Here is a 144,179-nt window from a genome sequence, read left to right as displayed (position 1 = left end):
TGCTGCATGGATGTTAACAGGAACTGGAGCCAGCTGTATTGATTGTGTGAACTGCAGGTAGGATTGATTTTAGCATTTAAATATGGCACTGAACAAGAAAGCAGAAAACCACAACTTCTGTCTAATTTAGGAATACAGCTGTTCCTTCCAAATCTCTGCAGGGTCTGTGGCACTCACTCACGTACTGTGAATTTACACCACCCTTTGTACAACTGCTATTCAAGAATGAAGTGCCCAAAACTGAGCACTGTTCTGTTCCGTGAGGGACGCTCTGGATATTCACATTAAGACCTAAAAAAATCAATATCAGAAGTGCTGTAAAAGTCTTGTGGAAGTCCAGAAAGTGGTCAAGCTGACCCCAATAGAGCAGTTCATGTGGAAGAACCAGATCCCCAAAACAGCAGATGGCTTTAGGTCAAGATTGAGATGCAGATTTCCTTGCTGAGGCCCACATGTGCATATGGATGTGAAAGTGAGAAAGGAGTATCAGGATTCCTTCTCCCTGAGAGCATCAGTTTCAAACAGTTTATTTTCCCATCTTGCAGGCTGTTTGGTGTGAGAATTTTTGGTAGCCTGTAAGGGTTGTAGGTGGGGAGTAGGTTGTGTGAAAGTCCCCTCATAACTTTAAAATTAGTTGGATCATATCAACAACTCCAAACTAAAAAAACCCCAACCAACTATCTTATATAAAATTCTGAGTGCCTGTCGCTTTCCCATCTACGTCCCTATCTCTTGCACTCCCTATGCTATTACAGAAGGAAAGTAAATTAGATAAAAGCTAAATACGAGCCAGCTCTCTGACTCAGCCATTGAACCACATGTTCTAAGGGTTCAGGGGAAGAATTCTCAGTTGTACCATGAAAAGAGAGGATTTATTAGTTTCTATGGGTTTCCAAAAATGAGACAGTTTGATCTGGAACTGATCTGAAACTCATGCAAGGGCCTCAGCAAAGCTACAGAAACAATTAGAAAAACAATTTAGAAAACTTGCTTTCCTAAAACTGCAGACTTAAAGAAAATAATTTTACATGCCTTTCATCAGAAATATTATTAGCTAGTAAAACTTTCAGAGCACCAGTAATTATGAGTACTGCTTGGTGAATCCGGCCATCTGGTTACAGGATAAATATGCCATTACAGAAATAAGATCTCTGTGGTCAAGAAAACCCTAAAACAAACCTAGCTAAACAAAGGTTCATTGAATATTTCCTAATGATTCCTCTTTTTCTTCGTTTAGCTTAATTTTTCACTGTTTCTCAGAGGTCTCATGAACAAAGAATTTCATTATAAAATTACCCAGGATCATGTCAAAATATCAGTTAAAGCCCAAATGAAGACCAAACTAAGTAAATATTATAGTCAGCCTCATAAGCACTGAGTGGCTGCCTGCCTGGGTGGTGAAATCCCATAGACATAGTAAATCTCTTGTTTATCTTAGAGAAATGAAAATATAGGAGGAATAGAAGACCCTTTGGAATTACATGCTATAAAAAAACAGAAAAATTCTTTGGAATACACATTTTTATTGGTTGCTGTGTTTGCACACACTAGAGGCCAGAAGAGGACAAATGCCATAACAATACAAATGTAGTCTGGTCTCTTGTTTTTCATACAATACTACAAGGGCAACATATTACTCACTCTTCTTGGAAAAAGCCCTTTTGCCTCTAAAGGTGTACTCTGAAAGGGAGAAGTTCTTCTTCCCTAGTTTTACTTCAAGTACATGGCATATAATTACTGAATGACATCTACAGAATGGAAGCGTTTTCTTCTGGGGGTATTTCTCCCCTTGTGCTGTGACATCAAGATTTACAATTCTCTCAAAGGTGGTAACTTCAGCATCTTGCATAATTGGTGGGAAGGAGCAGGGTAAATAATTTTTTCAGCATCTTCCCCAGAATGGTCATATTTAAGGAGCCATTATACCCCAACTGAAAGAAGACAATTTCCCTCTCTTCTCAGCAGAACAGAGCCTGATAATGGAAAACTATAAATCTCCCTACTTAACTCCTTCAACACTCTAAGGAGTAATTTAATTGTGAAATAGTAGTGTTTGGGGGCGGTTGTGTTCAAGAGAGATTTTGAAGGAATAATAAAAGAGATTATCTTAAAAGAAATTTGTGAATCAGTGAATTCACAAGGGGTGAAAAATAATTGTCTGGCAGTACAAATTGAAATTATCATAATAGATTAATATAAAGTGGGAGTTGACCTCTTCATACCAAATAGGAGACAATAGAAAAGGTCAGAGTTAGCAAAGAGTTTGGAAATAAAAAGAAGCAATCACCAGTGCAGTAAAACACAAAGAAAAGCAAGTGAAGTCTTCAAAGTGTAAAAAACCCGCCTTGGGTCTGAAGGGGTAAAAATGTATTTCTGAAGCCCAGGCAAAAAAAGCGTGTGTCCCTCACATTCTGTTGATTTACCCATTTTTACAACAGCATGGCTGCTGGCTCCCAGAGGCAATGCCAGCCTGGGCTCCAGAGGGGCTGACAGGCATACAAAGGTCACCAAAGCAGCGAGCATTGTAACCTGGTCAGCAGAACTGCAAATACACGGCTGTGTGTGGTAGATCACATTGTTAGGACAGGTGAACTCACAATTATTCCTGCACACGGACACCCACGTTTCCCAGTCACATACTGGATCACCCTAATTAGCCACTCTGTGTTCTCCTAATAGAGTATCTGATATAAAGCTCTTTACATTGCACTGTGTTCTTAACCAGTAACTACCAATAAGTACCATAATTAGCAGTTATCATGCCTGCTCCTCTGGGCTGGTCTTCCTCTGCTGGTCTCCAACAGTCTTTACCAGACCTTGCACATAGTTTAGCTCTCTGTGAACTCTGGGCTGTTTCCTTAAAGTCTTTGTCACTCTGAACCCTATGGAATATAGGAAACAAAATTCTTAGGGATCTTTTAGAGTGGGCATACTCAGACTAAGTAACTCTAGCAATATCCAGCATACTAAGCATCTTCATTTATCAATATATCACTTAGAGGCTTCCTATTTAGCCTTAACTGAAGAGCATCTCATCATGACACCTTTGGTCTAAAGGCTTAATTAATCTTAAAACCACAAACTAGGAAGTTGTTCAACACTCAGATAGAAAATAAAATAGGCACGATTTGCTATTTGTGATCAGCTTAGTGTGTGTCATTAAGTTAATTTAAGGTACCACATATGGTACTTTGTATGGTTTCAACTTTGTAATTATTATTTTAATTATTCCTAATATTTCTCTATATTTGGAAATGCAACTGACTGAAGTATTCTCTTTCTAGCAATCAGACATGAGGAAGAGAATAAAAGTGACACAGCTTCAAAGGAGATGTTGATTTTTCAAGCATGAAATGCAATTTAGAAAGATTAGTCAAGAAGAAATGTTGCATCTGTCACATGCAACTAGCACTATAACTTGTCAGGATTTATGAAGAAAACAACTTTATTTGATATGTCTGAATTTGGAGCCATGCTGCTGTTGGCTTTCCTCTGAAGGACATCGGATGGGAAAATCAGGGGGAGGAGAGTATTCACCACATCCTACCAGCCTTTTGCTAGAGAAGCTCTGTGAAAATCCCTTTGCCCTTCATTTCTGGCATGAACCTTAGGAGACAGCAAGAAACAGCAGAGCCATTGGGACCCCAGGAGCACTCAGTGTTATTAGTGCTCTCTTGTGCTGGCATGTAGCTGTACCCAGAAGAGCAATGTTGTCACTGCCTGCTCTACAGCGACTGTATAAACTTCATTTGCTGTTTAATGTATAACAGTGTGTTCACTGTGTAAGCCTGTTCAAACAATATAAAGACAGTACAAAAAGCAGTAAAGGTCAGATGAATGTGAGGGGGTCCTTCTGAAAGTGCCATGGATACCATTAGATTTTAGTAGCTAAGGACATTAAACTCACATTAGCTATCTGTGTCATAGATTAACTCAATTAATTAATTCATGCCCAGCTGATGAAGCTCATTAGGGCAATGACTGTCTACTACAAAGAAGCTCTTCTTTAGCCAGATAAAAAGGCAGATGACATCTTCACTACCATGGAGATGATTTTTAAATTAAACTTTTAAAGAAAGCAATAGGGCAAACATGGATCACTGAGCACAAATTGGAAAAATATGTAGGATTTTGGGGAAGGTCTAATTCCCATAATTAGTAGATAACTTGGGCATCTACTTCTTTGGTACCTAGATGGCTTCCACAGACTTCAGCTGGTCAGAACAGAGGCATTCATGTAGCACAGAACTGATCCAGGAAGTCTCACAGCAAAAAAACCTGAAGAGAGAATCAGGAAACTCAAAAGCAAACCTGCAGCTCCCAATGAACAGACATCCTACTTCTGCTGGTTTTGGGTCAGAGTTCAGGGGTCTGAGGGGCATTGAAAGAATTTGTGCCGAGTGGAAAATTATGATCAGGGCCTTTTCTGTGAAGGTGAACGAGAGGTGAGGAGGGAAAGGAGGGGCGGAGGAAAGATGGAAATGTTTAAGGGATAAAGATGCTTTGCACCCGTGAGACCATTTAACTTTTCCCGGGAAGACTATTGGACACTGCAGGGGCAGCTCAGGTAAGGGAGAAGAGAGTTTCTTCCCATGGGACACCTTCCTAAGATTTCTGCTGCAGCTAAAGTCTCCTGCCATAGTGCAGCTTTCACCCAGTGACTATCTGCCTAAAGTCACACACACAGATGCACACACTGCTCTTCTTAATACTTCCTCGCTGGGTTCAGACCCACCACCTAAATCAGTCTAGGTTCTGACCACATCTCCCAGGTCCCTTCTTATGTCTAGCTCAGAAGGATCCATCCTAAAGCCCCATCCTCTTCAAAATGAAAAAGAAAAGTTGCTTAGCAATAACTGCATTTTTCTGGAAGAATGATGCATATAAATATCCACTTTCCACTCTCAATTTCTTTCATCATGTATCACCTGAACTTCAGATCACAAGCTGAGAAGAATTGAGAACGTATGGCATTCCTGGCTGTAAATAAACACATGATACATACAGGACACTGCCAAGACAAAAGTCTTGACAGATTCTATGATTGTTTCATGGGGACACTACTGGTAGCTGCTTCCTTTACTGTTGCTATCTAATCACCTGTAGGTAGCTTCCCTTTTTATGCAACTCCACGTTACCCTTCTACTGCAGGAATAATTATCTGCATTTGGACTCAAAGTCCTCCACAATCACCTTTGCCTAAAGAAGCTCCTATTCCCAACACCTGTACAGCAGTGTCCTGACTGGTCAAAACATGGAATATCTGGATAGCTGATATGCAAATATTAAAGAACAGAGAGAAAATAGGAAAGAACAGAGGGAGCCCTCATTGGCGTCACAACATGCCAGAACAAACACATGGAAATTCCTGATGGAGCTCAAGGTGAAAAGGTTGACCTTGTGGTATCCTCAATACTTGTAAATAATACTAGGATGTTGCAGTTTTCAATTATTCCTCATATGTTGTGCTTCTGGTAGGGAATAGAGTCCAGGTGAGCAAAGAGCACCTACAGGAGAAGTAGGGGTTTGTAGCCGACAGGTTAGAAGGTTGCCAGGTAAGAAGACTCAAGGGGTCCAACATGCTTTTACTACAAGGGCAAGGCAGCACTGCATGAAATTACAGTTCCACTGGTCCTTCTCTTTCTCTTTGCTCACAACTCACCCACTGCAGGAGCACTACCAGCTGGTCATTACCAGGGATGAGATGGGAACAGTAAAAAAGAGTTATGTTTCATGTCTAAGGGCAACAGAGGATATAAATTATTTGCTTTTAGACACCTACAGATTCCATATTGAAGTCCATCATCTTACAGTCTATCTCTGTTTTTTTGTTGGTTTTCTTCCATCTCAGTTTTCCTGGAAATTTCCCTTCTTGATCCTAACCAGAAATACAGCCTTCTTCCTGCACTGTTTTTTCCAAATGTGAATTTAATTTATTGAGCAAACAACTGCACATTTCACATTACTAGAACATGTGCCTCTGCTTGTATTGCCTGAGTCCAAAAGACATGGGGCCTCCTCTGACTGACTGAGGTGATTGATTTCCATCTCGTAGCCAGGACCAGCTGCTCTCTCACAGCCATCAGTAATGTTCTCCTTAAAGATAATAGATATTATCTTCACACCTGAAGATAATAGAAAAAAAACCCAAAATGCTAACAGGTTTTTTAAGAAAACTATTAAAAATATTTCATAGCAATTGAATACTACAATATTCCATCCATCAATTGTGCCGACTATTCCTTGCACTTTCATGGCATTCAAGAGTTTTAGTCACCAGAAGCAGGACTCAGCTCTGCTGAAGTGAGTGTGAGGGGGATGGGAGCCTTTCCCCTTGGAGGCAGGTTAGTGCCTGTACACAGTCCTCCACACCCTTCCCTAATTCCCACTGGTCTCATCCCCAGATCTGCTCTGAGTGAATGAAACACCATGCCAGAGCAGTTCTAACAAGTAGTTTCAGATTTGCCCTTTGGATGAAAAACATTGTCAGAAAACCACTTTTCATTTTCTGAGTAAATGAGCTGAAAGTTTCTCCAAGAGATCAGCAGGTTTTTTCTGACCCCAGCTGAAAAGCAGCAAATTACTGAGCTGAGGAAGGTATTGTAAGAGTCAGACAACATTTTAAAGAAACTTCTAAAATACTGTTCCAGTTCAGAAACTATCAAAATTAAATCCTTTAGTTTTCCATCTAAAAAGTATCTGGGAAGAAACTATTCAGCAAATTCAGCAAAAGCTTCAGAAGTTGTTCTGGGCAACCTGACACAACATGTCTGGAAGAAGATGAGTTTTGACAGGAGTATTTCACCCTGTCAGAGCCTCTTCCCTCTTCACCATGAAGCTGACCTTCCCCTAACTAGAAATTCTCTCAGCTTTTGTGAAAAAAGAAACACAGGCAATATCTACATTATTTGCTGTTCCTCAGGAATGATTATCTGTCCCTGATCTGGTTAATGTTTATGACAGAGTCTGGGTTTGTAACATTGTTCAACAGCTGAAAGAATATGAAGAACAGGACAGACTCTGTGCATTGGAGGTAATTGACTAGAGCAGGAATAAATATCACCAAAAAAATAGCCGTATTTAGAAACAGCTACTGAGTATCAGATCTTGCACAAACCGCAACCTTCAGAGCCCCAAAACCCTGGCTTTTCCTTTTAGCATGCCATCTCCAGTCACCTCCATGGCCACCATCTCCCAAAAGCTGGGTGAGTTTCTGAGGAGTAATAAAGAAGGTAGAAAGTAAAAATAAAGCCATACAAGCCTTATTAGAAGCAAAACAGACTAACAATGAAACTTGTCATGAAAATGCATTTTTACTGTGTAAGAGATATTTCAAGCCACTTTTCTTTACCAAAAGATTTAAGGTAACTCCTGTCTGCTAATATCAGTGTGCTGTTTGGCCAGATTGTGTTGGATGTATCTGTGTATGCCCAGGTTACTTGTGGTGATGGTCAAGACTAGCTGGATCTGTTTGCTACACGTCCATGATCACCATCATGTAAATAGTTGCAAAGTATACTCAATGTCAGCTAAAAACAGCTAAATCAATGCTGAATTTGCACAACAGTCTGTTTAAGTATTAGGAAATACAGAAATTCATGTGGCACTCACAAATACATCTCAAGACCCTCAGGGCAAACTTCCCTATATTTTCTGTCAGGAAAGGCACCTTATTGAAAAAAATGCTGGATAATGCTTCTTTCAAGTGTATGAATATCTGTGTTGGAATTAAGACTGAGGCCTCAGAGTTTTACCTCTGGAGAAATGTAATGTCAAGTCAGTGTCAGTGGAGCAGGATTTCACCAGTCCCATATTTCACCAAAAAGCACAGCACAGCCACCTTCATCCTGGCATTTCCTAACTGCAGGAGTTTGCAGTTAATGTCCCACTGAGACGCTTGGCATGTGACAGCCCTTCCAAGAGTTCCAGGTTTTATCACCCCATTTCTGAGGTGTCTAAGTGCATAATAATCACTACATATCGTGGATGAGACCAAAAAATGAGATCCTGGGGCAAGAGAAAACAGTGCAAATGCTGGAGCAATAAGCCTAACACACAGGAGATGGTAGACTTACAGGGTTTAAAATCAAGCTAAATAATAAGCTAGTTTTCAGTCTGCTGGGTACTTGTGTATCTCCTGTTTCTGTAAATCTTCAATTTCCTAGCCATTTCAGAGAAATCTAAAGGTATCTCATCAGAGGTGATGTACTTTTTAAGGAGAGATTTGAAAGCAGAAAGCATTTCCATAGGACATGTACAGGAGTTGGTAACTCCTGAGCAGCTTCCAGAGTTTAAATCTCTAATGGACCATATCTCACAGCTCAGGGCGAGAGGTGTGCAGACATTTTAAACCTGCAGAAACCTAGGACCTTCCTTTGGTGAAAGAAGCAACCAAAGTAAAGATCTAACACAGAGTATGTTCAGACCACATAGTTTTAGAGCATAGAAGCAACAGATTCCCTGAATCTTTCTCTTTCTTATGGTTCTTCATATGGAGCAACTGCAAAGAGACACAGAGAGGAAGGATATTTGTCCACATAAAAGGTAAAGAGCTGTCAACATTTGTTCTCAGATGCACTCACTTATATTGTGTATTCATGGCTCAAGAAAGCAGAACATAAATCTACTCAATAATAAATGTATATGTGCAAGAGAAATGAGTGTGTACTTGAACATTTTCCAAACTGTGTTCTCCTGTGCTAAAGGATTTTATCACTAATTGCCACTGCAATCACTATCTCCCCACTGCAATCACACAACTTCATCTTGGGAGATGCTTTATCTTGTCCTGAGAGAAGACAGCAAACAGTCAAACCTGTTGAGACACTTGCAGCCATGCATTTTGTACACATGCTTCTTGCACACTTCAAAAGTAAACGGAATTAAATCACAACTTCTTGAACCCCCCACTAAGGACACATCTGAAAACTTACCATCTTAACAGACATATGTGAAAGAAAATGGCCATATCAAGTATTTCTTTCATAGCAACTTTTAAAATAGCTCATTCAAGTTCACCTGTTCCAAGGTTCACCAGTTTCCATCTCTCCACCACGTAGGCCATCAGAAAGTGTATCATTAGCAGGCCTGAATTACAGGCATGTCTGGAGAAATCAAGGCAGTTACATGGATTCCTGCTGAGATTCAGTCAGTACTGGGAAGTGTCAAGGTCTCTGAGAAGAGCACAGTCCTGTGCAGTGCTGAGCACAGTCTGAGCAGAGGCAGGGGTGTGAGCCACCTGCCATGGCTGTGGCATGCTGGGGGCACAGCAGATGGCCCACCAGATTTGTTTGTTCCCAGTGTGCATTGTGTGTGCTGTGCTCTGGCAGAGCCTGTGTCTGGGCAGCCAGGAGGGAGCTTGCCTGCTTCCTTTGTGCTGGCTCTGCTGGGGCATGCCTGAGGACCAGGAAGATGACACCTTCCCAGGAGCTGAGTGCTTCAGGGAAAAGCCTCTGGACCCATGTGGTGAGAAGCAAGGGGAGTTTCCCTACCGGGTTAAATGCAAACCTGCAGCGCAAGTGGAGACAGGGACTCCTGAGAGCATGGCTTCACAGGCATTTTTTGTTAGAAAAGTAGAATAATTTATGTTGGAAGACACCTCCAAATTTGGAAGGTCATCCAATCCCACCACCTGCTCACAGCAGCACCAGCCTGGAATCTAGCTCAGGTTGCTCAGGGCCATGTCCAGCCAGGTTTTGGATGTCTTCAAGGACAGCAATTTCACAGCCTCACACAGAGATGTGGCCTTGTATTTCACCTCCCTATGAACACTGCTTTCCATAGATCTCATTGGCGTTTCCCTTGCTGCAGCTTGTATCCCATGCCTTGCTCACTACCACTGAGCACCACCTCTGGCTCCATCTGCTCTCTAACATAGCCCATTATGTGGGAGAGGACAGCAAGTGCAGTCTCTCCCTTGGCCTTCTCTTCTCCAGACTGAAAAAAAACTGTTCCCCCCGCCCCTCCCCACTTGTCCTGGGCTCCAGACCCCAGAGACCATCAGCCATCCCGGGGAGATGACACAGATGCAGGGGGATGATACATCTCTGGAAGCAGCATTCTGTACTTTGGTCAGGTTAAAGTGACTGCGCAGCCATAGCCTAAGAAAAGGAAGCAGACTCCAAGCCAGATTTTGGAAGTGATAGAACATAACTCTCCTCAGGACCCAGAAGGGCTTGGCTGCATTGCAGAAAGAAACTGATGCTAAGACTGGCAATAAGGAAAGGGACACACTGCAGGGGCTCAGGGGACACCACTGCTTGTGCAATCCCTCACTGCGGCTAGAATTCGTGTCTGAGCAAGACATTCCCCCCTGGGGTGAGCCCAGACCTACCATGTGGGGCTAGTGGGGGCAAGACCAATGCACAGCATTAAAGCAAAGAAGGAACTTGAAGGTGAAGGCCTGCTGTATTCTGACTTGGAAGTACTGGAGAAGGCACTTGGCACAACTGTACTTGGTCTGTTTTGGCACTTGTTCCAGCAGGTCACTACTGAACTGTTCCATGCAATCATGAGTTCTTTTCCTCTTGAAACACAGAGCTCCACAAATTAAATATAGCCCGGCAGGGGAGAGTGGGATGCAGCTTTCACCAGCTCCACACTGACATTTACTCTCAGTGCTATCATAGGAGGGACTCTGAACTTACTGTACTCCAGAGGGCATCATCAGAACAGCAACAACCCAGTGTGTTTTAAAATAGCTTTTAGGGAAATTAGTTAAATATTTTAAAAAGATGAAAATGTTTCTCTACTAGAGAAGCAAGCATACAGTGCTTCTAATTTAAATAATTAATTCTTTTCAGACTACAGCCAGCCTGATTTCAAGGGAATTCATACTGGTTGACTCTTGTTAATATCGCCAATTTACCAAAAAAATGAAACAGTATTATTAATGTCTTCCAATAATAATAGTAATAGTAATAGTAATAATAATAATAATAATAATAATAATAATAATAATAATAATAACAACTTTAAAAACTACACAGTAACGTGGGGTTCAGAGTAATAAGACACTTAATGTTGCAGACCAAGAGGACCAAATGGAAGAAGGATTGCTGTTTTTCAGAATAGCAGAGCAGTGCCTACATAAGCTTACTGCCCACATAAAAAGAGAGCTACAAGTTCCTGTGCAACATATTCTGACATCAAATATTGAAACAGTCTCAGCAAATTTCAGGATGGCTTACATGATTGGATGAAACTGTTATATAGATGAGGAAAAAGAAAACAGGTATCACATTGGAAATAACATTGGAGATTGTTGTAGATTAGATTTTATTTACGTCACTTTCCCTCTTGCACTCCCGTACAAATGTCAGCAGGTGAATGGCATTTCCAATTGCAAGAATAAATTGCTTTTAAATAAAGTCATATTAAGTTGATTGGGTTTTCCTTCCCTTTTTTTGATAACTTTACTCATAGCTGAACTTTTGTGCTCTTATTTTTCTCTCAGTGCATGTGTTACTTATTCATCTTCAGTCCAATTATGTTTTAGATAACATCTGCAACCTCAGAGGGTATTTTCATTTGTTGGTTTACAGAAAAACAGGCTGCATGTGCCCAGCTGCTTTTTTCAACCTGTAAACAATTCAAACACATTTGCTAGGAGTCTGGATCAAAACTACTGAAACACTCTGCTTACCTTTGCACAGGTAAAAGGCACCCACAGAGGAGAAAGAGGTAGAAGCCAGGAAGGAAAGGATTTGCAAAAGCTCCAACAGCCCTAAATGCATAGAGCCTTCCATGCTGTACCTACTGGTAGTTTCACATGTGCAGGCATACAGGCTGGAAAAGAGAGGAGAAGAAATGCTTCCATTTATTGCTAACCCCTGAAGAATGGCCCAGAGGAAAATCTTTCCAAAACATCTATTCTGTTATTGTAAAGTTTTTCTTTCTGCAAGATTCCTTCTTTAACATGAAGAACACTACAAAAAAGGCATTTTCTTTACACAAAGGACATTGAGGTGCTGCAGCATGTCGAGAGAAGGGAAATGGAGCTGGTAGAGTCTGGAGCACAAGTTTTATGAGGACCAGCTGGAGGAGCTGGAGCTGTTTATGCTGGGGAAAAGGAGGCTCAGGGAAGACTTGATCACCCTCTACCTGAAAGGAAGTTGTATCAAGGTGGGTGTTGGTCTCTTCTCCCAAGTAACTAGTGATAGAAAAACAAGGCAACGGCCTCAAGTTGTGCCAGGAGATGTTCAGATTGGATATTACGAGAAATTGCTTCACCAAAAGGATTATGAGCACTGAAACAGGCTGTCCAGGGAAGTGGTGGCATTACCGTCTTTGGGTATTTAACAGACGTGTAGATCTGGCCCTTAACAACAAGGTTTAGTGATGGAGTTCTCAGTGCTGGGTTCATTGGTTGGACTTGGTATCTTGGATATATTTACCAGCCTAAATGATTCTATGATGTATAGCACCTTTTCTCCTTGAATCCCCTACCTCCCAAGGGGATGCTCCTCCTGGATGGAAGGTGTTCACTGGGGCACTGGCCTGTGAGCTTTTCCAAACCCTCAGCCATACCCACATTAGCATAGTCCCTGTGGCTGTCCTTCCGTGGGTGCTACAGGAGCACACCCTTACATGGGGTCATGTAAAACACAGGTGGCCTGACCACACCGGTGCAGCTCTGTGTGAAAACAGGCTCTGGTGTCCTCGCCTGCCCTCCCCTGTCTGCCTTTTGGCAGTACCTTTACTTTGTGACAGCCCACACTGAGAGTACAAGGCAACAGTTTGTCCTTCAATCCATTGCTGCACGAGGCACAGGGTGACACCAATCTGGCTGAGGTGTGCTGGGTGCCATGGGGTCCTGGATGCACATCTCTGTGATCATCCTGCCATCCCTACAGCAATCCCCAGCCACTACAAACATCAGTACTGCAGCTTTAATTTTAAAAGGGACGTCCCCAGAAATTGGCCCTTATTAATGGCAATGCAGGTAATTAAGAAATAGTGTATCATTTAAAACAAATATGCCAAATAAAAACTAATAAAAGTCTGGGATAGAGGAAGCAAAATACCTAGTTGAAAAATACTAAATTGAGATCTGGCTGCAGCATGCACCCACAGCTGCCTTTTCCTTAGGCTCATGTCTGGTATTATGTATATGTCTCATTTTACTCACTTCAGTTACTGCTACTGAATGAACTCATGCAGTTTACAGAACTTAATGATGCATGTGAAGTATTTCCCAGAGTGAGTAGCTAGATTCCCAACAGGCGGATGTGTAGAAATGCAGGGGACTCTTAGGACTGTTCTAAGAAAAGGCAGGGTCTGGCCATGCACATACAGCAAAAATCAGGTGCCTGCATAAAAAAATTGTCTTCCCTGTTTACTCTGCACCGTTCCTAAAGTAATAATGCTTGTCTGTCCTGGTTAATGTTTTCTAGAGGACATTTTGCTTTCATAATGCTATTCAACTGTATAAATAAGAGAGGGAGCTGCAGGGTAGTCCTGGTGAAGACAGCAGGATCCTTGGAAGCTGCTGTAAGTAGTGATTTACTTGCTTCCTACAGAGACTTTAAAAGTGTCTCCTCTTGTTGAAGACAATCAGTTTTAAATATTTTCTAGGGTTGTATCTTATACTGTAATCTGTCATGTATAATGAGGTTTTTATTGTGTCATCTGGATATAAAGGACATAGGCATCACAATTGAGGCAATGAGTTGCCTACACATTGTCAGGTCACTGGAAGAAGAAGTCAGAATCTAAAAGCAGAGTAGGATGTCTTGACAGAAAGCAAGATGGTCTCTGGAGCCGAGAAATCCTAAAAGGGTGACTTTCCCTGATGTACCTCCTGCAAGAAATAGGCCCTGATTCATTAAAAGCCTGATGATAGGTGCTTAGAACATTTTTTTTTAATGTATTGGTGCTTCTTTTTAAATAACTCCGGTGATTTTTATACTGAAGGTCTACAAGAAATACCATTGCTTAGGGAATGGTGTATCTAATGTCTGCTTCCCTTTTAGATGAGACACCGTCGAGGTAATCATCAGATTACAGTCCCATTGAGAGGGAAGTGGAGAAATTGGTGATTTTCACATGTTCAGAATAACACAGTGAGGTCAACATTTTTAATGAGCCAGAAACCAGACTGTGGTCAGGTGTACACTAGAAGGTAGAAACTGAAAACCTGGTCTGTTCTTGCAGAGAGAAGAAAATCCCCTCCACCTTAAACACTGTACTCATTCTTTTTGTCTGCTTTTTTATTCTCTTGGCCTCAGTGATGCTTCATCCCTGAGTGTGTGCAGTAACTCAGGTTCAACAGCAAATACTCATGGTGGCCTGGTAGAAGAGTGAGAGCTCATGTTCACCTGTTTCCAGGTAAAAGGAGGCTTAGAGTTAGCTGATGCCACTTTCTGGGTGAGTTCTCCAATGCTGGCTCACAGAAGATAGAAAAAACACAAAACAGCTCTGTAAACAGTCACATACATTTCCAAAGTGTAATGTAAACAAGGCTTCCACATTTCTGCTGCAAAAGAATGAAATATTCAGTGGCTGGATTCTCTGAACTGTCCAATGCCCTTGACTTGTGTTTGCAATCTCCTCAGGGGCTCAGGCATAGAGGTATCAAAACTCTGAATGACAAGAGATCTAGACAAAGTATCAAAACTCTGAATGTCAATCTAGATCTTGATCTAGATGATCAGTCTGGATTTAGCCCTGAACCTGTTCAGGTGCACATGATTTAATATGCAGAGCTTTCTGGCCAGCCGGGAAGTGAGTTTGTGGTGCTCCTTTGAACAGATGGTCCTGGACAGTAGGCTTCTGAGGTCAAGTTCTCACACACAGATATGGCTAGTCAAGTCTTTCTTTTGTGATTTTTTTGTGTGCTTGGGTGATTCTTTTTACAAGTCTCTGAGTAGCTGATATTTAGTTCAGCAGACACCACTGGTGGTTGCGGTGCTGTAACTTGACATGCCCAGTGCCCCCACCGTGCTGCTTTGGGGAAACAAATTTCTCAGATTTTCTTCTTCAGAAACAATCAGGAGGGAAGTAGCACCATCTGGTGAGCAAACAGCTTTTCTATTTATACCTTCATATGTTTTTGACTAGTGCAATTTTTCATGTTGTCTGAAATGAGATTATCAGTGAGGACCCCTTATGGGAAAAGTATGCGATGAATATTCATCTCCTGGAATATTACATGGGACTCTAAAGGCAAAAAGTTGCCTCCAGAATCTCTTGAAACGGAGACAGAAATAAGCCCTAAAATGGACAAAATAGCTATATCCACAAAGAAGCAAGTTCTGTCAGACAGAAAACTCCGTCCAGCCCACTCCCAGTTTTTCTGGTGGAATTATTCTAAGGTCACTTCAGCTGATCTCAGTGTTCTCCATTTTCTTTCTGAGTTGCATGGTAGGGAATATTGTGTGCTAGGGAAGAGGTAATATATTCAGCAAATATTATCACCAAGTCTACTACAGATAAATTTCTGAACTGAAAACACTGTCTTCCAAGTGCTGGCATGCTCTTGTATCAGTCTGGTTTGATTGAAAGCTCTTCTTTAAAGCAACCTATCCTTGAACACCACAAATAAACTGTCATTGTGTAACACACAAAGAAAAGAGGCAGAGGTTAACGTGTTTCTTCCAAGCTATTCAAGTCTGACTACATTTGGAACTAGAACTGAAGTGCTTTTCACTTCTACTGCCATGTTGATGAATAAACTGTGTTTTTTTCTGGAAATTACAGAAGTAAAGGCCTTAAAGAACTCTCTGCAAACTTAACTCCTTCAGTCTGGCAATTTCCTAAAGGCTTGACAACACAGGTTCTCAGCCCTTTTTGCTTTTTAATAAATCATTAGCAACTATGCTCCATGAGAAAATTCATCAACCTTTAAGACAGCATCAGAATCTGCATCTTCTGTTTCCTGCTGAAAGGGTGTCCATTGTCAATCTGTCAGTGGTTAATCACCTGCTAACCCAGAAGCCACAATAACATAAAATGAAATAGTAAGTATCAAATATGAAATAACAATTCCCAATCATATTCTGAAGGTTCAGAGGGTGCAAATCTTGTTATAAAAGTACCTTTAGGTTTTAAAACAAGGACTAATCAAGAAGGCCACTTTTATCTTGAAGGCTTTAACAACAAAAAAGAACTCTAAAAATCACAGCTGCTAAGTCTTTTATAATCTTATGCCTTTAAAACTAACCATTATCAAGATTTTTGTGAGGCCTGACTCATGAGTCTTGACTGTTTGTGATTGGCCAGTACTGAGTAACAGATGGATGATTCAGATTCAGACTGTATTTAATTATCTGTGAATTCAGAGCTGTAATAAAATGAAATTAATTCCATGAAAGTACATAAATTAACCACAAAATGTGAACATGTTGTAACTACATAAAGAAAAAAAATCAGGATAGGGAAAATTGCCTTCAGAAAACTGTAACTAATATTTTACAGAACACTTACAGCAAAACCATTCTATATCCTTTCACCATAATTTTGAGGTCAAGTCAGTTAAAATCCCTTTCTGCTTTGAATTCCAAATAAATAGAATTGGCAGTTTTACACAGAAAAGCCTATCAGGTGCTATATTTTGTAAAAAAATATTAAATGTGATGAGATAGAGAACAGGTGGCAATTTATGTTTAAAATGAAATGTTTCTCATTTTTGGTATTCATCTTATTCTTAATAAATTATGACTGCAGCTGAGTAAATAGTTCATAGTAAATAATTTATCCACAGGCAGCTTCTGAATCAGCCTGCTGGATATGTGGAAATAGATTAGGCTTAGCTCTGATGCTTTTGTTTGGGAGTTCATTTCTTTTCAAAGTCTGACTAATATCTTGGCTCACTGATAGCAGCTTTAAAAACTCAGAACAAGTTACAAGTATCTAGATACATAGAGAATTATTTCAATGTCAAACTCAGAAGAGACCAAACTATAATTTAAAACTACTGTGTACAGTAATTAAAAATGTAGCTACCAAGAATCCAACCCTTATTTTTCTTACGCTTCTCAGTAAGGCTGTTATAGCAAATAGGCCTGTTTTTAAAAATTATTTATAAAAATAATGTAAATGTTTGAACATTTAATTATAGCTTGAAAGTATTTTGTTGTTCTCATATGTCTAACTGTAAGTGGATATTCTACATAGCACTTTCTGATGAGTCTCTCAAGTTCAGTCATGCCAGAGATAAAAGGTGCTATTGGTGTAATATGTCTCTCTGTGCAAAATTTTAGCAAATATGGCTCATTATCTCCTCAAACCCTGTGCAACTCTTGCACCATTTCTTTGCCCTAGATTCCTCCTCAGAAATTAGGCCTATTGAGACACTCATATCCCAGTTTCCAAAGTCTCTTTTTAATAGCTTATACAGTGCAGAGTGTCAGCTCTGCAATGGAATGGGGCTACCACAGCCAAGTGTAACACAGTGATAAACGCTTTGCCCTTTGACCAGTGGAGCGGCTGATAGAAATAAGGCCTTGCTCTTTGTTAATGACATTGACTGTTTCTGCTGTGTTGAAAAAGAAACCCACTCCAATGGTCTTGTTGAAGAGACAGCACAGTGTTTCAGGCTCTTATCTAAAACGTTAAATTATTTCTATTAAAAATAACCCAAACACCTATTCCTTAGAGAGGTAGGTGTTTCTATCTGGTTTGCTACTGAAGAACAGCCCCCATTATTTGTCCTTTTTCTAAAATAGGACACCTAATCGATATGACCAAAAGTTTATTTAAAGATCTTCTGCCTGCCTGTTTGTTCAAATTCTGTTTCTATGTAGCTACTGATCTCTGCTCACTTGCATGAATTTCCTCTTTCTCCCCTAACTCACAAAACATCCAGACTTCTCCTCTGATGAACTTTTAAGAAATTATTCAGACCATTAGTGTCAAAAGCAGAGTGGTACCACAGCCTTCCAGCAATTAGCCAAGAGGTGTTTTCTGATGGGATATGCTCCATTCACCAGCCTGCTGAGGGTGCTGCATTCAACTAATCCATGCTGAATTTTGTCTTTGCAGGTATTTAGGGTGGGGGTGGCAGAAAGTTGCCGGAGACTTGCCAGGAGGCCTGGGAAAATAAAAATAAAATTCTGGCAAGAACTGGAGAACATGGAATCTGAGGACAAATGAAAGAGATAAGACTTTTTAATTTGGTGGTAATGACAGAATAACTCTTTCTACATAACTAATTTACTTACCTCAGTAATATCATCTCCTTTTGTTTCCTATAGGATTTTACTACAAGAACATGAAGACCACACTCTACATAATTTTGCTACTGGTTGGGCTTCACACTGTTGCCCACAGTCAGCTCCCACCCAGCGACCACGATGGACACAACCCAAATGACCCTAAACATCACGTACATCACGAAGGCGAAGCGATTGCTTGCCTCAAACTTGTGCCAAACAATGCTGACTTTGCATTCCAGTTTTTTAGGGAGGTTGCACAGGAGGCACCCAATAAGAACATTTTCTTCTCTCCTGTGAGCATCTCCACTGCCTTTGCGATGCTGGCCCTTGGGGCTAAATCAGCCACACAGTCTCAGATCCTGGAAGGACTCACCTTCAACACTACAGAGATTAAGGTGAAAGAGATCCATGAAGCCTTCCACAACCTAATCCACATGCTGAACCATCCTGAGGGTGGAGTCCAGCTCAACATGGGGAATGCCATGTTTGTAACAGAGAAGATGAAACCCCTACAAAAGTTTTTAGATGATGCTAAAGCTCTGTATCAGCTGGAGGCTTTTACAACTGACTTTAACAAACCCACAGAAGCTGAAAAGCAGATCAATGATTATATAGAGAGGAAAACACATGGGAAAATCACTGATTTGGTAAAGGACATGGACCCACAAACTGTAATGCTTCTGGCTAGCTTTGTTTTCTTTAAAGGTATGTCTCCTCTAGGGTTCACATTCTTACTATTCATTCTTATCAACAAATCTAATGTTGCCTATCTCAACTGAAAACTGGTCTGGGGAAAATTTCAAATGCTCTTTCCTGAGCCAGAAGGTCCCATAATGGAATAGTGGAGGTGCTGGGGAGGTGTCAGGACCCACTCTTGGCATAGGGAGGCAACTGGAGGCCACGCAGTCTTGTTTCCCTTTGTGACAGCTCCAGGAGCTCTGTTCCAAGCCACAGCCTTCCATGCAGCCTGAGCTGGTGTTCCTGGGTTTAACCATAACTCCAGTTGTCCCATATTCTTCTAATTTTCAGTGAAGGCACTGAGATTTATATATGACCTAATGCCTCTTTTTAAATTATGCATGAGTCAATAGCCTAATTTACTACATACTCTTTTTTTTTTCCCCTATCAGAGTCCTTTATACATGCACACTAACATTTATATATGGAAGAAGCTTGTAATGAATAAGGGAGAACACTTTAAGGGACAAAGCAGAAATACTGTGCATTTCTGATGTGGGTCAGATGTGCCTTTAAGCCTGACCTCACCTCAGATACAAGATCCTACATTATTATATCTACAAATTGAGGCTTATTATTAACGTCAATAGAAATTAATTGCATGCCATATATGAGTACAATGATGATGTTTACAGAAAGGCCACTTAGATCTCCTGAACAGAAAAGCAGTGGTGGGTACAAAATAATCACCTAATTATTTCATTACTGGCATCTGAAACATAAATTGAAAGTGGAATACAATGCACTCTTTTGAACAGGTAAAAGATCCTTGCATTACTGGGTACACATTCTAAAGTGTTACGTTTGAAAATTCTGTATTTAACACGTGGAGAAACAGGTGAACGTTATTACTAGCTATAAAAAATTTAGTCTATGATCGGATAGAACATGGGATATTCAGTTAAATTCTCTTTCTCTGTATCAGGCAGCTGGGAAAAGCCTTTTAAACCAGAGCAGACTGAAGAAAGGGAGTTCTTTGTGGATGCTGAAACAACTGTGAAAGTCCCTATGATGAACCAGATGGGCAGATTTGACTTCTATTTTGATGAGGACCTGTCATGCACTGTGGTACGGCTGCATTATAACGGGAGTGCTACTGCATTTCTGGTTCTGCCAGCAAAAGGGAAAATGAAACAGTTAGAGCAAACTCTGGACAAAGAAATCATCCAGAAATGGTCAGACCATCTCTTACAGAGGTAATCTTCTGCAGTGGCACCTGATTTATAGTGTTTTTTCTTTTTGGGGAATGCAAACACTATGAACAAGGCAATTCTGGGAACTGAACGGGTTATTTTTGGCTTGTGTGCTCTAGTTGGAAAAATGTTGCAGCTGGTTGGTATTTAACTATTCTTTTGTTGATGGCTGAGTGACTTGCTGCTCTCCCAGCCAGAGCAGAAACCATCCTATTCCTCTGTAAGGAAGAGCAAACCGAGACTGGTGTTCCTAAAATACTCCATGGACTTAGAGAAATGGTTGCAATTTTAAGCCAAATCTTCTATAATGAGATTTCAGCTAGTGTTTATTTTTCTCTTATGTCACTGGTACACTCTGACTCAGGCATAACTCTGAACGTTAAATAAAGCATAACTTACTGTTTGTAGTAGTGCTTACAGACATGGGATGTCCTACACAATTATGTTGCAGCATTCAGTTGTTGCTAGAACAGGCAGGTGATTAATTGCGGATGTCCTGATTTTCTGGCATTTTGTTTTGAAACTATAAATATCTAATGAGTTTCTGTTAGCTTCAACCATTGACACCAACATCAGCTAATGCATTTTACAACCTTGTTTGTCTGGGAGAGAAGAGATCTTAGCAACAGTAGATGAGTAATACCAAGTTACTACATGCTTAACTTACCAAGCTCTGCCCTAATTCACAACTAATAAGTGCAGTTCACACCCATATATCTCAATGCATCATTACAGAAATACCAGCACAGATAGTAAAAACATAATGGGTAGCAAACTGAATATGAGCTAATAATGTGGTACTTCAAATATCAAAATAAAAATGTATTATTCTCAGCTACAATATCAGGAAAACTCTTATCTAAATGAATTTGTGGTGCAAGGTCATTGAGGATCAATATAGGGGTATGTTATTCATGGGAGAAACTGGGAGAACCAAATGGCAATTTCTGTTCTACTGTTTTGTTGTTGCCAGTGCTGATACTCTTGGTCCCATCCTCTTCTAGAGACTGGGCAGTATGCACAGCTACAGCACTGCAGTTTGGGTCCCATCTGTTTTGCTGTTCAGTATTCAGCCCAAGCTGTCACTGGGCAAGGCAGCAAAAGACTTGAGCCACCTAAAGGGTAATCACTGCTGTGGGTGACTTGGATGCTCTGAGGAACCCTGGACAGGCCATGAAAAGAAATCCAACAGAAACCACATCAAGCAGGAGCTGCCTACAGACAGCTCACAGTCAAAGGTAAAATTGATAATGGCCAGCCCAGAGGAGGAAGACAATTAGAGGACATGGAATCCAAATGTGCAGGCAGCAGGGAACAGACCTTTCCTGGGGCCATGCCAAATGCCCCAGTTATGCCAAAAACACTTCTTTGATTTGAAATGCTGGGATCTGCTACATTTCTCCTCAAGCAGACTTTGTCAGGACCTCTTATCAGCTCTCCACGTTCTCGAGAAACATAGGTAATCCTTCGTCTCTGCCTATAAAGAGGGGCTCTTGTTACTGTTCTACTTAGCAGAGTGCTCTCAGATTACCTGAAACAAAACACCAGGTAGATATCATTATGACTGCTATTATTATGATCAAGAATGATAGTTCTTGTATCACCATGAGATCAGCATTAGCAACTGAATTCGTGCTCATCGTACATTCAGGGTCCAAACCCCTGGGATTTGACACTCATGGGAATTAAATAAATTTCTCACCATCATTTATATTGTTGAAAAAAATCCTTCTCACCACCCTCTATGCTTCTCTTCTACCCAACAGCTTTATGAAGCTCTACTTCCCCAGATTTTCTATTTCTGGGAGCTATGAAATAAGTGACACCCTTAGGAAGATGGGAATTGTGGATGTGTTCACCAACCAGGCAGATCTCTCTGGCATCACTGGCACCCCAGATCTGCAGGTTTCCAAAGTAAGTCTGTGGCTGTTGTCTCTTTCCTTTCTTTCACAAACATGCAGGAAAATCCATCAGTGGTAGCATCCAGAAACATCAGATATATACAGCTCCCAACTTCCCAATTTGCCTGCAGCTGTGTCACCCAGGCCCTGCAAGCTTACAAAAGGAGATTGGCCCCTGGTGACACTGGAGATCAGATTAGATTGCTGCATCTCTGGTTTTTTTCCAAGACTGGCATTGGCCAAGATTTTTTCAGCAGTATCTGAAACATGAGAGAAGCATCAATTCCTGACTCCTCAAGGAAAACCACTAATGCTCCCAGGCACAGCACAACACGTCCTTCTCACCCTGGAGACTCAGTTCTGGAGGTGCAGACAATTACAGGTAGAGGCTCCATCCTTCATCCAATATTTTGGACTTTTTTTAGGAGATTTCCATAGCTCCATCCTAACCCTCACTTAAGCAGCCATGACTACAACAGTACAGCTCTTGTGCCTCTACTCACTTCTCAGTGGATCCCTCAAAGCAGGGCTGCTTTAAAAGGACTCTGATTCATTTTTCAAGAGGCTGTTGTCTCCCCAGAGTGACTGTTTTCTTTTTTCCTAGGTTGTCCACAAGGCTTCTCTGGATGTTGATGAGAAAGGTACTGAAGCAGCAGCAGTAACTACTATTGAAATCATGCCAGTGTCTTTACCTCCAATCATTGAATTCAGCCACCCCTTCCTCATGCTGATTTTTGATAGAGATACAAACAGTACACTCTTCATAGGAAAAATAGTTAACCCGACTATCACTAGCTGAAGTGACATATGAATTTTGTTTGCTACTACTAATTAAAGCTGTGAAAACTCATGACACGATTTATTTCCATATGTACCAACACATATATGGTTCTTTGTTAGCAAAAGTTTTTATTTTGTTTCATCATCAAAAACTATTGGTATTCACCATGGCACTTGCTGAAGAGGTGGAAAGAAATTATTTTAAATTCAGCTAGAAAAGAACGTCTTTTTTAGCTGACTGAAAGACAAGGAAAGATCTAAGCTTTGCCAGCATTTGCAAAGAAATGCTTATATTACAATGGAAGACTTCTGCTTAATACAAGGTAGTCAGCAGGTAAAATTATGAACATTCTTGCAAAGCAAGCAGAAGTGGTTGTAACTTACCATAAGTAAATCTGATATGGGAGCAGTTGGACCAACATTGCAGGGTCACAGAAACCTGAAGCTTCTAATGGAGACAGCTCTGGGAATGTGAAAAGCCGCCTTCAACAGCTTTCTATACCAGAAACCCTTTATCATTCTTAGTATCAAAGTAGCAGCAAATCTACCTGAGTTTCTTGCAGCTTAAAAGAACAGGAGGATCAACTCTGCCTTGAATCTGAAGATTTTCACCACGTGTTACAAATTTGACAGATTTAGATGGATTTACTGATTTCTCACACGTGTATCCATCAGTGGTGAGAAGGAGGATGTAGGTGAATGGAAAGGTGAGGTGTTTGGATGGCAATTACACAAGCATACTGTCAGCTGAGATTTGTAGAAAACCTGTAAGAAGACTCTGGAAAATCAGAGATTTTTCAAATGCTTTTGTCCCTTTACAGCCAAAAATTTAAGTAAGGAGCACGCAATAAACAAATCATCTGACCCAGGTAGGGGTGACAGGCACCTAGGAAGAACATAGAGCAGCTTGAAGGCTGGCTGGGAACCACCTTCAATGGACTTGCCTTGGCAATTTCTATCAGAAGGAGTACCACTGGCCTTGATATCCCTAAAGGTGTGGGGTTTGGGAAGAGATGAAATGGTGTCATGTCATTAGCAATGATGCTGGGAGCAGTCAAATGGCTTGGGAAGCAAACACAACCTCAGCAAAGTCTTGGTGCCTTCTGCAAAATTAGGAGCAAATGTGATTTTATTAGTGTGGTGCAAAGCATTGTCTCCCCTACTGCAGTCTAAAGGAAAGCCACCTTTCTGTTCTGTGTTCCTAGTAAAAGCCCTCTGTTAACATGATGCTTGATGGCATTTTTTGACTAAATACAAAGTATAGATGAATATATCAACCATTCATAGCACCAAAGGCAGGACTCATAGTGACAGAAGTGCATGTACTTTTCCGGCACATTCCTGCATACTCCTCCATCTGTTTGGGTGGCTTTGCTGTCCAACGCCCACACAGGAGTAATTAACAAGGCCCCCTACCTGACTGCAGGCTTTTCATCTCCCATAAATACAGGTGCAAGGTGCAACCTCAGTGGGGTCAGTCTCAGCTGTCATCACTCCTGCCGTTTACTGCTGTTAAGTAATGGCCATCCAGCAAAGCAACAGTAAAACTTCTGGGGGGTAGAGAGCTCAAAGAGGTGAGATCTTTAGTAGTGTATTGAATACCCTAGAGCTGCAGTTGAAAAATTGAAAGAATTGATTTTGGTAGGGTGATACTTAGTTTACATCAATAGTGGAAGAAACAGAGGCCAGAGATAAATTAAATATTGCTTGCTCCATTGCAAACAGCTTTGCAGTGGATGAAGACATAAACACAGAAATACAGCATAGTAGGAGGAAAGTCGTCCCCACGTGGTTCTGGGAGAGATCTGAAGACGAAGAAAATTTCCCACATAAGAGAAATCAGCATTTGCGGTGTGTTAATCCTTATTTTTGGAAGGAGATTCCTTCCTTTCCTACCATTAGTGCCTTGGTGCCCTCACACATATGCCCCCTTCCCAAGCAGGATGCCGGAGTTCTGTTTTCCTCACAAATTCCAAGAAGAGCCCACAGGGCAGCAGAAGGCACAGGAGCAGCTATACTGCGGCAAAGAGCTAGCACTTCACAGTTCGTGCTTCTCCTCTCACTGCATCTCTTATCCGATCTCTCCGTGTTTGTAAAACGTGTCGGGGAGGTTACAGGGACAGTCAGTAGTGCCAGCCATGGGAGGACAAAGCGGTGGCGAGGAGGGGTGTCTGCCGTTCCCACAGGGGATTTCCTGTCAGTCAGCATCGGCGTCCAGGCGCCGTTTGCTAGACTTGCTTCATCAGGCAATAGCTCCTGCTGTATTGACATCATACTGTGATTTTCCACTGCAGGATTTGCCAGAGACAGTGTTAAGAAGAGGCAGGCACCACACTTAGCACAAAAGAGCAGCAGACAGCTTGCTCCCTGCCTACATCCATGCTGCGCTGCGCTGTTTGCTACGTGGCCCGTTCTCATCTCTCTCCCCCATCCACCAAGTCCTACTCTCTTAATCCTGCGCTCGTCGCTGCAAGCAACAAAACAGGTTTTCCTGATTATATTCATTCTTCTCATTTCCTCTCCGGACCAGCTCTTTTTCACAGCCTCCCACTCTCCCTCCTGCAGACTAACATTTTGTCCCTCCCACTGGCCGCCACCGTTTGTTCACGCAGGAGGGGAATGCTGCCGGCTCAGCTGTGGCGCCTGCTCCGCCAGCAGGTCCTCGTCCCTCCCTCCCTGCCAGAAAATGGAGGGCAGGAATAAACAGGGGTCCCTGCCTTCCACAAAACATCTCGAGAGCACTTACAGCACAGTGAGGAAGGCCGGGCAGAAAGGCGGGACTTCAGGTCACTAGGCTATTGCCATTTGCTGTGATGGGCAATGTGGGAATATAAATGAGCCAGAGACACATCTCAGGGACAATTAATGACCAGGTTCGTTAGCCATTGAAACAGCTGGCACAGCTATCGAGTGTAAGGATGGAACTCACAGCTGGGCTTGTAGTGATCCCAGGTTTGGGTGACCTGCTTGTCTCTTGGCCAGGTGCCAGTCCTGTTCCACTGAGTGCACCACGGTAACGCCGCTGGCAACAGCCTCCAAATGCTCCGTGTCTCTCATCCCAAGACTGCAACAGCCTCCGGGGCTCACACACTGATTGTTGAAGCAGGCATTTAGGGTTTTGTTCTTTTCTCACCATCACTAAGGCTGTACCTGGAGGAAGGGAACCAAAAGTCCCCTCACTTCCCACCCCACACCCTTCAGCCTCCCTACAAAGAGGAGTCAAGGGGAAAACTCCCTCATTACTCTTCAGCATGTGTGATCTGATAGCTCTTGGTCAGCAGGAGGAAAGACACAGGTCAGTATAAGCTCTAACTTCACAGATACAGCATTGTTGTCACTGCTTGTAATGCAGTGGCCTGCTTTTTGTTAAACTAAGAGCACCTTGGTTCTCTGCACTTGCCAGGCTTTGCTTGGACCTGCCCGGGCCTGCCTGGGGTTTTTTTTTTTAGCTGCTTTGTTTGTAACAGTAACTATCCAGCAATTGGGTGCTATTACCTTGTTTAATTTTTCCCTTAGTTTTTTATGATTGTGTAACCAGGAGATGTTAAGGACAAGGAGTTCTGCGTAGAATGAAGACAGACACAGGCCCTAGAATGAAAAATGAAAGCATATAGACATGGTGGGATGATAGCAGGGGACTGGAGAGCACAGAGGATGATACTGGACACCTCAGAGTTAAAATCATCTCGCCAGTGTTCAGTCACTGGACATCAAAGCTTTACAGACCTGGGAGCTGGGTGAAAACAGTTTGGGGCGTAACTAGTTACTACAAGAACAGAGATTGAGTACATAGTGTATGTGAAACACAGCACAGATCCTGTGTCCAGGTGTACTGTGGACCTGTGAAACACTGAAGAAAATCAAGGGGAAGAAACAGGTGAGCAAATGTGTAACAGTGAACCCAAGCAGGCCCCAGAGCACAAAGGTTACATCTGCCCCATGTACTCCTTCTGGCAAGGATGTAGCCATCCCTTTCCTTTAGGCTAATGGTAGATGAAGAACTGAGGTTTTGGAAAGAAAACATCCCCACCAACACACCCCTTTGTAGTCAGTCGGTGAGCTCTGCCAAGTGCTTCAAACCTTGTGGATCAGTGTTGGACAAAAGGCAAAAGTTGGTGCAGCAGGGGGAAGAGGAATCAGAGGCAAGGAGCCAGCCCTGGATGGCAGTCCCTATTCCCCCCCCCCCCCCAAAGACCCTCCCCTGGCCTGTCCTCCCACCAAGCCTGGGCCACAGGACATTCAGCTCTTCCCCACAACTGGGCACCAAGACCATGAGGAAGGCTGGCAAAGGGCCACACCACAGAGGGGCAAGGGGACACCCCCAGGCAGAAGGCTGGGATCTGCAGCCCAGGAACTTTCTGGGTGACTACTCTGGGGCTAACAGGCACACAGCTCTGCTGAGGAGATCTGTCCCACAGACAGAATTTCACACTGCTTTCTTTATTAGTCCAGAAATCAAAGAAAGCAGTACAACAGGCATCAGTAGGACTCCTTTTCCTGTGCCTTCTTATCTTATCTTATCTGTTATACTGATACTCTGTTATTCAGTCACTAGATGTTTAGCAACTTGATCAAAAGCACCTTTTTTCTTTCTTGCTTGCTTTTTGGTTTTTTTTCCTCTAGATAGCTACAAGAAATAAGATGTCATCATTATTTATTCTGTCTTATCTTCAGGAGCTGAGCCAGTCAGCTACAGATTAGTGGAAGGCATCAGCATGCCTCTACTCATTGTCAAAGGACAGCAGCTCACTGAGAAGAGATGAAACCACAGGTAAAAATTCTAGCAAGTTGCTTTCTTCATGGTTACATGGAAAAACTATTATAATACAAATCTTCCCAGCTGTAAATGACTGTCAGCTGTCAGTCCTGTGACAGTAACTCAGAAGCTGCTGTAGCAAAACCCCTGTGTGCTCATTCACATGTGTCAGAGATCCCAGCCTCTGACCAGAACTGATGCTGAAATATCCAGCGTTGGTGTTGGGGCACTGAAAACAGCCAGCATTTTTTAGGACACCTTGTTGCAGCCCACATGCAATGTAAATGTGGTTGTGCAGGCTATTGGTTGCAGGAGACAAGCATGAGAATCTGGTTTTGTTTGTCATCACTCCCTAGGCTATCTGGGTATAATTTGAAGCACTTATATTACAGCTTGATCTAGTTCTATCCATTATTTTATATCCCTGGGTTAGCTATGTTAGTTTACACAGAGAAGCTATTTGCCTTGTAAATGATGCACCTGAGAGATTATCAGACTACCTGCTGTGTTGAAATAGCTGGCTTCAAAGCACGGGAAATAACTGTTTAATCAATTTAACATGTTTGGCCACAGATAAAAGTCTAGCATTACTTAATAATTGTATAACATCTAAAACTTTAACAAAAGCTTGGGGAATTTATATTTTATTTTGGGGGGATATAATTTTCAATATTCTCAAAATATATCCTGAGTCCCTTATACAGTCATGGGGGAAAGACACACTACTGGAGTAGCTCTGCAGTGGAAATGAGCTCAGCTTGTCATGCTGGCCAGTGAGGGTGATGCCATCCCATAGAGCCCAGCAGCATCAGCCAAGAAAACCTGCCTGACCCAGCAGCCTTCCCAAACAGGCAGATTTTTTGTGTATGTTTCTTTGTCAAGTTTGCATCCTTTGGTCACAGAAGAAAAACTTCCTAAAGATTCCAGACTTTAGTAAAATATAAATGCAAAATTCAAGGGTGTGTTTAAGCTGGTGGCTGCAGAAAAGTTCAGCCTCTTTGGTTAGCGCAGGAATTAATCTCACTCTGCTTCTGCCCATGGCCACCAGAATTGGCAGTGCTGGAGCTCACCCTGGCCACGTGTGAGGCCACTTGGGCAGAGAAAATGAGTGTATTCCTACAGAGGGGCTGATAATTAACAGGAGTTCAGGTAAGAGGAGGGTTGTAGCTCTCAGCCTCACTGCCAGGCAGAGAGCCACTGACCATGGTACAGAACCCCAGCGTCATCCATTGGGTGTCCCTGAGTGTTTGTCCTTCCTTGGGTAGCACAGACAGGGGAAGGAGGGGAAAGAAAAGATATCCATGAAGTTGGAAGTCTGAAATCCAGAGTGTGTTTTTGCTACCGTATTTGTAGGCATGATCTCCCCTGCAGAAAAAACACCAATTTCCAAATGTCCCTTTTAACGAGGCACAAGGAAACCCCACAATTTTTAGGATATGACAGCTGAGATCACCTTATCACTGCAGAATCAAGAATAGATACACCTGAAGACAGCCAGTGCATCTTGTTCCAGCTTAGCCCTGCCTACCATGTATATCAAATTGTAACCAATGCAGGTTACGTTTACCAACACAGGGCATATCTCCACAACTCCCGAAGTGCACCAAGAAGAGATGAGTCTCACGCCTCATGCAGTTGGGGAAGTGAACAAAGTCACACACCAAGATAGCACAAAATCTCGACATTTTTGCGATTACTGAGACACTGTGATGACAGCACTTTATAGTGGAAATTTCTCCCCAGCTCAAATGCATTACTCTTGAGATGACAAAAGCAACAGCGGGGTTTAGGACTCTGCTCCCTCCTGGCTGTTTCCCCACACCACAGAGCAGTGCTGGAGCTGCTTGACATGCCGGCAAGACTCCCTAGGGAAGCTGTGCTCCAACAAAGCATGCTGTCTTCTCAAATTCTTTCCCAAGATCTGCTCTCAGGGTGACTGCAATTTGCCATCATTCTTAAGCATCATTCCTGTCCATTCCTGGCTAACGGACAAAGAGACACAGCCCAGCTCCTCCTGGCTCTGCATCTGTTTGCTAAAGTCCTGGCACTCAGGCTCAGTGTCCTATTTCTTTCCTACCCCCAGATGCACCCACACACAGACACACATTGATCATTACTGTATGGTTTGGGGACATCAAAGTGTTAACTACTGTTAGTACAATTTAATCAAATTACTCTAAATGAGATGGTGGCTAAGGCACTCTCAGTGCACAGAGGAGATTCTATGAGAAAATGCTTTGCTAGCTTATACCTTTGTTTTTTGCTCTCTCAGGGCAAATTTAAGATAACACTCATGTTTGCTTTGCAGTGAGCATGCTGACTTTGCATTGTTCTTCTACCCCGACTCCCTATTGCTTGATTTTAAACTAGGAGATAAAACTCTGGGCAAAGACTCCATTGCACAGCTCATTTTTCTTTTCAGCAGAACTGAAAAAAAGATGAGGCATTTGCATTTCATGTACACTTAGGACAAAATTTCTAGCCTGGCTTCAACTTTTGCTTTTGCAACCTCATCTGTTAGAGCTTGTTTGCTTGCAGGCTTTCAGTATCATGCTGTGGACTGGCCCCAGCAGTTGAATCTATCACATCTACTTGAAGTAGACACTGTTACCAACATAAACTGCAGCATGTGCACAATTAATTACTGAAGCGGTCCTCTAATGAGCAAGGGCAGTTAAACCCACAGCCTGCTCAGTGAAGTAATGGAGTTATGTCATTATACCACTGTGTCATACAGAGACTTTATGCCACTTCCCCTGAGCAACGTGAGCTGTACTGCAACAGGCACAGCTGTATTGGTGTAATTGCTCCTACAGGGAGTCTCCCACTGGCTCAGCTCTCAGTGAGAACTCAAAACACCACTGCAGGTCTGGGCATGCCAAGAGTAAGAGCTGCTGTGTAAGTCAGCTTAGTATGGGAGTCACACAGCCACAGAGGGACAACAGACCTAATCCTGTGGTGCTAGCTAACAATGGAAGCTGCGAGTTTTGCAAGGCTTCACATGCTGAATTTTGGTTAAAAGGCAGAAAGAATTAAATCAATTTCCCAAAATTATATTCAGTGATGTCTGAATCATTCTGTCTTCCATTACATTAGATGCATATAAAACCAACATTCTGCTATGATCTAACGGATTGGTTTAAAATAATATAGTTCTAAATTGAAAGAAACTTCTGACATAAGAAATCTTCTCTTATTTGTCATCTGTTGAAGAGTTTAAGAGTTTAAGCTCACCCAAGAAGCCACTCATGCTAGAACAAAAGTTCACACAAGCGTTTAGGATAGCAGCAGTTTCCCATCACAGTTCTACTGCATTATTTCCTCAGATAAACAGCCCTATGTCTGCTAAAATTTACTGATATAACAATAGAACATCCACACAGAAAGAAAGCACTGGTAGTTTTCCTCCTGTTAATATTGGAACTGTCTGTATCTTATGTATTTCTTTTTCATATGAAGCAGGTCAGTTCTCTATTTTTGATGTTCTGTTTCATGCTCCGGGTCTGCTGCAGCTTATCATGTTACGCATTACCTGGGAGGAGCAATTTGATCTGGTACACAGTAGCAAGAGGCTGGGCATCTGAGCACATTGTCCCACGCCATCCGTGTTACTCCTACACAAGTCTAAGAAGGAGTTGAGACAGGATGTCTGCAGCAGGTTAAAAGCAAAGATGTTTGCCAGACCAACCTATATGGAGTACAGGCAGGGTGGATTATCATTGGGTCTGACCTCCCACAAGCATCAAAGTAGGTGCAATGACAATATTCTTCCTTTTGAAAGGGAGTATCTTTGTGCCCAAGCTCAGATCTTCCAATGCCTACTATGGCTACATTGTGCCCAAGGTGTAAGATAACTGCAGTCAAGTGGAAGATACAGGTTTGGGTGGCAAGTGTATGAACCATGATGTTAAAAATCTGTTCTCTTACAGTCTCTTGATCGAGTTCTTTGCTATTACTGCACTGTGTGTTCACAAGAGCACTTGTTTGCTTTTTGGTCAGAGAGAGCAAAGTCTTGTTAAATATAGCCACTTGCTCAATAAAATGTAGCTGAAATATCATATTCACCCTACGCTTATCTTCTACTGAACAGAAATGTTGGCTGACAAGAAGTCTGACCACAGGACTGGCTGTCCTTTGGAAGGACAGTGACTGGAACTTGAAGACACTACTGCTCACTGAAGAAGAATGGGTGGTGCAGTGTAATTTAAACCTCCTGTCAATGCAAATGCTTCCATGCTCATTACAATGCCAAAAAGAAAAATGAATACCTCCACCAAAAGCAAATTATATGATGCATAAATCTTGCATTCATTCTATAATCACATGCTGACCAAGGTTACTATCATTTACTATAGAGCAACTTTAGTGGGATCCAAAAATTGTTTCATTATATAGGGAGCAAAATAGGTGCTTTCAATCAAAAATGCCTGAGAGGAAACAAGTAAAGATGCTAGATGAGGCCTTCTGGGAGGTAAGAAGGATGTCTTGGATGTGTTCAGTCACTTATTCTGATCTGGCCACAACCCCAGTAAGTGTCTGAAGACTGCTCCCACACTAGAGATAGCACTCTCTTTAAAGGAATGTATAATACAGTGTATTATAGGCTTTTAAATGCTTCAGTTTGGCACCAAATCCTGAGTGTAGGAGGCTAGGAATCCTTCCAAGAAAAGGCATAGAGAACAGTGCTGATATTGTAGTTATGACTGTAGCACAGAAAAGCAAGAGTAACCTACAGTTGAATCACCACCGGGGTCCTGACAGTGAAGGTGCTTTGAGGTGACCCATGGTCTACATCCTGTGGGAACACAACTTTCTACTCCAAGGGACACAGAGATTTCACTGAGAGAGACTGCATTGTCCATGCCAACCACGTGGGAACGTGCTGTTACTAGCTAAGAAACAGACTTCAAATGGCCGGTTATGTTTCATGGATTGATGGAATCTTGGGCCATGTTTTGAGTGCCTACAAGGTTACTTTATCTGAGCTCTGTTCAATAAAGTCTTAGCTTTCTGCAACCTGGATTGTCATCCATTTCTTCTCCTTCCAGCTGTCCTATCACCCTATAGGAATGAATACTTACATAAAAACTGTTAACCGTTAATATATCTCACTATTCTTTTTTTATCCTGAAAGTGAATATTAAGATTTTATTTACCTCTGACACATTGATGGGATTAATTTACCGGCATAAAAATAAGTATCTGAAAGCAAACATATTTGCACTTTTTTAGAACATACAAAGAGTTATCTGGCCTGCAGATTCAGTGAAACCTGGTTTCCATAACTTCTCTAGTGTGGATTATCTGATGTCTGGCAAAGATGAGCTCACCACTTCCTCCCACAGTACAGGCTATAAAACTGTCTGCCCTGGATCAGGTCATCAGCTTCATGAATTTGGTATGTTTCAGACCTTTATCATTTTGTCATGGTGGATGCAAGAAAGGAATACTTTCAAAATATATTAAATGCAATTGAGAGAAGGTGAGAGAGAGAATAAGATAAAGAAAATATAACATAAATTTCAAAAAATCAAGCTGAAAATTCACTTGCTCAAAGTTCAGAGTTAGATGGCATTTTAACCAGAAAATATCAGGAACTGAGAAGAGCAGTTCTGTAGTGGCCTAAAAGAAACCTCTCAAAAGAGCTTTAAACTTAGCACCTGGTTTTCATCTGGACAGAAAGTGGTTCACGCATTTGCTCCATTTGCCAAAATTTTTTCCAATACAAATTATATTCTCACTAGCAGTGTATGTGCATCCTTAAGAAGTTCCATTTCAAAGATGAGTAAGGTTGCTAGGTGACATTAGAGCCTAAATGAAGGAAGTGAAAAATTAACACCTCACATCTGGCATTGCCCACGTATTAAATGCAGTATTCTTATGGAACATAAAGAAAGCCATAATTGAGTACCTAAAACCATAACTGAGTATATAACTTATAGACAGAGGTTGCTGTCCACTTAATTATTTCACTGTCTAAATAGTTTTCCGTATAAGAAAGAAACAATGGACCTGGACATACTGTCTTCAAAACGTAGATACATAACTCACAACACAGATGCTGTCTTTAAAAACCTCAGGAAGGGCCTGGTCACAGACCAGCATGTGGAAATGAGTAGAACCAGTGAGGCACAGACGTCTTATGGAAGAACAGGTAGTTTGAAGTGCTGGAGCAGCTTAAACAAAGACACCAAACCCTGTATGAAAACCAATTCCTGCTTAAATACTCCATGAGAGCATAGCCAGGTCGATACAAACTTTCTTGAGGAAGAAATGTTGCTTTTGAATATCCAATCCATGCATCCTCCAACAGGCAGAGCAGCTCAGTGCCAGGCCTGCAGCAAGTTACTGCATTGATATCTGTTTAAATGGAAAAACCCCCAAGAAACACAAGTACCCAACCCCACAATGCAGAGCTCTTTGCCAGTCACTCTGGACAATGCAGGTAGCACTAACTTGCACTCATTTGGTACTTTGTAACCCTCAGCACATTTCACAAGTGCCAGAGGGCACCTTTTGCATGTCTACAGAGGCCAAAGTGCAGAGACTTCTTCATTACACCAGGTAATTGCTTCAGGCCAGACAGTCAAACACCGAAGATCCCGGGAACCTAGACTGATTATCACTGCAGTAAGGAGATGCATGTGTGGTGCATGTAAATACGGAATTTGGATCAGAAATAATGGGCAAATAGATCATGTTTCAAGTTCAGGTCATCAGAAGTTACTGATTGTAAAATTTTCAGCCATTCTGAAGGTGCAACAAAAAGGTTTTTTCCCCTAAGACATACCAATCTCTTACATACTTTGTAATTCCCGCCTTTCAAGTTGAAATTTTCCCAGGAATTTAAAATAGAAATGCACTTGCCTTTCATATCTACTGGAGAAACTTTGAGATGCCCTTCTCTGGAGAACAGAAATATCTACCAATGCCACTTTTTAAAGTTTGTCTCCTGCCTGCTGAAGTCCTGTCTCATGACACGGATTTAGTAAGGCACAGAGAAGGGCAGCTGTCCAAACACACAAAATTATCCTTCTTCCCATCTGAGAACTAAAAGTTGTGATGACACCTGCTGGCTCCATGGGGACTCGGCAAGCACCAGCCAGCCCCTTCTAGAGCTCTTCAATATTTGTAGGTAAAAATGGAGGATAAATAAATAAGTGTGAATTAACGTTTTTCATTTCTTCAAGTCATAAAATCACAGGAAACGAGGCTAAGAACTTTAAAGGATGATTTACTCCATCTCCTGGATAAAAACCAGGGTCTGTGCTACTTGCCTCATACATGATGCAATTTTGATGATTGTTTTACCTCTTACTGAAAACTGATAGTACTTCTCTGGACACATTGTTACAGTGTTTCATCATTTTTGCATTTCCTATAAAAGATTCCACAGTAAGATGTGTTATTAACAGACAATTCTACTTTCATGTGTGTGTTCAAGGACACTTAGCACTTGACTGCGAAGTTGAAATCACAGTGGAGATACTTCAGCCCTACTGATGAGCTACTACAGCTTTACAGCTTTGTCCTCCTCATACAGTAGTACACCCATCCCACTGCAGGTGACATGCAGGAATAGTTACCTTCCAAAGAGGCTTTCACTGCAGGAATCCTGTCACATGAACAGTGGCACAGTTGTACAGAAGGGGTCAAGCTTATAAACAGTGTAGTTCTGGAGCCACAGCTGCATCCTGATGATTTCAATTATGCTGTGTGTTCTTGGAGTGGGAGAAGCAGCAGTCACCTTGATGAATCAGCTCGTTGACAAACTAAGCATGTTCAGCAGACTGTATGAAGAGCTGTTTTATGACTGTTGGACCATGTTAGTTTATGTGTTATGAGTAATTTCACAGTGAGGCTTCAGAAGAACTACAGACCCCTTGCAAATCATTCCCTGCATTATTCCTGGCATTTTGTTTAGTCTAAGAAATGTGGAAGAGGTTAGATCACATTTTGCCTAAATATTTTCCTGGTCTGACACTTTTTACTTTGTTGGTCTCCAGTATGGTCAGTATTTCTGACTGATTTCACCTAGATCCTTCAAGACAGTTGTAAATACCCTGTGTCTGCCCTTGAGAAACCAAGTGAGTAGCCACTAGCTGGGGACAGAAATTTGCAGGGCCTTGAGTGAAATGTATTTGTTTAAGCAAGGCAAGAAACTCAGTTCCAAAAAATCTCTCACTGGGAAGCTGGTACAGATACAATTAATTAGACCACCTGTCTTCTTCCTGAAACCTGCTCTCAGTAATGCAATCATGCCTACCTTATCTCATAGCCCACTTTGAATCTCAGCTGTGGTCAACTTACAAACTGCTAAAATGGGTCATGGCATGTGGATCAGAGGCATTACTTAGACAAGCACTATTGCTGCTCCAAGGAGATCATAACTGGGAGGAATCATAGCCAGCACAGGGAACCTAAGCCCCCAAACCCGGAATATTAGGATGACTGGTTTCTTCATGGTCACAGAAGGTTTCCTAAAACTGACTGAGGAAATTAGGTAAGAGGAAAAGCAGCCACTGGATGAGAGGTGTTGCCAGCCCCAAAAGAACTGCAAAAGGAAGAATTCTTACAACAGAAACTCTCTATTTGGAACAAGCAATCTGGCTCTGCAGTACCTACCTCCAGGTACTCAAGAGTCACAGCGCTTTTTCAAACAGATTGGTGAGAACCTGGACTACATCATCACTGCCAAGTTTTTCAGAGTTGCATATGCACCCAAAAACAGTTGTCTATTAGAGAACAGACAGTCTTTAGCTCAACTGCTGCCCAGCCTCAGCACAGGCACAAGCTCCCAGCAGAGATACGACTGGGCAGCAATGCACTTGTATTGGTCGTACTTGTTCTGGTTTCAGAGGTGGTTTTGTCCTAAATGTGGAAAAGTGCAATTCTGCCAGAGGCACACACTGGCAATCCTCTCCCAGTAAATCATTCTGTGATCATGTATAGTTTGACAGAGTGTTACCCATATGTTGTGTGGAGTTTAACTGCTCAGAAAGCTCTGTTGAATCCAAAGGGCAACTGACAATATAAATAGGAGTTGGTGGGAGGAATATGTTACTCCCAATAGTGTATGGTGGATACACTCAGCAAGGTGTTACCTGGCATAAAAAACTAGCAAGGGCTTTGTGAGTAACTAGAGAGGAATACAATTCTCTGTACATGGCCAATATATCTCATAACAGCCTCCTTTTTCCTCTGGGTAAAACAGGATTGATATGGGCTTTGTAGTCCAGCAAAGATCTGTCCTAGAGATTCAAAAACTTTAAGATTTCTTCAAACCCCTCTTTTCAGTACCTTCTACAAACAATCTTAATCTTTTGAATATTAAGGAACAATATTGAGTGTCTTATCTCAGCTTCCAGCAGTTACCACATGTGTCAGTGTCCTGGTGCGAGGAGGAAGAGGCTTGTTTGCTACTGTCATTGCAAATAATTGCTGATTTTGCTGAGCACAAAAGCTGGGCTCTGTGCCCATCAGGTTTTCCTTGTATTTTCTTTTGGGCCACAACCACAGTACCAGAGTTTCCAGAAGACACACAGATTCAAAGACAAACCACAGTAATGCAGCTTTGTTCAACCATATCAGATGCAAATTTCTTCCATGCGATGAGAAGACATTTGAATTTCAAATCCAACTGAATTAACCACAAATACATTTAGACTAGGAAGTTGGGGGGGGGGGGGGGGAGAAGTACAGTCACAAGGACAGAGAACAGAAGTTCTGAAGTCACTGGGGCATCCACAGTGGAGCTTTTCATGTTTGGGGACTAGACTGCCTGATGTTAGAGCAGGGCCTTCAGTTCATAACCCCATCTTATTTTCCCATATTCTTTAATACAATGCCTACCCTGGGGGCCTGTTATGATTGAGATTGCTTCTAAAAGCAAGAATATTTTTAATTAATTTACACCAACAAGAATTTAAGGAGCTAGAACCTGTGACCCCTCTGTTGAACTTCTTAAGAGCTTAAAACCCACAACTGCCCTCCAGTATGGTGTCCTTGAAACAAGGGTACAAATCTCGTTAGACAATGGAGGGGCTACATTCAGTTCTTAAGCCCTTCCAAATCAAATCTTGCATTTTGTAAGCAAACACTCTTATAGAAGCAATGCTCATCAGCAACATTTTAAAATTGAGTCCTGGATGCCCTAGTTATTTTGGGGCTTTCTAAAATGTCCAACACATCCACTTAGACTGCATATGATACTTATTTTTTTCAGTTCAGTGGAGAATTAGAGACTAGTACCCTTATCTCACATTTTAAAGCGAAATTCTTTTTCTTTTACAATCCAAATCAAAATTAAGTGCTCTACTTCATTTGGGAGTGTTTTTTAAAATAATTTAGGAGCATGAGGAGAAGATAGGGAATTCCATGTTTATGTTTCATCTGGAATTAGGCTAACGATCAAAATAGTGAAGAGTTTAGACCATCCCATGCTACAGGAATTGTTGAATGATCTATCTGTCTTAAAGAATGTGCCTTGCCCAACTAATAAGGCTCAAGACCCAAAGTCAACCTTCAAATCTGTTCAAGCAAGACCAACTGAAAATTCAAAAAATGTATTAATGCCTCCTACAGCTCTGTGTAACTTTTGCAGGAATATCAGCTTGGCCCACTTTGTATTTTGTGGGAGAAACATCCCTCAGTGGTTATCAGGCAGTTGATGTTGGCAGACTGATACGTCACCAAATACCTGGCATGCTCTTCAAAGAGGGAGTGGAGCCCTGGCCTCTCCTCTCAAAGCATGGCCAAATTGCAGGGCAAGGGAGCTGGTGACACCCCTACAAATGTTCTGTACCTTCTCACTCCCTCCCTCCCTTGTGGCTTGGTGAATATTGACAGATTCTTTTATGTAAGAGGATAATTAAGCAGGTTTGGACATATCTTCCACCACTGAGTAGCCCAGAGCCTGCCCGAAAAATAATTCTCATGGGCTATTGGATGCGGGGGGGCCACATCCCAATAGGGGGCTGAAGGGCTAAATGCAGAGAATTTGTTTTCTTGTTTCTCGTGAAAGACAGAACATATTTACTGGAATATAACCCTCCCTTATTATGCCATTTATAGGAAACACAAATTCAGTGTTTATAAAGCAGTTAATTTATAACAGACAAAACCAGATTATCAGTCTTTGGAAGTGCAAATATTTGTTCAAAAACTTCTAAATGGGACAGACATCTTCATCTCACTTTTAAACATAACTGATTGAGAAAAGTAACAGAAGAGCTACCTAATAGGTAAGATAAGATTTATATGAAGCATTTAAAGGAAAGATTATCATATTTTATATATATATATAATGCAATTTTATATAGTTATCAATGATTCTCTAGACATGATGTTTTAAATGGTTGTAGACCTTAATCAACTTCTAATCGATTTTTCTCTTGCTCTAATGCCTTCAGAAGAAAAAGGCATTTGCACAAGAAGCTTCTTTCTTTGATATTGATATTACTAAAAGTAAATATTTCTTAAAATGGAAATAATGTTCACTTTGCTCTAACACACATTTACTAATGAACTGTCTGCTCTACAGATAAAGGGAGTTGCCTAAAATTAGCAATAAGCTTCACTCAGGTCTAAAAGTACAAGTCTATAATGTACATAAATTCTACTTTATTGTTCCCAGAACTGTTTTTCCTAGTTCTAGAGGACATGCTCTATTTCTAACTAATAAAGATGAATGATACAGCTGCTATAATGTTAACTTTAAATGTTTGCAACCTCAGATTTGCAGTGATTATTTAGTGGAACTGCAAGGTTCATATTCCCCTGTTCATTACAGCCAAATCAGCAGCAGTTGTCTATGTGTTTGCCTGAGGATTCAGGAATCTTTTTTTGAGTGTTGAAGAGCTTGGGATAAACCTGTAAATAAGAGCTTCTGCATTTGTCCTGCCCTTTCCATCCAAAACCTATTTGTGTTGGGAAGGCAGAGCCCTCTGGAAGGCAGCTCAGCACTTTGCCCAGTCAGTCCGTTCACGTCTCCTAGGGAAGCTGGTGACCTCTTGAGCCAAGTACTGTCCCAGACCTCTCAGAGAGAGACAGATGCAACAGTGACGTCTGCCAAATGCAACACTGCCAGATGTTGTGCAGGAATTGCACCCTGCCTAGAAAAGATGAGGAAGAGCTTACACTCTGCAATGCCTGGTGAGCAGTTAGGCCTGACGCTCTTCTAGAGGGAGGGACTGCTGCTGCAGAAAATCCTTTCCCTGTGTTTGAACATGATCAAAAGCAAAATTTTACAATCGCTGCCTCTTGGCTAGAGCTGACTCTGCAGTGTCCAAGGATGCTTCTTCAAAGGGATGATTCCCAGAGGAAAGAACCTTCTTCTCTGCCAGGTCAGGTGCAGCATTGCAGCAGGAAAAGAACCTCTGTGCTTGTGTTACTTCCCACAGAAGTGGGTCACTACAGAGGCAAAATGCTCAGCAGTTACTGCAATAGCTCTGAACTGCACTGCTTCAGCCTGCCAGTGGACAGGGAGTATCCCAGCACTCCAGAAGTCACATGCACCACTTGACAAGCAAGGCAGGAGCTGAAGTCAAGTAATCCCCTTCCCTACTCCAGTGCTGAAAATCCAGACACTGGGAATCTCATTAAAAATAAAGAAAGGGTTAATGGGAAAGAAAAATAAAGAAAAAAACATTCACAACATATTTGGTGCATATTTTGCTCTGTTCTCTGTCTGCCATGCACTCAAGAGCAGGCATAACATTCATCGAATTCACTGCCTCCCGATTAAGTCATGACAGCCCATCTGTGTTGCAGCAAGTACAGAACGTGACCTATTATTTCAAAAGAAAATAACGCAGCACCTGACTGCCAAAAGCACCTCGTGACTTGGCACCCAAATGCCTCAGTACTCACATCAACATACCTTTTCAGGACTAACTCCCACAGCCTGAATCAGCCAACTGTGAAATTCAGCTGAACTCTGAATAAATTGGATACAACCAGCTTTCCCATATGCCAAATCACAAATTATACAATGACCGTTAATTTGCTGTTACAGATCCTTAACTAAAAAGGAGTAGTTAACAATCGTCATGTGATTCTAGACTGTTGAATCTCTTACTACTTTAATGATGGGCCATATAATCCATCTTTTAATCTCATTTATCCCTTTGTCCACTGCTATACAAAAGGAATCTGTGGAGGTTTGGTGGTCTTGAACATCCTGTTTAATTTACTAATGGGAAAATACATCTCCAAAGATTGTGGCCATTCAAAATTTTTCTGTAAGGTGCAATTCAACACTGCTGTATGGGAGAGAATTCATAAATTGCTTTAATGGAAAGATGGATGATAATCATATTTGCACTTTATGCTTGCAAAGTGCATTTCATTTGCAAATTTACACAATTTTTGATGCTAAGATTTGTCTGAGGTGTCCAGTAAGATCTTCCTAGTCTTCTCTGAACATTTTGTTGGCCAGGTTTAGAGCATATACCCTGAAGATGCAGAAAGAAAATATGACCTTTTGCATTGTGAATGGAAGAACAAACTAAAAAGTCATTTTGTTGCCTTTCTTTTTTTCTAGAGGAAAAAAACCTCTAAAGAGCTCATTATTGGATGTCAACATGAAAACAGGAATCTCCATACTTCTCTTAATTGAAATATGTTTTGAATTCACCAAGGCTGATATCAAACCTAAATCTCCAAAGGAGGAAAAAGAGAGTAATTTCTTCAAAAGAAGCAACATCAGTATTTCCAAAGAGTGGTATCATCACAAAAATATCTCTAAGCCTTTTGAAGACCAAGGTCTTGAAGATTTCACTCTTCACAACTTCACTGAAAAGACTGCAAATTTTGGATTTAACCTCTACAGAAAAATTGCAATGACACATGATAATAATGTAATCATCTCTCCCCTTTCTGTGTCAGCTCTCATGAGTGTCTATATGATGGCAGCCGAAGGAGAAACATATAGACAAATTGTAAAAGGTCTAAACCTCCATGCTGTGAAGGACAGAGTGGATCACCAACATTTACCAGCTTTGTTTAAACAACTGAAAGGTAACATCACAATGAATGAAGAATTTCTCCTCGTGCAAGGTATTTTTTCTTTTATTCAAAAGGACTTCAGACTCAAGGAGTCCTTCCTGAATTTATCTAAGCAGTACTTTGATATGGAATTCCTGAAAGTGGACTTTGAAAACTTAACACAGGCAAAACTTTTTATCAATCAAAACATTAACAAAACAACCAAAGGAAAAGTCCCAGGGCTTTTTGAAGAGCTGGACCGCCATAATAAACTGGTGCTTGTGGACTATATTGTCTTTAAAGGTAATTGTTGTTTTTATTTTGCAGAATAATTATTTATTAGAAGAATCAAGACTCTGACTTAAGCTACATTAGGGGGAGTTTAAATTAATTTAGATGTCCTGTTTTCTCTATGAATCTATCTAAGTTTACTTTTTTCTATTAAGTTTATTTCATAGAAAATTATTTTTCATGATAGGGAACCACAATTCTTCTATGCTGTCTTCCATACAATAGAGTCTCAAAGAGAACAAAAAGCCCTGTATCAAACTATATCAGTCCATCTCCAAATTATACCCATATATGACAGGACAGAATGTTTTATTTTCATTCACCCATTAAAATGAAAGAGTCTTAATCACAACAGTCTTAAATGCTGGATACTGGGCATAAAATCATGGACTGATTTAACATAGTACACAAAATCATTGAAACAAAAATTATTTTGTCTATTTCCATCAAGAATCATCTGCCCCAAAGGAACTCAAGTACCCCATTATATTATCTTACAGGGGGAGGGAAAAAAATACCAGTGATGGGCAGAAACCATTCCATGGAGAGGTCAGTGAATCCCCATCCACAATATTGGATAATTAAATTAAATACAGGATACTGAACAGTTGGTAAAGAATTTCAGAGAAGGTTACATGTTAGGAAAGGCCATATGCTCACTAGGCATTTATAAAACAAAGAGAACATAAATTCTGAACTTGAGTGGTAACTGACCAACCTTAGAAAAATATTTCCCTTTTTTCTGTGCAAATGAAGCAGTTTATTTTGTGGATTACTTTGGTTTTTTGCTGTAAAAAAAAATTATATACAAGAAACATTAAATATACTGAAATTGTCATCCACTTATCCCAGACATAATTGACAGCCACTTCAACTAGATACAGAAAATATCCTATATTTTTTAAAACTTTTTAGAACATTTTTCTGAACAAATCTAAACACACATAATTATTTAATTTCTTTCTTTCCTCAGGCAAGTGGGTCTATCCATTTAATTCCAAATTCACAGAAATGGAGACTTTCCACATAAACAAATACAGAAGTGTACAGGTACCCATGATGTTCAAGTCAGATAAAATTAATTCAACTTTTGATGAGAATTTAAGATGCACTGTGATAAAGATTCCTTACAAAGGGAATGCCCACATGCTGATTGTTATTCCAGAAAAAGAGGGAGACTACATTTCAATTGAAGACCATTTGACTACAGAGCTTGTGGAATCCTGGCTTGGAAACATGAAAACCAGGTATTGCTTTGATAACCATGGGGCCCTAACGTCTTTGATGTCTACTGCAGCAAAGCAACAAAGCACAGCAAAGTTTAGCTGGTCTTCCTAAGCCTTTTCCCATGGTAGCATCTCTGTGGCAAGAGGTATCTAGAGAGTCTTGACAGAGTTTGAAAGTTTTGACTCCAAGGGGACAAAACTTAAGCTCTTCTCAGTAAAAAATGTCTCTGTGAGGGCATGAGTCTTTCTATATTCCTCCTTAGGTTGTCTCTCTCCTTAAATTTAGTACTGCCGAGCAAAATCCACAATAATTCTAGACATTTATTAAACATTTCTTACCAGGGGAAACCCAGAGGAATTGATAAATTTGAATATAAAAATGTAAACCCAAATGATTCCTGTGAAATGTAGTTCCAGAAATGACAATTCTGTTCACCAGTCAATAAATTAGTGTTTCACCCTTGTATCAGGACACTGTAACTGCTGGTGGAAGTATTTATTCAGAGGAGGAAATTATTTCTAGCATCACTGGCAGTCAACAGGTTAGAAATTATTTTCTGCCAACCTAAATTCCAGCAGACACTCTTCAGTTTTTGTCCCTTCTTTTTCTGTGTAAAGCTTAATTCCCGAGTAGTGTGCGTTTCAGCAGTCAAGTGACCTAATGTTTGCATTGAATTTTTTTTTTTTAACAGAAAAGTGGATATTTCATTTCCAAAGTTTAAACTAGAGCAAAAATACAAAATGAAGAAACTGCTTCAAGGTCTTGGGATTAAAAAGCTCTTCACACATTCAGCAGATCTTAGTCATCTGACAGATCACGAATATGTAGCAGTTTCACAGGTAAGCCTACTAAATTTGCTGTTTGGATTATAATAGTATATAAATGGCCAAGCCAAGACCGTCATACAAATTTATAGGGACACTAATAGCAAAGTATTAATGCTATCATCTGCCAGGTATATGCAATCTACACATCTTAATCAGGACAGATCCCACTTCAAGTCAGAGGTGTGTAGAGGTAAGGGGCAGTGACATCTCATAGGGGCTCAACACCTCCCAAAGCTAACCCATCACAGGAGAAAAGTTCTGCCACAAGAAGAATATGGCTGGCAGGGAATGAGCACAATTTCACAGAAACTGTGAACAAGAAAGACATTGTAAATGACAGTCAAATGGCAAAAGCCAGGGCAAGGAAGCAAATTCAAGGAAAGAACTCCTCATACACAGTTCAGAGACAGGTATACTCAAAAAAAAAAAAAAAAGAACCTTAGAAAGTTTAAATAATAAAATCTCAAAAAGGTAACAGTGAGGAAGAAAATTCAAAGCACTCCTGCTTTTCCTTCTGCATAACATGGAAGAGAAAAAATAGAATCTCACAGCAAAGGATTGGCACAATATAGTTGGACTCCAACCCATGCAGATGTTCCACTTTGTATGCTGAAACTTTTAAAGAACATTTAAACAGGTAAAGGGAAGGGCAGTGAACGGGCAAGAAGACAGGAACACAGCCCCATGGAAAAAGAAGAGCAGGAAGAGATATTTTTTACCACTGTTTAAGGGAAAGCATAGATGTATTTCAGGAGACTGATAAAAAACAGAGGCAGAATGAGAAGCAAAAGAGAATGGAAGACAGAGGACTTGTCAATCACATCAATATCAAGAAGGAGTAGGCCTATGTGACCAGAGATGTCTTATGAAAAAGAAACAGCTAGTCTATAAAAAAGACAATTTGCTGATAATAGGAAATTAAAAGGCATGGTCAAAGAAAGGAGATGAAAGACACAATACACAGAGATACTTGTGCCTACAAGAATGGAGTGTGTGGGAACAAGATAAAAACCAATTAATTCTAAATAAAAATTCATACATTTCAGTAAAAGTAAAAAAAATTCTGAAACAAGACGAATTTATAAACAAGATCCAAATAAAATTAATCTGGCACAGGATTTAAAAGCATAGCTTTATAAACTTATGTAAAGAAATTGTAGCATGCCTGTGGCTGTGGAGGGTTGTATGGTGCTGACAGTCCAGGACAGGAACTCCAGGAGAGGCTTCCCGGAATCACAGAATGGTTAAGGTTGGAAGAGACCTCTGGAGGTCACCTGGTCCAACTGCTCTGCTCAAGAAGGGTCACTTAGAGCAAGTTGCTGAGGTCCATGTCCAGACAGTTTTTGAATATCTCCAAAGAGGAAGAATCCACAGTATCTCTGGGCAACATGTGCCAGTGCTCAGTCACCCTCACATGAAAAAGCCTTCCCTGATCTTCAGAGGGAACCTTCTGTGTTTCAGTTGGTGCCCGCTCCTCTAGTCCTGTCACTGGGCACTACTGATGAGCCTGGCTCCACCTTCTTTGCACCCTACCTTTGGATATTTGTACTCTGTGGGAAAGAATCCTTCTGGTGCTGCTCTTACAAGTCTCCCTACACCAAATCCTTGTAGAAGCCTTTGTGATTAGCCAGTTAACAGGGTGGTATAATTAACACTTCAATACAAGTTTAAAAAACTCTCATGCTTGACGTACAGGTTTTCAAAATTGCAATCGCTTAACAAAACCTTTCTAAGAAGATATAACATCCAAAGAATAAATATTTAATGGATAAAATTGCAGTGATTTTCAGTTTGGTATGAACTATTTCACTGTTGGGAAATATAATGGCAATCTGCAGCATTTTTCTCCCTTCCTCTTGATCATGTAACTTTCATGCTGATTCTCAGCAGTTAACTCTATTGTGTAATAAAAAAATCACACTTCAACAGGAGCTGCTAACTGATATTAGAAGCAATATGTGCATCAGCTACAAAGTGTCAGAGGAGCATCCTGTCCCTGTGAATTGTGAAGAGAAGTATATTTTTTAAGGATATGTAGCAGAAAGCTCAACACTGGTGAAGTCCTTCAACTGTTTTCACATAAGTATTTCCTAGAATTAGGAGTTTAGGAGCTGGAAATCTACTAGATGACCAGGCAGTTCACCAACACAGCAGAAGCATTCAGAGGTATAAGCAGGCTGAAAGTACAAAATGGAAAAGATGAAAAAATGAAAAATATTCTGTCAGACTGCAATTTCAGTGGGAAAGGAAAATCTTCAAACCGGTGTAGGACTGTATTTCATTGCTCTATATATTTAGTCTGTGCTACCAAATGTACAAATTTGAAATATATAGGAGAAAAAGCAAAGATTAGTGCATTTCCCTAAGCTCTCCCAAAATCAGCTGTGAATGACATATCCAGCCAGTCAGTGTTTGTGACTGGTGAAAACATACTTCCTACAACTGAGAAGCTCCTTTGCACAGTTAGGTGTCAAAGAGGAGCACTCTACCCAAATGCAATGCTTGCTTTGTGCAAAACCCCCAATCTCTAAGTGAGGTCTGTGCTCAGAAATGTGGAAAAGTGCAATGACTCCTGAACTAGCATCCACACTGTGAGCACTGTGGGCATCGTGGCTGTGCTGACTCCTCTGCTGCTGAAGCAGACAGCACAAGGATCTACCAGCCTATCACAGGTAGATTGCACTGAACTGCTCATTTTAATCCTTAACAGAAGCCTACTTCAACTGAATGCCTTCACCTGGAAAAATAGTCTTCGTGTTAGTATGTTCTTCTGTCACACATTTATTTCTACCTTGCACTTCAGGTTGTCCAAAAGGCAGTTATTGAAGTGGATGAAGAAGGAACTGAAGCTGCAGCAGCAAGTGGGTCAGAAATAACTGCATTCACAGTGCCTCCTGTCATCAAAGTGGACCGACCATTCCTTTTCATGATTTTTGAAGAAACTTTTAAAACATTATTGTTCATCGGCAGGGTGGTTGATCCAACAGAAATGTGAATAGAGGTAATAGTTTCTACTCTTTGGTATGTAAGAGGCTTTATTTTGGTTAATTTATTTTACAATAAAAAAGACATGGAAATATGAAATGTGAAAACATGTTTTGTGTCTCCAGCTAGCACTAGGTCATCCTAGCAATATTTTATTAATGCCACCTAACAAGCTAACTTCATTAAGGCTCAAAGCAACAAAAACGTGACTTATATAATCTACCTTTGGTAACAGAAAACCCAACAACCACAGAAGTGAAATTTCAAAAATTAATATTTTAGTGATAAATCTGAATAAAAAGCACCAGACATTCACATGCCAAAATATCCAGGAAGCTCATTCCCACACACTGCAGACTGCTCAATGTTATCTTCTCTTGCAGTGACTGAAGAACTCAGTGACCTCAATGTTAGCAGAATTTTGCTGGTTATAAAAACACAAGCAGTATCAAGCCCTAAAAGAGAATTTATGATCTTTGTCTAGAGATCTTTATTTTATTATTGTAGAAAATAAGTCTATCATGAAGTCTACATTGTCAGTGTGACCTCTTTCAAAACATTTATGCAGACTATCAAATCACCTCATTTTCTCAGAGTACATGATGTGCCTTAAAAACATTCTTTGAATTAAAAACAAAATAGTTCTGAAAAATAACTTAGGTATTCTGATTTTGGAAAATCTGGGCTGTACTATTTCATAGCACAAATCTTGCTCTCTCCTAAATCCAGAATTTCTACCTGTAATATCATCTAGATACCAGGGTGAACTATGTAACCGGACCCTAAAACTGAACTAAGGCAGACTTCGGTAGGAAAAATCATACCTCCATTAAAGTGGAATAAATTTACTTACAGAGTTGATCCTAAAATCCAAAAGGCGTTGCCAAGACGTTTCAGAAAAATACTTCCATGACCTAAACACAATTTCCTTTATTCAAGTAGAGCAGTGCTTCTGACAGAATGACCAGATCTTAACATTTAATAGATTTTAATTAGCAGAGTCCTGTGTATAAAGTACGAAACAATGCAAAAAGCTGCTTCCAGGTTTATGCACTTACAGATCTCAGTGTTATTCTGCTTGCTCATACAGTCTTCACAAAATAATTGCCCAAAAAGGAGCAGAAGACTTTTCAAAATCATTTGGCAAAGAACTTCACAGGTCTCTATCAGTAAACATCCATACATACCTCTGCTGGAGGAGATACATAAATACATTATAGGATAAAGCTGGTAAAACTCCAAAAATCACCTCATTTACCATTTGGTGTCTGCCCACAGCAGCCCAGACACTGATGTAAACCTTTCACAAAAGGACTTAGGAGGCAGGCTCTGCTATCTGACAAGACTATGAGGGTGCATCTAACCTAACTCTGGACTGCATTACAAATGTACTCAGAAAGAGAATCCCTCCTTCCTGCCACTGGTCTATATGAAAACCGACAAATTCCACTGCACAGCTGACCTTCAGCTGTTATTCCATTGGTGCTGTTTAACAGAACTAACCCTGAAGTAAGTTGTCCCTAAAAAGACTGGTTGGATGGAGGTCTGCAGTTCAAAGGACTGATGAAAACACGCACAAAACACCAGCGGTATTGCACAAAGAAAATGTCCAGTCCAAAATATGTCTAAACAGAGCATTTAAAGATTACATTGAAGGAATTTTGGGTTATTGAGTAGAGGAACAAAGGACAGACTGTTTACAGAACTCATTATATGCTTATTAAGGGGATAACGGGCTTCAAATTTTTGAACTGACTGGTTGTTCTGCATTGCTCTAGTAAAGGCATCAAAAGGGCAAACATGGTTTTGAGTCCTGTTGTACAGCTGGCTACTGATGATCTGAGTTTGGTCCCTAAGAACAAACTGAGCAGTCTCCTGTGGCCCACAGGTGAGCAGCTGTAGCTGGCACTTGAGTCAGCTGTGCCTGGGGAACTGGGAGTATCTGTTTACATTAATGAACAAAAGCAGAACCCAGGAGGAGCCTGGTTCATCTGTACACCTATATCAATACTGAATGTTAAACATCATAAAACTTGAAGAATTTTTTAAAGAAATTTGTGATTTACAAGATCCTATGCCAGGCTGCAGAACCGACTAAAAAATTAAGTATTTCCAGAGAACCCAAACAATGCCTGTGATTTAAGACAGAGAATACAGCTAAATCCAACTGTGATGTAGGAAGTTTAAGAATTCAGACAGTGCTTAATCTAAAGAAACTCTTTGTACTTCACACAGACAGCATACATCCAGCATTATTACTATGTTAAATAAATACCCTCCATAGGTAAGTGTTTTTATTTATTTTAATTATAAAAGATGCCCTGAGAATTTTTTTTTCAAGAACATGCATGTACAGCATTGTCCTAGGTTTTATTTTGAGTAAATCATCATTCATGTTTTTACATTATAAAAAGTAACCACACATACATATGCATACACAGATCAGATTATCTTTATCATACACCAGTAAATTTTAAAAACCATATATTTCTGATATCAATATATTTATGCTGCCTCCATTTTGAAAGAGAAGCTGACAATAGCTTCATAATCTCTCTCTCAAGTATTGGCATAAATAGAACTTTTCAAAATATGATTGCATGTTTTTCCACGTAAATTTTGATAGCATTAATACAAACAAATGCAGATGACATCACTGAACCATGACAGCTTGCAATAGCAGCTGACTAAAAACCAGATTCATTATTATGAATTATTAAAGTGAAAATACAATTTGAAATACTAAAATTAAAACAATTATTTATACAACAAAACTTATGAAATAAAACTTTTTTTTTACATCATGTGGAGACATTTGCTTTTAGATAGCTTTGAAACTTACACAGAATTTTTATGAACTTAGTACTTGTAAAAACATTAATTCCAAATTCACAGCACAATGCTTCAAAAGTCTATGGTTTTTTATAGACTGATCAACGGTTCTGGACTTTGGTCTTAAACTAGGTTTTCAGATTCTTTAAAATGTGGGATTACTTTTTCATATTCGTAACAATTCCTTCTATTTCTTGCTTAAAATATGGGAGCTAAGAGTTGCTAACATTGTAAATAAGCCAATTAAATAATGGGTATGTGCATTCTAAATCCAAGACTTCAAACTACAAAGGCATAACTGAAGAAAACAAAATCTTCTCCTTAGCTGCAGCAGTTAAGAGCACATAGCTGAAGTTATATTTCATACCATTTCACTACGATGTTAGAATTCTGAAACCATTACAGTGTTTATCAGAACATATTTTACAGCTTGGAATTTTATTTAGAAGATTTATTTTAAATTTTTAACATTGCAGGATGCATTTTATTCAGTGCACGCATTAGAGAGTCCCATCTGCTGCTCCCACCTTGTCCCATCAGAACGTTGCTTCCTCCAGTCTCTGGTTCCCTCATTTTTCTGTCAGATGATCTAGGAATTTGATTTTCTGTTTTTTCTTTCATGCAAAAGAAGAAACACACATAACATGTTGTTACTATATTATTAAATTACATAACATATTAAACTGCCATTGTGCACAACATTTTTAACGTAACTCTTAGCTGCTGTACTTTAAAAATTACACACTGTTCTATTGCACCCACTGAAAAAGCCAAATTGACATATTCTGAGGGGATTCTTCTCAAAAAAGGGTGAAGTTCTCCTTTAAGTTGTCTACAGAAGGTCTTGTAGAGATCTGTCTGAGTGAGCTGGTTAAGGTGGTGCAAGCAGTCTAGTCACAGCTACAAAAAGTGCCAAAACTCTGGCACATTACACTGTGATTTCTAGGTGTTCTGTTAACCAAAGGTCATTTGGGCAATTTCTGGATTTTTCATACCTTAATTTTTTAATCTTTAGATGTATTGTTTTTCAGTTTCAAAGAGTTGTAGTTGTGTCGATTAACAACTATTTGTATCAGTTAGAAATATTTCATAGAATGAGGCGTAACTTTTAGAACTCTTGGAAATACTAATTTGCATCAATGTTTTACAGTATCATTTACAAATAACATAACATATTGTTCTGTTTAACTGCATACATTATATGATAATATATCCGTATGAGGATACCTACTAGCCTTATCATAGAAATGGGATGCAAAACACATGCCAGTCCCACTGGAACTCGGAACTTCCAGCATCTTAAATGTCATGATGAAAACATGACTGAAAGCTGTAAGTAACCAACTCTAAGTGTAGCAGATCAGTGGCAGAACTATTTCATACTGTGCTTCACTTTCTAAGCAATTATATGACTGAATGAAAGACATTATTTTAAGATACTTATCTGAAACATTTAACAGGTACATCATCGTCACGAACCAAACTGGATGTCCTATAGGTCAGTTGTGAACATCTTATAAAATACTGGTATTTATTTAGATTTATTATTGCATAAAAATTAACTTTCTGATTTGTTATTAGAAAATTCTAATTTATTATTGAAAGTTAATTTTTATGCAACAATAAATCCACTCGCTCTTTTTACAAGATGGAAAACCTTTCCTTGAAGAAAGTTTTGATTCAAATTGAAATAAAATCAGCCAATATTTGTATGTCTATAGGCAAGATGCAAAATACTTAAACACTATCTATGAAGTGAATTTATTCATTGATGAATCTAAAAAGATTCTAAATAGTTTTAAACAATTGCATGTTGAATATTTGCAGTCATATTACAGCAATATAAACTCAAGCAAAACATCTTATTCTCATAAAGCTTTATCTCATAAAGCTGAAAACATTCAAAAAATATAATAAAGCTACATAGCATAATGATACAAGATTGGACTGCTTGACAGAACACAGTGTTCATGATTTATGTCAATGTCTGCACTAGGATGATTCATGATCTAACTGGCAACTCTTCAACAGGAAGTCAGAAAAACTTATGTGCTCTGCATATTAAGTAAGATCTCTTGTGGGACAAAATACTCAACCAGCGCTCCTTCTGATTCTTTCATACTCCATGAGGTACTGAAAGCATCTCTTTTGTGATTCCCCCATGAAGTTACAGGGGCTGCTTTAGCATAATTCTGGCATTTTCTATGGCCTAAATATTACTTAAGACCTAGCAACTGACACCTACACTAAAACAATACTTCCCTGACACCTGCTTGTGAGCACTGGATCACAATTTATTATTTTCTTTTCTTGCACCTACGTTACTTTCAAAAAGAGATAAAACGTTAATTGGCACACCCTTATGAATTAGTTCAAACTTAATGCTTGAATGCATGAGTGTGGTAAGAAAAGACTTCCACATATTTACTTAGAGAAAGAAACATATTAGAAGTTATCTTATTCAAGCTGCAGAGCCAACAAACTAAAAGTTACGTCTTGCCAGAACTGAGATGGTCAGTGCAAATTTTAACCAGCACATACATAAATCTGCATGATGATACAGTCTAAAAAAATACCCAATTATTATCTTCTCACCTTAGCGAGTTTTCTGCCTCAGTCACTCCACCAAAGGTGATGCTCATTGATGAGCATCTATTCAATTGTACTTTGCACTGTACAATTGTCAAATTCTTCTCTCAGAGTGATTTCTGTCAGTTGCTTATTTATATGGATATCAATTTTTTCTGTCATTCAACTTAGAAAATAATGCTTCCTTGAAACTGATATTTTTGTTGTTTCGTTGTTTGTTTTTTTAAAATTTAAGTGTGCATATATTTAGCACCAGGCCTGACTTCCCAAGTAGAAGAAAGATAAAAAGTACAGCTAAACATATATGTGATTGAATGCATTTACCACCAAACATTCCTGTATCTGTATCTCTTAATATCTCATTATAGAGCTGCTTCATTTTCTTATAAGTATTGGGTCAGTTTACAAAAGAGAAGTTGAATCTACAGCACAGCAGACGTTAGACCACCTTGAGAGATGTCTTTTCCCATAAGAACACAGAACACTAAAACTCTTACTCTGAACTAAATGTAGGACATACTAACTTCCTCTTCTTTCCCCAAAAATGTTTCTTCTTCCCCTGGTATATTCTCTTTAGCTCCTGACCCAATGCAGTTCAGGGACTTTCTGAACCAGACAAAGCACCCAGACCATTGTGTTTGATCAGATACCTACTTTCAAATACTCTGTTCTTAAGGTATTCGTTTGGGAATGGTACATAGAGACTTGAAGCTGTGTTTCTTACATTCCACTCTCCTGCCTGAAGACAAAAGTGCAAACTGCTCTGTGTGAGCCTTTTCCCGTCCCTCTGTATTTAAACAAAAGATATCCATTTTATTTTAAATGAAAGACAGAAAAACCCTTGAAATTTGGAAACATTTTATGTGATATAAAATATATGTCTATCTAACCTTTGCCCCACACTGCTTTGTGAATATTAATTCAATAATTTTCCCCAAATCCTTGTGGGACAGCAAGTAATTGGAATTTCTACAGATTGCTAAAAATATTTACAACATTTGAACTAATTTTCTGGTTTTAAAGCAAGGAAAAGAGGCATACAGTGATTAGGGTGAAAGAAAATAAGGTTTTGAGCACACCTAATTTTTGAAACTATGTAGCACTCCATGACATTTTATGTTCTCAAGATAAATGCCCCATTTACTTTACAGATAGCTGAAAATGTCAGCATGTCTACTAATCTAACTGCTGACTTTGAAATGGTGCACTTTGAAATAAATGACCCCCTAATGATCACCTATAAAAAGTCTGAAGAACTGTGGGTAGTACCAAGAGAAGCCATTAGACTTCCCTGGGAAAGAGGGACAGAGGGCAAAGTGATTTGGCACCTTAAAGTACTATTCCTGTGAAACCACTAACTCAAACAATCAGACCATCTGCATTCACAGTGTACCTTCCAACCTTCTCTACAAAATAAAAGAAGTTTTAAAAACTATGCAAGCTTGAGTTCATTCTAGAAAACAATTTATATTGTGTAGTGAAGATCGTAGAATTCCAGCAGAAAAAAAATCAGGTACACAAGGAACTATATGAATACTGTCCTGAGAAATTCCTTTTTTCTTCAGCTTTTGAGTGCTTTATTTTACAATTCAGTAATTTTATTAACTTAAAATCCTGAGTAAAGGTAGGGAGATGTTTTGGTTTGCTTTTTAAAGGAAACTGAAAATACAGAAGTGGAAAAATATGTTCATACAGACATTTAACAGACCATCACTACTGTTATCTCTTTATAGCTGGCAAACTGGTATGTTTTCTCTTTCCTATCTTACCTTCCAGTTGCAGTTTCTGTGACACTGAAGTCTACCTCCCCACACTCCCTTTCCTGCTGTGGCTGGCCCCTTCCCTTTTTCCATTCTGCCTTGGCTAAGAATGCAAATCACTGCTAGCAAAGAAAAGTCTCAGTTTGAGCCCACAAAATTACAGCTAGTCCAATGACAGTAATTTAGTTATAGTGTAAAAGGAATCTGCAGGGGATTTGCTGCTAGAGTCTAGAGAGATTTGGGTGAGTATATGCCACAGTGATTTTCTATGATTTGCAATTTTAGCACAGGAGCAAAAAATACATCTTTAATTTTGCTCTTGCAAAATGCTGAACAGCATAGGCTGATGTTTAAAGGAAAGCAGCCTGAGGGAGATGCCTGGCAATGAATTTTTGGGTTTTTTAAATGGCTACAGTAAGGCAAAGAAAGCAGCATTACTAACAAGTACCAGTACCAGTTCATCATAAGTCTCAAGATTCATCACAGAATTGTTATATAATGATACATAAACATATATAAGTCCACAAAAAGAGGGAAAATGAAAAACTAAGTAGTCTAAAAATACTTCTACTTCTCCAACTACAGGCAGCTAAATCACTGTGACTGTAGTTATTACATATCAAAGGTACTAATCTTCACTTTGTCCCATTCCACCCTCTCAATTATGTACCAGCTGAATATGCAAATATATGCAGGAGAAACAATGTGAAAGACTAATTAGAAGGTAATGCCATCTTAGAAACACTCATAATTGCATACATCACATTTCTACCCTGCTATTTTAGTATTTCAAGATCTGTGTGAAGTATAATAAATACAAGCCTAATTTTACATGGGTCTTTTGAGTTCCCTTTGAAAATGTTACTCCTAGGCTCAGTTTAACATCTTGTCAACAGCTTACATGCTCATCTTTCGGGACTGACTCTCCTTATTTCCATTGTTCTTTTGGTCAGCTGAGTTGAATAAGTTGCGAGAACAACTAGAAGGGAAGGCAGCATTCCCACTATTCCCAGCAGAATGAGTCCGGAATGAATCATCTGAAAAACAGAGGTGCAGCTCAGACAAAGAATTTTGGTTGAAAAGAGCACACAGAAAGTAAAACAGAATGAGCTGTTTTTCCTGTGGCAGTAGTGGCACATTTCCTGTGGCACTAATCCAAAATTTTAATGGAATGGTTTCTACTTAACATTTCTTCAAGTACTTTTATGAAAAAGTCTTATTCAATAACTGGAATACACATTTTCAAAGAAAATATTAATACATTTAATGTATATGAAGAGTATGATTTCTTGGGCCCATCTTTAGCTGCTTAAAATTTAGCTATTTATTGTAATTTAATTGCCTAGTGCTTATTGGTGAATGGGAAGACAGGTTTCTCTAGGAAGCCATTCATCTCAATCTTATCTTTAATCATCCAAACTCTTTAAAATTTAATGGACAGAACTGCAAACAGTAGTTTCTCTCTCTTAATTCAGTAGAAGTTTTACATAATATTCATTCCCCTCAAAACCAAACCTTTTAATGATACCTGGAATTTCAACCAGGACATGACAAACTATTTTATTTTTACTATTTTTAAACATAAATTAAAACAAATGTGTAGAAAAAAAAAAGAATTTGAAAAACACACTTACTAGACTAGAACTTAAATCTCCAAATGTATTGGATATCTATTATTCTGCTTTCTTTAGGAGAATGACAGAGTGTTGCCTGTCTAATCAGGCCCTTATCTTCAACACCCACATGAAAAAACTGAAGTAAAATACATTACAATAACCTACTTACCACTAAAGGATAACATATAACTCTTTCCCATTCCTGGTACTGAAGATGTATATCCTGTAGCAGAACTTTTACTTAAAAAAAAAACAAACAAAACAAAACCAAGTTGGTTATTTCCAAAAGTGTTCCTCTCAATTGTATCACCCTGCTGCTTAATAGTATTGGAGGTTATTTCTGAGTTTATATGAAAAAATAAATGAGAAAGTTATGCTGAAATATCTTTAAGGAATGTACAAAATTAGATTTACCAATTCATACTGAAAATTATTTTAATATATGATAAAAGGTGACATATTAACTAAAAAGGAATTCATAACTTTTCTAGGCTTCAGCATGCCTTAGATGGTATTTCTTCCCTCAATTAAACAGAAAACTGAAAATATAAGTCACAATTCAGTGAGCACATCACTACTTTCAGAGGTCCATGAGCATTAATTTCATAAGAGCTGTCTATTAGCAAACATTTGCCTATGAGGTAAGCAATGAAGATTATAAAGATACTTAGGACACTTGTCTATGTTGCTGTATTTTGGATGTAGTACTTGAGTACTGAAAGATTGGCTTCGAACCAGCTTGGATTTTTTTTCTTCTTTGCCTAAAATTATAAAGAACATTTTTAATATGAATATTGCATTTCCTCAGTAATCAAGAACACTTTTATTTTTCTGTCAACCTATGGTAAATGAAGGAAGGAGATGATTTAAAATACTTCAATTAAAAAAAAATAAACTTTAGGTCATTATTTATATACTACAGAGGAAAACAAAACTAAAAACCATAGAAAATACATTCAGTTCTAGGAGAAGAATCTTTTCCTCTGTGCAGTAGGTGAAACTTGGGTCCACAGATGTCAACAGCAGTTTTGCTGGGATTTAACCTGATGATGTGAGATCAAAGTGTTCCAGGTGAGTTTTTGAACTGTTCTTACCTGCTGATGTACCAGAAGAGCTTCCAGAAATAGAGAGATTGATGCTTTTCGCTAACACTGATGATGTTTTACTGTCTCTGCCTACAAAAAACAAAACAAAAACAAAAACAAACATCCAGTATAATCCCTTCCCTCTTAAAACTTAAATTTATATAAAAGAGAGGACATAACATATCACAGTCCCAGAGCAAAAAGTAATAATAGCTAATCCAGTGCTACTAAGACTTCAGAAATACCACAGAAAAGTACTTACACTATATCCCAAAGTGAAAAATAACAGAGAACTAAAACTGTAATGTATTTTAATAATAAAGCCAAAATAAAACATATATATTATTATATATTATATATAATATGAGGCAATTTTTCAGAAAGTACTTCAGAAATATACAAAAATGACTTTTGTTTCCAATTTCTAAATCTCTATTTATTGTATAAAGTGTTTCTTTCCTGCTCCTTTCTCTACTAACTTTGTAAAAGAGTAAAGCATGCATAAACATGTACACAAATAAACAAACTTACGCTTCTTTTCAAACATTTTATCATTAATATTTGTAGATCTTCCTTCATTTTTCTGCTTCTCTTTTTCTAACTGTTCCTAAAAGAATAAATAATTTTTTTAGATATTATTCAGGTAAAAGTAAATGAACTGTGTTTCCAAATAACAGTTCATTTCTACTCTCTCCTGCTAATGGTACATCTCCTGATGAATATCCAGAGAACCAATTAAGTAGTACAGAAAGAAATCAGGGTACAAGGTATTTTTAAATATCTCATTTAAAAACCACAATCTGAAGAAAGCTCAGAGTTGAAATTCACATCTACAACTTATAATTAAAATTGTGCCTGGCCTTTGGTTTTTCTTATATTCTGAAAAAATACAGACATTGGCAGCTGGCAATGTAAAAGTTTTCTGTAACACAGACACTCTGAAAATAGAACAAGCAACACCTTTATTTCATACAATTCAATGGAAATGTTTTTCTTAATTTTTAAGGCATGTCACATATATTTAAACCGTATAAAGATCAAAAATTAACATCTTCAGTTGATAAATCTTTATGAAAAAATCAACTATGTAAAACTGTTCAGGTTCATGGAATTTATTTTCACTTCTGCAATACTACCCAGCCTGAAAGTATATTCCATTTGGTGAATAAATATCACTCATAAAAAACTATACAATATTAGCTTATTTTCTATACTATTTTCATAATAAAAATTGTTATGTGAACCATAATGGCTCTAATCTATTTTTTTCATGTAGTTCTAATTACTACCCAATCAAGAAAAGAAAGAGGTAACTATTTCAGGTCACGGTTGCTGGAAAATAGTTTCTACAGTCAGCTACTAAAATTAAGGAAACTTATTAACATATTCAATATTAAAATCTTTTAGCATTCAGATACATTTAAGTGGGTTGAATGGCTCTTCATCTGTTTGGGACTGCAACACGTCACAATTCACTGTGCCCATCTCAGGTTCCCCAAAACATGCCTCTCACAGGCAATGCTTAATGAGGCCTTTGTGATACAGAAAGGTTGCACATATCAGTGGCCTGTATCATAAAAATTCAGATGCTTTTCTATAGTATAGCTGTAGAAACAGGGTAAAATTTGATGTCATCATACAATACACAGTAACAGAGAGCACACTGGAGGGTACTTACAGTAGAAAAGCATTAACTGTATCTACCTGAAGACTGCTAGAGCTAGGTTCAAGATTTTGAGTGTGTGTATGCAGGTCCTGAGAACAAAGCTGAAATGGGAACTGTAGACAATGGGAAGTGGCAGGAAGTCTGTGGGTCAGGTATATTTGTTCATACTGACCTGCAACAATACCTAGTGACATCAAAGTGGACCACAAATCTAGGAAACAATGATATTTTTGGGACACTCTTGAATCTCTTCTGGTTCACTACAAAGAAGTTCATTTACTACAAGTCAGAGGAACCATGTTAACAGTTTTAGGATCTTCTGAACCCTATCAGCTGCTCAGTTTCTCCCACCTCAGGCTGGAGGGGAGGCAGCAGACAGGAGGACTGCAGTGGTCTTTTCTGGGCTTTGTGGAGATTGTGGTGAAGATATAAACTGTGTGCTGAAGTGCCTAGTGCACCTTTTGCTTTTCTCTTTTTCCTGGATAATAGGAAAACCTGTAACTCAGAGCATTCTTTGGCTTCATTGGAACAAAAGTTATGAGGTTAATTTCTTTGCCTAAGGAAGCTGTGTGTGAATTCTGAGGTTTCATTGATCAGTTTATAATGTTATACATGGTATTTCTCAAGAAACTCAAGTTTGCCTTTCTAATTGATACAGCAAAATTAAGGTAGTAAAGAAAAAAAGTTACATGTTACTTTGAAGGATTTAACCCTATTATGAAGTGTAAAATGAAGCCACACACAGATTATGAACCTGTCTCTCCAAAATATTCATTTCCCCTAACTTAAAATTATTGCCTCATTAATATGTAGCTACAAACTATTTAAAAATAATGACAGTGTACTGATAAAATATACCATTTCCAAAAGGAGATGTTCTTGTCTCTCTTTTTCTTGATCCAATAAATCATTTTCATAAAATCTTTTCCAAAACTTCAAAATAAAATCAATAAAAGTAAAAAATCACTAAATGAAAATGGAAACTAAGAGTAGTTGATAAGTATTAAAGTTAGTAAGTACTTACAGCATCTACAGAGATCTCCATTCTGTCCAGTTCTAACACTGTCTACAAAAAAGATTAAACCATTATTTATTATTACTCAATGGCATGCCACACTTTGAGGTAGAAATTGTCTTTTCTTCCTAAATATTTGAAGCCTATGCTTTTATTTTTGTGGTACAAACACAGTTTAGAAGTGTCAAAGGGTATTCTCAGAGTCCTGCTGAGACTCACAATGAACAGATTCAAAGAATATCTATATGGAAATCAAAATACACTCAAGGAAGCACCATAGCAAGAATAACTATAGCACAGCCTTAGGAACCAGGACTGAAAAAAGTAACTCATGAATTCGTGTGTAACTCAGAAGGTTCCACATAGGTGTTCACCCAGTCTCTCTCCTGCAGACTGGCCCTGTAAGGAAGCCACCTATTTAAGCTATTTCACTTCATGGTTTCTAAATTTGAGACTAAGCATGGGCATTCCTTAAAGATGTAATTTTTTGAATATTCACATTAAAAACATATTTGTAACATTTTAAAATCCTGCAAATGCTTTGTCTGTATACTGTAAAATATCTGGACTAACAAGATATCTCTGTCTCACAGACCTGATGAGTTTTACTAGAATCAACATTCAATCTTTCTCTAGTCATTTGCTATTTTTTCAAAAACGATCATTGAGCCAAAATCCTGAATTTGAATCACTACAAAATAACTGCAATATAAGTAACCAAGGAAACATCAACACTCCTAAATTTCATGGAATGTACTCTACTACATCATCTTTTAACTGAACAAAATTACATAATAGACAATAGAATTTTTAATCTCCTGTTCTTACATTAAGAAAATCAACAAAAAGCATAAATTTACTCCTCTTAACTTTCAGTGATAAACCCACGATTAAATGCTGCTTAAAAAGAAAAATACTTACTCTTTTCACAATGGTCAGGACATCTTTGTCTTTCTCTTGACACAGAAGTTTCCTTATACATAATTCCAACTGCTGAAGTAGATGTTTATCAGTGGGAATCTTCAGAGTAGATTTGACTTTTGGCAACAAACAGCATAGCTTCATTCTACAAAAAAAAACCCCAAACAAACAACCATAATATTCACTTTTTTGATGCATATGTTAAATATATATTACAAATTCTCAATGTATTGTATGCTAGCATTTGACACAAAATAATTAAGTTAGGTGTCTTATTTTTCAGAAGTGATTGCTGCTTATGTATCCAGATATACTGTTTTCAAAAAGTGTCTACAGATCATGAATAAAGTCCATAAACATATTTGGTTTTTCTGAGGTTTTCTGGGGGTGTTTGTTTGTTTGTTATTGGTGGTTTTTGTTTGTTTTTGTTTTTTTGGGTTTTTTTTGGTTTTTTTTAATCTAGAAAATGAAGGAGATCTCCAGATTTTCCAAGTGATTTGCAAACTTGACTTTATGAGTACCTAAATATCCTGGAAATCTGGTCCATTGGTACAAAGGAGCCCAAGTCTCACCAGAAATCATGTTACTGCAAATCCATACAACTGCAAGGATGAAAATGTATCAGACAGACTAAAAAGAAGAAAAGAAAGCCCTTCTTTCCCCTTCCTTCTCTTCCTCTTTATGTCTGGAGGCTGCCCCTGCTTGTGCGGTTCAGCAAGGTCAAGTGATAGGTCCTGCACTGGGGTCACAATGGCCCCACACAGTGCAAAAGGCTAGGGGCAGAGTGGCTGGAAAGCTGCCTGGTGGAAAAGGACCTGGGGGTGCTGATGACAGCAGCTGAACATGAGCTAGCAGTGCCCAGATGGCCAAGAAGGCAAATGGCATCCTGGCCTGTGTCAGCAATAGTGCAGCCAGCAGGACCAGGGCAGGGATTGTGCCCCTGTACTCAGCACTGGTGAGGTCACAACTCCAAATCCTGTGTTCAGTTCTGGGCTCCTCATGACAAGAAAGACATTGAGGGGCTGGAACACGTCCAGAGAAGGGCAATGGAGCTGGGGAAGGGCCTGGAGTACAAGTCTGATGAGGAATGACTGAAGGAGCTGGGAGCGTGTAGCCTGGAGGAAAGGAGACTAGGGGGAGACCTTATCGCTCTCTACAACCACCTGGAAAGATGGATTGTTGGGTTGGTCTCTTCCCCCAAATAACAAGCAATAGGACAAGAGGAAATGGTCTGAAGTTTCTCCAGCGGGACTTAGATTCTCTTAGATTACTCTCCTTCTTCTTCTTCTTCTTTTCTTTAACAAAATGTTTGTGAAGCACTGAAACAAGCTGCCCAGGGCAGTGGTGGAGTCACTACCACTGGAGGTATTTAACAGATGTGTAAATGTGGTGCTCAGGGACATTGTTTAATGGTTGACTTAGCAGTCTTAGGCTGATGGTTGGATTTGATGATCTTAAATGTCTTTTCAAACCTAAACAATTTTGTGGTTCATTCTCTTGATTCTGAGATATTGTTTTTAAACTGTTTATACAAAAAATGTGTTCACTGCTTTTTATTTCATTAACACTAAAATACTTTGCAGATTAAATTAAAAATGTTTCATGGAACTGAGGAAATAAAAATTCCATCATGTGATCAGACATGTAATAGCATGTAATAGTGACTAGTTTTAATCTATAGAAATAGATTAAAAGAAACACCAAGAACAATAAATGGTGATATTCTCTCAGAGACAACTGGGTTTGGACCAGAGACAATCCTTTCCCAGACATGGTTACTCTGATTATAAACATTCAAAACAAATTTCTCATATGAATTCATCTTACCATTTTTATACCTTCAAAATATTTTAATCACAAATTAGTTACAATTTCCCATATACCAAGAGTTACACCACACTGTAGAAATTCAGAATAGTATCTCCCTGTCTGTTTTAAAACCATCATCTAACATCATCTAGCCTGTAAACTTCACTCTACTGGAGACAGTGCATTTCTTTTGTACAAAAGCAATACAGAAAAGAATTAAGACAAAATGAATTTTAGTGTCAGTTAAGGGATTGCAAGTTAGTTCAAGTTTCCATTAAATTGTAATATTGTATCAATACAGCTTTTAATTAAAAAAATTGTTAAGAGGAATAAGCTATTTCAGATTATATCCAAATTTGGCTTATTGTTTTAATATAATCCTCTTAATTTAATGACATGATACATGAATGTTAGTCATCATACAAAATGATTTAATTTTTAGAATCCTGCTGAGTTGAAATGTGGTAGTTATACTAAACACAGTGTCGATTTAAACAGTTTCACTGAGTAATAAACAGTATGTGGCAAAGCTTACTGAGTGCACACATGTATGTGGAAATAAGGCTTACATAAATCTCTATGCAGCATTAATATTAGATGTTCAGATATGTTAATGATGACAACATGAATGACACAGAAACAAGATTAAAAGCATAAAATCACACAAAATATGTGACAAAAAAAAGATCTGCTTTCTTAGCAGTAATAACTGCTTGGTTCCTATGTGTTTAGAAAATGAAGAAAAAACAGTTACTACAAAAATAATGGGAAAAACACTGTATAAAAATTATTAACAGATCAAATTCTCTAATATTATTGTATTGTTTTTCAATTTTCCTTAATAATGAAGTAGATACCCTTTTCCATAATGCAAAACCTGTTTGAAGTTGTTTAGTTCAGACCACTGAAAGAATTGCTTGAGTGTTTTACTTTCCATATAATGACAATGAAATGGATGGGAATTAATGGAGATTGAAGTTGTGTTCTCTCTCTACACCCATGATACATGATATTACTTTCTTCCCATCTGTTGCTGGCTCTCCTCTGCCTTATTGTTCCTTTCACTCCCAAACCCTGGTGCTTTTGATCAGTCTCTCAAACACTCAGAACTGCCTTGCTTCTGGCATTTTCTAGCACCATTCCCATACCTCTCTGCATCTTTAATACTGGTCATTCTGAAGGTTCTTTATGTTTTTACTCACATCCCATTATTTAAGCAAAACACGAAACTTCTTACAGTATTTCTTAATATATTATTTAAAGCTTTTTTTCCAGTACATTGCTACATATTCTTCATACCTGACATTTGCCACTGGGTCATGTGTAAGTTCAAGCACAGGTAAAAAGAAGTATTTACAGAAAAATGATTTTGAAAACAGTTCTATAATGAATTCACAAGTATCTAAAAACCGAAGTCTGTTCCAGTAACTTTTTCCTTGGCCCAGTTCTGAAAAATAAAGATTTGCAGATATTATCTGTCAAGTTTTCAATGTCAGATAGAAAACATTTCACAGGTTGACCTTTGACTTAAAGATGATAATCACAGGAATCAAAAGATAACTTCTCAGCCTATCTCAATTCTTTCTTCATACTAAAAAAATAATTCTGTCAGTGGGCACTTGAAAAAGCAAGAGAGCAAGTGAACTAGCTATTGTGTTAAACACAGTCCTGTATGCCTCTCCAACCGTGTCACAGGAGTATCAAAATTACTGTGTAAACATTAAGGAATGTTAATGGGAACTGTTAAAACGTCTGAGGTATCTTTAAAACACATAGCATACACCAAAATATCAACTTTAGGTGAGTGATTAATAAATTAATTTCTGAGATTTATTCAGCACTGCTTTCGTTGAATCCTCCAGAGAACTTTACTTCTACAGAGGAACTCTGCTTTTTATATTGCTGCAACCACAGCTTAATAATTTTGCCTAAAAGAAGTAGGGTTGGAGGGGTCTTGGCATATTATCAGTTTCTGCTTTGCCTCTTTCCCAATCCCTTTATATAAGCTCCAGATACATTACTCACACATGCACAGTACATTTTGCTGGTGATAATATGAGCAACTGAATGTCTTCCAAGCGTAGTCCCTCCAATGATGGAAGGAAATTACACTGAATAAATGTAACTGTAAGAAGATCTTCAGTCAAAATTAACTGTAATTTCTCAGTAATTGAGGAAAGACCGTCTTACGTTCGATGAGTTTCTGAATAACTTCATGTCTCTGTTCTTGCTTGCGATTGTAGCGCAAATAAACGCAGAGAGTCCGAGCAGCTGCCTTTTGGACTGGCAGGACATTCTTGAAATAAATAAAGGGAACACAATTAAACATATCTGGAAAGGTATGACTAAAAACATATATAAAATTAGGAAAAAAATAGCTTAAAAAGTAACCTAACTTTATAAATTTTGAAGTAAATGTCATAATGTAAGGGAGAATTAGGAAGTTTAGCCAATTCATGAGACACCTGCTTCTTTATTCCTTCTGCTCAACTTGTTGATTCAACTACTTAATAAGCACCTTAAAATATTTCATGTTTGCAAGGCACCTTTTGTATTGCAGGTGTTAAAAATAAAACTTACAGCATCTTCTTACAACAGTTTTATTCTTCAGTTAACTCGGTAAAATTTCAGACTAGTAGCTCTACATGACAATTTATTTTAGAAATGCAGAGTTCTTTCATAAAGAACAAACACAATGTAATGTATGGAATCAGGAAAAGAAGACATATTTCAGAGGAAGAAGTTTTGATTGAACTAGCAACAAACTGATGATGAGCACAAGGAAAGGAAGAAGTCTTGGTCAGAAGGAAAACTGTTAATCCAAATTTTGCTCCACAAATAGGGGCAAGTTTTCAGCTAAAATTCTCATGGAAAAATGCCACAGATTGATATAACATATGAAAAGGGTAGTATTTTAAGATTAATATAACACAAGAAGTACTATACATAGCAAATATCCAGTGGTTTAACTTGCATTAACAAATAAAAACAAATGAGAAAACAACAGGTGGGCTCACATTTGTCAAAATGATTGTCAACATCCTGTGAAGAAAACGGTAATAGATCTGATCACTTGATATGATATGAGGGAGGCATGCATATTTTTGTAGTAACTTCTCATGTGTTCTCCATTTTAAAGAAGCCGCTGCTCTCTGTTCTGCTGTTGTTAATGCAGGAATCAAGTCAGGAATTGAGAGTAACTAGAAACAGAAAGATAAACAATAATTTCATGTTTTCAAGCTGTGTGTCTTGTCACTATGCTTAAAAAGCAAATCACAATAATCTAAGAAGGGAAGACTAATCCAAAAGCTATTTCAGTACCTAACTAAATACACTTTCATCTCCAATCCCTTCCCCTGACAAAGGAAAATTAAACACTGTTCTCTTTGTAACACCCATTTACAGATATTAAGACCATTACTCCACCTCTCCTCAGCATTCTCTTTCTCGAACTAAATGAATAACATTTTCTTTTATCCTCTTAATCTTTGCAGTTATTGTTCTCAATCCCCTAATTAGTTTTAGTAGGAATTAATTTTAGTAGGAATCATACACCTTTTCTCAGTAAAAGGTGAAGTATTTATAGTAGCCAAGCTAAATTCCCTTTGGCATTAAGAAAAATGCAACAGACTACCACACCTGACATTGCAGTTGCTATGTTATATATGTTTACAGCTGTAAACATCTGACAAATTCAAATGTTTCAAGTACACTGTCAAATTCTGTCTGTACAAGAAAATAAATTTCTTCAGTTCTTAAACTGTAGCAATATCTCAATTTATCCATACATTTAGGAAGTATGCTCAAAAACATACTTCCATCTTAGAGGTGAGGAGTCATGGAATAAACCATCATCCAGAGCCACATACAATTAAATTAGAAAAGGTGGGAGCTGAGTACAGATCTCTTAATTCAGTGTCTTTACTTCAGGAAATATATCTCCTTCTGTAGCAAAAGCCTGAAAATGGCACCCATGAGCAATTGATACATCATTATGAAAAAAGATTTAAAATAGGTATTAGCTATCATTCCCTTAACATGAAACCAAGTTCTGTTTTCAATTAACTGCAGTTAATTAAAAAAAGAAAATGTGTAAACTGTTAATTTTCATATTAACTCTAATCTTTCCAAACTTTTATAATGCTAAAGTTTTTAAAGTCAACAATCAAAAAACAAACCAAACAGAAACTTCATATATATCCAAAGCAGAAACAAATCATGAAAGCCTTTTCCTACCAAATTTATCTGAAATGTCTTACTGCCTTCATTTAGAAAAAAAATTTTTAAAACCCCATGAGAATACCCACCTTGCTTTCTGAACCATTGTTTTCTCCTCCATTAGTCATTAGTTCAAGGATTTCAGGAAGGTGACCTACTAGGGCATCTAACACCTATTTAAAAAAAGGCTGCATGAAAAGATCTGTAAATGAACTCAACTCCATTTTTAACTCACACCAACATATCCATTCTGACACCTTGCAAATTACTGCTCTCTCATGTTGAAAAAAAAATGGAGATTAGTTGCATTGATGACTGGTATTTTAATGCAATAAGTAATATAAGCATTACAGGTCTCAGTTTTTATGTGATCAGACAAGTCTTCTAACTGGAGTAGTCTAACTTACTACCAGAGTAACCGATATCAGAGGAAATGGTGATTTTTTTCACCAATATAAATGTGTCTCTTTTTTCCATCCAAAAAGGTCTCACTATGTTAACTGTAATATAACTGTTTCATGTTCTATGCAAGTTACCTTGAACCAAAACTCTTTCTGTAAATATTGATCTTCGAACTACATACAACTTATCTCCTCTTCAATTGGACAATATAAATAAAGCAAAGGCCTTGAATCCTATCAACTATTATTTCAATATAGTACCAAACCCAGAGCTTTTTAGAGTTTGTAAGGACATAAATAATAGAGCAATTACAACTATTTATAATTAATATTTTTTAAAGCTAATAAATTTAGTGTGGGTTCACTAAATTCCAACACCTTCCTATTTTCCTCCTTTTGATTCACAGAAGGCTGGCATCTTTTTGCAGAGCCTGTGCAATAGGAGTAAAAGTTGTTAATCATTTCAAATTGTTACTCTACTGTGTCAGCGAAGAGTTATTAAACATGAAGATAATCTGCCTCTAAGTAACAAGCAAAAAAAGTTCTGATAAAAGTGCATTACCTCCAGTGACTCATCCTGTAATAGCGTAACCAGTTCTTTATGTATTGTGTACACATCAGAATTTAAAAGCTTAGCAACCTAAAAAATGACAGTAAGATAACAAGGTGAAACATTCCTTAGTTCTATGGCACAACACCACTTACTTTACAGCAAGCATGAAGAGACACAGAAAAAGTGTTTAATATCAGCTTCCTAAAGCTGTGTACTTTCCCATTGATCACACTAAAAATATGCTTATATCAAGAACATGGGACAAGAAATAGCTCTATTATCTAACTGTGAAACATGCTTTTAGAATTAACTCTATTTCACATTTCCCAAAAATGTTTTCGGCTGCGCTGCAAGGCTAGAAATTTCCTTGTGAAATATTCAAATGTTGTAAATTAGGAGAGTTAAAGTCAGCCAGCTGTATAATTTACAGACAATAAAATCCAAAATTTTCTTAGCCTGTGCTGGATTTTAAGTTTCCCCAACCTTCCACCTGAATTTTTCACTCCTTACTTCTTTTGGTTTTTGACTGTGATTTATGTGATTCATAAGTCTCATGTAAATTTTTAAAAAGCACTAGCAGTCCATCTACATGCTATTAAAAAGTTTTAATAGCAAGCATAACACAAACTTGAGGAATGAGATTTTGTCACAAGAAATATTTAGATGATGTTTTTAATTTTTTTTTTTTAAGCCAAGTGAAAATAAGAGCTTCCTTCCAATCAAGATGAAGCTTTAAGGAAATGGCTACAAGGACTTTTATTTTTTGGAAAGTAATCCAGCTAGCAGGGAATGCCATAAATTACTCATTTTTGTCTGTCACATGGTTGCCTAGTTAAGCTGTTTAAAATTAAATCAGTGAGAACTAAATGTACATTTAGACCAAGGTATAATTTTACAGGTTTTTATAAATGAGCTACAATACTTTCCTTATATTCAGGCAGTACCTTAACAGTGTTATACAGCTAAAACAAAATACTATGTAGAATTAGATACTAATTTTACAATTTCATTAATTATGTTGGACTATCATTCATTAAAAGAAGGCATCATTAGGTAATGAGAATTGGAAATCCATACATGTTTCTTACAAGGTGGAAATGAAGCCATTTTTGCCTCTACTATTCATTTAAATGTTTTTTAGCAAATTGCTTAATTTACCAATTTACCCAGCAAAAAAATGGGATCAAAGCTAAGCTCTAAGACTGAAACACAAACAAGGATTCTCAGAGAGAGAATATGAAAACACTGAAGATTTCCCTGTATTGGTTACTATATTCAGGGGAGTGTATTTTAATTTCTGAAATTCACTCCATATAGTTAATATTATCTATGCATTTGTACATTTTTTAAATTTTATGAAAAAAACAGAGTAGAATTTATATAAGCTGAATGGGAATATAAGAATACATATGCGGTTACATCTGCATAAATTTCCAAGTAGTTTCATATTAAATTGAGCATTTCATTTAGATTCGTCCCACATAAATACACCAGGAAACTACAGTTCTAAAGATTTTCAGGCACAAAAGGGGGAAGTTCCTGTCTCCCATTTGTCTGTTTTCTAATACTACTGAAAAACTTCAAGTATCATAGTTGCTACGTTTGTTTATGTTCATATGTTATGTACATATGTTTATGTTGTTATGTGGTTCTACATCACCAAACCTTTCTTCTAGCTTTTGCTCCTTACAATGTGACCTAGCAGTAATCTCTTGTAGCTAAATATCACACAACTTAAATAAAATAAAATGTGTATATGGGCTATATACAGAGGTTAGAAGGAACTGAACACCCCTGATGAACTAAATAACGTCAATACATTTTCTCAAGTCTCTTTTTTTTGGGTTGAACAGTCATAAACATAAGCTTAAAGACAAAAACAAAATAAAATCAACCCATGAGAGCAATAACAAAGAACCATTGTAGACTTACTTCAAAGAAGCTTATGGCCATGGTATATCTGACAGGAACTTCGGGGTCATGACAAAGGCAGAAGAATATAGAATAAAGTTCTAAATGGAAATTCTTTGGATCCACAAAAACAATCATGGCCTGTGGAAGGATAAAGTCCTTTTTAAACTACACAGCTAAAGGATAACAATAGAAGAGATTATCAGATGGACTTGAGAGATAACAGGTTGTTATTTTAATGAGGAAGTGTGGAGGTTTTGCTGGCCTTGTTAAAACACAAGGACCAGACAAAATCCAGAGTTGAGAACTAAACCAAATTTATTTATCTTCCAGAAATGCTGCAGGCTGTTTTTCTGAAGATAAGGACTAAAACCATGAGATAAAAAAACTTCAGATTTATAAATATTGTTAATGTTTCTGTACTCAAGCGAAAACTGCAAATGGATACTTCAAAAACAAAGAACATTTTAGGAAGTAGCAAAGCAAGAATCTGAATTTCAATATGATTGTGTTTGTACATACCTTGGTTTTGCTCAAATAAACCAACAGATGTCTACCTACAGAGTGTGCTTGCCTTTAAAAGGCAGAAGAAAAAATAGTTGTCTATTGGCTCATGGTGCAAACATGTTTTCATTGAATACAAATGCAGAATGTCAAAATATGAAGTAGACTTACAGAAACATGACTGGTGTATTTAAAGACCTCGCATAAAATTGAAAAGACTTTCAGTACTCAGGCAGGAACGTGACTGAAACATCAACCTGAGCATCCAGTTTCAATCTCCAGCTCCCTTGAATGATGTGACATGCAGTGAAAGTGAAAGTGCAGATTCATGTGGTTTGAAACTGGGGATTCTTTCACAGACCTTTTCTCATATCCTTTGTGCTAAGCGTTTGGAGGAAATGTGTAGGAAAGGATAAGACCAGTAAACTCTTAGAACACCATTCCCTCAGTCAAAATTTGCCAATAATTTTCTGAGGCTCTGCAAAGAGTAGTACTTGCTGCTAACTCTTTTGGACAATCTCACTAACTGAAACATTGCAGGAAAGAGCTAAAATCTAGCTAACAATGAACAGTTTGGGAATAACTCCTCTATCACTTGTATAATCCTATTTGGTGAACCATATGCACAACACAAATTAATATTAAACCTTAAAGTAATATTACTTACTGGAAAATTGTAAGCGCAGTTCTTCCTCACTGAAATATACTTCTTTTCCTGTTCCAGAGTTTGCAGATGCAGTTGATTATCATTACGCCCATTTTCCTGCTGTAAACCCAGTGTGGAAAGCTTCTTATAAAATTCCAAAAACCGCAAGTGCTGTTCAGGAGTAAAAATGCCTCAAAAAAAGAAAAAAAAAACAAACCAAACAAAACAACAAACTTTCCTCATTACAAATGCTATTAATAATGTACCCAAACATATCATATTTTAAAATCTATCAAATATCTTGATTTTATTCCTCCTCTCCCTCCCACCCCCCTTGAATCTAGAGTATAACCAGGACACACAAGTACTCAGAACAAACTGGAATGTAAATAGCAAGAGGAATTCAAAAACTACAAGTACATTAGTAATAAGAGAATAATCAAGGAAAGGCTCAATTTTCTATTCCAGAGAGGGAGGAAAGTTATCAGTGATTGGTATCAAGAAGGCTGAAAAGCTTAATTATTTTACTTTCTTTTTCAAATTCCACTAGTATCATCATCAGGCTGAGCACAGTTACTAACTCTGACAAATATTCAAACTTTAAGCAGATAAGCAGCAGGTCAGTGGATCTTAAACAAGAGGTTTTAAAAATGTGCAGTCAGATGTGTTTCATTGCAGTATTCAAAATACTTAAGTATTAGTTGTTGAAATCTTAAATAATTCAAATAACAGAATAGAAAAGGGCTGAAGTAGTTTTGATATTTAATAGCTGGAGAGGGAAAGGACAAGCCATATAATCAGGTAAGTCAGGGTACTTCACATGTTTGAAAAAATTGAAAGAAAAAAAAAATAAAAAATTTACTATTAAATACCAACACACACACACCCCCACACCCATATACACCCCCCAAAAAATAGCAGTAGCCAACAAGGCAAAAGGAAAACTTGTCAAACTGATTCAATTTCCTTCTAGTATGGGATAACAGGACCTGTGGAACAAAACAGGCAGTAAAGGTCATGAATTTCACAACAAGGGAACAGGAATGATAGATTAAAAATATAAAGGTGCTCCAAAACTGCTTGGAAAAACAACTAAGAGAAAACTACCCATGTACTACTGACAAGATAGCCCACTGTATAAAATAAGTTCTATCCTAGTTGTAGTACTATTCAGTATGTTCATTGATTTTCTGGATGCTAGACAAGAGACTTGGCTTATTCAGTATTCTGAAAGTATCAACCCAGGATAGAGAGAGCTTATTCTTCAGAAGACAGAGTTTAAAATGATCTTCAGTAACTGGACATATCGTCTTAAAATTTTAGACTACTATTCCATTAGAACAGCAGCAAGGTACTATGCTTAGCTTGATCTGCAACACCTGCACAAGGCCAGGAAATAGGAAGACTAACTAGCTGCTAGACTTTTTAAAAAAGGCAATTTTTCATACTGAAAAAATGTGAAGAGCAATATATATGGCAACACACATGAAGTAACCCTTTCACTTCACTCAACTGTACAAGGGCATAAAACTTCAAGAAAAATATGAATTTGTCAGATGGAGTTCAGAGGTGAAGAAAGATCAGGAATTAGTCATTCAACCTAGAGAAAAGAAGACTAGAAAAACATGATAAACACAGGATGGACTGTCCTAGCTCTCTGTTTCTGAAAATAACATTTTGACACTGTGGAACAGCCATTTCAAGTAATCTGGAGTGAAGCAATGGTCACTCTGATAGTCTCTTAACATAATGATGAAGGTTCATTTCAAAGAGCTGTAGGAAAGATCAAAGGGTTTAAGAGTCTAGGGGGAAATGATAATGTAAAGCCATGATTCTGTGCTGTTCCTCCACAGGTAATATATGGTGGGCAGAATTTTCAAGGAAAGTTGTGCTGTGCTCAAGTGAAAATTCAAGCACGAATTATAGGTCTAAAAATTATGAGTACAGATGTGACCTCAGCTGCAGTTGGGGAATCTGCCTGGCATCAGATCTCCTTTCTCCCCTGAAGTTCCTTAGGGGCCACACTCTAAACTGTGCCTTAAAAAGGAGACCAAACACAGAAATGAATAAAGTTAACATTGTAATGTTTTCAAAGGTTTCTAGTTTCACAACTTCAATCATCCAAATCACAAGCTCCAGAATACCCAAATAAATCAGTCAAACCAATAAAGATAAAACACCATGTTTCCATCTTTGACAACAATAAACAACACACAGATGGTGACCCTAAGAGGAAATATCCAAAATCTAATTAACTACCATTTCATTTGATACATTCAAATCTGGATATTTTCCAAGGGGTTCATATTCTCCAATCTTTCCACATTCTTAAGATTTTTAAAAAGAAATTAAATCATACCATATAATCCATTACAAAGTTTCCCTAAATGGAAAGATAAAGAAACTAGGATAGATTCATCTGCTTTGAAGGATTTTTCACAGAACGATTTCACTAATGGGAGAACAGTTTGACTGCGATCATCTGAAAAACAAAAGAAATTTTTAGAGTTAGCCATGTGTCAACTTTTTAGAAAGAGCACAGAGACTGCATTACGGTAATAAATTGAGAAAAACTTCATTTAACATTCTCAGGATTACTTCTGGCAGGCACTCACTGAAGCTACAAAACCAGAGGTAGAGAGAATAATTCTAAATTTAGTACCTTTCATGTCATGTTCATTTGTTTGCTGGTTGTTAGTGAAAAGGCATCTCCCAGTAAAGGACGAGGCAGAGAATAAATGAACAGTCACTACCTTCTCCATTCACCAAGAACATAGAGAGAGAAAGAATAATGCAGTACTCCTACAACAAGATTTCCTCCAATAGTAGGAATACTGGGAGATAAGACTGAACATGACTATGACAGTAAACAGAAAAATCAGGATATGCTGCAAGTTAATTTTTGAAACCTACTGAGAAGTGTTTCAAAATTTTTTCGTATACAGTAAATTCACAGAGACAAAATAATTAGGACACAGGAAAGAAAACAAATAATTTAGAAACCAAGGCCAAATCCAAACACTCTGTGTCCTTATAAAATAAAGGAGCAAATGTTTGAAGAAATTTATATCTTTGGACTTATTTTAAATAAAATCATTGTACTAAAATGCTTGAGTTTTAAAGGGATCATGATTTTTTAATGGTAGATCAACAGCAAAATTCAGCAAATAACTGTAGCTGAACAAAGTTAAGTTGGCCTGAAGAAATATTTTGGTATTGTGGGAGAGAAATTCTAGGATGTAATTTTGGGTCATCTACCTTCAGAAGTGTTAATTTTCTAGTTCAGCAATGAAAGCAAAACCCACACAAACCCAATTTCTAGAAACATTCCTTAAAAACCTGTAAATAACCCCTGATTGCTTCCTCTAAGCCTCTTACAGTAACTCAAAGCAGTAGTTACAGCAGGGAGTGGGGGAGGAGGCGTGAAGACTGAGAGGTGCAAAGAGAGGCACAAACTTGATAGCATCAATACAGAGCCTCAGGAATTAGAAAGGTAACCTACTATCATACTTACTGATATAAACACTAACTGCTAAAAAGTCCATTTACAGTTTTCTCCCCAAAACTATATTGTTTTTTTTTCTTTTCCTTATCAACACCTCTATATGGCTTAAATACAAGCATATATTGTAGTAATTCATCACCAAGTTCCTGTACAGTACATTTTTGTTGAGCTAATACTTTGTATTCTGTGTACTGATAGCACTACATTAATTAATTCAATACTAGCAACACAATATTCCCATAATCTATACAGTAATTTTACTCATTCCATTTGGGCATATTATATTAGAAACTTGGAATATGATAATTGATTTCATGGACAACTAGCTCACCTCCCTTAAAACTTTCTGCATACAAAGCACTGCAAGACATGAAATATAAGGAAAAATAAAGAACAAAGCAATGAACAAAATAAAATCAGAAATGTCTGAATAGTGCAGTCGGAACAAAAAGCATTTAAATACATTGTAAGATGCACTAGAGCACTAAGAATCGGACTAAATTAAATTTATACCTGCATCAAACATATCGAGCAGATTGACTAAGGTCTCAAAAGCTGCCAGGCGTACACTGCTGCCCTCATCTCTTGCCAGTTCCACTAACTCAGGAAGCACCACAGTTTTTGTTAGTTCTGTCCTGCAATGTGAAGCAAGCAGTCAAAAGAAAACTTCCAATGAAACCATACTGTCACTGCAAAACAGAATTCTTCCTTGAAACACTCATTTAGATATTTCCTGGGTAGTCAAGAAGAAAAAACTGACAAAGTTCTAAGGAAATTAAAGTCAAATAAAAACCTCCAATCAGTCTCAGGACTTTTCTTCTTCATCAACCAAAGAAACATGCAAATCTTAAACGCAATTTTTTTTTTTTTATCATTAAAAAAGCATTCAAATTAGCTCAAAATAAATTAGAGAAAATGTAGTCTGAAAAAAATCAAAGGACTCCAGCTATTTCACTGTATCACTAAGAAAATTCTTATGATCAAATATGCTCAATACGATGGTCCAAAGACAAAATTTAATAAGGATGAGCCATGTTGGATTGAAGTGTCTGGAAATTTCATACATCAAAGATAAGTCTTCTTTAGAGAGAACATCTAGTGCTCAGAGAAAATGCGATTTCCCAACTAGTCTAAACACTGGCTCTTGGCCTTGGTTTAAAGTAGTAAAGAAAGGGTCCTGCTTGTCCTTTTTTGCCTTGGTACATACTGACCTACTAACATACTACTAATACTTAACTCCAGAATGCTGAAATAAAAATGCTAAAAATATCCCTTCCAATTAGACTAAAGCAGTAACAGCTGCCCCTTTTGTAAGTCAATATAAACAATAATCCTTTCAAATGTCTATAATCAGCATCAACGTGATTTGCACCTTACAGAGTTTATTTTAGCTACCAGCAAATCAAGTGGTGTTAACAGTACTCTTCCAAGCAAATGATTAAAATTTCAAATAAAATTACGAGACAATGATAGATCATGTAGTGGCAATAACGCTAACTAGAAAAAATAAGCATTTGGATTGTTGTCACATTATACCTTCAATATTTACCTGAAAATTTGCTCATGTCTGTTTAGTTATTTTTTTAATTTACCTACTACCTATTGATCCTGAACATGACACACTGGAATAGCTTCCATACTGAAAGCACTCAATGTTCACCATTTCTCATGAGATTAAATCATCTAAAGCATTGAGAAGGGATTAAGTAAAAAACTTCAGAGAGAGAAGAGTCTATACGAATCAATTAATGCTAAAAATAGAAGTTAGCGGGTAGAGAATCAAAGAAAAATACACAGGACAGACCACTAATTGATAACCAAGTATTTAGCCCTATCAAACCCAATGTTCTAAGGCCGGGCAAATTACCAGCAATGCTGTCATTTGCCACTGCAAAATACTTACGACTTTTTAAAACTTTCAACTCCCAGGTAGAATAAGTGAAATTTACTTCATTTTAAAGACACTAAACAGAATTAAGAAAATTTCCTTTCCAGTATGGTTACTTATTAGTATAAGATCTAATCTATCTCTGCTGTCTAGCACTGGGTAAAGAATGTTACTTGATACATTTTCAATTCTGTAGAAGAACTTACTGCTTTTTTTCCTCCCTGACAAAATAACAGGTAGAGAGACCTCAAATTTTAAAATATTTGTTCACTCAGAGACCAATCCTGTGTGTAATTTAAATTTTCTTTTATTAAGTTCTAGACTTCTTCAATCCTATGTGTGAATATTGAAGGCCTTCAAGCTTCGAGCAAAAGTTGATACTGAGCTGAAATTTGCTTATAAAAGCCATTTAGCATCCTTCCTCAAAACACTGCATAGTAATTATTAAAACTGCTAATACTTGTCAGAATTTTTAAATAAGCCAAATACCACCAATGGATAATTGAGATAATTTCAAGAAGCTATAAATGGAGTCATTATTTACAAAAAACTGCTGGGTTTACGGTTCAGCAATTTTACTATAAAAGAGAAAGAAAAATCTAAAAGTGGAAAAGAGACAACTGCCAACAGCCAATTACTAAGAACACATCTGTACATTCCAAATTCATTACTGAGCATGCATGAATTCAGCAATTTTAAAAGGCATTTTTAGGTTAACATTTTAGGGAAATAATCTGCATTTAAGATCAGTCAGGCAAATTGCACTCACCCTATTCCTCGAGCTACATGTTCCAGTTGCCGACACATGCAAGTTCTAACTTCATATTCCACATCCCGGCACAGTGATTTTACCAATGGAAGAACCTCTCTTTTAATACTAAAAATGTGAACATTTTTTATTAATATATGGAACAAGAATATATAAAATCTATTGAGTAGTACTGAACTTTACTCACATATTAATTGTTTATCCCATATATTACTAATTTATCACACACAGTAAATGATTTTTCTGATAATCAGCAATTAGAAAAGAATATTGTACACTGGATGCAAGTATGTGCTGCAAGGAAACAGGAAAAGGAATATTTACTGTCATTATCATTTGCTCATATTTCATCTATTATTTCTTATAAACTACAAAAATAGTAGGTAGGCTACTGTAGTAGAATGCTGTCCTCATTTAATAACCATCTTCAGTACAATTTCTGAACAGCCACAGAAAGAATAAAAATATTATATAAATGGAAATGCAAATCCCAATTAAACCTCTGTAAAACCTCATCCTTGATATCCAGGTATCACCCAAGACATAATTAGGAAGAAAGGAGAAAAAGAAGATTAAAAGCCTGAATATTGCAATGCCTTCAGGGCAGTAGACCAAATATTCATGTAAATCAATGGCAGATACAAAATAAAAACACATACTATAACTTGGCAGAATCTGCCATTGTGTTTCTTTTCACTGCCCAAGGTTCTGTGATAAGTATTCATAAAATATCTCTATAAAAATCCTTATGTTATTGCAAAACTCAAGATAAATAATATGTAGACACTGACAAGCAAATTTACAAGCCAGCTTGCACAGCCTCCATTTATTCCAGTGAAAATTAATTTACTTCTTGCAGAAAAATTTAGCCTCAAGTTTCAAAAATTGTACAGTCTTGGAAGTTTTCAGAACACACTAAATTAGAGGCTACATAAAAAAAAAGAAAAAGACTTTTTAACTTGGAACACTGGAACAGAGGGCAGAAACTCTAATATTCCATGACAAGAACAGGATATAAATAACCTGGGAGTAACATCAAATACAAAGTTCTTAATTGCAGTATAAATTTTATGAGGAAAAACTGTGCCACTCTGTAGAAGAAAGTGAAGATATGCTTATATATTGCCTACTCCTGAGGTTAGATGTGTCTTCTGGGCCTGTACAAAGAGCCCTTCTGAAAGGGGAATGAGAGTGCATCCTGAATTCTCAGTCTGCCACATTCTATACCTGAGGACCCAGCTCTCTTTTCAGGCCTCTGAACTACACTCAGAGCTCTCTACCAGAATAACAAGATGTCCCAGAAAATTCTGAGTCGTCCTTCTTAACATATAGTGGCTGTGCAGAAAAGAGGCTAAGACCTGTTTACTGAAATGAGGGGATTCCTTCTTCTGAACAGCAAGGAATCATGTTGAAGAAACACCACAAAAGATGTGATTATTATGGCTTCTAATTAACACTACTATATTTTCACGTAAGATTCCAAGTAATCCCTACAGTCACTTATTTCCATGAGAATGTAACATCAAATAAATAAATGCAACAGCTATTCTGACAGAGTCCTAGAGATTTGGAATATAAAGATTTGGTAACATTCTCAAAAAATACGACTATGCCATTTTCATTAATTTTTCTATGTCCAACTAGTATAGTCTAAACTTCAAATTAATATTTAGACAGTTTCCTTTTACTGTCTAGTGCTTCTAGTTCTTTTTTACTGAACTAGTGGTTCTAGTTCTTTCTTATTGAAGAAAAAAAATCTAAGGAAATTTATTCCTAAATGTCTTGTCATATTGTCCTGTTGTTCTTCTTTTCTGTTATGGTGAATTCTTACATTTTGGGGCAGATCAAAATTATTAGAGTGGACTTCCTCAGCTAGACAGTCTCTGGACCTTTAGTGGCCCATGGTGGGTTTCTATTGTAATTCGAAGTGATGCTGTGTTGGATTGGTCAGATAGCAAACACATTTGGTGAAATGGTCCTGCTATCACAAGCCTGGGTAAACTGACCAAGGAATGTACCATACCAGCTGCTTTGGGCAGGTGAGTGACTCAGATTTACTTTCATCAGTGCACCCTCTTCTGCCGAGACTCACAGACACTGAATCTAGGGGATGGATAATATCAAGGAACAGCAGTAGATCCTGATATATCTACATTTTTATGTAGGGATAGAAAAAACAGATCTACATGTTAAATTTGGTACATAATAAAAAGTTAGGAATGGAATTCCTCTTTCGATGACAAGATACTCTAAGGGGATGAAGTTGTGTTTTGTGCCTGTAAGAAAGAAATCTACTGTGTGGCTTATTTTCTAGTGAGAAAAGCAATATGGAGAATGGCATGCAAATGGTATCCAGTCAAATGTGTGAAAGAACATACAAACTCAAGTTATAAAACGATTAACATGCTAGTTAAATAATGAAAGGGATCTGTGAAAAAAAAAATTTGCAATAAAGTCTACTTTTCTTGTAGTAGTTTTTGTCCACTAAAGAAGAAATATTAGTTTACACTGTGGAACGAAAATATATTGACAGTCTACTTACATATGAGCTTCAAATTTGTTAGCTACTTTTCCCATAATTTTACAACTAACTAAGCGGGACTGAAGTGTTTGAGAAAGTTGTGCTTTGGAAACAAGTGGATTCAAGATCTACATGGAAAAAAAAAGAAGAAATATGAACAGAAAAAATGTGAGCATTAAATAAAGTATTCCACTTCTTAAAAAAAAATCTAGAAAAACTTATCCCAAATGTCATTAACCTTTTCACTGAATTAATCAGTATTAACAACAAAGGTGCCTATCCACATTAATAGTCAATTTTGTTTAAATAACATCTTTGAAATTACACTACAATTAGATTTTGGAGGTGACTAGAATAATTTCTCTCTGTTTCTTCCAACCTAATTTTGTACCCTTTAGAAGATATTTTTTTAAACAGTTCTGGATTTTACTCTTATTTTTTTGAGAATTTTTATACTACACAATCAATCTTATATTTAAATCTCCATATTGTTTTAAATTATACACACAGTCAATATGTCTGTTGCAAAGCTTTTAATCTTAACAAAATACTTAATACTTAAAAGTGAAAAACTTGGCAGACTAAAGAGGACTGGCATTATAACTTAGAGACAGATTTTCTTCTTCCTTCTTGAGCCACACAGGGAAAACTTTAGAGTGTTTGCAGTGCATTAGAGTTTTTGGTACACCAAGAACTACTGAAATATACTAAGGATTGCATCTCCAGCATTCAGTTCCATTTAGCAGATATTGCAATTGTAGTAAACAAAATGTAGTTTCTTCATTAAGACATAGAGTGAGATACTATCCTGTAAACCAAACCAGGCTGCAGAAAAACCGTTACTGAGAATACAAAGTGCAGTGGAAGTGTTACAGTGGAGTGTAAGTAAGTGTTGACTTTATTTGCTGAAGAATACTATTTTTCTAAGGTGACCTTTTTGCTCATTCGTCTCTTACAGTGTGTTCCACAAACACAATCCACAATTACCATTTTCACAGATAAAGAACTGCCACTAATCTGACTGAATAAAATTTGCAGGGAAATACAGTATTACAATCTTAATATTCTTTTTTGTTAGCATGAGAGATTAGTATTACCTCATGTCTGACAGTTTCTTTTGGTAAAGCTTCTATTACAGCAAGAAGAGTTTCTAACCATGCATTGCTGACACCTGTTTAAAAGAAATGAGTTACATGTGATGTCTTATATTGCACATACAACTAAACCAAAACATACACCAGTTTTACAACATTTGCTCTAACTTTTTACACATGTCTTCAAGGAGCTATGAATCTGAAAGCCACTATATTAACATTCAAGACTTCAGAGTAAGAAGTAGGATGGGTAAGAAGCAAAGTTTGCCCCCATTTCTTTTCCCTTTCCAATTCCCATATAAAATTAATAACTAGTCTGATTGCTTTATAAAGCTAATTTCCCTCATTTAGAAGCACTGAAACTTTCTAGTTGCACAACAGACCTTTTTTCCCCCTTGTATTCTCAAATTAGTGTCAAAGAAATTAAGAAAAAATAGTCAACATAAAAGAAATGTCAACCATCCTCCCTCGATTTTCTCAATCACAAAACATTGGTACTTCGGGAGAAGCCCAGACTTCGGGATTTAATCCTTCAGACAAAGTGACAGGGGTTTTTTTGCTTCAATCAGAATTACATTTAAATATCAACATGAAAGTGGTCATCATGCCAAAATCTTTTCATTCATGCAAGTCTAGATACAAAGCCACAGTTACTGCGCTGTTTACACAGTATTGTAAGGTCACTAGGGAAACAAAACATGTAGAGGCCATCAGCCATCAGAGTAGCTGTACCGCCCTGACCTGCATCTCTGTGTTCCAGGTTCTGGAGAATGATGTGTAGGAAGGAGTGGGAGTATGTATGAACGGACACCAACTCCTCTTGCAGAACAGTCAAAAAAGAAACAGCAGCGGTTAACTGCATTTCCACTCCTGCAACATGCAGAACCTCCTGTATAATTACAAATTATAACAATTTAGAGAGTGAGGCAGAAATGTACTGAAAAAACATCCAATTTTTTACATTCACTTTTAGAATTAATATGCAACAACCTGGGTAAACTACAAAATTTGCTGTAAAATAATTTTCTCTTAACAGCAATTTCTTGCAGACATTAAATTTTCTTGATATATATCATGAATCTTCTAAGAAAAAAGAAGGTACTTATAATATCTTTTGTGACTTTAAGTTTTATCAATGCAATGTGTGAATTTTTCTACGTTGCAAAATGAGGAGTAGAAACAGACCAGCCAACAATTGTACTTCTACTGTTTGTTCACATGAATTAAAAAAAAGTATTTCATTCTTTCATTCATTCATAGATACTAAAATAGCAGAAGGCAATTGAAATTTCATCCCTCGACTAACATGGAATGCAAATGAAAAGTACATATAGTCTTAAGAATAGAACAAGATACACTAGAGTATTTATCTAGCTAACTAAACATTTAGTACTTCTGAGTCTGAGACACAAGAATATCATTAATTAGGTTGCCTTAAAAATCATCCATTCAAAAGTTAAACAAAGTTAATATGTTGAAATGAAATGAAATATTACTATTTTTTAAATTTAAAACCAGGCATATTAAAATTTAAATTTCAGATTTATGCACAGACCTTGCAGGATGCAATCTTTGATACAGCATTCATTTGTTTACTTTTCTAAGTGTGTCTTTCTATTTAATAGGAAAGTAAAAAGTTCATTATTCTACTACTAAAGCACTACACTCATTTTACAAGTGATTCCAAATTCAGTAGGAGTCTGAAGCCCGCATTTCCTACTTAGCCCTTTATATATGTGGTTTTCTTTTTTAAAGTGCTTGGTATGAACAGTGTTTTCTCAGATCACTCACCAAAAATCAAAAATAAACCGAACTTTTAATTGAAAATAAAAAATAAGCCTGGATCAAATTTTTAAAAAAAAATCATTTTGCACCTAAGTGCATGGTTGCTTATAGATTAGACTTTTCATTTGGTCACAAACTGGCTGCATGGCCAGGTCCCGAGTGTTGGTGAATGGAATTACATCCAGTTGGCAGCCAGTCACAAGTGGGGATCCCCAGGGCTCAGTGTTGGGGCCAGTCCTATTTAATATCTTAATTAATATCAAGGCCAGGGCCAATGGTCTGAGGTTCAAGAAAGGCGAGGGCTGGGTCCTACACCTGGGTCACACATACCCCATGCAGGGGTTTGTTTTTATTTGGGTGTGGGGCAGAGTGGCTGGAGAGTGGCTTTCCTCACTGAAAGGGTGGTCAGGCATTGGAACAGGCTGCCAGGGAGGTGCTGGAACCACCATTCCTGGAAGTGTTAGAAAGGCTTATGGATGTGGAACTCAGGGACATGGTGAAAATCGTGGTGCTGGGTAAACAACTGGACTCAGTAATCTTAGGGCTTTTCTAAATTTAACAATTCTATGACTCTAAGCATTGCATATCAGAGGAATTTTGCTGAGAAAATAGTTTGTAGAGAACATCTGAGAAATTACTACTTGACTTGATAAAAACCAGTAAGTTTTCAATCTACAAGTATCAAACCATTTGTACATGCAAATGTACACACAAATTATTAGCTTATCTTATTTCAAGCAGAACCATAACTTATGTCTCAAGACCTGTCTCAGTTTACAACCATGTTTCTTTCTAAAGAGATTCTCTGTGTCCTTGTTCCCACAAATGTAAAAAAGAAACAGCACTGTGCTGCTTTCCAACAAAATATTTGCATTCATTACCCATGAAAACAGCCTTCTTATTTCCACAGACTCTGTCCTTGTTCCACCATTGCTCTTACAGCCACAGCCAAGAAAGAATTAGGACAACCAACAATTTTGTATTTTGAATGTTTTTAGGATCAGAATACCTGTCCATACTTTTCTGGGATTCTGGCTTACACTTGTTCTAAAAAAATCACCATGAGAACCAAGAGCACTATGTACACATTGTAGATGCCAACACAGCAGTGCAGACCAGAAAATTATGGAGCAGTGCCAGGTTAACAGTTGGACTTGATGAACTTAAAGGCCTTTTCCAACCTAAATAATTCTGTGATTCTATGAATTCAGTTTTCCGTACATATTTACTTTGTACGCAATACAAACAGGGTTACTTACCAACAAACAAAGTTTCCAAATAGTCTCCTCCACTGATCCACATAACTCTGGATAATCATGTGTGAGAACACATTCTCTGGATGTGCCTCCTCATGGACCTCGGGAGACATTGAAATATAAATTTCTAGACTGCTTGCACACCTGCCTGCACTGATGTTTACACTCAGAACTGTACAGTTCTGCATTTGGAAATGTATGGGTCTCCTCTTTCCATTTTCATACAACCCAAGCTGAGTAACTTAAATTTACTTAATATAAATTTATTTATTTAGAAATTAATGTATTTCTCTATACATGGATACTCCACAAATATTCACTCCAGACTAAAAAAGCTCTCCCTATCTTATTCAGACAAGCGTATTTAATGGAATTTAAGGGTATTAGCAAGTTCTTAACTATTCATGTCTACAAGTTAAACTCAGTCATCAAATTAGAAAGCCTGGTTTATTCCATTAATTGGAAAAAAGAAAATTCACCTCTAGTTTAAATGCACATTTTGTCCTGCAACAGAATTCTCTTGAAAGAATGCTGCAAGCAGAGACATAGTAAAATCACTTTACTAATTGAATTGGTATGATAGAAATTTCCATTTAAGACTAAAAGACACAGAAAAAATGGAGATTACAAAAGCTCAAGGATACAATGAGAATGGATATTAAAATTAATGTTATGTATAAGGAAGGATGAAAATCACCCCACCTTTTCTTAAACTATAAATTCAGCTATGGAAAAGAAAAGCTTTCAAGAGGAGGCTGATATATTAGGAAAATAAGTACCTATGAAAATGAGTTTGGAACTAATCAGACAGCACTGAAAAAAGCCTGATGTATACACAACAAGAAGAATAAGCATAGTTTGCTGCAATCACAGCATTTGGAAAAATGTTTATTAGTCATTCAGATAGACACCTGCAATCTCCCTCCATCACTTTCGGTCGCAGAGCCCAAAGATGGAAAGCAGGAAACATGCTATTAACATCACTTGAAAAAAGCCATTTTGTGCACAAAGAGAAATGCTTGTAAGAATGTCTAAGCTTTCCCTAAATCTGCATTTCAATGACTTCCAAGGTTCTTGAGGAGGTGCATGCAGAAATCCAGAGTGGGGTTCTCTATGTAGGAGAACACATACAAGGATGCAGTTTCATTTTAACTGCAGAATTTTAAAAAACACCTTCCTAATCTCATTCCTACATTAACATCTAAATTATACGCTGCATGTTTGTTTAAACAGCATAACCAAAATACTGACAATTAATTCAATAATTACTTATGTATGTCACACTTATTGATGTATTGATTTTACTCATCTCAGACCTAAAACACTTATGTTAAATATAGTGTCTTTGATACAATTTAAATTTAATTAGATTTCACAAAATGATAAGCAATTTGCATACACCCATTTCTATATTTCTAGAAGTAACCAGGTGTATCAATTTCTCACAAATTAAATACAAATTTGCAATGTATTCAGACTGGAAATTCCTTGCATTTATTTCTTTCTTCACCTGCTTTACCCTCAGCTCTAACAAAAACATTAATTTTGCTTCGAGTATTTGCAAGCATGCTAAATAAGTACACTGGTTTCCCTATGCAATTATATGGTGACAATACTTTCAAATAAACAGCCCTCTGAAACTACTACAAAATTCATTTTTCATGTGCCAATTTGATTTCACAAATGAAACTACTCCCAACCTAAAGAAGTAGAATCTAGTGCAGTAATTTAAATTAGTTGATTTTCCTGCAATGGCAGATTACATTTGCAAGACTCTAATTGCAGTTGAGTTCAATTATGCCTTTACAGACTATAAAAGTTTCCATTTAATGGTCAGAATGATTCCTCCAATAAAAAGAAGGTTAAGAAAAAAAAATCAGGTCAAGTTAACAATGTCAAAAACTGTTTTGCAGTTAAAAGTGCAGTGCACATGGCTACAACATCACTTTACTTCTATTACAGATAAATACTATTAGATAACAGAACACCCTTGAAGACTTGGCTTTATAATTGTATTGCCACAGAAAGGAACTTAATTCATATACATTCCACAAAATGTTTCAGTTTATAAAGCTTAAACTTGAAAGGAACACTTGGATTTAGACTGACCTCATTATATTTTACTTTTTTACCTCTGTCTGGAGCCCATTAACTTAGGTTTCATTTATTTTATCATCTAGGAAGGCATCCAGTTTGGCTTTAAATGACACTGTAAGATGAATACCACACTACTTTTCTCAGCAATTCGTTCAAAGATTGATTGCATTTATTATTAAAGTTGTCTGCTTAATTTCGAATATTTATATCTTCAATGCCTAATGCTTCTTTATTCATATACTGTTTTCAGCTGAACTTCTTTAGTATTATACAGGAAGATTCTTTTACAAAGTAACTAAGTACAGCCTGATCAAAGATCACACTGAGATCTAACTCCCACTGTACAAATACGTTCCAGGCTCTAGGCCCTGTTCATGCAAATTATCATACTTTCAAATATTTTCTTCATCCCTATATAAAAAAAAAACCTTAAAACTAGAATCAAAAAGTGTATTCCCATACTAGACTTTTTATTGAAGACAGGCCAAGACCAGCACTTCTCTACAGCCTAAAAAATAAGGGTAGAAAATCCCCAGTGTTTCCTAGTCCTCCTTAACTTCAGGAAGAATTCTGCCCTCAAAGTAGAAAACCAGAGGCAAAAATGGATTCAGTATGGTAAGCATAAAAAAACCAAACCAACTTTTCTTGAAGCCAGTAGGTTGGTTTAGAAAGACTGCATTACGTATGTCAGAATAATGTGGTTCTAACTGCAGATATTTGGTGCAAGTTGAAGGGTTACCAGTTACTTTGCAACTTCAAGTCATTCCTCTCAAAGCACTTTTACACTCATACACATTTAAACAAAATGCCTATTAACCTGCATCTTATAGTGCAGACTGCAACCAGAAGCTCTTCAATTTTTCCTAAACAATCTGTCAGTCTATATCAGTCCTGAGGAGAACTTCACAGAACACTTGAGGCAGGGAGGGCTTTCTGGAGGGCATTTTGCCCAATCCCCCTGCTCAAGCAGGGCCAGTTACAGCTAAGATATGCCCAGACTGCTTTTGAATACCTCAAAGGAGGAAGACAATAACACCTCTAAGCAACTGGCTCAGTCACCCACACAGTGAAAAAGTGATTCCTGATGTTCAGAAGAAACCCCCTGTGTTTCTGTTTGTGCTCACTGCAACAACAGTTGCAGTTCTGTCTGTCACTGGGTATCACCATAAAGAGCCTGTCTCTGTCTTTGCTTTGTCAGGTACTTGTATACATTGATAATGCCCTCTTCAACCCTCTTCTTCTGCAGGGGACCTAGGGGTCTTTATTAAGTTTTGCATTCGCATTTGTGATTTAGTTAGTTCTTATTTGGCCAAGGCTGCTCCTTAAACCAGACTTTAAATGAACCTGTACACTTCAGGGCAAGGGTTCATATATGGAAATACAGAGACAAGTATCTTCTCCACAATCACAGAATCATAGAATGGTTTGGGTTGGAAGGGACCTTTAAAAGTCAGCTAGTCCATCCCCACAGCAATGAGCAGGGACACCTTCCACTAGACCAGGTTGCTCAGAGTCCCATCCAGTCTGACCTTGAATCTTTCTAGGGACGGGGCACCCATAACTTCTCTGGGCAACCTGTTCCAGTGTGTTACCATCCTCATGTTAAAAAATTTCTTCTTTGTATCTTGTCTGAATCCACCCTTCTTTAGTTTAACCCCATTGCCCCTTGTCATATCTCAAAAGGCACTGAAAAATGTTTGTCCTCGTCTTTTTATAAGCCCTCTTTTAAGAACAGAAAAGTCAAAATAAGGTGCACCCAGAGCCTTCTCTTCTCCAGGTTAAACAACCCAAATATCCTTTATGAAAACATATCTCTATATAAAATTACTGTATATCATTACATGGTCAGCATGCATTTATCACAACTAGGAGTGACTTACTAAAAATGTGGAGGGAGAACAAGAAATTGCACAGACTGCTAAAAGCAAACTATACACTTCTGGACAGCACCATGAAGATCTTAATGTTTGGATGAAAGGAGATTGAGAACATCAGAATCAACCATTATGACTGGATAGTCCTCAAAAAGAATTCTCAAAAAGCAGTCAAAACACCGATAATTCTTTAGAACATTTAAGTAATATTAATTCTGATTTTTTTTCCTCTGTTGTAACAATTTTTTTAAAACTGTAATACTCGTAATACTTTGTAAATTCAGTCAATTAACACAGAAGACCTACTGGACATACACCTCCTAGAGACTGAGTTTGCAATAAAGTGGGATTTTTATTTTCTTTGTTAAAATACTTAAACTGGCAGAAAAAGATACATTCAAACTTCAATACACAGAACTTACTCTGATTTTTGGTAAAACCCGACGAAGTGTTTCTGCAGGATTCTGTCGCATAAGGACTGGAAGATTTGCCACCACACTTGTTCCTTGGATATCCTGACCAGAACTTACAAAAACATAAACAGAATACATTACTTACTGGGATGATTACAAGCTTATGGCTTTCATTAAAAAACAAAACAAAACCAAGAAGAATAAACCTACACTACTAAGGTTTTTCATGTAAGCAAAGAGAGGCATTATTTTTTTATATATAATATATGGTAGAAGACCACATTTAAAAATATCAAGCTATTATATATCATTTCCTACATGGAATGTTTTAATTTTTAGTGCAGCTTTGCATAAAAATACAAAACTTTTGAAAGATCTTTACAAACCTCCTGATCAAGGCAGTGGTTTCATCTTTTGCCTTATAGCAATACAAGGGATAAAGCAAATGAAGGAGGCAAACAGAAGATATATATGAAAACAGCATGCAATGTACAACATTTTATCAGAAATCTACCATTATTTCCTTTTATAGGGAAAGCAGTCAGATGTATAGTCATATGCACACAAACATGATTAAAAATGGAAGTAAAAGCTTGGTTAAATTACAGAACTTGTACCTTTCTCCTCATTCCGTCTCTCTCAATGGTATCCCGCAATTGAAAAAGGAAACGAAAACAAAGCAGGATGGGAAGGAAATGGTAGGCAGTAATTAAAGAAAGTATGAGGCGAAAAGAAAAATTACTCAAGTGGATCAACTCCTAGAATAGAATCAGAAAGCAAGAGGGTCTGGATGCCAAAATTAAAACTAAAATTAAACATCAACACATCCTTTTCCTTTGGCAAGGCATGCATATCTTTGTGTTATCCAGTAGTAATGCAAACAGCCAAGATAACTTGGAGAAGCTATTTAATTGAAATTTTATTCATTTTGTATCAAGATGGAAGAAGCCCTAACTGCTAAAAAATGCAAACAAAATGCTACCATTATCCATCAAAATGTAAAAAAAAGGAAGCATTTCCCTTTAAACCAGAAATTCTTAGTATCTGGCTTACTGCCAATTAAGAATGTGAAGCAGGAGGCATTTCAACACCTACACAGTCTGTAATTTTCCAACTGCAGAAGATTTTTCTTCTATTTCAACCAAATGAGCTGCACCATAGATTTTCTTTAAATATTGAGGACTTCAGAATTATAGTGAATTATTGCTAAATGCTCAGATGTACACATTTTTGTACCAATAAACAAATTAAAATAAATGCTAAGTCTTCTCTTCAGAGTCACAGTATTATGAAGGCACAGTGTTATGAAGGCACTATTCCTTTATTAACAGTGCTAACTATAGAAGAACACAACAGAGCCCTATACTTAGAAGTAATTTATCTCAGCCTCTTTTGTGATAGCTAAATCCACATTTCATTTAAATATAAAACTTCAGGACTCATCTTCTGAGTTCATCCTACAGGAGATCCCAGTGACTTAGCAATGCTGGGAATCCTCATGCAGGGAAGGAAGCTCTTGGGCCCCAACATTCCTTTCCTAATACTTCCTTCCTCTGCGACAGCAGCTGCTTGCTGGTACCAGACCTGGTTTAACTGCAAGACCCATTGCAAAGCACTTTTCAAACACTTCTCAAGCACAAGCACAGAACTAGGCCTTCTCCCTCTAGCCCCTGCATTTGCTTTTACTTGTTTCCTCTACACAAAATGAAGTCCACATAATAACTGTGATGTCTTGAGATTAAAGCAAATCCTCCTAGAAGCAAATAGAAAGGGATGTGGACTGAAAACTGAGTGAACTATAGAGCTTAAAGGGTTGTGGTTAGTGGCAAGGAAGCCAGCGACAGGTGGTTTACATCATGGTTTACCTTACTGGAGGCAATAAAGTTTTCATTAATGACCTGGGTATGGGACAGAGTGCACTCTCAGTGCGCAGATGACACAAAACCAGGAGGAGGTACTGACAGACCAGAAGACTTGTGATTCAACAAGCTAGAGAAACAAACCAACAGGGATCTTAGGAAGACCAGCAGCAGGAAATGCAAATTCTGCAGCTGTGGCAGAAAAACCCCGTGCACCACTAAAGGCTGGGGACCAGCCAACTGGGAACTAGCTTGGCAGGAAAGGACCTGGAGATCCTAGTGGACAGAAAACTGACCCGGAGCCAACAATGCATTCCTGCAGTAAAGGTAGCTGACAGCATCCTGGGCTGCACTCAAGAGCATCACCAGCAGCTCAAGGAACATGATTATTTTTCTATATTCAACACAAGAATCTCACAGACAGGCGGCAGCAAGTTCATTGCAATATTTGTGGAGAAGCTTAGACAACAGAGATTTTTAATCTTGAGAAGAGAAAGCTTGGGGGCCTTATTTGACACGTATAAACTCTGATATGAGACAGTAAAGAAGACAGAGGCAGATTCTTCCCAGCATTGCCCAGTGATAGGATGCAAAACAATGGGAACAAATTCAATACACAGGAAATTCTACTTAAACCTTAAAAAATTCACCAATTCTTCTATGTTAGAGTATTCAAATATTGGAATGAGTTGCCCACACAGGTGGTGCAGTCTCCATCTATAGGATTCAAAATCCTGAGTTCAGGGACAAGACTCTGAATATATTGCTCTAATTGACACTATTTTGAGCAGGGAAGTGGAGTAGATGATCTCGAGAGGTCCCTTCCCACAACTACACTATGATTATGTTCAGGGTAGTGTTCCAATTTTGCAAACTTTCATGAATCTCAAGGAAGACAATAAGATTTCTTACATTAATTTTTAAAGCATTTTTAAAAACAAGACAAGAACAAAGAAAATTTTAAAAGTCCCTGGGTACTCAATTAGAAACATTTCTATCTGAAAAAGGGATGGAAGGACTAGAACTCCTTCTGCAGCATGAAGATTGAAGATTAGTCACTGGATGTACTGCAAGACAACATTACCACAAAGGATTTTGAAAAAGAGAAGATAGATTTACATTTCTCTCTCCTTCATTCACACTAGCCTACAAAATATGATGGCAGGAGCAGAATACAGTACTGTAAAGAAGACTGAGGTACAATGTTTACTCAAGCTCTAACTGAAGCTCTGTTTGTGTAGAGGCTTTTCTTTCACACTGTGGCTAACTGCACCAGTTCAGCAAAAATTACTTGTTAAATGGCCATTGTTGAATCAACCACTTAAGTCTGTTCCCTGTGTAAACAGAAGTTCTGATAAACAGCTGCAGGGAATTACAGTGTTAACTCAACACCCCTTAAGTGACATTATTTTCAGTCCAAGATTCTATAATGTTCTATGCTGGTTCGAATATAAATTTGTTGAAGTACAAAATTAGCAACTTCAGTGAGGTATTAGAAACAGCACAATTTTAAAAAAATTATTAAAGTATTCTGTAACTAACTGGGTATTAGGAAATGAAATTCGCAAACACTCAAGCTTCAAAAGGGGAATCCATGGTTGCGGGAATCTTTGGACACATTCATAACTCATCTGCACAATGTCTTGAGCAACGTGATCTAACATCAAATGGCATCAGATTTGGAAGTTGGCTCAGCTTTAAGCAGGGTATTGGATCAAATGACTTCCAGGAGTCCCCAACTGTAGGAATGCATTTTCCACACCCCCAGCAGGTGCTTCCCAATAGTGAAAGAAATTCAGTTTACCTTTAAACATTTTAGCACGTTTACCTAGAAACTACCATACCCTTCTGACAGTAATTGGCTCAGTGCCAAGAGAGAAGCATCTATTGGAGCTTGTCACCATTCTTCAAACCTTGTATCTCCCTCTATTGGCTGCAAGCCAGGTTATCTCTCCTAAAACATTCAGTATTTAGGAAGGAGCACAAAAGGAAATAAGGGCTCTTCAGAGTGTCTTAGCAAGGTCAGAGGTTGCAGTGTCAGAGGTTTCCTCAGACACCTGTGCACAGCTTTTTCATTTGTTTTCTGTAATGTTTGTTATTTTGATGTTTTTACTTATTAAACCTTTTGATTTACAAAACACCTCAGAGGAGCAGTCTCGCTCAAATTAATTATAGCCACTTCTCTACAAAGGCTGGACCCTCAGAGACTGATACATTAGCACCTGGCTTATTACACTCTGGCCATGAGCTAACCTGTACCACCCAACCACCTAAACTATTCAGTGACTGGGGTTCTTAATCCTAGATCTAATTTCCTATTTGTATAAAAGTTCAGTATCTGACAGGATTTAGCCTTTTCAGAATTATTCAACTTCAGTTCTCCCTCCAGCATTTTGGTTTTCCTGTACAATCTCCTGTTGCCGAGGCAAACTAGAAATCCAGATAAATATTTCTGTCAATAACATAAAAGTGTGTGGCTCATAAGACTTCCTTTGAGAATCACCTTTAGTTTATCGTGAAGATTCTTACATAGCAATCTTTCCTATGCAGATGGGTAGACACAGATTTAAACATATTACATTACTTTCTAAGTACTGCTCTTGCTAATAAAAACTAACACTTTTATAAGATTTTTGGGGTTTTGAGGGGTCTTTGGGTTTAAATTTTTTCTTTGACTGAATAATGTTAGGTTTTTAGTAAAAAGGGGGGGGAATCTAGAAATTATGAAAATATCTTGAAATCACAAATATCGATGTGTCATTTTATGACTAGCTTTCATTTTATTTAAGTGAATATTCCTTTCATAAAATACAACTTAGTATTTTCTGCAAAAGTACAACCCGTTCTTTACACTGGTGTAAAGCAGAAACTTTCCTTTTATTTCATGTGAGTTATGCTTACATTTCAATTACACTTCTTTAAACATAAATTATGTAACAGTAGTGTCTGAACATCTATTTGACATTCATTGTAGCAAGTATAATATAAGCAGACTCAGTCCCATGGAAAGATCTGTTATTTTGTTACAGTAACTTCATTTAAGATCCTCAGTTGAACAAGGACAGAATTGTGAGCAATATAATTATTAGCACAGTCTTGAACCTATGTATTACAAGAGAGTAAATCTGCAGTAAATCTAGAGTAAATTAGGAGAAGAGACATAAAGATATTTCTTTAAGAGAAGAGACTTTATTTTTAGGCTTCTATAACTTTGCTGAAAATAAGAGAGAATAAAATTAATCTGAAAATTTAACTCCATAATAATATCAATTTTCAAGACATCAGAAGTCCTAATAATATCATAGGCTGAACATCTCCTTACAATTGACATTGCAGTCCTTTCCTAGTAAAATCTAATTTTCTCATTTTGATCTTCTACTTCAGATAAATGTGCCCATGATAATTTTAAAGCACATCTGAATAGAATCTACACAGTCTATATATAAATAAGAAAAGACTAATCTGATTTTAGTACATATCTGAACTTGTACCACTACATGTGAAACTTCTACTGTAATTAAAATAAGAACCAAAACCCAAGATTTAGCTGCATGGTATTCCTGTATTCATAGCAACCTTGTTTACCAGGATAGATTTGGTCAACTGAAGTCTCTTATTTCTGTTTCCTTGCTGAATTTCTGTCAAAGAGAGAAAGGAGAATGTCTAACTCATACAGATACCCCTTTCTGTTTCTGAACCATAACAAATACATTGTAATTACACAGCAATTTCTTTCTTCTTAATATCATCGGTTTCTATGAGTTTATATATTAATTATTATGAGTAAACATTGAGCTTTTCTCCATTGAATTTTAAGAAGAGTTTCAAGAATGTAAGAAGTGCCTCAAAGGAACATATTTTTCCTCACAAATATTATCCCAATATCAACAGCCTCCTAGAAGAGTAATGTTTTCTCTTCCTTAGAGAGCCTATAACACATACTGCATTTTGTATGGTTTCTAGGTAGAATTCGTTTTGGCTTTTTTTTTTTTTTTTTTTTTTTGAGTCTGAATGTGAAAAGTAAAACCAGTCTTTTTACTTCAAGATCGAGATAATGACATTTCCCATTCCTAGGTGATATAGCAAAAATGACCTAGGAGCTGGTATTATCTTTCATTCTGCCAGTCTTCATTCACTGACCCAGAATTTATAATTTTCACATTCAACAAGATTTGTCATGTTCACAGCATGCATTATGTGCTATAAGAAGCCTTCTGAAAAAGTACAAGGCCTGTAATTTTTCTACACTGAAAGTGGAAAAAAAAAATCACAGATGCTAACTGAATTCTAGAAGGGTAAATTACTTCCGTTGACCTAAATTTCTCTTATAGTCTAATTTAGACACAGGACATCTTTTCATTCTCCAGTCTTATTTTTTCTATCAGTATACTGCACACACACACACAGAGGAAAACTTTAAATGACCTAATAAGTACTAAAATCTACTTAGAGTCTTCTTCAGCTTCTGGGTTCTCACCTGTGTGGAGCATTATAAACAAAGCTCCAACATTATTACTATGTGTATTTCTATCATGCCTTCTCCGCCTTCCTGACTATAGCATATTCGGTCTTCTATCAGTACTTTTTTTTTTTTTTAATAGCAGATCTAATCTAATAGTCATAGAAGCTGATGAGAATTTCTAAAAAAAAGAAAGCTGTAGCTGTACATTTCAACCTCTCCTTTCTAAACCGACTCACAGGCCTAAAAAAATTGCTTGTCTTTTCAAGATTTATTGACAGCTCTAACAGAAGCTGCCACTTCACCTCAACCATTGCTATTAGTCTCTTCAATCATTTAAAAACAAATTATGTTATGCTAAATCCACTTGCAATCCCTCTGCATGCTATTACGAAAAGCACATCAAAGGTTAGGAAAGCAAATGTTAACTGACCTTTCTGCCTGTATCTGCTTGGCTTCACAAAAAAAGACTTTTCTGTATTTGTAAGAGTTGAAGACCACAGTAAAAGCCTGAATAACCCTAGCCTTTTAAGAATTAAAGTACAAGTAGAACTTCTTACCAATCTTTCAAAAAATTTAAACTTTTTAGAATAGGCCTATAATTCCCATAACAAAATATTACTAACACTGAAACACGGACAAGTGGTAAACAAAACACACTTTGTACATGAGTTGACCAGCCTTTTTCAAAATCACAGAGCCTGGATCAAAAGAAAATGCAAATGTAAAAGACCTGAAGAGACACTATAAATAACACTGAGTACAGAAAGAAAGTACAGGGTATTAGTAGAGTGACTAAATGAAAAGCCACAAAAAAAAATAAAAATAAAAAAGGGTGAAAAGACGGTTTGAAGCTTTTGATCACAGCATTTTCCTCATATGCAAGTAAACTATAACTAGATATCTTAGATATATTTTATATAGATATCTAGATATTGTAAGTAGATAGGCATCATATCTAATAATACAAGCTAAACTTACGTTCTAAATTGAAAGATATAGGTGCAAAATTGTGAGCACTGAAAAATACATCTGAAATTTTAGAAACAATTTGAAGTTTTAGCTGTAGAAGCAGCTTTATTCTCAGCCAAGGAAATGTAACTGTGGGCTCAGAATGACTTCCAACAGTCCATATTAAATTTCTATCCAATTACTGCTGTTATACTCAAAGGATCTTATGACTCAAAAGAAAAAAATAATCAGAAAATGAACATGAAACAGTGAATTTACTCCTTATAAGAGCTAGGTTTAAGACAAGTTAGAAGTGGAAAGCTTTGCTGGTTCACATTCTATTCATAATTCAAGGACTATACATAGCAGTAATACTCATATTTTAAAGTATATTGGACAGCTACTTCAGACTGATGTTCCATGCATCAGCAATACAACGTTAAACAGCTGACTCTAGTGCTGCTTTCTCATTTATCAAAAGCAACCACAGATCAAAGGCAGCTTTCTGAGGTAAATACACAAATAACAAAAAACTGGTTCAATTTCAAGCTGTTCCTGATTCATATTCTGTCAAACAAAAAAGTGTTTTACTTGCTTTATGTTCACTTTGGAAAGTAGGATAAAATTCAGCTACTTAATGAAATAGAAGAGTTAGAGTCTTATCTCTCAAACAGACATAAGACTTGTTCCATGTTGGAGTGGACAATCAAACCAGGTAATACAATTAACATAATAAATAAATTGAAGTGGTGACACAAGTCTTTCAAATTTCCAGCTCCCTGACAGAATAATTTCAAACAGTAGATAAAAACGAGCATTACATATAGAGATAATTAATCCATATCTGCATTCTTTGTAAAACCATTATCAGCACACCATCAGAATCCTCCTGCCTACCTGTGCTGGTTTGGGCTTGGGTAGAGTTAATTTTCTCTCCAGTGGCTGGTATAGGGCTGTGTTTTAGATTTGTGCTGAAGACAGAGTTGATAATAAAGAGGTGGTTTTGTTATTACTGAGTAGGGCTTACACAGAGTCAAAGCCCTTTCTGCTCCATGCTAGGGAGGAGACGGGGGGTGCATGGGAGACTGGGGGAGACACAGCCAGGACAGGTGGCCCAAAATGACCAAAGGGATATTCCAGACTATATGGAATCATGCCCAGTATATAAACTGGAGGGAGAGAAGGAGGAAGGGGAGGACGTTTGGAATGATGGTGTTTCACTTTCCAAGTCACCATGACACAGGACGGGGCCGTGCTCTCCTGGAGATGGCTGAACATCTGCCTGCCTGCGGAAAACAGTGAATCTGCTTTGCTTTGCTTGTGTGCATGGCTTTTGCTTTCCCTATTAAATTGTCTTTATCTCAGTCCACAAGTTCTCCAGCTTTTACCCTTCTGATTCTTCCCCAATGAGTGAGTGGCTGCGTGGGGCTTGGCAGCTGTCTGGGGTTAATCCATGACATTACTCAATTTTATTTAGGTAACAGTAGTTCTAGTAACATTCCCTATCTTAAAAATCTACAATAATCTTAAATAGCCTTCTGTTACACTACTTGTTTCCTCACACAGTCATATTAACTTATTGCTAGTGGTACAGTTATCCCAGATAGAGTTTGACGTTCTGCAATGGAAAAAATAAACAAAAGCATTTACCAGTAATTCCACCCACATTTACTAAAATTAGACCAGAATAATCTCTGAAGAAAAGAGTGTCTCTTTCCTTTGAATGCATGTCAAATATGCTCAGCTGCATAGCATATATTCACAGCATATATTCAGTGTTAACCACCAGAATTTCTGGCTTATATATTTACTACATTGATATCAATATCACTCTATGGAAGAAAAAGTAACACAGAAAAAGAAAAATCATGTTAAAAAACATCCATTGATACAATACTATTTGCATGCCATTCCCCTGCCCTCCCCCCTATAGCTTGTTTGTTACTAAAAAGGAACTTTATTAACTGATGACTAAAAGGTTTGGGACAGTAAATTTTTAGTCTAAGCTCATGGCGTAATATTAACACAATATATTATTTTCATGAATAATACTTTTATTAGCTATCTGAAGAGGCATCCATGCAAATGGATATCAACTGGCAGAATTTACCACAAACACAGTGCTTAAGCTATCAATGTTTTTTTTGTGCACAAAGAACTCCAAAGTTACACACAACTTCCATTGGGCCAACATAGTCTTTACAGAACTCACACAAAACATCTCAGTTGGTATTCAGTCAGCAGTCCCCTGAAAATACTGAGCTTAAGGCAAACTCTCAGTCATAGCAATGAGGGCAAAGAAAACAAAAGTAAGAAAGGGGAAGAAATAACATATGGGGAAAAATACTCACAATCCTTTACCAAAAATCAGGAAAAGTGAGTCATGAACATCTCAAATGACATATAAAGTACCAAACTAGTTAGAATTTTTTTCAGCTGATGGGTTTTATGGGTGTGGGACATTACACCCAATAGATCCAAAAGCTTCCAAGTTCCAACTGTTCATTTAAAAAGACCAAAACTACTTCTTCATTTAATAAAGAAGTAAGATGAAACACTAAAGAAAATCTTACCTAAGGCCCTCAGAATTTGCAATAAATATGTAAGATACAAAAATCTGTATATTAATTTTATTGATCTATCTACCCTCTAACACATCATTCTCAAATAGGTGGGACAGTTTAAGTGATCAAAGCACTAGTGTACTCATCCACAATAAGAGTCGATTTTTACATACCAGCATGTATCTAATGACTTATTACAAATTCATAGTGCAAGTATTTTCTTGCAATACAACAAGCATGGAGGGTTCAAAAGAATTTACAAATAACCCTTAAAATAAATCTAATTTGGCTTTACATGGTGATAACAACAAGAAGAAATAGACACACTCCTGGGTTAAAACCTGTAGTAAAGAAGCAGATTAATTTTAAGTAGTTATCATTCTTTTCTCCATTGATTTAGTGACTATCAATTACTGCAGTTGGAAAAAACAAAAATAAAATTAAATCTTGCCCTGAATCTAACTAACCATTATCTAACTAACTTCTAGTTCCCAAAATGGCAGAGAAATAGGGGTCCTAATCCTGAGCTTTGAAATGAAATTGCATAAAAGAGATTAACTGCTTATAACAGAAGAATTTTGGTGCGAGCAGCAATCAGGCAATGACTCATGTTTTGCTATTTAATATGGACATAAATCCTCCCCCTCAAAAAGCTCAGTTACAATTTCAACAGTGAAAATGGTATCTTTTCTGTTTCTCCCTTTAAAGACGGGATTTTTATCTCCAAGCCTGCCCAACAATGTAAGAAATATTATCACGTAAAAAAGTGTATTAAAGCAGATGCCTTTCACATCTCTTTTACATATGTTTATTCTGCCAGAAATAATACAACCAACCCCTACTTACAACAAAAATAAAATTAGCATGTTTAAAGCATTTTCTTTCTGTCCCTAGTTGAGCCTTCTCAATATACTCTTGGTAACAGAAGTTACCAAGCAATTTCACTGAGGAGGGAAAAAAAAGCCAGTTTACACTACTTTAGAAAATCTGACCACAAGCTGGTCAGCTGCACTTCTCATGCAACAGACAAACAGTAAATCATCCCATTTTTTAGGCATAAACTACAGCAAGCAAAATGCAATGGCACTACTGAGTACAACATCACTTCTGCTGTGCTGCTCCATTAATATCAATTGTGTTACCAAATGCTTTGATCCTCCTTGAATCCAACTTTCCTGGTCCACTCCAACTGGTAAAGAGAAATGCTTTGGAATTAAACAACCAGCTTTGAACAACCTTTATTTAATCACAGCATAAACTGGTGGCTCCAGTGCTTGATGTTGTTCTTTGCTCTCCAACATTAGCTATGGGGAGGCAGCAGGGGTGGGGAGAGGAAGAAACTAATTGATATCTACCCAAATTAATTTACTGGTTTTACTCCAAAAAATGTGGAATTTTTACTCAAGGGATAATTGATAGTTTGGACACAAAGCTACTCCAATAAACAAACAAAAAAACCCCAAGTCTTCCAAGATTTTCTGTTTATACCTTTTCTTTTTAACTGTCACATAAAACCCTTTGGAAACTTCTGTAATTTTATTTAAGGTTACACACTGCTTTGCCATTTAAAAATGAAAAACAAATTAAATAAATCTGATTTAAGATAGACTGAAGAAAGAAAAAAAAATTTCCCCCACAATCAAATAGGAGATTTAACTCTAAAAACTTGTGAGAAAAATGCCCCAGGAAAAAATTCTGTATTGGTCCATTTCCAAAGTTAGAAGTATTCTTTTAAATTGGATGATTCTTGACAAATGAATAAGGAAAAAGGGAAGCATAAATTACCTTTTTCCCTGTTAGAAAGAATGTAAGAGGATGCTCTTTGAGACTGAAGCCTTTCTTCACCACTATACGTTATACTGACTTAGCAATGTGGGTCACCTTCATTTATATAATCTTACAAACACTGTCAGTTCAAAAAAAAAAATCTGAAGTCCTACAACAAACCTCTGTTACTACACTCTGCTTAGACTCATATACACGTAAAATTATGCAATTCCATTCATGCCAGTTTATCTATGCCGGCTTACACACTGCCTAAACCTTACTTTCTCATGGTAAATTCAAGAACAAATGGAAGAACATGAAAGTAGGCATTCCATAGGAACACTGAGGCTAAATTCACACTGTAACATGTTCCTGTAAAGAAAGCAACTGTAATTTTGGAATTATGCAATGACTAAGAAGTACTGCCTATGTGTAGTCTGTTAGGAAAGGTAATAAATAAGGGATAGATGGACAAGACATTTCCAACAACAGTTAATGAGTTCAGTAAAGCATAGCAATTACCCTTGGTCCTGCTCTGAATTGATATGACTGACAAGGAATGACTCAGCCACTCTGTACATGGGAGTTGCACACATTCTCAGAACCCACAGTCACGTAACATGGAATAAACAAAACTGCTGCTGGAACAACCGCTACCAAGATACAGGGACATATCCAGAGCCTGGTATTTTTATTTCTTAACATTAACCCCTCATAGAGTAATGTTTTGCAAAGAAAAACATGCAGAATCATTTTTTTTTAATGTAAAAGAAGCTGAATAGAATAATTTAAATAAGAAAACCTGCATCATCAAGAGTCCATTCAAATAAAAACATGGATGTGAAACATCTGGTACTTTCTGCTTGTGTAAAAGTATGAAGCTGCAGCAAAAAAGCCTCAGATGTATGCAGGAGATCTAGCAGAAGTTTTCAAGTGGTTCTTTGTCCCTTTCTTCATTCTGTTTAATTATCACTCTTAAACCAAAAAGACATTTTTCTTCCATATACCGGGGGGATAGGCATTAGCATTCAGAGGCAAAGATTCCATCTTTTCAAACAGTGTCTCTATGAAACAGCAAGGCTATTCATGGAGAGAGGAGCAACTTCAAACTGCAGTGAAAGTGATAGCCACGTAAAACTGGTTTTAACAGATGCAGGCCTAGGAGTTAGGAGAGCCTGGGTTTTCAAAGCCTGCAAAGGATACTGTTACTGTTCAGACAGCAAAGACACTTCCACAACCTGATCTAGGAAGGCAAAGATACCTCGGAGGGGAAGGAGAGGAGAATCAAGATATAAGAATGCCAATGACATGTTAATTCTCAAAGGGTGAATTTCAAGAACAACTCAGTTATGAACAATTCCCATCAGTGTGCTTTTGCATTATTGGTCTTTTTTAAAAAATCTTTGCCCAAGGACGTAACTGTCTTTGGCTAGAGATGCCACTTCTGGCCTCCATTTTTGAATCTGAAGAGACCCTCTTATTGAGGTACAGAGTCCTATAATTGTGTATAATTAAAACAGTTGGTTCTTTAGCTGTAATATGGGTTTTGCCAGCCTTTGTCAATAGAAGCCCTTGCTATAGAAATCACTTCAATTTCCTTCTCTGTTTGTCCTCAAGAACTAAAGATAACTTCTCTTATACAAAAAACTGCCCCTAAAAGATTAAGATGCTCCTACCAACATTGGAGAGCTTCTCAATGAATAATGTAGACCTCTTTGACTTGCTTAGTCTCAAGGACTGTCCACATTCCAACTCTGCTTTAATTGTGAAAAAAAATCTGTCAAAGTAATTAAATAATCCTGGTTCTGTTTCCTGTGACATAAAGCTTTGGGCTCCAAGGCTTGACAAAATCCAGGGTAACTCAGTGTTGGCATTTAGAGGACCAGCTGGTGGAACAAGGACAAAAACATTAATATTACTAAAGTTAACTCTAAAAATAGCTAGATTAACTATTATACAAGTTTACCCCAGAGAGCAGGATTAATTTTAAATCTCAACAAAGCTATTTCTTGTCTCATTCCAAATTCTTCTGTCATAGCACATCTGCTAAGGCACAGATACAGGCCCAAGACTGTAGTCCTAGTTCCCAAAGTCCTAAAATTATAATGAGAATTTCTCAGTAAAACAACTTCCCTTCACATAAAGTTTACAGTGTAGCAATATGAACCAATATATTACGGAGTTCTATCTACCCTGCTTTGCAGAGATTCAGAAAAACTTTTAACCTGAATGTAAAAATACAGGGTGTATCAGCATATTAGCACTATGAGTCACTCTTCTGAAGAGTCTCAGAGTACTCAGATTTTTTGGGACAGGTAGTGGTGCATGCTACTAAACTGCTTATAGGTAAAGAGTAGCTGAGTCAATCAACACTAACTGCTGTTCCTTCTTTGTGCTAGCAACATATGGAATCAGAGTGTATGGCCACAGAAGCATCACATCACAACATGTGAAGGGCTTCCTATGCCTACAACAAAGCTGTACTCAAAACACCAGAAGAAATTTGAAAAAAAAACCTGTTCAGTATATAAGGAATTGGTTGTATGTTTACATTTAGAGGATAGTGGTCATTGGCTCAGAGTCTCGATGGACATCCATGGTGAGTAATGTTCCTGAGAGGTCTGTACTGGGACCAGTGTCATTTAGTATCTTCATTAATGATACAGACGAAAGGATTGAGTGAACCCTCAGCAAGTCTGCCACCAACACCAAGCTGTGCATTGCTGGAACATCATGAGGTTTAATAAGACCAAGTGCAAGGTGCTGCACCTGGGCCGGGGCAGCCCCTGGTATCAACACAGGCCAGGGGATGAACAGATCAGAGCAGCCCAGCTGGGAAGGATTTGACGGTGATTGTGGGAGAGAGGCTGGACATGAGCTGGCTACATGCACTGTGCAATGGCCCAGAAAGCCAACTGTATCCTGGGTTTCATCCAAAGCAGCGTGGCCAGCAAGGCAATGTGACTTTGTCCCTCTACCCTGCACTCATGAGACCCAACCTGGAGTGCTGGGTCAGGGCTTCTCAGGAGAGAAAAGGACATCAATGTGTTTGAAGAAGTCCAGAGGAGGGTCACAAAGACAACTAGAGGGACAGAGCACCTCTCCTGTGAGGAAAGGCTGAGAGAATTGGGGTTATTCAGCCTGGAGAAGAGATCAGCCTCTTATGGAAGCCTTACAGTACCTAAAGGGGTCCTACAGGAAAGCTGAAAAAAGATTTCTTACAAGGGCATGTAGTGATAAGACAAACCAAAACCATTTCAAACTGAGATTAAGCTTAAATTGAGTATTATGAAAAAATTCTATACTGTGAGAGTAGAGAGGCACCGGAAGTGGTTGCCCAGAGTTCCCAACCTTGCAAGCAACCACGGTCAATTTGGATGAGGCCTTGAGCAAACTGGCCTATTTGAAGGTGTCTCTGCCCATGGCAAGGGGTTAGAATTAGATAATTAGATGACCTTTGATCCCTTCTGACCCCAGCCATCCAATGATTCTATAAAAATTGACTTGAGATTTGTGTTTTGGTCACTAGCATACAACAGTCATTATTTTACAGGGTACCATCATGTGAAAGTATATTCACATTAGCCCTAAATGGATAGCTTGATCTACTCCTTGAAGAGTCTGTACCTTTGATGTACTCTAACATAAAATATTATATTTTCCTATCTACATCTTCATAGAGTTTCCACTGGAAGCATTTCCAGATCCTGACAAAAACTAGTCTAATATTATCATCTCTTGCCAAATCAGGCAAATAATAAAATTTAAATTAGTAATACTGAGCAAGCATGAGGATAAAAGCTCCTTATGTGCACAAAATGTTTTTTATAAACACTTGGAACTTTCCAAAGAAGGTGATATAAAGAATAATTATTGTATTTATACATTAATTATGTTACATCTAAAATGAACTGTGCAACTGTTAAACTTACTAAATGCCAGTATTCACCCAAACAAAAACAAAAGAAACACACTCTCCTGCTGGGCAACATGCTACTTATATATGGGATCCATCATGTAGAAAGAAAGAAATATGGGAAATATTTAGCTGCATATTCCTATGTCGAATGTTTCTAGGAAAGGATGACAAAGTTTTCCCAGGACAACAGAACAATTTTTAGAAGTTAAGAAAACCCACAGATTTTTCAATTGTGTTTGATATTCAAAAATATATCTACACAGCCACCTAGTTTTTCTTATGTCATGAGCAAAGATGCTCTGAAACACAAATACAATTGACATCTCCAGAGAAGAATCTGACAACACATAAAGAAGAGCTACCTGGTCTCACACATCACAGCCCAGGCAGACTTCCAAATCTCAGGTAGATCTCATCTTCCTTTTATGACCAGGTGAACCATGCAGGGGTAGTGTAGGGTGTGGCTATAGGCTACATGGACTTCAGCAAAGCCTTCAACCCTCTTTCCCACATCTTCCTCCAGTGGAAGCTGACAGCTTACCACTTGGACAGGTGCACTGTTTGCTGCGTTAAAGACTGGCTGGAAGCTGGATGCAGAGAGGGATGGTGAATGGTGCTGCATTCAGTTGGCAGACGGTCACTAGGGGTGTTACCCAGGGCATAGTACTAGAGACAGCCCTGTTTGATATCTTCATCAATCATTTGGACAAGGGGATCAAGGGCACCCTTGGTCAGTTTGCAGATGACACCAGGTTCGGTGGGAATGTCACTACGGTGGAGGGCAGGAAGCTTCTGCAGGGAGATCTGGACAGGCTGGATCCATGGGCTGAGGCCAGTGGTATGAGGTTCAACAAGTCCAAGTGTCAGATTCTCCGCTGGGGTCACAGTGGCCCCACACAGCACTACAGGCTGGGGGCAGAGTGTCTGGAAAGCTGCCTGGTGGAAAAGGACCTGGGGTGCTGGTTGACAGCAGCTGAACACGTGGTATGCTCAGGTGGCCAAGCAGGCCAATGGCATCCTGGCCTGTGTCAGCAATAGTGCAGCCAACAGGACCAGGGCAAGGGATCTTCCCTCTGTACTCGGTACTGGTGAGGTCACACCTCAAATCCTGTATTCAGTATGGGCTTCTCATGACAAAAAAGACATTTGAGGGGCTGGAGCATTGAGGGCAATAGAGCTGGGGAAGGGTCTGGAGCACAAGTCTTGTGAGGAGCAGCTGAGGGAGCTGGGGGTGTTTAGCCTGGAGAAGACGAGGCTCAGAGGAGCCCTTATTACTCTCCACAGCCACCTGGAAGGGGTTTGAGGCTCAGAGGAGCCCTTATTACTCTCCACAGCCACCTGGAAGGGGTTTGGAGCCAGGTGGGGATCAGGTTCTGCTCTCAGGCAACAAGTGACGGGAGGAAAGGAAATGGCCTCAGGCAGTGTCAGGGGAGGTTCAAGTTCAGAGGAAGATCAGGAAGAATTTCTTCACTGAAGGGATAGTTAAGGCTGCCCAGAGCAGTGGTGGATTCTCCATCCCTGAAAGTGCTAAAAAAAAGACTGGGCATGGGACTTAGTGTTATAGTTTATTTGACATGGTGGTGTTTATTCAAAGGTTGGACTCAATGACCTTAGAGGTCTTTTCCAACTTTAATGATTTTTTGAGTCCATTTTATGTCAAAGGTCCTGTTATATAAACAACAACTGATACTTTCTATTGTCTGGTCATTTCAACCAGCATTTTACTTCACAGATTCAAAGTATACATTCAAAATTAGAGTAACAAGAACTAAATCTGATTTGTTATTGACAAGAGAGCCATCTACCAGCTGTGACTTCTTGTTTATGCTCCATTTATAGTAGCACGAGCAGTTGCATTTTGTTCCACACTTCGTTGGAAGCAAGTATCTGAAAAAATTTTTAGAATTAGCACGTATTCCCTAATCCGACTGAGATTGCATAGCTGCAACAGCATCAGTGCTGGTTCACAAAATTAAAGGAGAGGAGAGCTCCACTCAGGTATCAGGAAAGCTTCTTTCAGCTTCACTTGACTGTGAAACCAGACACCAGGAAACCATAACTTTATAAATACCATAACCCAGCCAAAGTCTCAGACATTTCACCCCCTCCCAAGCATTGCTCCCATGCTGCTATTCAATTCCTTTGTGCTGGCACGGGGTTTTTTTTAAGCATATGAAGTCCTGGACCACACAGTTGATCAGTTTTAAAACTAACCATCATTTTCAGGGTTTGCCTCAGGTAAAGTCGACAATGTGCTATGCAGGCAAAAGAGCAAACATAGTTCAAACACCAGAATAGGGAGAGGACTGGCACTGCCATCTTCCTGCACTGTAGCCTGGGAAAGAAAACTGAAATGTAGATTCTTGTCTCTTCATTTTTTTTTTTTAATGCTTCTCAATGCACTACATTAACTCTGCTCTGTATATTCACAGCTGGTTCCTCAGCTGCAGTTTCAACTCAGCAAATATGATTAACAGAAGTATTTGCACAAATCTAAATTTCAATAAAAGTATGTGCCTTAGCAACACTTTAGGAGTCTACAGGTACACCTTTTATTTTAAGGTAAAAAAATCAATTTTATACTCATTAGTTTATTTGCATAACACATTTAAGGTCAAACAAACAAGTCAATCTGTCCAACTAAGTGAAATAGAATGAAACTTTTATAAAACTTAAGTTGTAATTTGAAAAATAAAAGATGGGAAAAAAGAAGAAATACTTTTTACATTGATATTTACAGCTTGGCAGGACAGATGGAAGAACTATTTTCCAATATGCTGAGCATTACAGCTGGATCATTCAGTATACCATGAATGCATCAAAATAATAAACTGTATAATTGGAATGGAGTAGCCAGTTTTCGTGATTATGCAACACACCAAAAAAACTGATATAATGCAGAAAATCAGCTTCTAAAGTTACATGTAAATGAAAGCTTTCATTTAAAATCAAATTATTTTGAAGTGATTTACCTGCACCTACAGAAAAATAAAATTTTACAAAATTAACACCATCACTAAAAACTAGGCAAAAAAAACCATCCCCGCACAAACTTTTAAATAGTAGTGGTTTTGACATACACAATCAACAGCATATAATGTATTAAAATAAGTTCAGAATTTGAGAATGCTCTAGATAATCAAGGATAGCTTGTACAATAAAGTACAACTTTTCTTGTTGTGGCTGTGGTCTTTTTAAGTCATCATAAGTTTAGAGGCATTGAATTCTTTCCATTTAGAGGCACTGAATTCTTTCCAATCTAGACAGAGTATCTATTGTGTCAAATAGAGTATCTATTCAAAAACTGTGTTAAATGTTTTAGAAAGGGATTGTGTTGTTTTCTACACTGATAGATAGGATCTCTCCAAAAACAAAGGGTTTGTTCCCAAAATGGTGAAAAATTCAATCTTCCACCCTGATAACTCATTATTACCCTGTTATTTTGAGTAAGACACAAATGTCAAGGTCTGGGAACTTTAGCACTAAGCAGGCACAAATGAAAAACAAAAAAAACCCCTATCTGAATACAAAATCATACAGTACACACAACAGGGTGTAAGCCCTAGGGAAATCTATCAGAAAAGACCTCAGAAAACAAACCACCCTGCAGTGCACATGCCAGAAAGCATCAGAACCAGATTCTCATCAGGCAAAGAATACCTACTTTGGGCTGTAAACCAGAAGAGTGAGCTACAGTAAGACTAATTAATATAGGTAATAGCATGAATCAAGCATCAGAAAACATGGAAACTAAGATTACAGCCAAAAGTTCACAGCAGGAATAAAAATTATTGTCCCTGAGCTGCTTATTGCCACTGTCCTTGTTGAGGTCACAATGCCCTGAGGTGGAGTGGAAACTATTCAGTTGCTTCAGTGTGTTCTGGCAGCTTCTCTTATCTACTGATGGTTTTCTGATAAGCCATCAATCTTGACACTGACTTGGTTGAGACACAGCTATTTTGCTGTCCTTGCTCTTCTGTTGGACCAGCATCATGCAAAGCACAGAGAGAATACAACTCTTCAGTGATTCCTGTTAGAGGCTCCAGAAACCACCAAACACACAAGCCGAAGCTCTAAAACATAGATCTGAGACACTCAAATGCCTCTCCCTCCCTAAGTCCCTAGACCCATTCGATTTCAATGAGAAGTTCATAAACATCCCTGACAGTCTGGTGTAAGGAAGCCCAGCTCCTCTACCAGAATCAAGGTTAAATGAGATTAAAACAAATTACAGCCCACTTTGTTACCACATTCTTATTCAATTAGAACTTGCTCAGTCTAATTGCAGAATGTTACCTAATTAAAACACAGTATTCTGGGCATCAGTGATTTAAAGCAGAAGTTCACTTATGCTCAAGTCATACTGAACTAACCCTAGCCACCAGGAGAGCTACTACATCTCTCCTTCTCCTTGCAGAACTGCTTCTATATCCACATGATGTAGTAAATCAAAGAGTAGATTTATCTGAAAATTAATGTGACTAGAAATTATCACCTTTAGCTAGATTCTTATCAATCTACCTCATTACATAGTCATCTGAAAAACTGTACTAGCAGAAAAGAGGAGACTGAAAGCAAAGACATCCACTAGAAATAATAATGAGAGAGAGATTAACTTTTCAGGATTATCAAAACTACAATTATCACCTTAGAATGTAAAACCAAATTATGATAGGTAACAGCAAAAAAACAATTACAACGAAATCATGTCCGTATGGAACTGAGATCTCACACAAGATCACTGTATCAACGTACTTACCAAGCGCTAAAAAGATTAGTAGGTATATAATTACATCATACTTAAGAGAACACAATGAACAGAAATTCACAAAATCTGTGACCATACATCATGGCTAGACACAGACAAGACACTGTGGAAATACAAAATAATCATTAGATGGTTACAAATACATACCAGATGAGCAAAACAATTAACTTTACAATACCAAGTAAAAGACCATGCCAGAAACTCTACAGTACTATTGGTAAATGAGAAGCAAAGAACATAACAAGTGAAAAGAGAAGAATAATTGATGAGACTCTGAGAGTTGGGAAATTAATACCTCCTCATACAGTAAGCAAGAACCAGTCACTAGGGAAAAAAAGAAAATCTATCCTCTCCAACTTGGATGTCAATGTATCCATTTCCAGAGTACTATAGTAAAAGACTTCAGGAGCAGAAATCTTCTAAAAACAAGTCTCTAGTAAACATACAACAACTCTGCATATGAGCAAATCCAAGTTCAAGGGTGAGGAGGAGAAATTAGGGGCAGGTTTTAGAAGGAAAGGATGTGAAAAGAAAAGAAAGTGGTTGAGTTTTTTTGTTCAGAATGAAAGCCTTTAAAATGTGAAGACTCTTCCTGAACTTTCCCAGAAAATCATTAGTAAACATTAGCTTTGCTGTAGCATACAAAGGTTTCACTCAGTATCAATCAGCTCCATTGCACTGAAAAAGTAACACTGAAGATACCTCAGTAAATTTAATATCTTCAATTTGCAGATTAGGGTGCAACAAGTAAATGACAACACAAAAGTCATTGTGACAAAAGTAGTATTTTGATGCTCTCTGTAGATATTTAAGGTGAGAGATTTGCTTTCTATTATTGTTCTTGTATATTTTTAATGTATATGGAGACATCGTTCTTTCCAAATAGGATACAACAGAGGTATCATTAACAATTTGTTTCAATCTCAGCAAAGCTATCTCTATAGACAGATTTTCAGAAAAGGCAGTGGCTTTTTGGATAAGATCAAGGAGAGTCCCACACAAGGAACAACCTGAAGAACAGTGAATAATGCATCTGAGTAAAAAAATGAGGCACGGAAAGACTGGACTGACACTACTATCAAACAGCAACAGGCAGGGATATTGTATTAAAACAGATGAAAAATTCCTGACAAGTCGAAAGTACATACTCTTGTACATTATATAAAAGGTACTACAGGCTTACAGGCAGCTTTTCAACCCAGCTTTTACTCCACTCAGTACAAGGACAGCAATATGCTACTCAACAGCAAAAGCTTCCACTGGATTATTGTATTAACATAGCTGCACAGTGAGACTACCTTACAAAAAACCTATCTAGCAGAGTTAAAGGTACCTTTCAGCAATGAGAACAATGCAGAGGAAAAAATGAAAGCTTCATTAAAAGAAAAAGAATGTCTCAAGAACAGCTGCTTGAGTAGAGAAAATCAGATAAAGATGTCAGGAGAAGGTCAAGGCCAGGTTGAAAAGCAATTGATAAGATGAAAGACATGAAGTGGAACCCTTTGCCATTTAAAAAGGCAAGGCAATGATCTTGTTAGGACATATATGCTGGAAACGTGATCTTTAACCAGAAAAAGAGCAAAGAAATTTGCTACCACACTGGAAAAGCAAAAAAAAAAAAAAAAAAAACAAAAAAACACACACACACAAAAAAAAAACACCCACAAACCCACACCTCTGGTGGTTGTTGAGAGGTAAAACCCAGAATGGATACACATCCTTTCAGTGATATGCACCACATGCAAAACGTTTCCTCTGAATTTCCCTGCAGTCAACAGACTGCTTTCATTATAGCAACTAAGAGCAAAGCAAGTTTTAAAAGCATCTATTTCATAAATTTCAGCATAGAAAAATATACCCAAACCATAAACAGAAGTCAGCATCAAAAGCAGTATCAGTGAACATAAATGACAACTTAAAAATAATGTCATTCACCCCAAAAAGAGAAAATTATATCACCAAGAATATCTATTCTAAATACTGACCGGCATAGACTAGAAAAGCACTTAAAATAGCAGAATAAGCAAACTGAGAGGGAGCTGCAGCTGGTTCTTCAATTACCAGGTATTGTTTAAAAATGCATATTCAACTCAAAATCCCCCAGAACATTTGTACTCTCAAAAATGACTTACACAGTAGTTGAAAGATCCAGATTTTTAACTACCAAATTAAAGTTATTCAAGTAGCTGCAAATAAATACTTTCAACAAGAAGGAGGTAAAATGAAGAAAACCAGAAGAGGGGGAAGTATTAACACAGTATCTTCTACAGTAATTTCTAAGGACTATAGAACTAATCACTCAAGTTTTCTCTTCTGGAAGTCCAAACACACACATGATGCTACAACAGTTACCAGCCTGTGTTAACTGGCCATGAGTAAATATTTTCTTAGAGTGAGTATGAACTTCCTGAATCATTGGTGTTAACACTTAGGGAATCTTGCAAAATCAACTGCAGGGGAAAAGATGATTAAATACAACTCTGTGCTGCTGAGGAACATATTAAAAGCTCAGAAATTCCTATGTATGTAGACAGACACCCCATTATAGGGTGATTTTTTTTTTTAATTACAGTACCTATTTTTATCTTGCCTATATGCTTAACATAGTTGAAGGTAAAAGAACTACTTACAGACAGAAAATTAAAGGAGTGAAGAGTAAAACACTAAAAGAGCTGTATGTAAACACGATGGTCAGCAATGTTTCACAGCAACATTTTAGGAAATACCTGAGTAGATAAACAGCCCTTTCAATATCACTGAGTTCTTCATCAACTGTCAATCTTTCTATTTCTTCTGGTGTCTGTCAAGTGTGAAATAGAGATTATGAGTTTACAATGCCTTACTATTTCACTGTTTTAATTTTAAAACAACCCCTTTCTCCCCACACATACAGGGGCAGCTTCATGAGTAATTTGAATTTATTCATGAAACCTCTAGCCAACATTTCAAATTCAACCAAATAAATCTTCCACCAGGAAAATATGGAATGTCAGAGAAGTACAGTTTCAAGTCAGATACCATCACTATTAAACAAGTGGCATATAAATTAATCTAAAGACCCAAGTTAGTCTGTATGTTCCCATCTTAATATTCTTACACTGAAGACATTAAATTCCTCCTATATAGAATTCGAGATTGTTTATTCTAAAATGACTGACAACATTTCATATCCTAGTGCTATAAAAACAAAGAAAACAAACAAACAAAAACCCCAAACAACCGTCTATTCACTTATTTGTGTACAACTAAAACAGACACAATTTAAAATGGATTTTATAGCACCGGGGTTTTTTTCGAGGTATGTACCTTCAGGCTCCTGCGTACTGGCCTCTCTATAATAGTTAGTTCCTGCAGGTCTTCTATGTATCCAAAAAGACTGCTATGACTAAAATCCATTTTGGAGAAGATTATTGGGCGCATGTAACAACCAAAGCCTTCGGCAGCCGACGCCGTTGCCGAGCCTCACATCGCAGCGAGGGCGGCAGGACCGAAGCCCGGAGCGCTCCCGCGGCCGGCGGCGGCCCCGGCTCGGCGCACACACTGCGGCAGCGCCCGCCGGCCGCCACCCCCGCCCAGCCTCCTGCCGCCAAACTTTCTCCGCTCCGCCCGGGCGGGCAGGCGGCGGGGCCGGAGCCCGCAGCCCCGAGAGCCCGCTGCAGCCGCTGGTGCCTCGGCGGGCGGGAGCTTCGAGCCAACTTTGCCCTCGTCGCTGGCCAGCCCCGTCCGCAGCGAGGGCGCGGGGAGCCGGGTGCCCCCGGGCGCCAGAAGGGCAGGACGGAGCCCTGGGCTGCGGGCCGGCTCCTCACCGGTGGGGCAGGGAGGGCAGGGCAGGGCGCGGCGCGGCGCGGAGCGAAACAGCCCCGCCGCGGTGCCCAGGTGCCGCCTCTCCGCCCGCCCCGGGAGGAGGGACGGTCGCTGTGGTGCAGTGACGCTCCCCGCCCCCGTCCCGCGGCGCAGCCCCTCGGCTCCCTCGCCGGGTGAGCGCCACAGCCCCCGGCCGGGGCGGCCCCAGCCCCGCCGAGCCGGTCTCCGGGGCGACGCGGCGCTCCCGCGGCCGCCGCGGGCAGGGAGCGCCGGGCGCGGCAGCGGCGGAACGCGCGGAGGCGCGGCCCCTCAGCGCCCGGCCCCGCTGCCCCGGCCTGCGGCGGGCACCGCGCGGCGCCCCGGCCGCGGCCTCGGGGTCTCCCCTCGCAAAGGGGGGAGAGCCCCTCGTCCTGCCGCGCCTCGTCCGCCGCTCCTCCAGCCCTCCCCGGTGGGGCGCCGCGTTCCTCGCCAGCGGCGCTGGGACCCCCCCACCAGCGCCGCGCGTCTCACAGCTGTGTCAAAGCAGAATTACACCGGAGAAACTGGTAACAAGTGCTGTTTTCAATGAAAAGTCCAAAGCAGGTTCCTACCCCAATGAACGCTTCTATCTTACTGTTTAAAAGGAAAAAAACAAACAAACAAAAAAAAAAAACCACAAAAACCAAAAAAAAACCTTCTTTGGAAGCAAATTGTTAAATTCTGACGAAGACATCACTTACACTCTTCATAAGTTCTTATTCTTCACCTTTTGCATTCTAGACCCAGGTTACCCACCACTGATACTCACAGCAGCAGCACAGATTTCCATACAGATGGTTTTCCTGATTTATGCAGTTAGGCCTTGGATGCTTTTACCATTTTGGCTCAGAAATGTGGATTGCCTTAGGGGCTGAAGGGAGAGTATTCTTTTTAAAATAAAAGTATGCTAATTACCTCTGATTCATATACAAACAAACATGGATAATCTTTAAAAACTTAGTCTTTTGGGGTGCGTTAGTGATGTAAAATACATACAGGACAAGAAATGTCACACAGAGTTACACTCAGCATTTACTGATGTAAGTAATTCACCAGACAGTGGCCTTTGTAATGGTTATATGAACACATCGCATTCAGACCAGAAATTAAAAAACCTGTAAATATTTCACAAGGGCTTATTTGAGGGGCTGCAATTTTTTTTCATCCTTGTGAAATGCCCACGTGACCAGGTAAGTTTTGCTGATAAAAGATTAAAACTAATTCCAGATATCCTAAAGATTATATGATATTTTGAAGTATATTGCCTATAATTTTTTATTATTATATGACTGACAAGTACATCAGCTTTTATCTAGCAAAAAATAAACATTGTCCCCTATGCCTTACTTCTCTGTCTACTAGTTAGGCCAAGTCCTGTGCTTGGATAAGCCAGTAAAATATTAAAAAATTCGAGCATCTCCATTAATTTCAAATGTACAACACAACTATCAGCAGAAAAATCTAATCCAATATACATATAAATACAGTGTTATGTAATAGAAAACTAAAACCATTTTGAATTTTCAAGGCATGATGATGAATTAAAATGCAAAACAGTTTTTTGAACATCTCCTTTGCAAAATCTTTTAAACCAGGGAGCATCATTAGACAGCAAATAAAATAAATGGCTGTAACTGAACCTAAGTCCTCCCAGAGTAGGTAAGGAACTAGCTCTACAAGAGGGAAAAAAGAGTCTTACACAATGTTCCCTCCTCAAATTTAGAATCCTGGCATGCAGGCTTCTGCCAATGGTAAGTATTAGGAAAACATACTGAAATCCCAAATACAGTTAGTTTGGAAAATCCTTTTGCGAGTTCTTTCACAGCCAATCTGTGCTTATTTCACCTTGTAAGTAGTTCTCATGAATCTTAGAGATCTCCTGTGATCAAAGGTATTTTCTTTTGCATGCCTTGAACTAGGAACTCAATGCAGTTTTCAAACAAGGAATTCCAGAATTCAGTTTTAAAGTCTGAAAAATATGGAGTTTAAATATGCAATTAGGATGATTTCTCCTGTTATATTTTACATAAACTTTGTAAGCCACTAAGGAAGTGAGTTTTTTATAAATGTGTAAACATTTAGAAAAACATCTCTTCCTTACTGCCTTTAAAAAACTGTCCTTCTAACTCAGTCCAGGAAACACTAAGCAGACATGATTCCCGTTAACTTTAAAATCTGTAGATATAACAAAGAAATCTACAAATACCCTGGAAATGTGAAAAGCAGGATTAAAAAAAAAATCAATAAATACAGTACTGGACTAGAATAAAGAACACAGAAGGAATTAGATTAAATATAAACATATCTCATTTTGACCCATACATTTGACAGAAAAAATAAGCTTGTATATTTTGTTCCCAAACCACATATACAAAAATGAATCCCCTCTGACGGTAAACCTGCACGCAAGTGGTCTCTCATTCTCATCTGGGATTAAAGTCACGTATGACTTCCCTTCCACTGCTGCTGCTTACAGCTCCTCCCTTTTCCACTCCTATCTCCTCTCAAATAAAGCTCTACTCTCAGCTTCATTCTAACCTTGTCATAGCTATTGTATTAGAATCAAGAGCTATTTCATGCTGCTTTAGTGAAATCCAGAGTGAATTGGAACCTTCATTTTAACACAAGAGCTGTGTAACCTTGGAAAGACAGCACCAGGCTGATTTCAAATAACCCTTCCTTGATGACAGCAACTGCAGAGCACCTGGGAAAGTGGCACCCATACCTAGGGGAAGAAGAGAGAGAGTGTTATTCATGCCTTCGAAAGCAATGAGCTCTAAATTCAACGCAGGTGAAGAGTTAAAAAAAAAGAAAAAAGAAAGAAAAAAGAAAAGAAAAACAACACAGATAGATTGAAGGATGTTGTACCTGAAGGATTCTTCAGGTACTCTGACTCTACCTAAGGACTCTGGGCTGAAGTGATTTGTCAGGTTGGACAGATGCACAGTTCTCCTTTGCTACCCAGCAGTTAGGTGTCTGCCTTCTGGAAACTGCTCTGAAAAAGTTGTGTTTGTTACTTTACCTGTTATATTTACCAAAAGAATTTACCTGTAAATTAAACTATTCACAGAGAAATTGAAAACTTGTGAGGTCTCGGGATGTATTGCAATGCCTGAATCAGCTGAAGTAGAAAGGAACTGGTTTGGGGGATACAGAAAGACATGCCAAGAAATGCTTTCAGGCAAAACATGTGTAATCCTGATTAAGAGCCAGAATTTTTCCTGCCAATAGCAAACCAAAAAAGACGGAAAAATTCAGCAAAGTACTTTTTAATTATGGTGGGAGGAAAAAACCCCAAAAACTAAATCGTTCTTCACTTCCCATTTTCTCTAATGTAATAGTCCAAAGAAAAATAATTACTATTTCATAATGTACATGATGTAGGTTGTGCGCAGTGTAATTCTAGTTCTGCTCAGAACTCAGCACCTGAACTGTGCAGAAGTTCAATTCAGAATTGTGTGTTCACCACCCCTGACAGGCAGCCAAAGCTGCAGCAGCTGTCGCTCACCATTTCCAAATGAGCAACCTCTGACTGGAATTGGTTTTTACAACCCACCAGACTCTTAAAGAAATGCAATTTTGATGTTCAGTCTAATCCCTTAGCCTTGCAAAACAAGGTTGTTTTTATTCCATTTGTACTCCAAGTAAAAATGTAGCCATGAACAGTGATTCTTCCAAACATGTAACAAGATTAACATAAAAGAAACATGCTCAAAAATATGAATCTACTTCAGAACAATACTTGGAATGTAGCACACAAACACCTCAGCAGGAAAAAGATATTATTTAGCGTATTTTCCAGTTTGTTGCTAAGAAACTGTTGCTTCATTTCACTATTGTCATTTGCAGAAAAAAATTTGACTGTTCTTTTGCCATTTCGGTCATCTCATTTTAACAGCTATGTAAATAAATGGGTTATAAAGGAAAAAGCACTGGAGTGTGTTCAATGTGTTTTATCTGTGGCCTGGTCTCCCATATTCTTTCCTGTAACTTAGTTCCCTCCAATAAGATATAAAAAATCAAATAGATTATTTTACAAGAATACAAAAAAGATCCTTAAATTTATTTTTATGTAATGTATAAAATCTGTAAGATCATAGTCATTGTGCTCACCCTGTCCTTCTCTAAGAACCAGTAATGTTCTCCTACAGTGTCTAATCTGCTGCCCTCTGTCCAAAAGTAGTTAAAAGCACATGCAAAAAGATAGAATAATAAAAGAGAAAACAGGAAGTGTTGTTTTTCTTCAAATCTTCCATCTATTTGTATGATTTTTTTACCTGGCTGTAAAACCTAATACCCAACTACTTTAAAAAGTTTAAATGATCGATTTTCTATTGTAAAAACTGGCTCTGCTATATTCATAAGAGGAAGCTGATGAGTCCAGTTCCTTGCTATAACAACCATGAACACTGTCTGTCACACTCATGTCAAATATTTTATTAAAACTAACAACTTTTTGCCTTCAAGTATTCTTTACTCATTAGTTGCCATAGAAACTTAAGATTTCCTACCTAAAATTACTGCTGGCAAGTTTACCAAGTTTCTTCTTGTGCTAGTGTCCTTTACTTTATTCTTCCTTTTGTGGTATTTAAGGACTGCAGTCATATCTGCTCTAATCCTGGATTAAGCAAGCTAAACTCAGAATTTAGTTTTCACTCCTAAAACAGGCTCTTCATTCTCCTGACCACCCTAGCAGTTACCTTGGCCTCTGCTGCAGTTTAACTTCACCTCTCTTGAATTAAGGTGATCAGAATGCAGTATTGAAAATAACAATACCTGGGAAATAATGTCTCTTTCAACAAATGAATATCTGTACAGGAGTTAGTTTACCAAATATACTACACTGGAAGCTCACAGTTAATCTTGTGGTCAATTACTACTGTCATCCACAGTGACCTTAAATTAATTAAGTCCCATCTTAATGGTATACATTCTCAGTATTAGCTTTAGCTGAGTAGTGCTGTACTTTGTATAATACAATTCATCCAATTATTCTGGTCCTCAAGGTCCTTTCAACCGGCCTTGATATCATAATTCCCCTCTGAATTAATAACTGTGTCATCAGCAAATTTAATATTGTATCACAGTTATTTATTAAATAAGAATAGTCCACAAGACTTTAAGAAATGCAAGTAGACTCCATATAACTGATAGGTTAATCTATCAATATACACACCAATGTGCTCCCCCAAAAGAAACATGCATTTCCCTTCCTCTTTAGCCAGCTTCTTTCCCCTTGAAGTTCTGTCCTATTTCTTTTTTCCCCTATGAAAAATGTTTTGAGGTTCTCCAGATAGATTACATGCACTTTATTTTTCTGCCCAGAAAACCAGTTACTCTCTTAAGGGACATGGCCTGATTTCCCATTTCCTCTTCGTCAACCAATATTGACTTTTATTTTATTTCCTGTTATCTTCATAACTTCCTTTAGTATTCTTCCCTTGAAAAGAGATTCTGAAGTACCTACTGCATCTGACTGCAACCATTCCAAATGTTTCTCTCATAGTAAATGGAGTTGTCTTTGCTATTCTTCAATCACACAGAAAAATCTTCATCTTGATAAATCTGTACTTGAAAAAGTCTTTGCTACTGTAACTAAACATGCCAGTACTCCTAAATCTCGTGCTTAGAGATTATCTTGTTCTCCTGGCTTTATGAACATATTCACTGAAGGAGAAGCAGGATGTCTGACAAAGTCTTCACAGAGGTGAGTGAGAAATGCATTTGTGGAGTTGGAAGAACAAACTGAGAAAAAGAAAAAAAAGGCAGCACAGGCAAAGGGGTATATATTTTCAAATGAGGTTTAACAATAGAGAGTTATTATTTCCATGGTGCTATGGCAAAAGATGTTGTCAGTCCTAGAATGGTGTTCCAGAACTTCTGAAAATGACAACAAAGGCCTTAAGCCCGAGAACCAAGGTTTTACTTTGCCACTTCAGCACCAGGACAAGCCTCATCTGGCTGCATGCCAGAAAAGAGAAAAGAGCAAATTTTACAGTCTGCAAGGCACAGGAGACATCAGGGCTCCCACTGGCCAGCAGCTGCGTGTTTTTCAGGTGCACAGTGCACTGTGAGTATTAATATAAATCACAGTACGGTGGCATTCTTTTGTTAGCAGAAATAGCTATAAAAATCAGTAATTAAGCACATACTGACATTCCTGCAAGAGACAAAAAAAAAAAAAAAAAAAAAAAAAAAAAGAGTGAGAGAGAGAGAGAGAGAGAGAGAAACCAAAGAATTTGATTACTAAGTGAAAGCCTACATCAGTTGCTGACATGCACATTCATTCCTGGTGCTGAATTCAGCTACATGAATCCCAAAATTAAAGGTATTGGTCAAAAAAACCTCTGGCTTATCCTTCCTTAGGAGAAGTCTTCAATATTTTATAAAAAATCAAAATATTAACTGAAAAAACATATAACATCTATTATGTAATACTACACAGGAAGGAACAAACCACAGTCCCTGAGCTACTGATCTGCAGGAATGTAAATTTACAGCTGGGAAGAACAGGATCTGTTACCAGGTAAAGTTCTGTAATAAGGACATCAAACCCTTCATGTTCTATTGGGCTCTCAGACATACTGTCTTAAATAACTTGGAAACTATTGATAAAATAACAAAATATGCATGTACTGACATGAGTTATGCAAGCAAACGACAAAATTCATTAAGTTATTAATGCAGGTTATTATCTTCAGTTCACAACTTCCTGGTATTTAAATAACTGTTGACCTAAAGAAACCCTAGTGGGGTAAAACAGACCTGTTTCATTTGTCACTGATATTTTTACTAAGAGCTCACTCGGCACTGCCGATAATGGAATTGTATTTACCAGGAGTTTAACAGCTGACTCTCTTTTAGGACACAAAGGTGAACTTCTCATTGACAAAGCCTTGCCACAGCACACCAAAGCTGTACCTCTTTCAGGTCACAAAGACTCAGGAAGATTAATGTTACAAAGGCTTAGAAAGGTTATTGTTACTGTAATACTAAGCAAATGTTTCGTTCCCTTGGTTATCCCATTTAAAAGCAACTCAAATAACCGACCGCCTCTTGTACAGCCGGTTCACACCGTGGCAGTGAGAAAGTCACCATGTCTGTGCAGGCTGTTCTGGAGCTCATTGCTTATTACAAACAGGCACAAACATCCCTTCTTTCAAATTGAGATTTAGGGCCTGTAATTCAGTCCCTCGGTCTAGAATGTAGAGCTCAATACTGATCACGAAAAGTCAGCTGCACCCCTCACATGAATTCTTACTGGAAAAGTCAGAATACTCCTATCTCCTGCAAAAACATGTCCACAATTACATTAAATATCATAATTCAACATAATCTGGCAAGTCATTTCCATATTAAATCTTTCTTTCAGGACAATGCTGGAAACTCTACAAATACGAAAGGACATAAAATTACACCTAGGAGTAACACCTAGGAACTCTTCCGTCCAAGTTTTTTTTTTCATTATTATTATTCAGCATCAACATTAAGTCAATCACACCAGAGTTCCAGAGTAATCTGTTTCTTTTGCTTCTGCAAATTTACTTTTACTAACATGCAGTAATTTAGAAGAGAGAAAATGGAAAAATTGTAAACAAACTCTTTTGTCACTTAAAAATTTGAATCTAAACAACCTGGAAGGAAAGGTGCTTTTAATGAAGGAATGCATGAAGTGTGCTGAGACCCTTCCTTAAGGCTGGCATTAGGATGCAGTCCCAGTTCCTATCACTAGAACAGTCCTGTTGGCATTCACTGCCTCCAACTCAGTACTACATAAATAAGGTTTGATGGCTGTAAAGGTATCATGTAAAACCCTGCTCCCCCTGCTCCCTGAAATTACTTCCTGACTGTCACTGATTTAAACTCATCTCACACAGAACATCAGGACCAAGCAACAAGTGCTCTTTAGTCTTGTTCATGGAATATGAATTGGAAGAAACACCTCATATTGTGCATTGGTAAGTCATTGATGATGATTACCTGGAACTGAAGCTGTCATTGAAAACATTTAATATGCCTATTTCTGCCCTTGCCCTTAAAACATCAAAAAAGAAAAAAAGAAGTAGAGAAAACAACCTTCTGTATTCCCATCTTCTCACAGAAGCAGGAAAGACCGGCAAACACCAAATACAAGAATTAATTATAACTGTTTTTGTAATTGTACTTGAAGCTACTGTCCTCGTCTCTATCACCTACACAGCTCCTGGTTTTTAACTCGCTCTCCCCATCTCATAGCAAGACGCTCTTCTGAACATCAGACCACCTTTTAGAATAAACAAAAATCATCCATTATAATTTATGATATCCTCTTCCCGCAGCAGGATACGGCTGCGAAGAGCGTGGATCACACAAGAAAAAAGAGCCTTGCTGTGACCTCGGTGGTTTGCTCCTTTCCTGTAGCTATGTGCAACTTCTCTCCTAAATGCGTAACTTTACCCGGAACAGTCTTTAAAAACAGGCCCACACGAACACACAAGCAAGCGTGAATAACAAATGTTTGTCACTGAATGAGCACTGCCGGCGATACCCGGCCGCAGGCACTGATTCCGGGGTTGCTTTTCCAGAGGCCTCTGGCGCATTCCCCGCGGGACCCGCTCCGGCCGGCGCCGCGCGTGACGTCACGCCGCGCACTGACGTCACGCGGCAATGGCGGCGCCCAGCGGCGCACGCGGGGGGCAGCGGCGGTAGCGGAAGGCCGGGCCTGGGCAGCGCCCGCGGGCTCGCTCCGTCCCCTCCGTCCCCTCCGTCCCTCTCCGTCCTTCTCTGCCCTTCTCTGCCCCGCGGCTCCGGAGTGCGGTAAGTGCAGGGCGGGGCGGGGGGAGCAGGTGCCCGGAGCTCCCGCGGGTGGCGGCGGAGGCCGTGCTGGGCCCTGCCGCGGCTCCGGCGGGTGGTTCCCGGGTCCTGAGGGGATTTATCCTGCGGTTCCACGCTGATCCCCGGTGGTGTTCCAGCAGGGACGCTGTAGGCCTGTGGCCTGCGTGTTGTATTTAGTTATATTATAGTTTATTAAGTTATGTTTTAGCTATATGTGTATTAGCTCGAAGTTATATTTAAGTTATTTTTAAGTTATGTTATTGATGTATTTAAAAAAAGAAGTAAAGAAATTATTCCGTGGATTCCCGTTTGCTTGAATATCAAAGTAGTCTCCATTCCTTGCATTTGACGGCCTGCTTGTTTTTCTCCCTCGGTTTCTTTTTTAGGTAAAAAATGAAGGCCAGAAGAGGAGGAAGATTTAGGTCTTCCTTTAAAATGAAACGAAAAGGCATTGAAGTAGTAGGAGAGTGGAAAACCGTGCAGATCGACCCCAATCTATTTGCTGAGGAGGAGTTTCGAGATATAGTGTGCTTGGAGGAACTCACAGAGTACAAGCTAGTAAGTTCTTCCAAAGTGGGAAAAGTAAAAGAGAAGAAGAGAAAGGCTGAGAGTGCTTCTGAAGAGGGCAGTGAGGAGGTGGAGGAACCTGTCGTCCCTCCAAAAAAGAAAAAGAAAAACAAAGATTTGAGAAGCCAAACAGATAAAGGCAATACTCCTAATGCAGCAGAAATTGATAAAGAGGCAGAATGTAATGCAATAATTGAAGAAGCTAATTGTGAAGACCATGGACGTGTGACTGAGAGTGTGTCAAGCAGAAAAGACACTCCAAAGAAGAAGATAAAGAAGGCACCTAAAAACAAGGCTTCTCAAGCACAGGAAACCCTTCCATCAGGAGCTACTTCTAAAAAAGTTAAAAACTGGACAACAGAAGTTTTATCTGCCTCAACTGATCAAAAAGCTGATGTGTCTGCATGGAAAGACCTGTTTGTACCTGAGCCAGTGTTGCAGGCCTTGAGCTACCTGGGCTTTAGTGCCCCAACTCCTATCCAAGCCTTAGCCTTGCCTTCTGCCATTCGGGATAACATGGATGTTCTTGGTGCTGCAGAAACAGGTACAGATCTGTTAAACTGACCAGGTGTGCTGGGAGCATCCTGTTTCTCTTGTTAAAATGTAGCCTGTGGTTGCAAGTTTTTATGTGTAGAAGAAGCAGCTTTTAGGTCTTATAAGAAAAGAGCTTTTGTCTTTTGCATATCCAGCATATTAGTAAAGTTTTAAAACTTTGTAACTTACAAGCATGGGAACGTCCCATCTTTACAAAGCATGCAAAGCTTTGAAGTCTTAGTGAGTTTTTACGCTTTTGGCAGAAGTCTCTTTTTCCTCTTTCTCAAAATGCTTCCTGTTTTGGGAATGGTAAGATGATACTCTGCAAAAGGCAGAATTAATGAAGAAAACAGGGTCATTTCTGCAGCAGCCAAACACGTACAAGGCAAAACAGAGAACCAGATTCCTGTGGTGATATTTCATACTAGTGTGGAGCAGTGAATGAACGCTGGGCACGGTGTTAAGTGTGAATATGACCCAGAGCAAAACGGGCCCACCCCATGCTCTGTCCCCCGGCTTTGCCTGTCTGTTGTCACCAACTCTTCTCCCTGCTTATGCTTAAAGTCAGTTATTACATTAATGATTTGAGAGGTAGATTCACATCCATTTTGTGTTCAGCTAGAGCATTTGAGCATTGCTAGCCTTCATGAAATTTGTTATAGCTCCTTGTTTACTTAATGCTGTGAAGTCTGAGAATGTTTTGTTCCCTCAAACTTTGTTTGCGGTTCATACCTGTGAAGTTTTGCCTTTAGCAACATTTTTTTCCCTAAAACACCTAGAGACAGGAAGCACAATTGGACGCTGCCTTGGTTTAAAAGCTTCCTTTACACTGTTTTCATCTGTTCCAGTTGCTTTATCTCAGTGCTTCTCTGTAAAGTCATTTACTGCTCTCGAGCAAGGAGGTATAGTAACTAATAAGATATGCAGTCATTTGCATTTTTATTTTAATTAGAAGCTGTTTTGATGCTATTAGCTTTAGTAAGATTAGAAAGCCCTGCAGGGAGCGTTTTTAAAAATGGAACTGAAAGCTTAAATGGTGTTTTTGTACTGCAAAAGAGTGCCATTTTGGCAGTGCTAGTAAGCAAATTCCTCTCTAGCTGCAGAATGGAAAGCATGGTTGGTGGCAGGCTGTGTTGTTGCTTTATAATTTTGTATAATCCTGAGGCAGTAGGAATGTGTTTTGCTCATTTATTCTTTCATGAGTGAAATCCAGATTCTCTCCAGAGAATCCATCAGATCATCATGTTCCTATAGAAGCTTGGTAGAGGTGGACAACTGCCTGTCAGGAGGTGCTGCAGTTGGGAGAGGTTGAAACTCTCTTGTTCTTTTCTCTGCATCCTGCAGCACCTCTTAGCATTGGGCCTGAGGGAGGAATGCATGAAGTTAAAGAACTATTAATCTTGCTTGTTGTTTTTGCAGTGGGTCTAACCCTTGCTGTTCATTACTATGTGGAACTAGTGAGGTTTCTGATTAAGGAGCCAAACCTATGTGAAATTATACAATATGAAACTGTTTAAAAGAGCGTGAATTGGCTTGAGCTGTAGTACCGAGATATTCTTTCCTCCTGGTTTTGCACACCTGTCTGTGGTATGTGGTTTGTGTGTTATAAAGAATATATGTCCTGTGAGGTGATGATTTGTTTAAATTGTGGGTGAATCTAGTGCCTGCAGAATAGTTCTGATTATCACAGCCATAATCTGTCTGGGTGCAGTTCTGACATTTGCACCAGCAAACTGCATTATGTCTAATTCAAAATCAGCAGTGTTCTTCACCTTAAAAACATATATTCTGTATAACCAGAACCTTATTGTGTAAGTGCTCTAAATACAGGTTATAAACATTTTTCCCTTCAAGTGCAGACAGAAGTCATAAAATACCTCCCAACCATGCAGAAAGGTGGATGAGTGGATACGAGACCTTGCAGCAGCACCGGTCATCTGAAAAGCTTAACTGGGATGGATGTGGTACCAGGCTTTTCCTAATGTCTTTATTACTGACAGATAGTTCAGAAGGGAATATGTGGCAGGGGTGTAACTTGCAGTTGGTACAGTGGACCCTTGCAATTAAACTTTCTTTTGACAAGCCCTGTCTCTCCAAAGTGGCTTCTCTCTTTTAAATTAGATGTATGTGTTCTGATTATAAAAATGTGACCCAGTGCTAGATCAGGAAATGAGACAGTGGAGTATTTCAAAATACAGTATCTTAGAAAGTTGTAAATACAGGACTATAAATAGAAGATGGAAGCTAATCCTTCAAGTGCATTCCAGTTTGTCCTTGGCCTCATTTGCTATTCCTTTATTTGGAGAGTGTTGATTAGAACTTTCAATTAGGGCATGGTATTCTACTTATGGGCATACAGTTCTTTAAAAATATCTTGACTGCAACTGCAGCTTTTAAAAAACACTTTTAGAACAAATAAATATGTCTGACCTGCTAGTGATTGGAAAAATACTTGTTCCCCAGAAACAGGGAATGGAGATGTATAAAGGGAACAGGAGAAAAGATGCTACTGCTGCAAGTTTCTGGTCTTCTAAAGATCATGAGTTTGCATCTGTTACAATGGTGTGTTTTAAGAACAGTGTAAGATTGGCTGTTGCTTTTCTCATCTTTTCAAATAAATGACTTGTCAGTCTGTGTTATTATTCTTGTTTGTTTTTTTAGGAAGCGGCAAAACGCTTGCATTTGCAATTCCAATGATTCACTCTGTGCTGCAGTGGCAAAAATCAAATAACTCCACAACCAGAAATGACAGTGTTTCTAAAGAGTCCCATCAGCATCATGATGAAACTAGATGGGAGAGTGAGGATGAAGCAGAAAAAGTAACCCATCAGCAGGTTGAAGATAGCAGAGATGAAGATGATGCGTCTTTCACAACAGGCTGTGTGAAGGTGCTGGAAAATGTTGAATTCCATTCTGATGACGAGACATGTACTGTTGACTCGCATAAAAAGAGACCTCTTTTAGGACTGGTCCTTACTCCTACAAGAGAATTAGCTGTACAAGTAAAGCACCACATTGATGCAGTTGCAAAGTTTACAGGTATGTAAATCCCACAGGCCATGTTGCACAGCCAGACTGTGTTTGGATCTTGGCATTGGTGTTGGGCCAGAATGCGTGCCACACTTCCTTCCATAAAATCATGAAATTGGTGTAGCTTTTGAGGGGTTAGAGTTTTTAGCTAGTGATGTGTGAGAAATGCATGGAGATTCTTCAGTGAGATGCATGTGGAAGTAAGCAGTTAATGTGAGCTATTTTGCTTTAAAATCTCTTCCTTCAAATAGGTATTGATTCATGCTCTTGTGACATGGAATCAGTACTAGATACCTGGCAACAGTTAACTTTGTTCTAGTTTTGGATAATGTAGGCTATATATAATTAATAATTTCATTATGTATAAAATGTTGATTATATATAATTTCATTTTTAACAAGTATATCAATCTTTGCATGTACTGTATATGTAGAACTTTGCTCTATCTAATAAAAAAAAGAAGTTATGGCCATAAATATTTAGAGTAGATGGCACTGCTGGATTGTCTGACTTACCTCCTGCAGCAGGCAAGCCACAGAAGTGTTACTGAGTAGCATGCCTGACAAAAGCAATTCCCCCTTCTGCCTTTCCTTTCCAAACCAGAAGTCAGTACATCTGTTAAGTGGATGAGTGAGGACATGAAACTGTTGAAGATAGTGAGTTTTTCCCAATTCTCTCCACTTCTCCAGTACCAGTAAGGTTTATTTGTTAAAGAGGATATGTAGTGCAACGAACTACTTTTAAGCCCATCTTCCTTTGGTGTCTGTATGTCCTGCTGTACTCATCAGTCTGCATCTGATTACAAGGCTTATTTTAACTGCTAGCCTGAAATAATCAATTTATGTCATACAGTTCTGATAGGAGCAGTGCTATTCATGTATAAAAATCTGCTGCCCAAGGGATAATATAGTTGCTGCAGCAGGAGAGGAGGTGTTTTGATGTGGGCTTTCTTTATTGCTTCAAACTCACTTTGGGAAAAAAAAAAACCAAAACTGCTGTGGTGTTTCACAAGTGGTCCAGAAAAGAGTGGAAGCTTGGATACTGAAAGGATCTTGCACAGTAGCGTTGAATTTATCATGGGCCAGTGTATTCTTTGAAGAAGTAGGGTGAAATAAGCCATGTGTGGAGTCTGCTTTCAAAGATCAACTCCTTTTAGTACCTATGTAGCCTACCTAAAGTTAACGAAGTCTGGGTTACTGTGCAAGAATCATTAATCAGGTGGGAGCATACTTGGTAGGATTATTCCGTAGCAAATGAGCAGTTATTTAACTGGACAAGCATTTTTCACTCTTATTCTTGAAAGGATCTTCTGGTTATTCTTAACAGAATATGTTTGTTCATGCAAATGTAATTGAGAAAACACAAGACTGAAATATGTGTGAACAAAACTAACAGCTATGGATGTGATTCTTTATGCTGTTGAAAGACAGGTACACTAATTCTTGGCATCTAACTATAAAGAGGATTTTTCTGTAAAATTTAGTGCATTTCTGTATGCTCAGTGTTACATAAAACCCCTGAAGTTTCCTGGCTAAAATGCTTGTTGAAAGTTGCAGTGTAGACTGTTTAGAACACTTCATGAAGTAGATACGTATAAAAACATACACTGGTAAATTAGTGAAATAAAATCTGTTATTTTTATGTTCCAGGCATTAAGACTGCAATCCTAGTAGGAGGCATGGCTGCACAGAAGCAAGAACGTGTACTGAATCGACAGCCAGAAATTGTAATTGCAACCCCAGGCCGTCTGTGGGAGCTAGTTAAAGAGAGACACCCACATCTTTCAAATCTTCGTCAGCTCAGGTAAAGGTGCCTTTTCAGGTAACTGCTGGCTACTGAACTGGGCAGCCCTGCATACAGATTAGGTTTACTAACAGATTAAATCATTTAGACTACACAAGATCACCTATTTCTGTGTCAGTGTTTTCTTGAAATGCACATTGGTTATTTTGATGGAGGGAAATGTCAGTTAAAGACCTTAGTAAAAACCTGATTTTTCAAAAAGAAATGCAGAAGGCCATTGTAGCTGCCCCAGCATACCTAGTGTTCCTTTTGGCTTTATATGCATAACATCCTTTATGTGTTTAGCAGGAAAAGTTTTTCTTTAATGTATCAGGTTTGTATTTAGCTGCACAAGTGTATTTTTACTGTGTGTTTTCTACTTGACAGGTGCCTTGTGATTGATGAAGCAGACAGAATGGTTGAAAAAGGTCACTTCTTAGAGCTGTCTCAGTTGCTGGAAATCTTAAATGATTCACAGTATAACCCTCGACGACAGACTTTTGTTTTTTCTGCCACTTTGACTTTGGTCCATCAGACTCCCACAAGAGTTTTACAAAAAAAGAATGCTAAAAAGATGGACAGGAAGACCAAACTAGAATTGTTAATGGAAAAAGTAGGAATAAAGGGCAAACCCAAAGTAATAGACTTAACAAGGAAAGAGGCTACTGTTGAGACTCTGACAGAAACCAGAATCCACTGTAACACAAATGAGAAGGACTATTACCTCTATTACTTTCTTCTCCAGTATCCAGGAAGAACCATGGTCTTTGCAAACAGCATAGACTGCGTAAAACGCCTCAGTTCTCTCCTCACAATCTTAAATTGTGATCCTCTTCCCTTGCACGCCAACATGCACCAGAAGCAAAGGCTGAAAAACCTGGAAAGGTTTGCTGAGCGAGAGAGGTGAGTTGATTTTCAGCTTCCTAGTAGAGAAAAAAAGAAATTGCATAAAGGGTGGTGGGGAGGAGAAACAACTCTGTTAGAGTAGGAGCAGGTTGGGGAAGTTAGCTGAGGATGTGAGTCCCCTGTTCTTGAGCGCAAGATATTAACAATTAAGGATGAGGTTTCACAGTTAAGGTGATGAACTGAAGCAAGTTCAGTGGAAGGCCACCAAGATACTCAAGAAGCACTGGCTCTGCAGGAGAAGAGGCTGAAGGGACTGGGTGTTTGTATTACCTGGGAAAAGTATTTTGTGGGGAGCTAATGGCAGCCCTCTGACACCATGAAAAAAGGTTATCCAGAAGGTGGAGCCAGGCTTTTCAGAGTGATGCTTGATGGGAGGATGAGGGATAATGGGTGCAAGTAGAAATAAGAGGTTCAGGCTGGATATGAGAAAGGGCTTTTTCTCTGTGAGGACAGTAGAGCATGGGAACAGGCTGCTGGTCTTGGAGTTTTTGTGGCTCAGTTGGAGAAAAGCCCTGAGCAACCTGGTCCAGTCTTGCAGCTCATCCCGCTTTGAAGAGGAGGTTTTGCTAGAGACCTCCTGAGGTCCACTGGAGCCTGAAATAGCTTGTGGTCCAGGAGCTTGTTGCTGCTGAAGGAGCTGTCACTTGCCCTGTTTTCAGACATGTTTTTAGAACTGTCCTGCACAGCTCTGCCCATGTCCTGGTTCTGCAGCTCATTTGATCCTCTGTAAGTTATTGAATCTCCCTAAACCATCAGAAAACTAACCACTTACTACTCATTTGCAGGTTTAATTACATAAATTAATATCCCGAGGATCAAAGTATCTTTGAGCAATGCAAAAGAAAGGGCAGTTGTGCCTTTCAGCAGTAGTGGGTAGCCAGGGTTTACCCAAGCAGACCTGTCCTGTCATTTTTGGAAACATTGTTTTGGGTTGTCTTTGGCCTGACCTTTGGGAGGAGATTTTTAGTGTCATTACTTCCATAGTCCAGAAGCCTCACAGTTCAGTCCTGCTGTGAACTGCTGCGTGCTGTCTGGGAGTTCGTACCTTGTTAGTAGATTCAGGCTTGGAGAGCAGTGGTTGAATTGCTGTGATGGAGCTGCAGCATCCCTTGGCAAATGTATTGATAGCATTTGCATTGGTCAGGTGGGGTGTTTTCAGAGACTGCAGATTTTCAAGGCAGGAAAGAAGTCTATGAGGCCATCTCTCATGGCCTTCTGCAGATTGCAAGCTGTTGAATTTTCTGTTGTTATTTCTGATTGTAGCAATAGAGTATACAGTCAGATGCCACAAAATCTGAACAAATTTCCATTACCTAAAAGTTATTCGTTTCAGTTGCTGGGATGTGTTTTTAAAACAAACTGTTCCATATCCTAGGGAGACTTTTGTCTCTGTAGAGACTGTTTATATAAAAGAACACCTTTTTTGAGTAGTTCATCTTGTCTAAGGAGAAATAGTAGTTGTTAGAACAGAACTCCCCCCTTTATTTCTAGGTTTTAATTTACTGAGAGTTTATTTTCGTGCAAGTTGGTAGAAGATACTTCACCCCAAAAAAATTGTTATTTAAATAGATAATGTTAATAATGTGATTTTTCTCAACTGATTAACTTTTAATAACATGTCTGTACACCCAGAGGATCAATTGTGTTGTTAATGGTGTGGTCATAGCAAGCTAAAGAAATTCTTAAAAACTTGGACAGTGCACTGAAAAGTGTAATTCAGGGACACACACACCTCCTTCCTCACTGAGTAACAATTTTTTCTAGCAGTCTTGTGAACTAAGAGAGAAGAAAAACATAGGAATACAGGATACAGCTAGGTACTGCATTCATTTATTGAAAACCGACCTGTTTATTTATTGAATAGACCTGCTGAAGGCAACATTTGCATTTTTAAATTATACTTTAAGAATTATTGTTTCAAGACTGCCCTTGAGGGAAATTGGGTATTGTTTCTGTAAGGGCAAACAGAATGCACATGTCCTACAGATAATACAGTATAAACTTGTTTCTTAAACTGCTGTGGTAGAATTTTAGGTTGCTGTATTTTATGTTCCTTGACAAATTATTGACTCTTCAGTTTTATGTTCATTAAATTTTGTCACTTTCTTAGCTGTGTCCTCCTGACAACAGATGTTGCAGCTCGTGGCCTCGATATTCCTAATGTCCAGCATGTCATCCACTACCAGGTTAAGCACTTTTAATGTTTCTCCTTTTACTATTTTGGTTTGATATAAGTTTTTGCCGATCCAAATCCTGAACACTGCAAAGCTGTAATTCTTGGTATATATATAGTGTAGTCCCAAGTACAGAGATTAAATCATTTAACTGTCCTTAGTGCTTTGTACTTAAATCTCATTTCTGCAGGGGCTGACTGCAGTAGGTAGCACTTCATGAATGTGTGCTACAGAAGTGACATAATAGATATGATCCTCCTTGCTTTTTGCTTACCTTTGATATCCAAAGGTGTCAAATAACTCAGCTTTATAACTTTTCTCTGAGGACACATAAAATATTTTCCTGCTTTGCAAATGAAATGACAGAGGGTCAGAAGTTAGGAGAGACTCACAAAAGATTACACAAGGAAAAATTCTGGATGAGAGAACACAAATCGTGTCAAAACGTCATCTTTCACATCACTTTCATCTGTGTTACGTGCAATGTACGGTGTGTGTCAAACCTCTTGTACAAGGCATGGCAGGCTGTGCTGGCAGCAGTCCATGGCAGCTGCAGCTTCTGTGGGTTCTTGCAGGTCCCCCGTACGTCAGAGCTGTACGTGCACAGGAGCGGCCGAACAGCCCGAGCGGCCAGTGAAGGCCTCAGCCTCTTGCTGATCGGTCCCGAGGACCTGATCAACTTTCGGAAAATCTACAAAACCTTGGAGAAGAGTGAAGAGCTGCCATTTTTCCCAGTTGATGCCAAGTGCATGACTTCTGTTAAGGTAAAGAAATAAGAGTCTTCTTTCAGTCTGAGTAGTTGCTTGCTTATTTATATTAGTGATATGATATTGTGTGTCATGTTCTTTCCGGGTTTCAGATGAAATTTACTCTTGAGGATCTGGATTTGAAAATTAAGTTAATTACACTTTATATTTTTTTAAGCATTATCTATGATTTCTCCTCAATAACTGGCCCAAGAAAAGTATTCAAACAGAAACATCACTTATGTTTTTCCAGAAACAGTATAGGGAGGCGAATATATCTTGTGGCTGTCGAGCTGGCATGGCTCTGCTAAGTACATTCTTTAAAGCCTCTTATGTTAGTAAGAAAACAAACAGACTAAAGAACAGTAGCAGATTCAGGGATATTCAGTGGTCTTCACCTGCCTCTTCCCATCTGAAGTTGTGAGTTGTCTGTTTTTCTACATCTTCTTATACTATGAGGCCACAGCTGCCACTGAACCCTGTCAAACTGAGTATATTTCCCTTTTCTAGGTTATTGCCCATTTTAAAGAGGATTCTATCACTCACTAACTCACAACACAGACAATGGATAGCATTAACAAAACAATGTGTTTTAGAAAGCATCTAGTCGCTGCAGATTTTCTGCTTCCTGAGTAAGAGACTATTTTGTGTCTCAGCATTCTCTTAATAGTTTGGATAGTCAGTCATATACAAATGGGACGTTTTTAAATACTGGTTTTTAAAGGAATCCAGCTGGGATAGAAATGTCTGCATATTGCACAGTCATTGAGAACAAGGAAGAGTGCAAGCAGTGAGATAATGCAGCAGGTCTCTTTCTCATAGTATTCTGATTCAGGCTTCCCTAATTGGATTGGACTGAGGGTCTACCCCAGTGACAACAGCAGTATCCTCACCTTGGGAATAATGACAGCAAGTTTCAAAACCTGGGCTTGCTGTGAATAGGGTATTTCTTTCAGGAGATGCAGCTTTCTGAAAGAGGAAAGAAAATCAAATAAATGCTTCCACAGATTCATTTTTTTCTTCTCTTGGTAGTAATGAAGAGAATCTGATTTCCACCCGTATCTCCCCACTCTGCCCCCTTCCACCCACTAAATATTTCTAGTTACTCAAATCTGTTGTTTTGAAGAGTGTTGCTTTAGAGGTTCCTTCTGTGTTTCTTGATGAGTAGTTCTTGACTCTTATCATGCTCTATCAATTAATGGGCAAATAAATACTGTTTCTACACTCTCCTTTTCCTGTCACTATCTCACAATGTCTCCTATCTGTAATAATGCTCCTCTCCCCAGAAGAGATCTTTTTAGCAGCAGGACTCCAGTCTCATAAGCCCTTGCAACAGTCAGGTCTTATTACGCTTTGTACTGGGTTTAATCACAAAGTCATTGTAGTTGGGACTAACAGTTCTGCTGGTTCTTTGTGTCTGTCCCGTTGGCACACTCCATCCCTCCTTTTGCGTGCCTTCGTTCATGTTCAGGAAAAGCCTGAAGGGGTTTCACACTTGAGAGGAATAGAACTGTTGAACCAGGATAGACTTAAAGAGGACTTAAATTTTACAGAGATGGAAAAGCTTTCTTTTAATTTCTTGTAATGATTTAAGAAGTGACTGACTTAGTAGTCCACTGCAAGTGTTACTTCTTCTCTCTCTGTCTGTAATAATTACCCTGGCAGTCCTGGCTGCTGCTGTTATTGTGTAGCACCTGACTATTCAGATTCTTGCACCAGTTGGTTTTATTCAACTGTAGGCACATTCCAAAGAGCGGAACTTGCTTCTGGTTGGTTCATTTTTACTGTTAGTGCAGATTTGCTTTCCACAGTGAATTAGTTATTTGTTTGGCCCAGCTGTAAGCTTGCAGGTCAGGTTAAGTTTGCTGGACATCACTGTTCCACCTGTGTGCAGCTGGGAAGGACAGGACATTCTGTCCTGTGCCTAAACAAGATCCAAGTGCATTCCTGAAAATATGATCTGTTCCTTCCATATGACCTGCAGGACTTTACTTTCTTCAGAGTGGAATGAAAGTAGTGGCTGTTCTTTACTGCTGAGACTAATAATTCTGAGATCAAGCTGTACTGTATAAGTATGTGACTTGGAAATGATTGGTATCTCAACCATGGTTTGTTCTTTAGGTCTCTCAAGTGTTTTTAATGATTCGTGCATAGAATGTTGAGTTGACATTCAGGTATGTTTAGTAGCTGAGATGTTTTAGAAGTCAGATTCTATCATGGATCTAAGGAAGGAAAACACTAGTGAATGATGATGTGTTTACTAGGTGGGGCATCTCCTGGACATGGGTAGGGAACAAAAGTGTTTCTGCACCCCAGTTGCATTGTAGTGCATGCTCTCAAACACTTACTTTGCTAAAGTTCCCCACATTTAAATCTGATCATAATGTCTACATGTACTTTCATTGCAGGAACGGATGAATTTGGCAAGGCAGATTGAGAAGGCAGAATTTTTCAACAGTCGGGCAAAGCAACACAACTCCTGGCTCCAGCAAGCTGCAGAGGCTCTTGAGATGGATCTTGATGATGATATGTTGATGGGCAAGTAGAAAATGTTTTTTCTTGGGTATGCACAGTAGGGCCCATAGCTCCGGTGTCCAGAAGAAGCCTTACTATGGCAGAGAAGCTTCAACAGCTGCAGGGCAGGGGTGGGGGGAAAGGAAAGGAATGTTTTTGATGCATGGTTTTTAGTGGTGATCGTGCAACAGAGAGTGCTCGAGCTGAGGGAGTGAGGTATGACAGTTCTGGCAAGTCTCAGACAAGTCTACATATTGTAGGACAAGAACTGTTGAGCTTCTGGCAAGCATTTCAAAGTAATCTAATCAGCCCAGTGTGTCCTGATTGAGTCTTGTCCCCTCTTGTCATAGAGAAAGCTGTTTCTACACTTCTGCTTCTCTCTCCCACTCTCTTGTAGTCAGGCATCAGGACAGGAGCCTGACAGCTCTGTGTGGGAACACCCAGGAAGTGCTTGGGAGCACCAAATATTATGTGAGCCTTAAGTAGGTTGAGCTGTGTGGGCTAAATGGCCAATACATATATTGAAGTTGATGAGGTTTTTGGTGTTTTGTTAGAAGTAAATAATTTCTTACATTTTTTAAATTCAATATTTTGCAGGCCGTAGCCGAGCGAATGTGTAGGGTTGTACAACTGCAAGTGGCTATTAGTTCAATGCCATGAAATTTTGCAAAGCTAAGATGCACTGTAAAATGCCCCATTGTGTTCATATTTTGGGAGCTGAAGGTATGATTTCCTACCAGTACTTGGAAGGCAAGCTGAATAGGGTTGCTGCAGGCTGATCACTTCAGATTAGTCTGGCTCTAACCTGTTAGCTGCTAAATATGCCAATGCCTTAGTTTTGAAACATGTTTAGATTAATGTCTTTTTTTATTCATGCCTGGACTAGCTGGTTCTCAACCACTTTGCAAGCAAACACTAACCATCTCTGTATAAATGGTTCAGGAGTGCTTTCAGATAATTAGCACTCTGCTGTCTTGTTTTGACATAATCTGAGTATGCTATGCTTTGGAATGGGTTTCCAAACAGCACATCCAGTCCAAGTAAGTTGTGACTCTCAAGTGAAACACTTTGTAATTGCCACCCAGAAACTTGCCAAGTTTATGTTTTAAAGTGTACTCAGTCTCTAATTCTTGTGTAGCTTGTTAGAGACCAATTAAACTCCCAGTCATTTAGGCCTTAAGTGAAGTCCTTCTTACATAGTTACAAAACATTTAATTACGTGCTTTCAATTTTAACTTGTAGCAACCTTGATTTCATTTTTCTCCTCAGTTCAGGCCTTAACTATGGTTACTCAGTAGTCAGGGTTCTTCTCTATCTCATTACCTTGTGAACAGCCTGGGTGATCTGAAAATGTCACAGATGACTGGGAGTGACCTTGTTAGAGAGAGGAAAGCTGGGGTCAACATCTGCCCCTATCACTACAAAGGCCTGCAATGCAAGTCTTTTTCTTGTTGTAACATTCTGTATCTTTGATTTCTGCCCCAAGGAAGAAAAGCTAGTGAGCAAGAAGAAAGCCAGAAGCAAAAGATGCTGAAGGGGATGAAAAAACAACTGAAACATATGTTGTCCCAGCCACTCTTTAAAGTCCTTATGAAAACCAAGTACCCAACACAGTCTGGAAAACTACTCTTGCCTCAAACATCAGTGAGCTGTTCAGCTCTAGGTGCCGTGTCCAAAAAGCAAACCAAGAAGAAGAAATCTGTAAAATAAAATTAGATAACAGAGAGATCATTGAGTTTGGCAGAAGCAAGGACTATCTTCATCAAGGCTGTCTGTGTTTATGGAGGAACCCAGCTAGAGAATAGATTGTATAAGGATGTTGCCTGTGCATTGGTTGTGCAGGCACAAAACAAAATGCTGATTTAAAGGGCTCAATTAACATTTGGTTAGTTACTGTTGAATCTTGTCTTGGATCTTGGTTCTCATGTTCTTATTTTTTTCTTAAATCTCTATATTAATAGAAGTTAATTAGTTTTCACATAGTTCTGATAATTACTCCATTTTGTGAGATGGGCAAGAGTTACTGGGTGAAATTCACTGTGGGCATACTCTAATGATAAAACTTGATTTGAATTTTAATGTCTTTGAAGGACAGGGGAAGGTCGGCTATATACAGTGTGAGTACAGTCTGAGCTGGTGGTAGTGGGAGGTTTGGCTTTTACTGCCTCCAGCTCACTGTGAGAAGCAGAAAATACAGATAATGTTACCAGTAAGTCTGCATACAGTTCTGGTTATGGAAATGTCCCAGTTTTCTTTCCCCTCTGATAATATTTCTCTGTTCTGTTCTTCACCAGGTTTAATTCTCTTAGTCCTGTGTTAATACATTCTGAATGTGCAAAAAAAAAAAGTTAAAGTGGCAGTGGTCCAGATGTGTAGATTTCTGAGGAATGAGTGTTGCTACTCAGTGTTTTCCTGATTAATATTTGAAGTTAATACAGTAAGCCTGTATTAGAAAATGTCAGAACCATGATCTTTGCTGTAATGGAAGAGATGATGTATTGAAATGTCACTTTTGAAGATTGCTCCATGATAATTATGCTTTTAAATAATTTTAACCTGATCTGGGCAAGTGTTTTTAAAACTGTTTTTAAAAACATGTCAGAAAAATATATTTTGAATTTTTGTTAAATTATGTCTGCCATAAACTCCAAAGCCTGTGTCTGTTTTCAGTTACTTGAGATTTCTAAATCCCTCATAGCTGATGCTGTTTACACTTAGCAGGCAAGGAGAGGGGAAAAGCACCCAAAAGATAAGACAGTGGAATCTGTATTGGTGGGAGGACAGGTAACCTTCACCTGCTGGCTCTGGATGAGGCTTAGTTTTGTGTCTCAAACAGTATGGAATGAACCAGTGCCACTGCTGTGACAAGAAACACCAATTTACTCAACTACTCAGGGAAGTTTGTCTGAGGAGTTGAGTGCCCCCTCTAACCACATGCTAGTTATGTGAGAGTAACAAACTCTTTATTCTTTCATCTGTGTAAATAATTCAAGCCCCCTATCTCTGGAGGACTTTTCTCTTGTTTTCACGCATTACTGAAGAAGAGCTGTGACAGTGTAATCATAAGCATACAGAGCTTGTCAATTATGTATGAGGCTTTCCTTGCAATGCACTGTTTGTCTCATGCCCTTGGGAACAGAGGGGAAAGTTCTGGGGAGAAGCAATGGTAAGGTTCTGTTTCCTCTCTCATGTGAGAGTTAATGCAAACATCTTTGGAGTTAATGTGACATCTGAAAAAGAAAAATAATTTTATGATGGTTCCTTGTAAGGAAGGATGGAAAAAGGAACTGAACAAAGGTAAGCATGCCTTCATTTCTTTCCTGTGCCATTTTAATCAGATTCTTACATTACGAAAAGGAAACTTGTATTGGTTTTGCATCCTGAAGGGTTTGAAGACCAGGTAGGCCATTTCTGCATCTTATGATGCATTTCTGTTTCCATTTCATTAACAAAATCAAGGCTGAATCCTGACAACAGAGCTCAGCATCTCCCTGTCTGAATCTGCATGAGTTTAAGCAGTTTCTAATTCCACAAGATGAGGAGAACTGACTTGGAGGACAGTGAGAGTATTGTTATTTCATTTCTATTATTGCTATGAAGTTTTTCAGCTGCTTCTGTTTCCCTGTGTTTAACAACCCAGCTCTCACACTCCCAGCCCACTATCTTGCCAAGTCTCCCCAGGATGGACCATGGCATTTGTGCCCTCCTTGCTGCCTTCATAGAATCATAAAACCTAATGCTACCATGCCCATACAGCAAAGTGCCACATCCACTTTTTTATTGAACACTCCAGGGATAGTGGCTCCACCACTTCCCTGGAGAGCCTGTTCCAATGCCTAATGGTTCATGTTTGCTTGTGGGACATGGCTCTGGGGCCTGTTTTCTTCTGCAGCCTCTTACGTGCTCTGCATGAACTCTCAATGCTTAAATCTACTGATGCTGCACCCCCACAGGAACTAAAGCAGAGCTTGTACCCTAAAAATATCTCCCTGTCTTAAAAAGAATACTTATCTAGAGCTCTGAAGTCTCTCTTGTGGCTGCCTGTTTTGCCTTGTCATTATCTTACCAGGATACCCTGAGTCTTCTAGCTAGAGGAAAAACCTTATATTTGCTTTAGCTAATTTTAAAAAATTGTTAAACCAATAACTGAAAGATACTAGCATTTAGCTGCTCCACTCCAATGTGAATGAAGTTACTGCAGAAAGAGAGGACAGTAAAGCAGAATGTTTTCTCTATCTCTGATTTGCATGTGTACTATTGGTGCAAATTAGACATGAAGAATTTTACATCAAGTCCATATGGGCAGTGTAATCTTAGTGTTTATCAAATACATAGTATCAAATGTTTCCTCTAATGTTCTGCTAGCACAGCAGTTATACTGAGGCCTCAAACCAGTAATCTTGTGTTTTGTGGCAGCTTATGTCTGCTGAGATACCCATAATTAAATTATTTATTAAGTGTATTTAAGCTGTCAAAGCTTAAACTTACAACTAGTTTAATAAAAGCATGACTTCAGCAGCGTGGTGGTAGGGTACAAGCTGATACAGAGCAACCAGTACTAGCTAACAGAAAAGTGAAAACAATAGCTTCTGAATCTTCATTTTTATTTTCTGAATGCATGGGGCCAGTTGACCTCATCCCTGCCACAGAGTTCCTGCTCTGTCATACTCTATAAAGAAGAGTCCCTGCAGTTTAAGGCATCTGCTGAGGAGATAGTTTGGACAGGATCTCACTTATTAGACAAGTTTCCTGACATTCCCCATGCCTTTTCTCTCCTCCCCTGTATGTCAATAAAACTGCAAATTAGCCGAGCAGAAGCTGGAGTGATGCCCTGCCATATGCTAGCAGCCCAGGCACAGGGCTGGCCATGTGGCACAGGGGAGGTAATTCACACCTTCCTGAGAGAGGGCCGGGTACCACACACGTACTGCAATTAGTCGGCATCAGGTCCCTGGGGGAGAGGAGGTAGGAAAGGGACACTTTCTGACAGCCTCACCTCACACAGCCTGACACAAGCAGGAAAATATGGTAAGAAATGCTGTGCTTTCCTGGGTGTTGAAACGCCCACTGCTTTGTCCTGTGCTAGCAGGATGTGGGTTTTGGGTGCCTGAGCTATTCCAGACTTTTTGATGAATGACTTGGTGAAGGAAGGAGCTCAGAAGACCATGAAATGAATGACTGATAATATAGCAAGCAACAATCTGTAAGTAATACCCAACAGTCCTTGCAGAAAAGTAGGGTGTTGTCAGTGGTCACAGGTTTGGGAAGTAGAAGGGAGAAACAAGACAGATAGGCTCTCTTTAGGAAAATTATCCTGGTTCTGTAACCCTCTACAGATCCCTCTATAGCCCCCATCTGACACTCGGGACGATGTTGTCTGATACTGTTCTGGCCTGTGAGAGATTTTCTATTTCAGCTTCTTTTTGCGAAAGGTATTGCAAGGCTTCAATGTTTTCTCAAGTCAGTCCTAACTCCTCCTGGGGTTGGCCTCCCAAGAGTGAGTAAGAAAGAGGAAAATAACCTGTCACTCCTGTGGCAAGTTATTGGCCTGGGGAAGCAAGTGAATAAGAGCTGCTATGCTTCTTTGCCTTGGAGTTCAGCAACTCTTGCTGTGAAACTGGAAGAAATTGTAGCCAGTTTCCAAAGCAACCAACTTTAGATGGTACAAATTGCCAAATTTCTGTCGGTGAGAGCTGCACTTACAGAACATAAACACAAAACCTGGCTTGGAAAAGCAGAACAGGCACTACAAAATACATATGGGCTTTAGTACCACTAGGCTAATTAAAGATCTGAATACTTATTATTACTGATGTAATTATATCAGTCTAATCACTACTGTGGATGGTTGTTTAGAAATAGTTTCTTTTTCTTTACTTGTGGCAATAGCTATAGCAGTATGAGCTGACAGGTGTTATGGATTTATACACAGTGGCCCTCTTAACAGGGTCCAGCTCTCGGATCCCACTGATTAATGTCAAGTCCAAGTGAAGGTTTCCAGTTCCTCTTTTGTTAATTCTCAGGTTACAGCTGTGTACCTCTGGAGGGGGATCCCTTCCCCAGACCATGCCCCTCAGTTATACCCGTACCACCCATCCCCCAGTCCGCACATCTCTTCACTTAATTCTGCTCCGTGGTCTCTCGATTTCTTACTGGTTTTCCCTGTTGCTGGGCTGGCCTTCTCAAGTTACCTCGTTCTCTTGGAATTGTCTCCTTTGTCCTTGTATTCTAGAAAACAAAAAGGAACAAAAACATCTCTACAATGAAGAGTTTAATACCTGAACTGGAGTAACCATTCTAGTATCTTAAGGTATAGAAAGCCCAATAATAAAACTGGTTGAAACCATCTGTCTTGTACCTTTTTTTCTTGTAGATGTTTTTGTGTCCCTGGTATAAATTTGGTAACTCATTCCTCTCCATCTGGGAGGCTGATCATAGGAAGGACAGAGGTGGCAGATACAGCTAAATGCCTGCCAAACACTATTTCTGCTGGTGGCACAAAGTATTTCTAATAGCTCATTGCTCTATTCTTAGAGGTCATTTCAAAGCTACCTGACTACAAATTCAAGTAACTTTATTTTTGAGAGTCTTATTCATTCCTCTTCCCTCTCCTGAGGACTGTGAATAATAATGAAGGTGTAGTTGTCGCTGTGTTCCTAAAATTTTATAGATGTTTAGTATTCCTGCTGGAAAGTGAGAATCTCTAGGAGGATCTATGTTTTCAGGTATTCCATATCTAAGAAGGATATTTTAATCACTCCCACAGTAACAGTTTTCCAGTGGGAAAAGCCTCTATCCATTCTGAGAGCTGATCCATGATTACCAGTGCTCATGAGAAGCATGAGCACTGGTAATAACCAGTAATTATCAATAACTGGTAATAACCAAAGTAATAACCACTTTGAAAATGGGAAAAATGAACATGATCATACTTCAACCTCTTGTTTGTGTTTTGTGTTGGAAAACTTTCAACATGTGGGACAAGTAATCACAATACTTTTCATTGCCATATATATTCTGGGGACTGCCCACATTTTTTCAATCTGGTTAACAATTGCTAACATCTCTCCTCGTACTTTGCCATGAAACCACTTAGCCAAACTCATTAAATACTTTCTTGGTAGAATAGGTTATCTCCCAATACTCCAAATTCCGCTTTCAACTTTCACAGCCTCCCAACCTTCCCATCGAGCCCATTCTTCCTGAGTAACCCCTGCATCTCTTTGGCCTGGATTATGGATCTGTAGTCAACCGCCAGCAGAGGGAGATGTTATGGTGGCACACTCCTCGTAGACTGTTGGACAGCAGTTTTAGTTGCTTTATCTGCCAGTTCATTATTTGTTCTGCTTTTGCTGGACCCATTGATTTGGGCTGTACAGCACATTGCAGCAGTTTCCCTTGGAAGCTGAATAACTTCCAAGAGCATTTAGATTTCAGTTCCGTTAGAAATCTACTTTCCTGCTGAGGTAAGGAACCTTCATTCTTTCCGTATCATACCCATTGCATGACACACTCCAAAAACTTACTTAGACTAAGAATAAGCACTGCTGATGTCTCTGCCAGGCTGCTCATGCTAACGCAGTTAATTCATCAAGGCTCGTAGAAGTTCTGCTTCAAGTACCTCTGGCTTTTTCACTACTACATAGCCTACATATCATTTTCCATTCATGTAGCATAAAGATCTGTCAGTGATAAGGGTTAGATTTGAGCTCTAGAGGCTGATCCAGCAGATCTTCCTGTGTGCAGTTGGAGTGAAACACAGCCTTAGCAAAACCATGACAGGGCTCATCATCATAAGGAGCAGGCAGAGAACTTGCTGGATTCAAAACACTACATCTCTTGACTTTAAAATAACATTATTCTCATTTAAGATAATTAAATTCTTTTAAATCACGGCGCTGTGCCCTATGTGCGGACGAGGCTTGCGTAGCATGTTGCTTCAAAACCAGTTTTACTTCATGCGGGACATTGAGGGTTGAGGGGTGCCCCGGGGGTGATGCTGTGTGGCTCTCGGTGACAGTGGCCCCCCGGCGATGCTGTGCCGCTCCCTGTGACAATCGTCGCCGCCGAGGCTCCGTCACCACGGAGTGATCCCCGCAGGACCCAGCAGCGCTCGGTGCGGAGCCGCGGGGCGGCGGTGTGGCCACGCTTTGGAGGAGCGACTGCGCCCGCTGCCGCCTTGCTCTCACACTTGGTTCTAAGGATTTGGAATAATTCAGCAAACCCAGGGCAAGAGCAGAAGCTCCTTTTATATTTCAGAAACCCTTTCCTCTCTCTGGACCCCACTGTGTAGGACCCACTTCTTCTGCCTTTGTAGCTTCTCCCCCAATATGCAGGGTCTGCAGTATGCTATTGTGCCTAAAAATCCACACAGTATCGTTCAAGCCATCTTTAAACAAACTGAAGAGTATGGTAGGAAAGCCAGTGAACTCTTGGGGGAGGAGGGTCCATGTTAGTTGTTGATTTTTCCACATAAATGCAAACAAGTTGGCTGCCTTCTGGTGCAGGAATGGTAAAACCTAGTAGTCCCTGGAGGAATCCCTACCTCAGACCAAGCCCCTCAGTTATACCTGTACCACCCACTACTCAATCCAGTCACCTGATTCTGGTCAGTGGTCTCTTGATTTCTTACTAGTTTTCACTCTTGCTGGGCTGGCCTTCTTCTGGAGTTACCTTGCTCTCTTACCTTGAGGAGATATTGTCTCCTTCCTCCTTGTCCTTTTCTTCTTCATTTCACTCATGTCTGGATTCTGCTAGTTCTGTGTTAGCAGCATTTGTTTTCTCAAAAAATTTGCTCTAGGTCAGCCCTTCCAACCTAGAGCTTCAAGTGCTTTAGTTACTAGTGCTAAGCAATTAATGGTAAACGAATCTATTCAGAAAGAATAGTTAAATGTCTTCTATAACACATGAATAAGGTATAAGGTGCAGTCACTGCTCTTTCTTATCAATTTACTTCTAAGCTGGCTCAAGTGAGGCCATTTCCATCGTTGCAGTTCTGAGATTATATCAGTGTGATTTTCTTGGCAAGTTAAAAAAATTGTGAGAATTAATTTGCTGGAAAATTTCTCACTAATTTTCTTTCTTTTCCTTGGTTCTCAAAATCTCCTGAGTTCCAGCTGGGAAAAAACTTTATTCTTGCACATATATGCATGTATAAACATGATTGGAAATAATGTCCCTTTAATCAAGAAGCTTTCAGAAGTCTATTTCCTAGTACATCATTCAACTATATATGTGTATATACATGCACACACTCTGACTCTTTACCTAATTAAACTATGTATTTTTATGTAAGAAAAAGTATTATCGTTCTCTCTATTCCCCCAGGAGCTGTTTGTTTCATTCATTAAAAAAATGAAGTATATGTTTACCAAATGATAAATGAAAGAGACTGGAAAAAGTGTTGCCATCACAGATTTCAAAAGAAACAAGAAAATTTCAATGTTTTATCTCAACTAAATGCAAGCCAAAAACATGCAGATTCCTTTAGGCCTTGAAACAGGATTCCTTTAGGCCTTGAAACAGGATTCCTGATATTGTCTTATCTTTTTTTCTTCTCATTTTCCATACAAAGACAACAAAACTTACATTGATTTAGTGGGGAAAAAAAAAAAAAAAAAAAAAAAAAAAAAAAAAAAAAAAAAAACACCACCACAGAAATGAAGACCTGGTATTTGGGGTATAAGAACCCTAGGACGGGTTTATCAAGTTGAAATTTAATGTTGTTTTCTTCTTTTTAAAATATGATCAATAATAAACACTGAGTAAATTTATCATGAACTGTTTAATTAGAAAAATGTACCACCATTTCTGTAAGCAAAAGCACTTTTCTGTACTCAAAAGTCTTGGTGTTACCCATAACCAGGGACGACTTCCTCCTTCAAATAAAGAAAATGCTTGCAGTTTCCATTATGTGACATCCACATTTTACAGCAATGCCTTGTAATTTAAAACCAAATAACAAACCAAAAACCTAGACTGGGAAAGGTTTACCTACTGTATATAATTGGAACCTGTCTTTGTTATTCCAGTATTTTAATTAAACTGTTTCTTACACAGACAGTGAAACCAGTACTCAGTTCATGATGAATTAAGGCCTCCCAGAGCTGAGTTATGGTGCAAGAGCAAACAGCCAAACACTGATTCCACTGCTGGGCAATCACTGCCATAAATTAACATTTCTTCTCCTTGGTGGTTTTACATTTCTGACCATTGTATATGCTCTGAAAAGCAAGTCAGGCACTTGTATATCTGGCACTGCTTCCCCAGCAGAGGACTAATGGACAGGGCACAGGTACCCACAGGGCTGGTGAACGTGCCTTGCTCTACACAACAGCCAAAGCAGAGGAGTTAGCAAGGAAGCAGTTCAAGAAAAAAATTCCTGTGACCTTGCAATTACTAGAACTTCCTGTTCTTCTTCTCTGCTTTATTTTAAGCTATTAGCATAACTTTTCAGATGAGTTGATGTGAAAAGTAAACACTCATTTAGAAAAACTTATTAAATAGCTTAGAGTGTGTGGAGGGAACTAGATTTGCGCGACAGCTTTATAAGTGGTGCTTGCTAATTCCTGACAGCTCTCATTAGTTACTGATCCAGTGCTAATAATACAGCCAGAACCACCAGCTGCACACCAGGTTCCTGTGTGCTTAACAAGCATTGATCAAAGGTTGTTTACGCCCCCTAAGTCAGAACCTGTTTGAGTGCCAAATCATTTGTCACTTTAAACCCCTGTTTTTTCAGCAGGCTGCATGGTGTCTAGGGGATAGACAGGTATCTTCTGTTAATATCTGGTGACTGGCAAATATCAGGCATTGTGTCTGTGTGCCCTTTGCATAAAAATTCCATGATCCTTCAAATCTTTTCACAAGTTTTGAAGGAAACCATCAAATTCAAAAGACTGCTGCTGTGAGTAGTAAACAGGTATTCTCTCTGCTTTAGCAACTGTTTTTATCCATCCTGGCAAATCTGATAGTACATTTTTCCCTACCCAGCATGAAATTTAAAGTAAGAAAATTCCCTTTAGTGTTGGATTATGAAGTGCATAGCACGTTGCAGCAGTGGATACATTGAGAGGTAAAGCTGGTACAGTGATTAATTCCTGTTCTAGTTTTACACTGAGGTGTTTTATGGACACACTGTTTTGTCCCATGTACAAAACTTAATCATACTGATGCTGCTGCACAACTAGTGGTTATCCTCGTTGTGGAATCCTGCCTGCCCCTTGCAAGAGGGAAAAGAAATCCATTAAGATGAAAGGGAGAGCCTTGCTCTCCTCTAAGTTCTGCTTCAATATCTTGTATCAAAGTCCCTCACCACTGCCTGTGGTTAACACCCACCTTTCTGCCTTGCTTCCCTGGGTGTTACTGCTATAGAAATCCTTCCCTTTTTATATTTTTAACCTTCCTTATATTTATTTGTTCAGTTATTGCACTAAA

General features: G+C 38.5%; 4 protein-coding genes across 8 annotated transcripts; 3 read left to right on the top strand and 1 right to left on the bottom strand.

Annotated features, from left to right (window-relative positions):
- The first annotated feature begins 13,421 nt into the window (after positions 1 to 13,421).
- Positions 13,422 to 22,837, top strand: LOC136292683 (alpha-1-antiproteinase 2-like). 4 transcript variants are annotated; one of them, XM_066188725.1, is made up of 6 exons: positions 13,453 to 13,491; positions 14,229 to 14,328; positions 17,983 to 18,860; positions 19,819 to 20,089; positions 21,853 to 22,000; positions 22,592 to 22,837. In XM_066188725.1, the coding sequence occupies exons 3-6, from the start codon at positions 18,212 to 18,214 to the stop codon at positions 22,784 to 22,786; spliced, it is 1,263 nt and encodes a 420-aa protein (XP_066044822.1). In that variant the 5' UTR covers positions 13,453 to 13,491; positions 14,229 to 14,328; positions 17,983 to 18,211; the 3' UTR covers positions 22,787 to 22,837. The 4 variants fall into 4 exon arrangements, with proteins under 4 accessions (XP_066044821.1, XP_066044824.1, XP_066044822.1 ...); XM_066188726.1 differs by having other exon boundaries at positions 14,229 to 14,367; XM_066188724.1 differs by lacking the exon at positions 14,229 to 14,328 and having other exon boundaries at positions 13,422 to 13,491.
- A 15,864-nt stretch (positions 22,838 to 38,701) lies between these two features.
- On the top strand, positions 38,702 to 46,932 carry SERPINA10 (serpin family A member 10). Its single transcript, XM_066188722.1, has 5 exons — positions 38,702 to 38,766; positions 41,067 to 41,812; positions 42,774 to 43,047; positions 43,719 to 43,866; positions 46,658 to 46,932. Exons 2-5 carry the CDS (start codon positions 41,107 to 41,109, stop codon positions 46,847 to 46,849), a joined length of 1,320 nt encoding a protein of 439 aa, XP_066044819.1. The 5' UTR covers positions 38,702 to 38,766; positions 41,067 to 41,106; the 3' UTR covers positions 46,850 to 46,932.
- Positions 46,933 to 50,167: 3,235 nt separating this feature from the next.
- On the bottom strand, positions 50,168 to 111,310 carry PPP4R4 (protein phosphatase 4 regulatory subunit 4). Of its 2 annotated transcripts, XM_066188721.1 has the most exons (25): positions 111,161 to 111,310; positions 110,581 to 110,654; positions 87,577 to 87,679; positions 80,884 to 81,031; positions 80,146 to 80,219; positions 79,070 to 79,176; positions 76,528 to 76,635; positions 74,384 to 74,505; positions 72,725 to 72,847; positions 70,387 to 70,556; positions 69,237 to 69,356; positions 67,314 to 67,391; positions 66,440 to 66,523; positions 65,150 to 65,332; positions 64,323 to 64,428; positions 63,432 to 63,579; positions 60,324 to 60,468; positions 59,412 to 59,453; positions 59,246 to 59,320; positions 57,253 to 57,328; positions 56,731 to 56,811; positions 56,304 to 56,397; positions 55,806 to 55,876; positions 54,922 to 55,057; positions 50,168 to 50,285 (listed from the first exon to the last, which is right to left on the bottom strand). In XM_066188721.1, exons 1-25 carry the CDS (start codon positions 111,272 to 111,274, stop codon positions 50,261 to 50,263), a joined length of 2,607 nt encoding a protein of 868 aa, XP_066044818.1. In that variant the 5' UTR covers positions 111,275 to 111,310; the 3' UTR covers positions 50,168 to 50,260. The 2 variants fall into 2 exon arrangements, with proteins under 2 accessions (XP_066044818.1, XP_066044817.1); XM_066188720.1 differs by lacking the exon at positions 59,246 to 59,320.
- Positions 111,311 to 120,311: 9,001 nt separating this feature from the next.
- Positions 120,312 to 135,400, top strand: DDX24 (DEAD-box helicase 24). The gene is made up of 9 exons (XM_066188719.1): positions 120,312 to 120,472; positions 120,877 to 121,601; positions 124,253 to 124,630; positions 126,271 to 126,424; positions 126,791 to 127,306; positions 129,420 to 129,495; positions 130,059 to 130,247; positions 132,638 to 132,767; positions 134,230 to 135,400. Exons 2-9 carry the CDS (start codon positions 120,884 to 120,886, stop codon positions 134,451 to 134,453), a joined length of 2,385 nt encoding a protein of 794 aa, XP_066044816.1. The 5' UTR covers positions 120,312 to 120,472; positions 120,877 to 120,883; the 3' UTR covers positions 134,454 to 135,400.
- The last annotated feature ends 8,779 nt before the right edge of the window (positions 135,401 to 144,179 follow it).

This window comes from Chamaea fasciata, unplaced genomic scaffold (genome assembly GCF_029207755.1).
Source record: "Chamaea fasciata isolate MVZ Bird 193981 ecotype frontalis unplaced genomic scaffold, bChaFas1.0.hap1 SCAF_7, whole genome shotgun sequence".
Classification (NCBI taxonomy): Eukaryota; Metazoa; Chordata; class Aves; order Passeriformes; family Sylviidae; genus Chamaea; species Chamaea fasciata.
The sequence above is the reverse complement of the archived record's forward strand: the minus strand, read 5'-3'. Positions and strand labels throughout refer to the sequence as shown.

Bases quoted from the DNA above. Each gene is read 5' to 3' on its own strand.
- LOC136292683 (XM_066188724.1), top strand. From the start codon at position 18,212: ATGAAGACCACACTCTACATAATTTTGCTACTGGTTGGGCTTCACACT. The intron at 18,861-19,818 runs GTATGTCTCCTC...TCTCTGTATCAG, and splicing joins TAGCTTTGTTTTCTTTAAAG to GCAGCTGGGAAAAGCCTTTT. The intron at 22,001-22,591 runs GTAAGTCTGTGG...CTTTTTTCCTAG, and splicing joins CAGATCTGCAGGTTTCCAAA to GTTGTCCACAAGGCTTCTCT.
- DDX24 (XM_066188719.1), top strand. From the start codon at position 120,884: ATGAAGGCCAGAAGAGGAGGAAGATTTAGGTCTTCCTTTAAAATGAAA. The intron at 129,496-130,058 runs GTTAAGCACTTT...GGGTTCTTGCAG, and splicing joins AGCATGTCATCCACTACCAG to GTCCCCCGTACGTCAGAGCT. The intron at 132,768-134,229 runs GCAAGTAGAAAA...TTCTGCCCCAAG, and splicing joins TGATGATGATATGTTGATGG to GAAGAAAAGCTAGTGAGCAA.
- SERPINA10 (XM_066188722.1), top strand. From the start codon at position 41,107: ATGAAAACAGGAATCTCCATACTTCTCTTAATTGAAATATGTTTTGAA. The intron at 43,048-43,718 runs GTATTGCTTTGA...TTTTTTTAACAG, and splicing joins CTTGGAAACATGAAAACCAG to AAAAGTGGATATTTCATTTC. The intron at 43,867-46,657 runs GTAAGCCTACTA...CTTGCACTTCAG, and splicing joins AATATGTAGCAGTTTCACAG to GTTGTCCAAAAGGCAGTTAT.
- PPP4R4 (XM_066188721.1), bottom strand. From the start codon at position 111,274: ATGCGCCCAATAATCTTCTCCAAAATGGATTTTAGTCATAGCAGTCTT. The intron at 87,680-110,580 runs GTATTTCCTAAA...TGTTTTTGTAAG, and splicing joins AGGGCTGTTTATCTACTCAG to TTCTGGTCAGGATATCCAAG. The intron at 76,636-79,069 runs GTAAGTAGACTG...TCACATTTTTAG, and splicing joins AACAAATTTGAAGCTCATAT to TATTAAAAGAGAGGTTCTTC.